General features: G+C 51.5%; 1 protein-coding gene across 1 annotated transcript; it reads left to right on the top strand.

Moving 5' to 3' along the window:
• The first annotated feature begins 1,301 nt into the window (after window positions 1-1,301).
• On the top strand, window positions 1,302-81,080 carry EPHB1 (EPH receptor B1). The gene is made up of 17 exons (XM_077183746.1): window positions 1,302-1,579; window positions 26,796-26,860; window positions 30,244-30,925; window positions 49,777-49,932; window positions 53,595-53,930; window positions 56,186-56,367; window positions 57,995-58,157; window positions 60,672-60,780; window positions 60,986-61,050; window positions 64,815-64,937; window positions 66,023-66,270; window positions 66,598-66,813; window positions 68,908-69,057; window positions 69,578-69,771; window positions 70,237-70,392; window positions 71,002-72,356; window positions 80,748-81,080. Exons 1-16 carry the CDS (start codon window positions 1,522-1,524, stop codon window positions 71,108-71,110), a joined length of 3,012 nt encoding a protein of 1,003 aa, XP_077039861.1. The 5' UTR covers window positions 1,302-1,521; the 3' UTR covers window positions 71,111-72,356; window positions 80,748-81,080.
• Window positions 81,081-121,896: the final 40,816 nt, after the last annotated feature.

Here is a 121,896-nt window from a genome sequence, read left to right as displayed (position 1 = left end):
GATTAACATTTTTTTGCTTTGCACATCATGAATATTCTATACTTGAGCTGTTACTGAGTTGTGCTAGATCAGATAAATAACATGGTGTTGCTTTTATGGCAGACTGGATAAAGATGCAAATAATACTGACATTTACTTCACAGTTTTCTTTCTGTGATCCTCTGAGTGAGTAAACTGGATTGCTGAGATATTCATGGGAAGGAAATGAAGAAGGGTTGTCAAGATGAAAGCAAATTTCCTTAAAACTTAGCCAGAAGCTTCTTGGCAATTTTTTCAGTTATTTGCTCAGCTGAATAGGAGCTGCTTGCAAATATATTTTGCATAACCACAAAAGGAAAACTCTTGCTCCCGTGGCACCTCTGACTGTTTTTTGCACGCTCTTTCCCTGAAAAGCCGACGATTTTCCAGCGTTCGGTGTCTCTGCAGGGCTTCTGGTCCCACCGTGGCGTGCGGCCGTGACCGGAATGAGCCCGCGCTGCTTTCCCTAACCCTGGGTGTGCTGCTTTCCCTAACCCGCGTGTGCTCGGATCCCTGACGAGGCGGGCCAGGCTCAGCGTTGCTGTTGGGTGGGCAGCGGGGGATGCTGAGCTCTTCAAAGCTGACCGGGGCGGTGCGTGAGGTGAGCGGGACCGGGCGAACATCCTCCTGGATGGTTCCTTTTGGAGGCTGCAGGTGTAGATCGCTCGTGGCTGGGTTTGTATGTACAGGGCACGGCCCTGGGCTGGCAGTGACGGGGCTGCGGCTCAGGGGTTGAGCATCCCGGCGTCCCCCGAGCCAGGCCGCTGCTCCCGGGTGCCCATGTGGCCGCGGTGCCCGGAACGATGCCCAGCGAAGGAGGAGCGCGGTGCAGGAGAAGGCAGGAGGCTGAGGGGGACCCGCGTTGTGCCCGACCTCTGCGGCCGCGGTGTCTGAGCCTGAGGGGCCCTGAGGGGAGTGGCCACGCTGGGGGCGGCTGGGGAGCGGCCCTGTCTCTGTGGGGCTGACGGTTCGCTCCAGGTTCCTTTTGGAAATGAGAGAGAGGAGCGGGATTGCTGGGATCCCGCCGGTGGGTCCCCGCTGCTGTCGCCGCTCGTCCCGGCTCCGCGGGGGCCGGGTCCGCCCCGTCGCGGGTCCCGCTGAGGGGAGGCACGGCGTGAGGGGCGTCCATGGCCGCCAGGGGGCGCCGTCCCCCTTCGCACGGGCGCTCGCGGAGGGCGGGGGCGTGGCCGAGGCGGGGAGCGGCGCGGGGATTGGCGGGGCGGTGGCGGGGGCGTGGCCGGGCGGGCGCGGGGATTGGCGGGGCGGCGGCGGGGGCGGGGCCGGGCGGCGGCGGGGGCCGGCGGCGGCGTGGCCGCGCGCGCCACTCGCGGCGGCGATGTGACCCGGGCGGGCGGGCAGCGGCACCGGCACCGCCACCGGCCCGTCCCGTCCGCGGCCCCGGCCCGCCCTGCCCCGGAGCCACCCGGCCCGCGGACGCACCCCCCATGCCCGCTCACGGCCGCCCGCCGGTAGCGGCTGACGCCTGCGGGGCCCGAGGAGGCGATGGCTGCGGATCTGGTGGTGCTGCTCTGCCTGGCCGCCGCCGCGGCCGCCGTGGAAGGTGAGCGGCGACCGGGACTACCGGGAGCGGATGGGATGCTGAGCTGAGGGTCTCTGCGCCGCCCACGGCGTCTGCGGCTGGGGAGCAGGCAGGGAGCGACTCCCCCGCCGTAAGGCACCGGCACCGGGCTGGATCCTGGCCCCGTAGCCCCGGCCTCTTGTGCCAGCCCGGGTTACCCGGCCCGCGGGCGGCACTGGCAGCCCGTGCCCTCGGTAGGGGGGCCAGGGATGGAGGAGGAAACCCGCCCGCATCCGCGTGGGGGGAGCTCCGGCTCGGCTCCGCTTCCCTGCGGAGCCCTACCCGGCGCCGCGGTGGGGTCACCTCAGAGGTCCCTTCTGGTCCCCGGGGCCGCGGTGGGGCCATCTCCGGAGTCCCGTCTGGGTCTCCTCTGGTCCCCGGGGCCGGCTCGGGGGCCGTGGCGGTGCCCGCCTCTGCCCACCCTCCTCCTCGCAGCCCCGGCGGGGGATGGATGCGCCGGGAGCCGTGGGCAGGTGGTCTCCGTTTCTGGGGATGAACTGAGCCGGGGGAGGCTTTGCCCGGCTATGGAGACACGGAGCAGGTGCGTGCTCGTCCTCTCAGCACGATCCTTGCCAGTGCGCTGGGATCTTTTCCCCATCTCCCGCTTGGTCGTGGGATTTGCTGGGCAGCAGGAAGGTGCCTGTAGCCCAGAGCCAGGCTGCGGGCGGTGGGCCTGGTGGGACAGCCAGCCCAGCCCGCCCCAGCCTTGGTGCTGTATCGCTGCTCCGTGCCCGGCACGGCTCTTGAAGTATCGCTTCGATTATTTTTTCTCTTTATTTTTCCGCTGCCACCGTTTTTGCTGGCACAGGAGCAGCTCGTGGCAGGGGCTGCCCAGCGCCGGAGCGGTGGCTGCGGGCAGGGGACGTGGTGCAGCCCCGGGGTTGTGAGCAGCGAGAGGCGAGGTGCGGGAGATGATGCTCAGGATCTCAAACCTGCCGGGGCTGGGCCCTCCTGGGGGGTTTTAATGTGAGTATGGCTGGAAGCTGATGGCAGGAGACTCAGGCTCAGCTCCGGCAGCGAGGAGCTGGTTCAGGAGCTGGAATGCTGCTCCGCTAGGGCTTGGCCGCAGCTCCTCTCCGCTCGCAAGCACGGCTGCCGGATCGCGGCGGGCAGGCCCGCTCGATGCAGCATCCCCTTCCCGCTGGCTTTTGGCTGGCACTCGTGTTTGCCTTTCGTGTTTCTTGGGCTGCCTCATGGCATCTCTGTAGGAATACCTGGCGGTGGGAGTGCTGGTGCCATGCCGGAGCGTGATGCAGCGAGCGCGGTTTGCTCGCCGCACGTGAAGAGGCGAGACCTGTTAGCAGCGCTTCGCTGGCAGCGACAGCGGCTTGAGGCACTGCTGGAATTGCGGCTGCACGGGAGACTTCGGCTCCCTCCTGGTCTGAGGCCACTCCTGGGTGTCACCCAGAGTGTTCCCCAGCTTGCACGGGCTCTCCCCAGCAGCACCGGCAGAGTCAGTGTCCCTGTCGAGGAGCGGTGATATTTCTGCTCTGCTCAGGAAGTTGCTTGGATAGAAAAGTAGTATCCTAGGAGAGATCTCAGATATCAGGGAAAATTTTGGATGGGGAATTTCTGAGGTAGAGCAATCGAATCTGGTTTGGAGTTAAGGTGAGAGTCTAATTGTGTGGTCATATAAAGAAAATGCTCTTTTATGGGGTTTATTTCAATCTCACTGGATCTCTTGATACAGAGGTTGAATTTGCTAGATTGAAACATGGTTTTCTCTAATGGATCTGGAGCATCTCCTAGGACCTGCCCTGCCCTGGGGTCTGGCTTTCCCCCTGGTGCATCGGCGAGGCTGGATTAGCCAGGAGCCCACTCTGACAGCGCAGCAAAGCCACTCTGCCCTGCTCTGCCCTGGGCTGCAGAGGCAGCCGAGCCACGCATGGCTCCCTGCATCCCAAATCAGCCAACGAGACAAAAAGTCTCTTTCCTGTGATGGTGGGGGAGGCGTCTGGGGGTCTGGACCCGGCTGGAGGGGGAGGAGGATGCAGCTGGAGTCAGGGCATGGGCTGCCTCCAAACCACCCTCGTTATTCTCCATAAAACCTTGCTAACTCATTGCCTGTGGCATGCGAACCTGGATGTAATAGAGTCACTCACCTGACTTTTTTTATGGTTCCTTGATTTTTTACTAAATCCTGTGGCTTAGCTGACTCTTTTCTGCTGGACACCTGGATGTTTGTAATAATTTATAAATTTTTTTTTGTGGCTTGCAAAGAGGAAGAAGGATGTGAGAAGATGACAGCACCGAATACTCTGTGTCTCCCACACCCTGCAATCACTCAGGAGCCGCTCGCGTGCTCTCTCTTGTGTTAGCTGAACCAAATATAATCCATTTAGCATACAGAGAGGGTGGTAATGGACTGGCATTACATGTTTTAACTCGGCTTGGAGCTGTTGGTAGGTCAGATGGGGCTGGTGACCATTTCGGTGCAGCTCCTCCACCTACTCTGTTTCACCTGCCTGGCCTGCTCGCCTCTCCAGCATCTCCCTGCCTCGCGCCTGCTCTTTTAAAACCCGGGTTTTTCTCTCTGTGCTTGCAGCATCACGATAAGCAGAGCACAGGAGGGAGGTGAAAAGCTCTGCTTGGGGCTGGTGAATCCGGCTTAGTTTTCTTCCCCTGCCTAAACACACCAGCTTCAGAGCTGCTGCCTGGGAGAGGAGCAGGGATGGGGTTTGGCTGGAGAGCGACGTCCCTGGCTCGTGCTCCGTGCTCCATGCCTGCCCTGCTCTCCTCTCCTCTCCTCCCTGTTGGCTCAGGATGCACACATCTGTTGTAGGCATCCTTTGGGCTTCCTGTGCTTCTGCCAGGCGCCGGAGTGGAGCCTGTGCCGAGCAGGCTGGGAGCTTCCCTGTGCACCCCGTGGGCTCCCACCTCTGCCCAGCTGCTCCACCCTGAGCTGAGCCCTTCTCAAGGAGAAGCCAGAAATAAGTCTTCAGGAGGGAATTTGCAAATGCAAGTGGTAACCTTCATGGGAATTCGCAAGTGCTGCTATTCAGCTGTCCGTTTACTCTTGCTTTCTTTGCTCAAACTAACTGAGGGGAAAAAAGAAGGGTTCTGCCCTAAGGGAGAACAGTTATTCTTGGCATAAGTGAGCCCAGATCTTGTCAGCCTGAAGGGAAGGTGTTTTGTCAAGTCATGGAAAAGGGGCTTGACACTGCAGGTGCTTATGTTGCCTTTTTTTTTTTTTTTTTTTTGACTAATTCCTGGTATCTCTGCTCATGGAGAAGGTGGGGACTGTGTTTTCCTGTTCTTTTGGATATTGGAGTGCTGCATGTTCTCCTGTGTGTTAAGCAGTCCTGACTGCTGTGGCATGAGCTGCCAGAGGGTTTGCTAGGTATCCTCTCACCCATCTTGGGTGCAGCTCCTGTCACAACAGGATGGAATAAAACCCTTCCACTGGCTTTAGAAATCAGAAGAAAATACAGATGTTGGATGATGAAAGAGGCCAAATATGTTTGTCTGGATCTGGATCCCGGCTATGGTGCTGAGTAATAGATGTTTTTAGCAGAGATGGGTTCTGTAAGCTAAAGAAATGCTCAGATTTGATGCAAAGGGGGAAGTGGTACCTTGGGCAGTGGGTAACTCGATGCTAATCTGGTCAGCAAAGTCTCAGAGAACCTAGTCCTGGTGCAGTGGGAGTGCTGTGGGATGAGGCTGATGGAGGTGATGCTCAGAGCAAGGCTGAGGCTCTTGTGGTGTGTGTGTCCTGCACTGGCTGAGTCCAGCCAGCTCCAGGGGGCTTTTTTACCTCTCCCAGCTGGGGGTACCCTGAGCTCAGCACACATGGAAAGGGCTTCCTGCAGGAACCCCAAAACTGTGTGATGCTGCCCAAAGGGCACTGTGGTGCTTTGTTCCCTCTAAACAGACAGCATTGGTGTGAGGAGCCATTGAATGGCACAGCAAGGCTGGGTAAATACTTGGGGTTGTGGGATGGAATGCTTTCCCCAAATATTCCTTAAGATTTGAAAGCACATTTCAATTTGACCTTGTTCTGCTGCAAACAGAACTCTCAAGGGTTGATGCACACAATACCTGGGCAAGGCAAATGTTAAGCTTGGATGTTGGCTGGGTGGCAATTTGGGAAGGAATCTCCTTCTGGAATGGTGGAAGGTTGGAGTGAATGTTGCTTACAGAAGTCCCAGGTCGGTGTGAGAGCAGAAGGGTGTGGAAAAGGATGGAGTGATGGCAGAGTAGTGTCAGGAAAGAGCTGGGACCTTGGGTGGCCCCTGGACCCTGAGCTGGTTATTGCATTGTTCAGCTTTTAGGGGTAGACCCACAGACATTCCAAAAATTAGCAGCTTGAGAGGCTGCCTGGGAGTGTGCAGGGAAGGGAACAGACACACAGCAGGTAGAGGCAGCACAGCCTTTTCCTTAGGGACAATGGGAGCAAACTCTTGCCCAAATCACCTCCATGGCTTTCCAGATAAATGGCAAGTGTGGATGGGCTCCCTCCTTCCCTGTAAGTGTTGCTCACAGCCACAGCTGAGGTTTTGGAGCTCTTTTATTTTGGTCACCATCCATTTTCCCACCAAGTCACATCATGAGAAATAGTGAGAAAAACAGGACACGTGTTTTGTAGGCACGAAAGGATCTGTGCTCTATTTATTTATTTCTCACAACTTTTGAATTATTGAAGTGCATTCAGGGGAGATTAACTTTCCCTGCTCAATATTTATTATTGTTTCATTTCCCTGAAAGTTGGAGCTACAAGGGCTTTGATGAATGGGCTGGAAGGTTCTGTAGTTTCTCTATGGCTAATCTAAATACGTCCGTATCCTTTGCTGAAAAACTAATTTGTAATTTCCTATGGTAATGCTGCTTAGTGAATTATAATGACACACCAGGGCCTGCTTTTCATCCCAGCCCTCTGTCAGGGGAATAACGCTACCACTGGAAAACGGTGTGAAACCTGGAAACTGGCCATTAGTCCCCTAAATTTCTGCTCTAATAACAGGAATGCAGCAAGCCTGTGCACCATCTGCTCTGTTTGCTCACGTCGGGGCTGCAGAGCATCCGCCTGCCCCCAGGTTGGTTCCAGGCACGGGAGGGGTGCCCTGTGCTGATGCCACGAGCCCTGGGTTTGCGGCAGCCACCGGAGCTGGGTGGTGCACGCAATCCCTGCTTCTGGAAACCTCTCCCACCACCCCAATTATAACCAAGTGTTATCAGTCTTTTGAATAATTGAAGAGGCTTTCTGTTGAATATTTAATTACAATAATATTTGGTTAGCAGGGGTTGTTGGGCTCAGTTTGTGCAATTGAGAATTGCTGCAAGAAAGGCTGTTAAAGGAAAATGTTGTTGTCTATGATCATTGATTTATCTTTTTTTTCTTTTTAAGCTAATCAGTTACTTAGTTGAAATTGGTTAATTAGCTCAGCTCCATTAAGATTCTTTGGCATTTAAACTTGATGTTTCTAAATAATTATAGTTTTGCCTGCTAAGCCCACAACCCAGGGTGACCTAATTACTATTAAAGCAAGACGTGCTTTGGTCTGGCTTTAATAAGTTCCTGCTGGGAGCCCCGCAGTGAAAAATCACAGAGGCAACAGTTCAAAGGGGAAGGGGCTTGTGCTGAGCCCTGGACAAGGAAGATGAGTGTCCTTCAGCCTCATGTCTTCCAACTTAAACCAGGGATGCTCTTGGTTTCGGAGGAAGGGAGTCCCAGAGCATCCCATGGTTGACATCTCCATGTTGTGCACGTATGTCACAATGGATGGTCATGGCAAGCAGTTGTTTGGAGGAGGTGAGGGTTAAGATTGGTTTTAGTTAATGAATGAATGTTAATTTGCTTTTTTCCTCTTCTCAGTCATTTCCCTTAATAAGCAGAATGAGTCCTTTCAAGGCCTTTCTGTATGGGGGGAGAAAAAAAATGGTATTAAGTTAATATTGGTGATTTTTAACAGTATTAAGGTTATTTAGGTTATTACTAAGATTTAGTGGAAGTTGTCCCTGCCCATAGCAAGGGGTTGGAACGAGATGATCTTTAAGGTCTCTCCTAGGATTTCGTTTATTTATTTAATTATTTATTTAAAATGTTGAAATATCCAGGCCAAGTAATTAGGCATCAGTAGAGCCTCAGGTATGTGCTCATTAGTTAGTGAAGGAAATGTTTATTATCTGGGGAGGCATCCAGTCAGGGTTACTGGTGGTTGGAGCTGATGAAGCTTTAATTTGTTATTCAATGAGTAAAAGTGGAGGGTGGGAATAGGTAAGGGGTTGTGGAAATCCTCACTTCCAGGCTGTTTCCTGCCATCCTTGATGGGGGTTTCATCACAGCTTCAAAGGATTGTTTTATGATACTCTCTCTTCAAAAGCCCTTCTCTCATCCCACCTGCCTCTCCAATGCACTGGTACCCAGTGTGCCACATCCCAGCAGCAACTGGGAGCCAACCTTGGGATTATTCTAACCCAACCAGCATTTTCCTTGGATTGCTCCAAGCACAGCTGAGTTTTGGTGTCTTTGCCTGACTATATATTATTTTTATGAGAGGATGGGCAGCTTAGCCCACTGGATGCCCCCTGCTCCTGGCTCTACTGTCTCCCAGGAAGCCTCTGAAGTCCTGCAAAGCCCAAGACCTGTTGCACATCCACGTCTTTCCCTCCCTTTCTCCATTTTCTTCCTGTTTGCAGGGCAGAGCAGTATTGTATTTACAATAGGGCAACCCCAACCTCTGGGAAGAAGGATGTGCAGAACTCCATGATATCAGAATCTGGCTAATTAATTACTTTATTATACTATAGCTATTTTACACTGTATTACACTAACAAGAACTATACTAAACTGAAGAAACTCGTGACTGTCTGCTGACCAGACAGTTGACACAGCTTGGACCTGATGGGCTAATTAACATAAACATTGTCCACCAGAATCCAATCAAGCAATCCCTTCAGGTAAATAATCTTCCAATGCATTCCACATGTTCAAGAACACAGGAGCAGCAAATGAGATGAGAATTGTTTTGATCATTCTTTTCTCTGCTTCTCTCTGTTCAGAGGGCATGTGAGTACCACAGAGCAGGGGGACGCCTTTATTTGTGTGTCCTGGGCAAGGCACCTTCAACTCAGGGTGGGGGCTGCTTCTCCTCGAGCCCCAAAACCTGGGTAAACAGGGCTGCAGTGTCTGCTTTGAGCAGCAGGTTGATGCCCCCCTGCTGTAGGTGACCTGGCAGGTGACACCCAAAATGCAGCTGGCTATGATGAACCTGGGGGCACCCAGAGCTGCTGTTGGTCACTTGTCTCCTGCTGCTAAAACCACACCAAGGGTGGAGGGATGGAGCAGGGAAGGGCTGTGTTTGAAGTTTTATGGAGGTTTTTCATTTCTTTTTCAGCAATCAGAGGCCAGGGATGGGCCTTTGATTACTTGAGGCCTCTGCTGGCTTCAGCCACTTCCATAGCTGCGGGGCTGGAGCCGCCTCATTATCATCCTCACTAGGGCCCTGTTGATATGAGGATAATTGCATTTTGCTCAAAAGACATTAAATCACCACGGAACAGGCGGAGGGATGTGAATTACATCTTCCCCGGGAAAACTGGGAACTCAGCAGAAGAGTTAAAAGGGAAACAGTGTCCTCAGGGGGCAGGAGGAGAATGGGGCTAGCTGTAGGGGGCTGCTCTGGGCATTCCCTGCCCTCTGAACGGGGGAAACTGAGAGGGAGACAGCCTGATGTGCTGGAGGCAGTCTGGGGCTGACCTTGGTGTTTCCACCAAAAATCTGTAGCTTCTTATTTCCAAATGCCCAAGGAACAGGATGGGCATGTAGGGAGAGAGCACAAGTGGGATGCTCTTGCAGTGCTCTGTTTGATGCTGGCTTTGCTTTTCATTTGAAACAAATGTGTTTGGAAGTAACTAAATTGTCACAATTGTACTGTCAGAAGTGCTTCTTGTAATGGTTTTGTCTAGTCCAGGACCTTTCCCTCCCATGATGTGCCCATGGAGCTGGAGAGGCTGCTCTGTAGGTGTTTGCCCTCACCACGTGGCCACTTCATCCCTGCTCTTCTGCTGTGATTATTTTTAAAGCAGTTTTTATTAGTCCTGGAAATTATGGGCATGACCTGGCTGCAAGTGAACCTGGAGCACAGAGCTCTTCCCCAGGCTGTGGAGTTTGGCTGAAGCTCTCCAGAAGCTCCACACAAGTGGGTGTATCTCCTGGCCTTTGCTGCCTGTGCTTTGCTTTTTGAGCTGAAATTGCTGGTGGGGGTCTAAGATGTTTGAGCCCATCAGGCTCTCAACAGAGGCACTGGGAAGTCACATACAATGAGGTTATTGTGACCAGAGATGGACTGTAAAGTGGTAATTTCTGGTGTAATGAAATAAAGGAGGATCAGTTCTGTCCTGTGTTTCCTGGGGAGGGGTGTGTAGCTCCTTGAGCCGTGTGCATTGTGCCAGGTAACCTCCCTCTTGCTCAGTCAAGCAGAGAAAGGCAGCAGTTGTGCAGGAGTTAAAGGCATCAATGCCTTTTTCTTTGCAGCCAGCTGAGGTTGAGCCCTCCCGAGCTCTGTCCATGGGCTGGCAGTGCCCCCCTGACCCCTGGGTGCTGCAGCCAGCTTGGTGGAGGGGGGACAGGAGGTGGCTGCTGGCTGATGGGGGCTGTAAGGGCACGAGCTCATTGTGTTCAGTACCCCTCTAAAACTCAGCTTTTATTCTCGTGCCGTGCGTGGGCTATTGCCGCGCTGGCGGCACTGCTGCGTGCCCACGGGAGGGAGGCTGCTCAGAGCCTGCCTCCAGAGCCTGCTCAAAGCCATGGAAAGCTGCTCCTTAACTTCAGTGGCTGTGGCTGAGGCAGGAGAAAAGGGGCTGCTTGGAGAAGGGTGCTCCCTCCAGCCTTGCTTTGTGCGCCAGCGCTGGGCTCTGCTTGCCAGGGCTGAGGAAATCCCTGCTTTTGCACAGTCGGATCCTTAACTTGTGGGAAGATGGTCTGGCTACCTCCCACCAGTGGGAACCACTTGGCAGAATCCCTAAAAACAGTCCAGCTGCCTCCCACCAGTGGGAACCACTCAGCAGCATCCCCAAAAGTGGTCTGCCTGCCTCCTACCAGTGGGATGCACTCACATCATCCCCAGGAGAATCTTTTGTTAATAACTCCCTCCAGCTTCCTGGTGAGGGGGCTTGGGGAGTGATGGGTGGGTGCCCACCTTAGCCTGTGCCCTGATAACTCGTGTGTTTTCCCACTCTGGACCCCTCCTGACTGGTCTGTGTGGTCACTCCCATCTCCTAAGTCACCAGCCCAGTAGATTTTTGGAGGTGGTTTGCAGCAAGGCACGTTTTTATTTTGTTCTTTAAAGCTTTGCAGCATTCGGGGGAAACTGGGATGTTTTTGAACCATTTAAAGTATTCCTAATAGGTTACCTTGAAAGCTTTCTGCAGTCTTGAATGAATCAAAGTGCAAATGTTTATAATGCAACACCCACACAGGCTGGGAGAGGAATTTTATTAAGGCAGGAGAGTCAGAAAACAATAATAATAAAACATGTTTTATGAAGTTGGTGAGAAACTTATAAACTAGGTGGAGTTTTACAGCAGATGAATTTGATACAAGTTGTAAATTTGAATTCCCAGGCTGGTCCTCAGGTCCTGCTCTTTATTACCTGAAATAACATTCTCCACTTTTAATAGCTGGCTGCGGCAGAGCGAGCGCGGTTTTATCTTTCTAAATGATCCACCGTGCGTGTCTTATAATCAAACTTCTGCCCATCCTCAGGGTTCCAGCCCTTTCCTCCAGCAGCCAATTAGCAAATTGCTGCTCTTTGCTTTGCTGTTACAGGGAGACTTTGGGAATCCTTCAATACATCCCTATGTCTGGATTACTGACATTTTTTTTCCAGCAGAAACCACTTTATTTTCTGATAAGAGAATGTTTTGTTAATACATCAGCAAAAAGAGACTGAAATATGCTCTTGATAAATCAGTGTTTTGCAGTATCAACTTGCTGTGTGTCCCTGCTCCTGGCTCTGCTGGGAGGGATGGGGGCATTTTCCAGAGCATTGTTGTGAGGGGACTGATGGCATTATGAGGTGTTAGGTGTCTGTTCCCATTTTTCTTTCCCATTTTGCCCTGAGAATCCCCCTTTTCCCAACAGTTTCCTTGAGGTGCAATGCAGGGACCAGCAAGGTGCCAGGGCATGAGGTGGCTCTGTCCATGTTCCAGGGGTGGCCTCCCAAGGGTGGCTCGTGTTGAGTTCCTGACTCTCCTCAGTTCCATCAGCCCCTCTGTGCCACTTGGCTGTTAGCAGCTGTACTGAGGAAAGGGTATAAAAATGGTTTCTCAGTCCCCTGTCCTGTCTGTGCACACACCAGCAGATTATGCCTCTTGAAAAATAAGTGATTACTGAAGTAAAGCATTCGAGCTAATGGCCAGATTATTCCCTTTAAAATGGGAAAGTAATTAGGGATGTTTTTTAAATAGGCTTCCCACCCTTGGATCTGCTGGGATTAGCTTATGTGGGTGTGTAAATATTTAGTTTCCAAGGACTGTTTTTTTTCCCCTTTCTTTTTTTCTCTCCCTCCCTTTCCTTGAAGTAACAGCGGCGATAAGCAACAGAAATGAGGCAGCAACTGTTCTTGGATGCTTTCCCTAGCATCCAAAATATAATTGGAATTAAAGATGACCCTAAAAAGAAAATAAAATTGAGGTTCTGCTGGTGTGATGCACCAGAGGTTTCCTCTGTGTGTGAGTGGAATTGAAGAGAAGTCATTGGGAGCTGGGATGTTTGGGATGATGGAGAACAAGTCCAACCCCAAGTAAGAGCTGTGGGTAAGCATGGTGGGCCTGATTGGATCTTCTTCCCATGGCTACCTGCTAGCTGGAGGGAATTTTTGAGCTTGTTTCCCTGTGTGGAGGTCTCTCTTTAACATCCAAACAATTTAGACTTTGTGCAAGGCCAAGGCGCTTTGATGTTTGGCTTCAAAACCGCTTCTTGTTTTGAAACTTGTTGCAGTGCTTGCAATGTGTTGGTGAAGCTGGGAAGGCGAGCAAAAAGAAGCTGAAAACAGAAGCAAAATATGCAATTAGATGCAAAAGTGGTTTTAAGTGAGTGATGTCATGGAGTTGCAGATTAAAGGAACAGTTGGAACCAGTCATTCACACAGCTCTCTTCAAGGTCTGCATCCCTGGAGACTCCTGCAGCTCAGGAGCACCTTGCCAAGCCAGAGGAGGCCAGATCTTGCATTCCCCCCATCCATGCAATGGATAAATCCCAAGCCCTAGTGAGCCACCAGAAGAAAACCTGGCTCAGAAGAAAAGCTGCACAGCCCCAAAGTTGGAGCTGTCATTGATATGCCTCATGGCTTTGGTCCCGTCCTGCTGCTGGGAGGTGCTTAGGAGATACTTCTGGGCCATCGTGCTTCAAATCTTCATGCACCTGTCATTTTTCTTTCTGGCAGGGATTATTTATTGCAAGCATTAACCTGGAGCTGCTTTCAGGTGCCTCAGTCATTTTTTAAAGGCTGCATTTGTACTGTTCAGCTTTTTTTGGCAATTTGGGACTTTTTGTTTGCTTGCCTGCCTGCTGGAAAGTCTTCAGAGGTTGTTCAGGAGGCGAGGGGAGCCTGTAGATCCAGATTTTTTTGTTGTTATTATTATTATTATTGTTATTATATATTATTATAATTAAAACATATTTTTAGCAGCTGAAATTCAAACCCGTCTGGGTATTTATACAGCAAGATGTTTTGGATGAGGAATAGGCCAAGAGAGTCACGTGGTTGGGGCCAATGTGAAACAAAAGAATCCATTTATTATCCAGGCAGGAAATTTGTTCCTCGGGATGTTGTAGCTGCAGACATAATGATTTCATTTCCTCTGGTTCGCCCAGATTAATGGCTTGTGCTCTTTGTTTGTGTGCCTGTGTTATTCCTGCAGCCCGGCTTCCCCTCCCGCTCCGTGCCGGCGTGTGCGAACATGTGCGCGAGTGCCCTGGGCGAGCGGGGGGCACGGGGGTCTCCAGCCTGCAGCAGGATGCCTGGGATGGTGGGCTGGGATGCTGGGAGAGCTGAGCAGAGCCCCAGGGACCACCTGGGGAATCCTTCCTGGCAGTGATGGATGACGTGTCTGGGGGTCTTATGCTGCATCTGCGGGGTTTTTCTCCTACTTACGTTTCTGGGGATCTTCTTCTGCATCTGTGGGGTTTTTCTCCTACTTGGATTTCTGGGGATCTTCTCCTGCCATGGTCACCAGAGCAGTGAGAGGTGTTTTCCTGTGAAGGTGTGATGGGATGAGTGAGATGAAGAGTTTTAGACAAGCGCGAATGTTGAACTTGAGGAAGGTGTGAGAGCAGTGTGTCTTCTCCACAGCTGCGCTCCAGGATATTTTAGGTGTTGAGTACTTGGTGGGAAACCCAAACCTTTGCAGCCTCCCAAACATCAGGCTGGGAAACAGCCTCTTTCCCCAGGGAGCTGTGCTGCTGCACAGGGATGCAGGAGTTGACCACATGGCTATGGATGAGCAGCTCCTTCCTGGCTGTGTGAGTTGGCCTTTCATTCCAGGCTGGTCCCAGCCCTCACAGCACCGCTGGCCATCAGGGACTGGTGGTACTTACATTCTGTCCTTGATAAAAACCCAGCAGACCCATCTTTGTGGACACTCCAAGGTTAGCAGCAGCATTAATCAGTCCCTTTCTCTCCTTTTGAGTGTTTGCCTTTCAAAGTGATGTGACAGGCAAATGGTGCCTTTGTGTTGCTGTTGTCTGGTGGGTCCTTGTGGGATTTTGGTGAAGAGTTTTCATTTACTGTGTGCAGCATGACCCAGTCTTCTGTTCTGGATTGATCTGGAGCAACCGCATGGAGTTGGAAGCATCCATTTGTGATGAGGCAGCTCATCACAGATGAGCGTGGTGCTGCCTAGAATCCACCTGGAGAAGAACTGGTGACTGTCTTGCTGCCCCCATGACTGGCAGTTCCTCCTTCCCTTCTTTAGATATTTCTCCTCCAAACTGGGGGAGGAGAGTTTCTTCCACTTCTTTTGGAGGAGGTTTTCTAGCGGGGACATAACTCGCTGAAGGAAGACCCTCTTAGCTATCAATGTGCTTGTGCCACTCCTGCTACCGTCCATATGGGGCCTTGGTGCACTGATCCCATCTTGGACATGTGTTGCTCCTTCTTGCTTTTGCTCTCCTGAGCTTTTGTGCCATGAGAGGTGCGAGCCCACTATTCAAACACTGCAGATGAGGGGAATGGGAAGCTGGTACCCTGTCAAGCCCTGGGTGCTTTCTTCCTACCTGCCTGCCCCCTCCCAAATGGCTCCTGTGTCACCCAGGTGACAGAATTTGCGAGGATGTGACAGCTCTGTTGCGCAGAAGATGATGAACAGTAATGAGACCCTGAGCACAATGTGCACTTAAAGTGATTTATTTCAGCAAGGAAACCACAATCAGGGAGGATGGGTCACCGTCATCAGGAGAAGAGGTGGGTATGGAGATGAGCTTCAGGGGAACTTTATCATCAACCAGCAATGCTTTAAAAATGAGCAGAGCTGGTGTTGCATGAAATGGAGCTGTTCTGGTTGTTCCAGGACCATCCCTCACCTGCAGCAGGTCGCAGGCACCTCCTGGGCTCTGGTCAGTGACTGGGCTGGCTGACTGGGGGACTTGTCCTTGGTTACTTCTTGCAATTGTGCTGAAGTTTTTTGGTGAGGTGTCACCCGTGTGTAGAGTCAGCATTTGGGAAGGAGACTGTCCTGAGGAGGAGGGGGAGAACTAATCCCTGAACCGGCTTTGGCGCGGCTCCCGGCACGCAGATGGCCGTCCTCATGCTGGAGCCTTTTCCCAGCTTGCGCAGGCGCTGGGCTGGAGGCAGGGGTGTGCCAGGCAGGCTGGCTGCCAAGTGGCACCTCCTGCCAGCATCCTCCTCTTCCTCCTCCCCTTCCTCACCCCCAGGGCCTGTGGGAGCTGTGGCTGTGCAGCAGCTCAGCTGGGCACTGCAGCTTGCAGGATAAGCTTGGCCTAAGAATGGTGCTGAGCAAAATCTTGTGATTTAAGCTTGACTTAGAGTAGTGCTTGTGTTTCTTCCCTTCTCACAGAAGAGGCTCCTGGCAGGGAGGGACCCCTGGAGCTGTGTCTGTGCTGGCATGAGCTAGGGGGCAGGCAGCTGTTTGCTCACTGCTTCTTGCACCATTTGGATGATGCCCCATGAACTTACAGCAAAGGGTCCTGAGCCCCTGTTGATGAAGAGCATCTTCCGAGGTGATTACAGTTGCTCATTGTTGTTGGTGAATTTGGGCAAGGATTAACCCAGCCCTACTGGCCAAGGAGCTGGCACCTTGTGTGAATGGGTGTTTGGAAATCTCGGCAAACACTCACCAGACCAGCTGTGTGTGTACGTACCTAAAGGCGGCTCAGACTGTTAGGAAAGCTTTTTGGATAGGTTGCAGGATGGTTACAGATCCTGGCTGCTCCTTGTTTTGTCTAAATCTAAAAGTGGAGAAGAAGAGGGAAAAAAAAAAAAGGCAAAGCTGGGAAAGCCCAGGACAAGTTTCCAGCGCATTTTGAGAATTCCAGGACATTTGTTTGTGGAGCCAGAGCAAAGAACCCAGCAGGATCTGCTGATGGGTGCTCTGCCCTTTCCAATGGACCGGTTGGCTTTGCCACGTCCCTTTTTGTTGGTGGGGGGGATTCAGTGGGTGATGGGCCTCTCCAGCAAGGCATTCTCAGGGCTGCAGGCAGAGCCTTCCCCCATCCCATCCGTGTCCTGACGGAGGCTTCCCTGCGCTGCCGGCAGCCGCGTGCTGCTGTGGTGGCACAGATTTATTGCTCTTTGCCTCGTTTGCACTCGCAGCTGACTCCATATGGTGCAGAAGCCGGAGAGACGACGCTCGGCACGGCCGGCGCCGGGCTGGGGGGCGGCGCTTTTGCAGCTTGCTCCGTTTGAGGTTCAATATTTCCACCTCCTCTCCTTGAGGGCTCTGCTCCCGCAGCTGCGGATCGCTCATCATCCCCAGCGCAGCCGGAGCATGCCAGTGTGATTCCACTCTCGCCCTGCTGCTTTCCCTCTGCTCCCCCTGAGATCCCCTGTGCGTGGGTGGACCAGAAATGCTGTTTTTTAGTTCTTACTAGTGAAATTTTTGGCTAGCCCCCCAGAAGGCTTTAGTATGTGTCAGAAGCTGCATTAAAAAATAGAGGATCAATGTGGCTGCAGCTGGTCTGTGCTGGGGTGAAAGGTGTTGGTGACTGGGGGAGCACCAAGCCCTTGGCTGCACTGGGAACAGTTGTGCCCAGGCTAAGCTTGAGTCCCCTGGCAGTGCTAGCTCTGAGCAGTCTGTCATGTTTGTGGCTCATGCAGAATCCCTGTGACATTTTAAAATAAGATCTAGTAAATAGGAGCTGGATGGTGCCAGGTGCAGCTCTGGGTGCGAGGGCTCTCTGACAGCAGGGCTGGCATTTCACATTTAGGGCTCCATGAGACGCCTGGTTTTGTAGCGAACGTGAAGCTTTTCTGGAGAACGTGGTCCAAGACAGTGACTCATCCTGAATCTCTAAAGATGTGATAAAGGCGTGTAGGGAAACGCAGGATAAATGTTTTGATTTTTAGAGTTTTCCTCACAGGCGGTGCTACCCTGGAGTAAGGCAAAATAAATCCAGCCGGGAAGGAGAGCTGTGGGGAAAGGCAGGGACAGGTCTGGCACAGGAATTCACCAAAGCTCAGTGCACCCACTGTACTCCAGCACTGGGAGTTGGCTTTGGAGTCAAGCACGTGCCCCTGTAAGACATATGTGAGCCTGCTGCTTGGGAGATCCCCTGCAATCCCATGGGTGCTGTGGATCCAGGCATGAAGTCTGTGTATCCTTGTAATTCATCCTAGCACGTGTAATTGCAGATGCTATTGATGTTTATGGCAGCTCTATCTTCTCAGATGACTAATTCTGTATTTAGAGGCTCTCATTTCCAGGGGAATCCCAGCTGATAAGGAACCCACTTCCACAGAGCTCATTAGGCTTCAAATGGCCCTTGTCTGCAAAATCTCACAGGCTGCTTGTATTTATTATTTTTTATCTTTTTTTGGAGTTCCTTGCTTTCTGATAGTGTGATGAAGTTCCCTTTCCCAAGAGGGGAGCTCCTGGCAGAATGTTCTCATCAGTGACCTCGCTTGCTTCCACTGAACCTGGCTGGAGCACACCACATGCACCCCATGTGGGTACTTGGATGTTGACCAAGAAGTGAGCTGTGGAAAAGTTGTGGAAAACAGGAAGTTGTTGGCATTATTACCCAACAATGTTTATATTATTCTCAAGACTCAGTGCTCCCCCAAGATGTATGATGGATTGGGGTTCTGGCTCCTCCTTGTTCTCTCAGCTAGTGAAATGGGTGTCCAAACCAGCTGGTGTCACCCAGAGAGTCCAGTGATGTGAGGCTGCTGTGCCCAGCCTATGCTGGAATCACCTGGCTACATGGACAAGTGACAGAGTGTCCTCAGGCACCTGACCTTCAGCCTTCATCTGCTTTGCCCTGTGCTCCTTAGGGCTGACCTCATGGATACTGAACAGCAGATGAGTGCTCTGCCCAACCCAAGTGATCTTTCCTTCAAACCAGACCTTCACCACCACTTAGCTGGACCTTCTCTGAGGCAGTCTCACAAAGATTTTTGGAGGTTGAGGTTTCTGGGAGAGCCTCTGCCCATCCCTTGTTGGCTGAGTTCCTCTTCCACATCTCGTGGAGGATGAAGTGAGTTACATGCCAAGCCTGACATATGGTGATTTCTGGGGCAGGCTGCGGCGTTCTGAGAGGTTTGCTGGCAGCCCAGCCTCGAGAAAGCAGGGATGGGGATTTAGATGCATAGTGACATTGTTCTGGAAAATGTTCTCCTGAAAGGCAACTGCATCATCTGCCTGCCCTGAATGGGCCCTTGGCATGGCTGGGTCTGTCTTGGGAGGGGGGGTAGGGTGTTCATTAAAGTGCTCTCTCAGCCCTGGTTGCTGCTTGACTTTGAGTTGCCAAACTGTAAATGATGATGTATGGCCAATGACCTGTGCGTATGGTGTGTGTGGATTTTGGGTATCCAGGGCCTGTGTACAATTATAAAAAGTATGATATCAGCAACTGATTCTGTCATGACAGGAGCAAATGAGTTCCTGATAGTTGAAAACTTGTTTCCAAATTTTCTAAAATAGGTTTGCAATTTAGAAAACAAAAGGTATTGAAAGCCCTATCTTTTTTCTCTTATCTTTCCATTTGATTTGGTCCCCTTTGTTTGTTTTTTTCCTGTGATGTGTGCATTTTTTGGTAATTCTCTGTCATTTCCTTCCCTTTCCCTTATCTCTCCCTCTGCAGTTCTCTCTCTCTTCCTCTCTATCCCTCTCCCCCTCTCCCTCCCCTCAGTAATTTATTTGCAGGCGGGTTGTCTCTTTGATTTACTGTCTCTCTCCTCGGTAGGATTATGATAAATGGATTGTATGGCTTCGTCTGAGCTTGTCCAACATCACGTACCCACGCTGGGTCAAGTCTCTTTGGAGCCTGGAAACCGAGGGGAGATGCTGGGGCTGGAGTTGGAGTGAGACTTGTGAACAGGACTTGGTCCATATGGTCCTGACTTTGCATCACCTCCAGAACTTTTTCTGGCTGGGGTTTTGCTTTGGGTTTTTCTCTTGCCGTGCATGCGTATGAACACATGGACGCTTGCAGAAATGGAAGCAGGTATTTGATTGGGTGCTTTCAGGCACATCAACCAGCATATTTCAATTTAGCGTATCCCGATGTGGGGAGCGTTTGCCACTTGCAATTAGAGCATTTCATCCCGCAGCGCAGCAGGCAGCGCTTTATTGATAAAGTTGTTCTGTAGTTGCTGAGCAAACACCCCCAAATCTGAGCTTCATTAAGTTATCGCCTGCCCTGCTGCGATGCATCTTCATTGCTCGCTGAAATCCATGGCATTGACGGGGGATCCCGGAGGAGGCCGGGACTGTGCTGTGCAGCCACAGCTTAATGCAGCCCATCACAAATTGACACAGCACACTCCTTCTCGCCTGATGGATAGAAATTCCTTCCCTTTCCAGCTGGAAGTGACGGGTTTTTTGGCCACCACAGATCTGCTCATGCTGGCAATGGCTGGGATGTCTTTGCAGAGCAGGCTCAGCTGCTCCTCTCTCCTGACAGGTTTGCACAGACCCTTAAAATGCAGGAAGGCAATATTTTGTGTTGACTTGTTGTTGTTTAGCGCATCCTCCCCCTCCGTGGCTGGGTTTGTTACTCGGTGGGTAATCCTTCATAACGAACCCGCGGGAGATTGATGGGGAGAGCTCGTTATGCACTTCCAGAGCCGTTCCACTGTCGCTGTGTAGCAGCAAAATGCACCATTAAAGGCAGAGAGCCCTGGGAATGATGGGACGTAATTAGTTGTTGCTGTAATATTTTTGATTGAAAGCGCAGAGATGCTGGAAGCGGCTTGGGGAAGGCAGCGCTCTCAGGAAGCTGTGAAGAGCAGCAGCTCTTGTTGGAGGGGAGAGGCTGATCCTGCTCGTACCTTTGCTGCCACTCCAGTGCTGTAATTAAACCGTCTGGGAGATGCCACAGCATTCCTGCTGTGCAGGAACTGTGCTGGCTCTGGCACGGCAGCGCTCCCCTCACAGTTCCAAGCAGGAACCAAATGGGGAGTCCCCCAGCAGAAGAGACATTTTGGGTGGGATGTGCCTCCAGCAGCTCACTGCCTAAATCCTTGTGGCTGAGCTGTATGGATTTTGTGTTCCTGCTTTTTCCCAGCTTAGTCTAAATTTCAGGATATATTAAAGACTTGCACAGATAACCCTGGACTTGTGGTTAGAAGTGTGGTCATAGAGAGGAACCTGGAATTACTCAGGCAACTTCTGGTGTGTGCTTGAATGCTTTCAATGAATCATAGAATTCCAGAATGGTTTGGGTTGGAAGGACCTTAAAGCTCCTATTGTTCCAGCCCCTGTCATGGGCAGGGACACCTTCCACTAGACCAGGTTGCTCCAAGCCCCATTCAGCCTGGCCTTGGGCACTTCCAGGGATGGGGCAGCCACAGCTGCTCTGGGCAACTTGTGCCAGGGCCTCACCTCCCTCACAGGGAAGAATTCCTTCCCAACAGCCAACATAAATGTACTCTGTGTCAGTGGCAAGCCATTCCTCATTGTCCTGTAACTCCATGCCCTTTTCCAGTTCCTCTTTGGCTCTCTTGGAGCCCCTTCTATTTACTGAAGCACCAATATATGAGAGCCTTTTCTTCTCCAGGCTGAACAATCCCAATTCTCTCAGCCTTAACTCATAGCAGAGCTGCTCCATCCCTCTAGGTATCTTCTTGGCCTCCTCTGGATTCCCTCCAGCAGCTCCAAATCCTTCCAGAGCTGGACACAGTGCTGCAGGTGAGATCTCACCAGAGTGGAGTGGAGGATAAATTAACCTATGGGAACAGTGAGAATTAAATTCTGATTATTCTGCTGGCATCTGTGGGACTTTGCTTCCAGTGGCATTGAGAGGTGTGATGCACACCACGAGTCTATGGAGTGGTGATGATGATGATGGAAGCCATGGTGCCACCTGCACGTGGACATGGCTTGAAGTCACAGCAGTCCTGGGAAGGCAGAGCTTCTGATACCATAGCAGTTAATGTTATTTAGCACCAGGCTTGAGAATAAAGCGTCTTGGCGCTGTTTCCCTGTCATTCCCTTTCCCTGGTAATGTCACCAAACTTGGACAGAAGCTTCCCAAGCTGTGCGTTCGCCTTCGGCTGATTTTGCTGAAGCTCTCAGAAGGGTAGGAAGAGGTAGGAAGCAAGCTTGGCATTTATGAGCGTGAAATAGAGGGGAAAATATAGTGCTTTCCTTATGGAAAAGAAGTCTTGCTATTGTTCCCCTTCAGAAAACCATGCTGTGGGTGCCCAGGGATGTGCTCTGGGGCTGGATTTTGTGCTGATCCCATTGACACTTACTGAGGCACCTCAGGATGAGTCTCTGAGGATCCCACCTATGGAGCATCCTTTACCCCCCAGACCTGAGCCCTGTGTGCCCTGCTCTCCCATCTCCCCTCCCTCCAAAGGCTCAGCTATCAGCACCCACCTCCCTGCTCCCCACGTATCATGGGGGGCTTATTTCCAGCAGCTGGCATACTTTCCAAATCTCCCTCTCCCCATCTGTTGTTATCAAGCCTCCTCTCTCCTTATTTTGCTTAATTTCTATCTTTTTCCTCTTGGTTGTCTTAGACAAGCCTGTGTCTCTCTACATATGCCCAAGCATTTGCTTTCGAGTGCCTTAGGCTGGTTCCTGCCGTTATCTTCGTGCAGGAGGGAGAGAGCTGCTGTTCCTTGCATCGGGAGAGGGACCCCAGGCAATTATTGAGGAGTGATGCACTTGTAGAAGTGTCTTTGTGGCCTCCCTGAGCAGAAAATTTGTTGTTGTATCTCTTTCTTTCCAGATAACAGCGTCAAAATGCGATCAGGTTGGGTTAGTTCGGGTTGGCCCTCTCCCTTTGTGTGTCTGCCTGCAGCCGGATCCCACCCCCTTCTAGGGAACAGTGACACCTTGTCCTGGCATGATGGGCAAGAACCTGCCCTTGGGAGGTCTGAAGTACAAGTTTTGGGCTGGGAGTTTTGGGAAATAAGTTCTACTTCATTTTGGACAATTCAGAAAGGTTTTTCTGGAAGAGGCTTCAATCCTGCGGGAAGAGTGGTTGGCAAGGCGGCATCAGCTGGTGTGAGATGAAGGCTATTCTCGCCCAAATAACTTATTTTTTCCTTGCTGTTGGAAGGATGCCAGCCCATCCTTCACTCCTCTGAGGCGCAGCTTATCCTGCCGCAGGCATCATCTCTGCCCAGGTTTGCCCGGGAGGGTGTGGGGAGCCTGGGACAGCAGCGAGCCCTGGCTGCCTGGATCACAGAGTGCCATCCCAGATGGATGCGCTGCTCCGTGCAGGGAAGCTGGTGCATTCTAATTGCTGGCATCTTTACTTGTTACGAGTGTAATTGTGAGTAGACGTTTGTTTTTGTATTGATAATTAGGGACTGGAACAGATGGCGAAGGCTTAGTTTAAAGTAATGTGTCCATTAAAGAAAATCTACTGTATACAGCTGAAGATTCTTCACTCCAAGAGAGCTCAGCTCTCTGGTAGCAGAGCTCCTCTCTCCCTAATGAGGGGTTGGGCTGTCACAGCCTGGCCAGCAGAGCCTCTGATCCCAGAGACTTCTCCCAGTGAACTCACTGAGCTCCCTCCTGATGACAGAGCAGCCCCAGGTACCCGCTGTGCCCGTGGGCAGGTGTGGAGGGAGATGCTGGAGGAGCGAGCCTGGGGCAGAGAAGGGGGTGGCAGTGCCTTGGGCACGGAGCTGGCACGGTGGGACTGCTGGATCCAGGTGACAGGGTTCACTCGACCTGGGCAGTGATGCTGTGCTGGATGTCAGAGGTGCAGGGAAAGGCTCTTCCCCTGGGGGTTTAATTAATACCCCGTGCCAATTAACGAGGACTGGTTCTCACGGAAGGGTGAGGCAGGTGGGATGGGAGGTGCAAGGTGTCCATGTGGCTTCTCTACTCATTAGGGCTGCTCAGGCACTGATCTGCACTAATCCCCTCATTAGCAGCGTTCCCTGCCTGTCCTCCTTGCCCAATTCCAAGGGATGGATGGGTGGGGGGTGGATCCTGTGTCCCCCAGCCTGTAGGGATATTTGCAGGTGTGGGTGCTGGGATCTCTCTCTTGTTCCCCATTTTTCTACAAGAATTTGGGATCTGTGAACCCTCTCCTGTTGAAGGAGGGTGCTCAGCAGCCATAGCCCTGAGCAGCCTGGCCATAAGTGCCCCACCAAGGTCAAGTGTCACGTTTTCATTCCAGAAAATGAAGTAAAAGCCAAGGTTTCCTCCAAGAGGAAATAGGAGAGGTCAATAGGAAGTTGCTGAGCCATGTCCTTCTGATGCCAGTGCCTCTGCAGTCACAGGGTTGGGTGAACTCAGCAGGAATTTGAACTCGAGGGGGATTTAATAATCTTATTGTACTTAACAGAAAACTCCTAAATTAACCATTTTTCCAGTTTATGGATCTTCTTGTCTATGACAGTGCCCTTGGGAGATGGGACAGGATCTTTGCAGGAGATGGTCTATGAGGGGGGGGCAGGCTCTCAGCCCTCTTTTTCCTTTGCTTTGCAAATTGCTTTGGAAACATGGAGCCATGGAAGCGCAAATGTTGTTCACAAAAATGGAATCCAGTATGCAGCAAGCCAATAATTATACACTTGAGAGAGACATTGATTATTTATTTCAGAGTTGCCCAAGCCTGGGTGCTTGGTGGTGTTCAAGCACTCCAACTATCAAAGCTTTTTACTATTTATACATTTTAGCAATCAAAAGAATTAGCATTTATTTGCTACAATATTCTCTTATTAATTGATATTCTATCTTCTGTTGGTTAAAGACTATCTTGTTTCTCATGCTAATTAGTCCATATTATCAATCTTTCTCTTCTTTTGGGTCAGTGGTCTGTGAGTCACTGGTCATGACCTGCCCCTGCCAGAATCACTTTTTACCCAGCTGGGGCTGATTTCAGCACAGTTGCTGGGTTGCTTTTATCAGTTTCTTCCTTGTTTTGGGGGTGCTGCCAAACGTCCTTGTGGCCTCTAAGTTCTGCATTCTGTGTGCCCACTCTCAGTGGCACATCACACACATCCTTCCAAGCATTGTCAGCCTTCCCTAGGACCGAGATCACTGAAACATGGAGCCCTAGCCCTTAGCAAGGCAATTCTACCATAAAAAGAATTTATCTTTCCAACACCTGGGCATCACTTAGAGCTTGTGAGCTGCTGTTCCACAGATTAAATCTCTTTTCTTGTTTGTTGATTAGGCTTGAAACTTGCGAAGATCAAACATTAATGAACACCCTTTCTTAAGAAAAATGTCCATATTCCACATTTTGCATCACAAGCTCTGCATCTGTGGTGGAAACTTCTTGAATGTGACCCCCCTGGTCACAGGCCACAGAATCACCCAGAGACTCCAGAAACACCCAAAGTGAAAGCTTCTCTGCGGTTGCTTTCCATTTATTCATTTATTGTTAATTTCTCTATTAACTTAGTTATTTTGAGGTCTTCCTCAGCATTGCTGCTGTGCCTTCCTGCTTTCCTTGCAGAATGTGGAGCCTTTGGGGAGGACCTCAGAAGGAGGAGGGAAGGGGTGAGGCTTTGGGAGGGTGCTGGTGAGTGTCACCTCGGAGCAGGGCCGCTCCTCGCGTGCTGCCGTCCCGCAGGGCGGCTGTGCTTTATCAGAAGCACATTCCTCTGTCAGAGCTGGGGAAGGAAGCTCTGAGTGTGTGGGACAGGAAGGGAGATGATGGAGTGAAAAGCCTTTCTGAGTAAACCTTTGGAAGAAGTGCCCTTCCTGTAATGAGCCTGTCCTTATTTATGACAGAGGGTGGATGAGCCAGCTTGGGTCCCAGCCTGGCCATGGTCCCTGTGTCTCCCTGTTCTGTGCTGCCTCAGTTTCCTCTGTGTGGCACAAGGACACCCTGTTTGCTCTGGGGCAGAACACCAAGTGTTTTAGGGGCTCTCAGATCATCCCTTGCCATGCAGCCCAGTGGCAGGGAGATGTTTGCATGGCCTGTGGCTTCCACCTCCACACCCATTTATGCCTACACATCTTCCTGCTCATTTGAAGGGCTGTTGCAAGGATTAATGGCTGTTTAATTAGGGGCTGGGCTGTTTGGAAGGGAAGGAAGGTGTGGAGGTGGTGGGAAGGTGAAGGGTGATGAGAATAGAAACTTGCTGGAGGTCTGGAGCGCAAGCCCCTGGCCCCATTTTGAAAAGGCATGGAGTGACAGGACAAGGGGGAATGCCTTTCCACTGCCAGAGGGCAGGGTTAGATGGGATGTTGGGAAGAAATCCTTCCCTATGAGGGTGATGAGATCCTGGCACAGCTTCCCAGAGCAGCTGTGGCTGTCCCTGGATCCCTGGAAGTGTCCAAGGCCAGGTTGGACAGGCCTTGGAGTAACCTGGGATAGTGGGTGTCCCTGCCCATGGTAGGGGGTGGACCTGGATAAGCTTTAAGGTTCTTTCCAACCCAAATAATTCCTGGATTCCATAATTCAAGGCTGGAGAGGAATTGCAGCTGGGATACTTCATTTTTAGCTGCCTTCTGCCAAATGGAAAATGACCAAAACTGTGAAGTGACTTGTGACAGTGTGAAGGTCACCACGCTTTTCTCTTTCCCAAATGGAGCAGGAGTGAAACGTGTCCTCTCTGAGGGCACTGTGAGCAGGAGCAGCCTGGCACTGTGCAAAGCAGGGGGGCTGTGGGCTTTGAACACCCCTGGCAGTGCCACTGCAGCATCCTGGGACCTGTTTGGGGTGCAGCAGCTTTGCCAGCTCCCAGCCCCTTTTCACTCCCTGCCTGGGGACTGCCTTGCTCTCCCTGCCCCAGGGCCACGCTCACCCTGGGAGGGGTTTTGGGAGCGTTTATCACCCGTGTCAGGGCGGGGAGTTCCTGGTCACGCTTCTCCAGCCTCGCATCCTGGAGCGGCCGGTGAAGGGAGGGGTTGGAAGATTAATCGGAGCCTTGTTTCCCGCTCGTGATTGCTGCAGCAGCCCTGGAGAGATTAAAAAGCAGCAGCCCGGCGGCAGCACAGATTCCTGGGCTGATTTTTATTTCCTGACCTTTATTTCTCTGGTTGCACCTCTTTTCCTGGCACTGCTGTGAGTACCTGGGACCAGGCAGGAAAGGGGAGGGACTGGGGATGCTCAGCTCTGCCAGTTGCCAGCGGCACATCTCCTCCTGTTTGGTTGGGATGCAGGAATTGAGGCAATTAATCTGCATGTCTGCTTGCTGCAAACAAATAAATAAAACCTGGAGGGTTTTCCCCATCTGTTTCTTTATGGTGTTGCTCTCGCTATTATTCTTGTTGTGTTTTGTTGTTTTGGTTTTTTGTTTTACATCTAAAAGTAGGGAATGATGTGACTCTGTGAACTACAGCACATTTTGGTTTTCAGGGCTTTTTTTGTGTTGGTGATAGTATTTTCCTTTCCTGGGAAGGGAAGGGTCAGATCTGGCAGTGTGAGCTGGGTTCAGGCCAGGACTCCTTGCAAAGAGTTTTGTCCTGCACCGTTTGCCCCAGACCAAAACTGCCTTGAGTCCATTAGGGCACCTGCTGATGATTCCTGAGCTCTCCAAGGGTCAGGTGCATGCTCTGGAAAAGCAACTGAGTGTTTTCCCACATCTCTGTGCTATAAAATAATGGAAAACTTAGGGAATAACTACTTTCCTTTCCTTTTCTTCTGTTTCCTCAGAAACTTTGATGGATACGCGGACGGCAACGGCCGAGCTGGGCTGGACTGCCAACCCACCTTCAGGGGTAAGTTCCACTTGTCCTTATGTGATCTAGAGGGGCTCCATGCTTTTAACCCCACTATTTAGAGGGGTGAAATGCTGGTGGGAAGCCAGAGGAGTCAGTGGGAACAGCAGTGCCCCATAGGGCTGGTGTGGAGTGCCAGTGGCGCGGCTGAGCCAGGCTGAGCATCCTTCCCCGAGCCAGTCCTGGGCCTTGGTGAAGATGGAGCTTGTCTCCATCTCCATGCTTTGTCTTTCCCTTCCTGTCCTCCTTCCTCGTGAAGGGTTCAGCCCCATCACTGCTCTCCATCCCCCTGCTTGTGCCTTCCCTCTCCCTGTGCCAAAAGGCTTATAATTAGGAAACATTAGCAGGCTCCAAACAGCTTTCATACCTGGAACATCATCCATAATTGCACTCGGCAGTGCTCTTCCTTGGCTATTAATGTCACTTTTATGAAGTAATGAGGAACCAAACACCCTGAGGCACTTAAAACATCTTTTTTATATAATACGAGCCTTTGAGGAATGGAAGCATAAAATAACCTGACTCACATTCTCCTGGCAGGAAAAGTGAGAGATGGAGCTGCGGGTGGGAGGGGGTGTGAGCTGATGGATGGGCACCACAGTGGGACAGGCAGGCTGGGAGCAGCAGCAGGGCCCATCCCTGGGGACTCTAGGATGTGGCACCAGAGGGGAGAGGATGCCAGGCTGCATCTTTGATTGGGTGTCACTGGCTTGGCTAAGTCTGCAAAAGAAATTTTGGACACCATCACCAAAGCTGGGCCACACCTGCAGCAGGCATGAAATCCACTCCAGACATGTCAGAGCCCCTTGAATTGGGGTATTTTGCTACTGAATTGCTTTGGAAAAATTCTGGGCCCAGATAAATTACTGGAAAAATGCAGGAGGGGCACGTGCAGGTGATGGAGACAGGATATAAATAGCTGCCTGCAGCTGCTGTCACTGAAAGCCTGTGTGAGGCAGGCAGGGAGCTTGTATTGTAAGGCAGGGTGGTCTCACCCTCTGCAGAGCAGCTCTGTAAAGCCCCTCCCCAGCCCCATCCCTGCATCCCACTGTGTGCATCCCTGCAGCCCCCCAATTCTTGCTCCTCTGAGAGTTCCTGGGAAGGCTTCTGCTTTGCAGGAGTGTGTATTAAATATTCCACAAAGTATGTAAAATGCCAAGTCTTTTATCTAAAATCATAGAATCACAGAATCCTTTAGGTTGGCAAAACCCAGCACTGGGTTAATGGCAAGGCCATTAACCAAGGCCACCACTGCCCCATGTTCCTAAGTGCCACAAGAGCTGTCTGGACAGCTTTTACATCCCTCTAGAAATGGGGACTCCACCACTGCTCTGGGCAGCTGTGACAGAGCTGGACAACCCTTTTCTGGGAAGGAATTTTCCCTAATATCAAATCTAAACCTCCCTGGCACAGCTTGAGGCCATTTCCTCTTGTTCTGTCTTTTGGTCCCCTCCTGTCAGGGAGTTGTGCAGAGCCAGAAGGTCCCCCCCTGAGCCTCCTTTTCTCCAGGCTGAGCCTCCTTTACTCCAGCTCCCTCGGCCACTTCTGGGGCTCCAGACCCTTCCCCAGCCAGGGTAAAAAACTGTGGTGTCCCAGGATGGGCTGTGGCAGGATGTGGGCTCTCCCTCTGCTCTTCCTGATGGACTTGCATTAAATCTTAGTGGAGACAGAGAACAACATTGACTTAATCCCCAGCTCCTTGTGAGTTATTTAGTAGTATCTCATCAAAATTATGCATTTGTTGCTGTTAAAGCATTGGTGGCAGCAGCTGCTGGCACTGTGGGTCCTTCCAGCCACAGGGACCTGCTGCTCCCAGTGCCTGGTACCTGGAGTGGTCACCCCAAAGGGATGCACAAGGCAGTGCCAGGATCTGGCCATGGACTCTACTGAGGTTTTTCCAAGGGCATTTCATGTTATTCCTAAATGCAGGAAACCTTTGTTGGCAGGTTTAGGCTCTGAGTTTTGAGGCTCTGAGGTGTTTGAGGATGAAGAGGAGGATTCCTGCAGTGAAGACAGTGGAGCCATGGGGCTGGTGCTAATGCTGGAGGAGAGCTCGTTGTCTGGCCTTAATTGGAGGCAGGGCTGTAATGCAAAGCCCAGGTGGGAACAGCAGACAATGGCAACCCCCTTGGTTGGGGAGGACTGTACAGCTCCTGCTCTGAAAAGGTGTCTGGTAACGAAGGGGCACTGATTCCCCATGCCTTGTGCACGGGGGAGAGAGGGGGTTTTGCAGTATTTTCCTGGCATGGGATGAGAAGGAAGAACACTGGGCTGGAGAGAGGCTTTATTGCTGATTTGGTAACCATGGATTAACAACAATGCACAACCTTGAGTTCTGATCTTGGCTTAAGTGTAGCAGAGCTGAGTAGGTGGGCCTAGGAGTGAATGTTCTGCAGCACTTGTTGGCAGTATGATGAGGACCCTGCTTTGAAAACAAAACAAAAACCTGTGTTTTGTTACATCAAGGCAGTGCTTCACAGGAGGGAAGCTCGGGGATGAGTTGAGAGATGTGGTTGTTCAATGGAAAAGGGAAGAAGGGAAAAATCTGTGAGGTTTCAGGGTTGGTTGTGGTGCATCAGCTTGTCAGGACTCAGTGTGACAGGGCAGGGTGGCATCACCCGTTGTGCCCTGTGTAAACACAGGCGTGAACGCTGCTGCAGCATTGCTCCTGGAAATTATCCCTGATACTGAGGGAGCTGCTTAAAGATTGCCATATGAATAATGCTGTTATGAGGAGACTGTAAACATGGATTAGTTAAAATGAATGGATTATGAGGTTATAAATCTGTCTGTAGGACTCTAATGCCATCATAGACTGTTCACAGTTTGCCGCTGTCCCTTAATTGAAATTGTAGCCTGGATTATATTAATGCCCTTATATAAATCGAATTGCAAATCTATATTCCCTCTCTCCACAGCAGTAATGTTTTATTTAGTTGGTTTTCTTTGCCGGGGGAAATGATCCCGTTGTGCTGGGAGCTTGGGGTCAGGCTCACTCTCCAGCCCACGTGCTGGCTCGGCCTTTAATGAAGCTGTAGCCTCATGTGCTGCCTTCCCTCCTGCCTCCAGATGCCTGGGCCATCTTTCTTCCCATTTTTACATCCTCTCAGGGCAGATAAGGCAGTTGCCCATGTGGAAAAGACATTTTAACATCAACAGTGTTGATGGAGCAATGGGGAGAGGCATGGAGGGGTAAGAGGGTGGGGATTTCTTCTGGTCCTGGCCTGGTTGGTGCTTCTGCATGTACATCACACTGTGTGCCCATAACCACATTCCTCATCCCCTCTGGAGTTGGGATTGTCCTCCCAGCCCTGCCCTGTGCGAGCAGCCATTGCCGATCCCTCTTCCTCCTTCTCACCACCTCTCCCCGCTCCTCTCTGCAGTGGGAAGAAGTCAGTGGCTACGACGAGAACCTCAACACCATCCGTACGTACCAGGTGTGCAACGTCTTCGAGCCCAACCAGAACAACTGGCTCCTCACCACCTTCATCAACCGGCGCGGGGCTCACCGCATCTACACCGAGATGCGCTTCACTGTGCGCGACTGCAGCAGCCTCCCCAACGTCCCCGGCTCCTGCAAGGAGACCTTCAACCTCTACTACTACGAGACAGACTCTGTCATTGCCACCAAGAAGTCAGCCTTCTGGACAGAGGCACCCTACCTCAAAGTGGACACCATCGCTGCTGACGAGAGCTTCTCCCAGGTGGACTTTGGGGGCCGACTAATGAAGGTGAACACGGAAGTGAGAAGTTTCGGGCCCCTGACCCGCAATGGCTTTTACCTGGCTTTCCAGGACTACGGGGCTTGCATGTCTCTGCTGTCTGTCAGGGTCTTCTTCAAGAAGTGCCCCAGCGTGGTGCAGAACTTCGCCATCTTCCCGGAGACGATGACGGGCGCGGAGAGCACGTCCCTGGTGACGGCGCGCGGCACCTGCATCCCCAACGCCGAGGAGGTGGACGTGCCCATCAAGCTGTACTGCAACGGCGACGGCGAGTGGATGGTGCCCATCGGCCGCTGCACCTGCAAGGCTGGCTACGAGCCCGAGAACAACGTGGCTTGCAAAGGTAAGGTCGGCTTTGGGCAGCAGGCCCTTTGGATTTGTCCCCAAACAAACTGTTTTGTGCAGTAGGCAGTACTTCCCCTGATGTGGTTTTGCTCCAGGGAGCAGGCAGGAATTTGGGAGGAAATTACAGCAGGAATTTGGGAGCAGTGGTCAGCCTGTGGTTGCTCAGTGTGCTCTGGTCAGTGGCAAGACCTGGTGAGCAGTGTGGCGGTGCTGGTGCTGCTGCCACCCTGCTGGAAGTCACCTCTGTGGTATGGTGCCTTCAAAGTGCTGCACTTGTCGGACAGGTTCTGTCATCTGCCCGGTTATCTTCCTGGCAGAGCTGGGCAGCTGCCATCAGGCCTGGCTACCATGGGGGTGCTCTGATTCTCTGTGTTAATTGGAATTGTTTGCTGGTTTTTGGGTTCCCCACCACGTGTGCTGCTGCCTGCTGGAGTGCTGCAGTGTGAGGTTATAAATATGGAAACAGTGCTTGCTGCTTTTCGTCTCCTTTTGCCCTTGTGGTGAATATTTCCCAAATACCATTGGAGTGTTGGGGGTTTTTTTTCTATAGGCTGCTCTTTCCTTCTTCTCTCCCTAATTAAGGTGTTGGTTTTGCATGCTGCTTGGAAGGAGGGAAGAGGAGAGGGCTCTAGAATAGCTTTGAGAAGGTTAACACCATCGTGACAAGGAAGGGTTGGGAAGATGAAGGTTGAAGTGCTTAAGGGCTGGTTTGGCAGGTTGTGATGGGAAGAGGTCCAACTTGGATCTCTTTTGATGCAGGTGGGGGAATGTGTGTGCCACCAGGCTTGGCTGTGATGCTCCTTGGGGAGTCCCTCAAGGTGTTTCTTCTCCACTTGTAACTCTGGATATATGGAAATAGCAAAGCAGGGATTCAGCCTGTGGAGAAGCTTGTTTGATGGTTTGCTCTAAACCTGGGAACTTGTGTAGGTTTTCACCACGCGAAGCCTCATTCCCACCTGGCGAAGGTGGGGGTGGTGACACCTTCCTGTGCCAGGGCTCTGACAACCAGGAAACCCCCAGAATCCTTTCTCAAACAGCATGGCTGGGGGATTCCTGTGAGTTTTGTGGCTGAGCTTTAGGGTGGATTTGTTCCCACCAGGAGATTCCTGTGAGGAGCTGAAGCTCTCAGTCAGAGGGAAGGCTCTCTGCAAACTGAGCGTTTCTGGCGAGACGTTCCTCTGCTATTGAACCAACACACAGAAAGCACACATGGTTGTACGGCAAAATGACATTTCTCATCATGGGAAAACAAATACTAATTTTAGCTAAACACTGGAATTGGGAAGTATGTCACTTTGCCAGAAATGGAGGAAAACAGTGACAATGCAAAATGTGGTTTTTGGTGGTGTTGACCTTTCTGCCAGCTGGAGGAAGGTGGGGTCTTGAGTGCTCCTGGCCCCTGGGAGGACTGTGATGCACCTTCTCAGTGCTTGGGGAGGGGCAGAGGATTGACAACAGCAGGATGAGAAGTGTGGGAGCAAACCTGCTGAGAGTGGGTGTTAGACCCATCTCCATGGCTTTTCTTTATTTCTTTTCCTTGTGCAAACTCCAGCAGGGTTGTGAAGTGCTCATGCCATCAAAGCTCCACCAAGCAGACCCCAGGAAATTGGGGGTTTGTTGGGTTTTCTGTGCCCTGGTGCCTGTCTCCAGCTGTGCTCCCACTCCTCAGCACTGATCCCCAAGGAGAAATTGCTGAGCTCCTGGTGAGCATTCTGCCTTTGCATGGGGAGCGTGCTTTGTATTCAGACTGCTTGAGGGGAAGATTAAGGGATCCGGGCAGCTCCAAGGAGTAGGAATATCCTTTACAGATTGACTGGCAGCATGTAGGATCCTGAAAGGCACCAGAGTACGCTGTGGGTGGAGGGCAAGCAGGTGTTAAATGGCACCAAGCACGTCTGTGATGACAGGAATGTGCTGTTTGATGATTCCATGGGTGCTGGTAAGATGCTGTCTGTGGAGGAGAGCTCCAAGTATTTTCCAGTTCCCATGTCAGGAGGACAGAGAAGAGGCTGGGATTGAATGAGACCTGTGTGTCTGAAAGCCCTGCTCAATGCTGCTGAGGAACCCAAAGCCTATATATCCCTCATCCCCTGGAAGTTCACTAAACCCCCTCCTAAAAGCTTGATCCAGAGTTAACATCTTGAATTTTGGAAAACCAACTGTGTTTGAATAAAAATCTGACCTTGGGTTGGACTCTGGCTCCTTGAGAGTTCATTGGCCATTAAGCTCCTCCTTGGATCCCCATGGGCCTTGGAGCTGGCAAGGGAAGACCTAAGCCCACTGATGCCCTTCATGAAGGTTGGTGGGCAGGAGGTGTTACATGTCGAAGTTTAGAAATAAAAATTCCTTGGTTTTTTGTTTGACTTTGCTTTCTTGGAAGGGGTTGTATTCCTCTGCCTGGTGTGCCTGGCAGGGAAGCTGCCAGGATTGCACCCTGGCTCCTGGGAAGCACATACTCCTGACATCTGCTCCAAGCCTTCATCAGCCTGGCATGAGACACTTAGCAAGCCCGTGGGAATTGTCACCAAGGAAAAAAAAAACAACAAAAAAAGAAAATCCCTCAGTATTTGAAGGCTGAAAAAAATAGGCTTAATTCCTGCGTGGTGGGGAAAAAGATAGGGTTGGATTGTTTAGCTCCCCCAGCTCTGTCTCATCCTCGCTCCCCTGGGAAGGAGGCTGTGCTCATCATGGGGCCATTACACCAGAGCGGGTTTGTGCTGACAATGGAGCTTGGGCCACTCAGGGATTCATTAATCCTGGCTTTTAGTGGCACTTAGGGCTTGGGGGAGGCACAGGCACAACATCATCTTCGTTGGAGGTACTCAGAGCCCTGAGGAGATGATCCTCATGTTTTGGGGTCAGAGGGATGGGGGGCTGCTCCCACCACTGCGCCAGGGTGGGGTGGGAGAGAGGGGAATTCTCTGTGTGGACCAGCCCTGTTGTTTGTTCCCATCCCCGGCTGGTTTGGCACAGACTCCCTGGCACAGCTCTCAGCTGTATGCCAAGACCCAGTGGCCTGCCCAGCCCATCCTGTTGGACACCCTGTGCCCGTGGGGGCGGTGGGTCAGTGTGAGATGCAGGCTCTGCCTGAATCCCAAATGAATAATTCATTTTGTGTGCGGGAGAGCCCACGCTCTCCTCGGGCTGATATTAAATCCATTTGTCTTGCTCTGCCCTGTCCCTCAGCCCTGCTTTATGGCTTCCTTGTGTGGTCAAGGGGCAATGCATCATGGTGCTGGGGACGAGGTGGGAGGGAAGGTGGCAGCAGGGATCACTGGGAGGCGGGGGAAACCTTGGATGAGCAGGCTGGGTGGATTTGGCTTTTTCTCCCCAAGGAAGATTGTTAAACCCTTTCTCTCCTGGTGTTTGAAACCTGATGATGGCAAAGGAGCCCCTCACTAAAATGTTGGCTGTTGTGTCTCTTGGTTTCATCCCTTTTGAGTTGGAGGACTGGGCACTGTTTCTGTCTGCTGGAATCATGCTGGCTTTCTCTCTGACCTTCCCAGTGCTGGGCGCTAACTCGGGTGCACAAAGAAGGAAAAAGCCTGGGACTGACCTGCCTTTGTGCTGAATTTCTATGTTGTATTTATAAACTCAGGAAGAAGGGGTGAGAGAGCAGTCCTGCTGCTTCCCGGCCTTGTCTCACTTTCAGTTTTCCTCTCCTGGCAAATTCCTGTGCTGGCGGGTTCGGGAGCCTCCAATCTGCCGCTGCTGCCTGTCTGCTACAGCAGCTGGAAATCTGACCTGGCAGGGGGGAAAAATCAAAATAAACCCCACAAAACAAGAGCAAAGCTGGGCTGTATTGCCTGCAATGCAAAGGCTGCTCATCAAGCAGCCTTGCTTCCAGGCATCCCTGGCTTTCCACACAGCAGCCTCTCCCCTATCCCATCTCCAGCCAGGTGCCCCATCCTTCCTCACCTGCTGACCGATGTGCTGGGCTCTGCCTAGCCTTTGCCAAAGCTCTGTGTGGGTTTATCCTCATCTCCTTCATCCCTTTGAGTGCTCTGTCTCCTTTCCCTGTTTGTCCTTCCCTTCTGCCTTTTGTGTGGAGGAATGGATCGGGAAAGGAGCAGCGGGAGGGGCAGCTCCGACCTTGAATGTTGAGGAGTGAGCAGCTCCACGCTGGTTCCCCTGTTATCCTCCCCTCCTGCCGAGCAGCCCTGGTGATAATTATTGATTCCCTCTCCTTATCCATCACACAAGATTGGAAACAATGTGATTTATAAAGTGATTTTTAAATAACTGCAAACATTTCGCAATTAGTAGTAGAACAATTTGCTATCGCTTAAAACAAGGGAATTGTCAGATTTTCCCGATGCAATTGTTGTATTGAGAACTGGGAATTTTTGGTGTGCCCTTGCCTGCCTTTTCCCTGCTCCATGGTCCAGCCTGGTGCCCCTGCACCATTTTGGGATGCCCAGGAGACGTTTTCTTTGATGATGAAGGTGATGTTGGTTTTGTCCCATGGGTGAATGGCAGCAAGGGAGGTCATGGGGACACAGGACCCTGCTCCCTGTCCCTTTTGATGTATTTATCCCATCGCAATGTGCTGCAGCTCCATGCCCAGCTGCCTGGATGCACCAGGCATTATCAGGGCTGCAGAAAAGGCTTTTTTTTACTTTTAAGGATGGCTTAATATTTTATTTTTTCTCCAATCTGCTGGTCCGTGCACTTGCCTATGGATGGAAATCATCTGCTTTCCAGCCTCTGTGCTGACCTCTCTCCTTCCCACCACTCCAGCATCTCATTCCAGCTCCTTCCAGGCCTCTAAGTGATCCTTTTTTTGAGGTTTTATCTTCTAAAGCAGGAGGGGGAAAACAAAGAGGTAAAAAGAAAGTGCTTCCCCTGCCCTTCTCTCCTTCCACCTCCCCTTGGATTTGGTTTAGCAGGGCTCAGGATGGGGCCAGCAGCATCCCAGAGTGGGCCAGGTAGAACAAGGGCTGGGGACAAAAAATAAATATTTGGGTTTAAAAACTGTCAGCACTTCCTGAAGCTCTTTACTGGGGACCTGGCTTAGGTCAACCAGTTTGCTCCCAGGCCTTTCCAAACCTGTGGACAAACAGCTGATGCACACTGGGGGCTCTGCCTGGCAGCTGGGTAGGAAGGAGTGATGCTCAGGATGATTTAAGTGTTTTTCCAGGGAAAATGTTGCCCTGAGGGTTGGAATTGGGATTTCAAGCTTTCCTGCTTCCCAACATCCCACGGCTGGGCAATATCAGCACACTGGGGCTGTGGATCTCCTCCTGCCTGTGCACTGCTGTGCCTCTGCTCCCTGGGGCACCTGTGACACACTACCCCACTAACCATCCCAAAAGCTGCTTTTAGAACGGCAGCAAGGATGTCCAGGGGGTGTTTTATTTCAGGCTTAGCTGAGCCACAAACCTCTGACTGCTCAAAATGGGCCTTTTTTTTTTTTTCTTTTTTTTTTTTCTTTTCCCTTTTGTTTTTGATTTTTGGCACAATATCAAGTTTCCTGCCCCTCTCCCATCCTGCATCAGCCCAAGCTGCTCTGCCTGCTCAGGCTGTGCTGGGAAGTGGCAGCTCTGGCAGCTCCTGCCGAAGCCTGCTGGGGGAGGGAGGGAGGGAGGGAGGGATGGATGCTCCCCTTTGTTGGAGGGGCTTTGCCTTTGCCTGGAAGCGATCTCCCGGCTTCCACCACTGGGTGGAACAGGCAGCCCAGTTTTACCACGGCCACACTGAGGAGGAGAAACAGTGGCATCACAAAGAAAAAAAAAAAAAAGAGAGAGAGAAAAAGAAAAAAAAAGTGTGATTTTTTTCCCTAAATTATGCCTTAGTGAAGGCATCCATTAACCTCCGTAATAATTTTGCAAGGAAAATGTCCAGAAAACCTTGTTAACTTTTTTTTCTAATGAGTGTGATGGGTTTTAATGAAACTCTTAATTAGACATTATTAGCCCAAATGTGTCTCTGATGGATTCAGGCCCTTTTCCTTCCCCCAGCACAGGGATGGGCGGGTCCATGAGGCCCGGCTGCTGTTGGGGAGGAGGCTTGGGCACCACTGCCAACACTCCCTGTCCCCAAATCATCCCTGTGATCCAGACCCATCTGAAGGAGAAAAAAGGGAGAAACACAGAAAATACCCCAGGCAAGGTGTGAGTGGGGGCCAAATGAGCATTGCAAGGTTGGGATTCCCAGGGTGGGCTGTTGGAGCAGTAACCTCAGAGGGATTAGGGATTAGCTTTCATGTATGGCTTTGTTTTCTTGCTTATCAATTTTTTTCCTCCTTAAATTGTTCCATGGGGCATTTATGTATTTTTCTTCCCTACCATGAGAACTTCTGAGTGTTAAAAACATTGATTCCAGCCTTAAAACGGGAAGAAAAATCATCCTTTGATTTTCCCACTCACCCAAGGGTCTTTCCTTGTGTCTGCAAATGGAAGCATAAAACTGCTTCCAAACCCTTGTTCTGTTAATGATCCAGTTAGGAAACTTCCTGTAGTAGCTGAAGAGCCTGGGGAAATTAATTTTTTGGGGAATTTTGGGGTGCAGAGCTCCTTGTGTGCGTATTCATGAGCATCCCTGCAGCAGCAGGCTGTGAAACCCACCCATCTTTCCCAGCCTTCTCCACTGAGCCAGCCCAGGAGACCTGGCTCTCACCCTGCTGCCTTTGCTGTCCAGCAGGAGCAGGGATTGTTCTCCTGGACAATGGGAGAGCCGCAAGGAAGCGCCGGATCCGGCCCACGTCCGGCACCCGCATTGTTTCACCCTTGTTTGCAAATAGCCAGCACCTGGCAAACCCAGTGACTCAGCCAGGGACTTTTAAAGCCTTTCTATAACTTTTTCCTTTTTGTTTTTTTTGTTGGGTTGTTGGTTGGTTTTTTTTTTCAGTCACGAGAGAGCTCCTTTGGGAATGGCTCTTCTTGCTGTGGGTTGCTTGCCAAGGGGTGGGGATCTCACCCGTGTTTGGGGCTGTGCTGCACCCTACAGCCCATGGGGCCAGTGTCTCACCCAGCAGGATAACAGTAATAATTTAAAACATAAAAAAAGGAGTTTTTTACCCTGGCTGGGGAAGGGGCCAGAGCACCAGGAGAGGCTGGGGGAGCTGCAGGGGCTCAGCCTGGAGAAAAGGAGGCTCATGGGGAACCTTGTGGCTCTGCACAACTCCTGACAGGAGGGGACAGCTGGGATGTCAGGCTCTGCTCCCAGGGAACAGGGACAGGACAAGGGGAAATGGCCTCAAGAGGTTTAGATTGGGAATTAGGGAAAATTTCTTCACCAAAAGGGCTGCCAACAAGCTGCCCAGGGAAGTGATGGAATAACTATCCCTGCAAGTGTTTGAAAGCTGTGTGGATGTGGCACATGGGGACACGGTTTAGTGGTGGCCTTGGCAGTGCTGGGTTGATGTTTGGAGTCAATGACCTTGGAGGGCTTTTCCAACCTAATGATTCTGTGATTCTAGAATAATAATAATAATAATAATAATAATAATAATAATAATAAAATGGATTTTTCCCCCTCAAGCCATGAGATAACTCATCCCCACTCCTCTGTGCAAAGCATCATTTGGAAGCTGAATTGGGCTGCAGTTGGGTTGCATTTGGGCTTTGTGGGTCCCCTGCAACTCCTGCTTGGGGAAACAGCCCTTCACTGATGATGTTTTAGTGAGTGAGAGGCCCAGAGTGGTGAAAAATCCATGGCCCAGGTGGAAGGAGTTGCCCTGCTTTCCCCTGGCTGTCTAAGGAGGTTGGTGGGGGTTGGATGTGCCAGCTGGGACCCTGCTGAGGAAGGATGGAGCCTGCTAGGATGAGGGAGAAGTAATCAGAGCAGAATGGGAGGTTTTAATTTGCTCCCCCCTCGAGCCCCGCCGCACGCTCGGGTGGTGACAAATGGAGCGGTGCCGTGGTGTCAGCTCTGAGTGTGGTACAAGGGGCCATTTGTCACGCCTGGTGCCTCAGATGGCAGGGGATGTGTGCAGAGGGGAGTGGGGAGATTAAATCACAGCGTGGCTCATGCTCTCAGACAGGCCCTTCTTTGGAGGAGCCATGGGAAAACCCATCCATCTTCAGCCAGAGCAGCACTCACGGCCAAGGAACTGCCCTGCCTTGCTGTGGGAGCATCAAACCAGAGCTGTGGGCACCCCAAATTCAGTTCTGCACCCACCCCAGGGGGAAATTGCTGTTTTCCCACCCTAGGCTCCAGCAGCAGCCCTGAAAATTTCATTAATGGCACAGAGGGAGCTTCATCACTTGGTTTTTGTGTTCAGCCCAGGACTCATCTGCTTGTGTCACATTTATGGTATGAAATGGATTTGAGGCAGGAGAGCTGTGAGCTGGGGTAGGGGCTGGTCACCTTGGTGCTCTCAGTGTGGCTGCATCCTGCCTGGGCATGGCTGGGCTCCCAGCAGCACCACCCCTGTGAGCAGGGACCAATTCCTGGGATAATGCTGTCCTTGTCTTGTCTCATCCCTTCCCTCCCTGGGGCCTCTCTGGGATGATGCTCTGGTAGGGGCTGTAGGGACACAGTTTGTGGTGATTGGGAGTGGGGCTGAGCCTCAATGGGCACAGCTGTGAGCAGCAGGTGAGCAGCACTGACAGCAATGAGCCATGGAGTGCCCAGGGGCACTGACCAACCACCAAAGGGAGCAGAGGGCACACAGGTGCAGTGCATCAACAGGAGGGGATAAAAGGCTGGGCTAAAGAACAAGGAGGGCAGATGCTTGCAGCCTTCTGAGGTGGTGTGGTGTTGCTCTGCTTGGGTTGAAGCCTTCTGCAATGGTATGGTGATATTCTGTGTATGGTGGCCATCTCCTTGCTGTGCTGGGGGAGAGTTGCAGGGCACAGAACTGTGTGCCAAGCTGAAGGTGGAGAGCTCCAGCCTCAGGTCTGGTCTCTGGACTTTGCTGCCTAAAACTTGTCTGTAAAAGCAGGGACATCCTGGAAAATTATATACAGGGGGAACTATGAATTGAATTTCTCTCCTGGGTCTGCAGCCCAGAGAGGAAATTGCCCTTGAGGAGAGACTCGATACTGACTTACGCTTTTATTTTTTATTTTGTACTTTATTATAGTACATATTGCATCCAGGCTCAACACATCTGCCCTGGCCCTGGACATAGCTTTGTAGGGGTTGGTACTCACTGACATTTCTCCTGTCCATAGTGCAGAGGGACTTGGTCACCCTCCTCATGAGCAGGGATTACTTTGATATTTATGGTTTTTGCACTAATACAAAACAGGAATTTGAAATGGTTCTGGGCATGGCAGAAAGGTTCTCTCTGGTCATTCTCTGGCTAAACCCAAATCTCTTGGTTCTGCCATGGACTTCTGTTTCAGCACACCAGGCAAGCGAGGGTGGCAGTGCTGCAGGGGGGTGGCAGGAGAGACCTGGGATTATCACAGATCTCCTGCTTCACACAGGATCTGCTCCTGAGCTCTAAATCGTGTGTTATTATTGAAGACAACTTATTCTTAGAGAGCCCAAGGTGCAAATTATGTTTCACAGCTAAGAAAATCTTCCAGAGCTGCCTATGTACAGTAAATCCCTGCAATCTCAGGTGGCTTTGACTTATGCGTAGCAGATGTTGAAGATGGAGGAGACCACTCCTTTGTGCCTGCTTGTTGCTATCACCAGCATAGACACAGGTGGAAATTTAGGCAAGGAGAAGCTATCTGGGCTCAGAGGTGGGGTCAGTGAGTGTTCTTCCACCCTGAAGCTCTGAACATCTGTCCTGTCCCCAGTGGTGGCACCAAAATGGGCAGTGCCAGAGTGTTCACACTGCTTGCAGGAGGTCCTTTCCTGTCCAGGAGCTCCAGAGCAGGTTGCCTGCCCTCCCCACTGTGGCATAGGGGTGACCCAGTGTGGGAACCATGGAATGGTTTGGCTGGAAGGGCTTTTCAAAGGTGCCACCCTTGTTGGTGCTGTGTGTCCTCTCTCCTCTCTGCAGCTGGGTAGGAGGGCACCTTTCCTCCCAGGAATAGTAATTATGGCTTGCACTGCTATAAATATTCATTGGGAAGCTCTCTTAATTGTTTTTCTAATTAATTCCTTGCGTGGCACTCTTGGGGTGGATGAGGAATGTGCCTGGGTTGGGATGTCCTCCCATGGCAATTCTATTCCTGGATGTAATCCTTGAGCAGTCAGCCAAACCAGAGCCCCCAGGGCTCACCTCCATCAGGATGGCAATGTCCATGTCCTGCTCCATGCTGGGACATGTCCCCAGCTCAGTGTGACCTGAGGCACGATGTCCTGCAGTGCTGTGGCAGGGACACAGGGAAGCTGTGTGTCCTCTGTGTCCCCATGTCCCTGCCTGTTCCAGCAGTGCCAGCCTGGCCCTGTGGCTGAAACTCTCCCCAGCCCCATCCTGGGGTGACTCTTCCTTCACGGTGTCAGCACTAATGAGGAACCACTTCAGGTGTAATTAATGAGCACTTGATGCTCTCTAGATTGAGGGGACACTGCGTGGCATGAGCTGCAGAAGGAGGGAGGTGCTTAATTGGTTTCTGTTAGGGATGGGAGATGTTTGCTTCCCAGCCAGGAGGGGACTGTGCTTTGGGGGGCCCTGTGGCAATGCCACCCCAATTTCCCAGTCAGAAGAGGGGCTGGAATTATGGAGTGACATTGGTAGTTCCCAAAATCCCTAGTTGCAAAGGAAAGCTGCATCTTTTTTCAGGGGGCTTCTAACCACAGCCCCTGCCAGCAGCTCTGGACCTGGGGGAAGAGTTTCTCCTGGAGATGCTCCAGGAATTTCTGTGCCCTTTCGCTTCCCTGTTGATGAGGTGGCTCAATGGCTCATGCAGGCATTGAGGGGTGAACACAATGTCCTGAGTAAGGTGGCACATGGAAGTATTGGCTCTTCCAGTCTCTGTCTGGCAACTCTGGAGTTTCACATTGCTGTGGTTCATGAGGGGAAAAAATATTTCTTCATGGAGCCTGATGCCTGGAGTTGAGCATGGAATATCTCTGGGGGTTGTGATTTTGGGACAGAAGTCCTGGCCTGAATCTCAGTCCCCCATTTTTTTACCCCAAACTCGTTGTGAGGTTCATTGTGGATGACAGATGGTGGTGGGGCACTGGCCTTGGGCACTTCCAGGGATGGAGCAGCCACAGCTTCTCTGGGCACCCTGTGCCAGGGCCTCCCCACCCAAGAATTCCTTCCCAATATCCAGTAACCTTGCCCTCTGTCCATGTGAAGCCCTTCCTCCTTGTCCTGTCACTCCAGGCCCTTGGAGCCCCTTTAGGCACTGGAAGCTCCTGCTTGCAGGAATGGCAGAGGGAAGAGCCTGTGTCAGGCTGCAGCTGCTAAATCTGTTTTTAAAGAAGAATATGAGGAGGTTAAATAGCATCAAATCCTTGATGACAGCTTCATCCCTCTTTCATTTGTTGACTCAGAATAATGAGCTGGGGCAGTGAGGATGGTGAGCTGCCTGTGCCTGGTAGTGCCATGGCCACGTGTCTGCTGCTCGCTCTGCTGTGACCCTCCCTGTGTATGTCTGTGAATTGTCTGGAGTTTGATTAATTTATTCACTTTGATCACTCAGAGTGGCTGGTTTATGGCAAGGAAGTGGAGCTGTGGTCAGGGAGCTGTGGCATGGGACTGGGCAGTGAGCCTGGAGCCAAGTGGAAACTAAAACAGAACAAAACCTGAGTGGGAGAACAGTGATTTGGAAAAGTGGCCATGACAAGTGTTGGGTTTTTTCCCCCTCTGGCTGTTCTGGAGAGTGAAGTGAGTTCCCTGCTCCATGGCAAGCTGGCAGCCCCACGGCACCGTCTGCCCAGGGCGTGCCTGCTCTTCTCTTCCCATCCATCTGGGACAGATTTTCCCTTCAGACCTTCAAAATCCTCCCAGCCGTGAAAAACAGAGAGAGTGGAGCCCAGAGTGGTGATTAAGTGGGTGAGCATGGACCTGTTGGGCTGCTGCAGGCAGTGAGCAGCCAGGCACGTGGGAGCCTGGACCAGCTGCTTCCCTGCTCTGCTCGAGGCTTCAGCTCCTTGTTTAGGGCCATGATGTCACCTAAACAGTTGGTGTTGAAGCTCCTTTGCATCCAGAGACCCCTAATTTTCCCAAGTTTTTCCTCCTTTCTGGAGGAAAACTGCTTCTGGGTGAGCATGGACTGTGTTTTGCTTCCAGCAAAGCACGTGGGGCTTATTCTGGTGAGCATTTCAGTCTGTGGGCACCTTGCTCCATCAATCAGGTATTTGCTCCTCTGGGTTGAGAGGTGGGTTTTTGGGAGAGGTGAACAGGGATGCATCCAGTCCTGTTGCCTCTAATATGCCTTGCACAGCTCCCTCCCCTGCAAGCACCTTTGAAATCCTGCCCCGCTCCAATTCGCTTCTCATCCGTGAGAAGAAAAGCAGAGAAAAAAAAACCCTGAGAAAGGTAAAACCACATTGAATTTTACTTCCCTCCATGAATAAACCATGGCTGGCTGGCTCTGACTTTAATTTACATGCGTCCCAAGGCGGATCTAAGCCTATTCCTCCCGAGGTGGAGGGCTGGTTTAATTAAGCAGCTGCATCATGTGGAGCAGGGAGAGATGGAGCCCGTGCCTGCAGGATGCCAGCCCCGATGCTGGGAAGCTCATGTTTATCTCATGAGTTTATCTCGTGAGTTTCTGCCTAGACAGTGCTGAAAGAAGGGAACACAATAGGGCAGGTGCTGTTTGTGATTCAGATGGCCCCAAGGCAGGAGCATCTCTGGGGGATCCAAAATTTGGTGTGTTCAGCTACAAAATGGTGAAGTTGGCACCAGAATGAGATTTTGGGACAGGGCTCTGCTGGACTGTCCTGTCTGTGGTATTTTCGAGGTCCCCTGTGGCAGGAAGGAAATGATGAATCTGACTCCATGTTCTTAGAAGGCTAATTTATTATTTTATGGTATTATATTATATGACAGAATGCTATACTAAACTATACTAAAGAATAGAGAAAGAATACTCACAGAAGCCTTAACAAGATACCAATGAAAAACCTGTGACTGCTTCCAGAGTCCTGACACAGCTTGGCACTGATTGGTCATTAAGTTAAAACAATTCACATGTTGGATAAACAATGTCCAGACACATTCCAAAGCAGCAAAACACAGGAGAAGCAAATCAGATAAATATTGTTTTCATTTTTCTCTGAGGCTTCTCAGCTTCCCAGGAGAAGAAATCCTGGCAAAGGGATTTTTCAGAAAATATGACAGTGACATCCTGTCCCCATGTGCTGTGGTGTCTGCCGTGGCTTGGGTCCTGTGCTGAGCTCCCTCCTTGGGAGCAGGAGGATACTTCAGGGCTGGAATGCCTGGACTTCCCTGTTCCTCCACCTGGGTTGCACTCTGCTCCCTACACTGAGGCCTGGACGCTGGGATTTGGTGGCTGATGGGGTGTTTAAGGGGCTGAGGCTCTTTTCTTGGCATAGGCAGGACGCAGGTACCCTCCCAGCTCTCCTGGCTAGGCATTGCTCCCAGTATGGAAAGCTCTCAGGATGAATTTGTGGGTGCTTGGTGGTGGGTGGCATGGCAGAGCACCCCTGGCACTGCTGGCTGCCTGCTAGGCTCCCTGTGCCAGGCTGAGATGTTCCTGGAGAAACACTTGGCTTAATAGAAAAGATCATTAAAAAGCAGGGATGGGGGCAAAATCCTCACAAAACAACCTGCCAGCCCCCTCCCCAGCAGAGAGGCAGGAGGGAAGGGATGACAGGAGAGCTCCATGCAGGGATGCAATTAAACCTCTGGCACCAGGGATGTGTGCAGGGAGGATAACGAGGGAGATGAAAGCAGGGTGGGAAAGCAGCACCCTTGTCACCCTTTGAAGGTGGGAGATGACAGCCCCTGCCTGTAGGTGACAACCTGCCCAATTCTGCTGCTTTTCCCCCCAGCCTGCTGCCTGTGTCATCATCATCATATCAAAGCACTGAAGCCCTAATGCCTGTAGTGGGTGGCAGCTCGGGGGGCCTGTGTGTCCCCCCCGGAACACGGTGTCAGCAGTGCCCCTGGCACTGCCCTGGGGGCAAGCAGGAGCCCTGGAAGCTGTGCCAAGTGCCTGCCCCTGCAGGCACAGCATCCTCTCAGTGACACTTTGCTGTAGCACACAATTTCGTGTGGGTGTTTATTTGCCTGGATGGTGTCTCTCAGCTGACAGTGTCTGGGAGGGTGTCCCAGCTGCCACCTCGGCCACTCAGGGTGACAGCAGGATGGCAAGGAGAGCATTTTAAAGCACCCATCTCTGGGGCTAACCAGTTTGAAGGCTAAAAAACTGGGGGTTTTTTCCTTATTTTATTTTTTAATGTATTTAAAGATAGATTCTGTGTCAATGGTGTCTACAAAATGCACAAGGGGTTTCTAGCAAGCATCTCCTCCCTTTTTTGGGGGGGGTTTCATAAAAAAATTATGAGCCTCGTGCACCAGGTGTTGGGTTGAGATGCTAGTATTTTTTCTTAAAGATAAATTATTGTTTGCAGAAAGTGGGGCCTTGAATCTCTTTCTGGCAGGCTGTAAATGCAATGAGCCACAGTTTTTCCTTTTTTCCTGACCTGTTCTGTCCTCAAACCCTGCTGCCCATCTCCCAGGGGTGCTGCTGGTGCTTCCACAGGTCTTTTTGGAGCAAGGCTGGATCATCCAGGCTCTTTAGTGCCTTTGCACCTGACAGTGCTCTCCACACCTCCAGCTTGCTTGAGGGCATCATCTTGTGCAGCATTGCTGCTTCTAACACGGCTTTTCACCACCTGCTGTGCCAGAGTGCCACAGGTCTGCTTAAAGACACTGGGATTGCCCTGGAAAAGCACTGGACCCCAAAGGGAACCGAAAAGAAGTGTGGATTTTGGGATACCTGGAAAATGGGGTTAGCTCTGCCACAGCAGGGACAGAAGGGCATGGGATGGATGAGGCACTGCTGACTTGGTTTGCTGGGTGCTGGTGAGGGTTGGGGCAGGTCAGGGCTCTCTGAATCGCTGCTGAATCTCTAATTCCTTGGAGAAGCTCCTTTTTTAAAATCTGAGAAGGAAAAATGCCACTCTGCCTCCCCTGGGAGCTTTAGAGCAAGTTAATGCAGAGGCAATGTCTCGTTTCTTTCTTCCTTTCTTCTTTTTTTCCCTCTTTTGACTTAAGCTTCCCTGAGAGAGTAATTAAAAAGTGCAAGTTCCAGGTGCTAACTGAGAGGATTTAGTTTGAGAGGGAAACGCTTGGATACCCCCATGCTGGAATATCCCCACACTTGCACCCTTTCCACAGAGGCTGTGATGGTGGCTTGCCTCGGGCAGGAGCAGGGATGGATGAGCCAGAGATCCTGCTTATCTCTGGCTCTTTTTAGGACTCCTGGCACCTAGGATACAATGATGCAAGATACAGGAGAGTGTTGAGCAGTGAAAAGCCCTCAGAGTGCTGCTGTGTGTCATGAGTGCTTCCATAATCCATCCTGCTGCTGGGCACTGCCCAGGCTCCCCAGGGAATGGGCACAGCCCCAAGGCTGCCAGAGCTCCAGGAGCTTTTGGACAATGCTCTCAGGGGTGCACAGGGTGGGATTGTTCTGGTGTTTTTGCAGGGCCAGGAGCTGGATTGATGATCCTTGGGGATCCCTTCCAACTCAGGATATTTGTGGTTCTGTGATTCCATGGTTTTGGCATTCCCAGATTCCCTGGTTTTGTGATTCCATGATTCTCAGATTCTGAGGTTCTATGATTCCCAGATTCTGTTATTCTCAGATTCTGAGGTTCTGTGGTTCCTGGAGCTGCAGAGGGAGGTGGCAGTGGGGACACAGCTTTGTGGTGCCTTCACTGGGTGTTTCCTTGTATGAGAGATGTGGCACATCCCTCTTCTAAGCCTTTGAGGGGGGTAGAGGAGAGGTTCAGCTCTGGCCTGTGGCCATGTCCTTACAATCACCCTTTGGATGTGACAGTGACCTGCAGCTATTTTTCCCCCCAAACTTCCACTGATGACATTTCACTGCAAGAAGCCCGAGTTTCACCAGCCCCTCAAGGATGTTCTCTGCCACCCCCAGACATATCAGCCCTGGAAAAGGAGTCCTGCTGGCAAACTGACACCTGGGATGTGCCCATTCCTGGTGTGCAGGCAGGATGATGGATCCGTGGGCAGCTTTGGGTTGTGGGGGGGTTAAGTGCTGAGCATCCTCCCTGCTGAGCAACACGGAGGAGTTCTGTGCCTCAGCATTTACAAACACACCCCTGGTGCCTAAATGTGAGGAAATGGATAGTTAAGCACATCATTAATCTTATCCAGCCCCCATAATCAACAATCAATTAATTTTCCTCTGGGCTGAAGAGATGCAGGTTGTGCCATAGCCTGGGCACTGGCAGAAAAAGCCTGTTCCCACAGGGAAAGCTGAGGCAGAGCCTCATCCTGCACTTGTGTGACACCCTGTCATGGATGCAGACCTTGCCAGCTCTGGGAAGCTCTTGGAGCAGCCCTTAAATTAGGGCAAATGTTGCACTGGCCATTAGTGGGGTGATTTATTGCTCCCTCCTGGGCTCGAGTGCTCCATCTGAGCCTTGCTCTTGGACTGTAAGTTTGCCATGTGAAGGATTATGGATCCCACCATGGCATTGCAGGGCCCTGGGGGTTGGTGCTGTGTTTTTGGTATGAGGTTCATGGTTCAGCTCCCCCAGAAAGAGAGGACACAGGGGCAGCAGCCAGAGGGGAGTGCTGCACCCACGGCGTATTTGGGAGGGAGGAGAAGGCATCCACCTCCCTGAAACTGTGGGAGGCTTTAGGCAAGCACAGTGTAATTACAGGAGAGAAAAGCTAATTGGTAATAATAGCAATTAAGAGCCACGTGCCTGCAGATTACAGGAATTTGTGGATAAGTGAAGTGATAAGGGAAACCTGTGGACACTGGGGTGCAGGGTGCCATGTTCAGGTGTTTTGACAAAGCATCACTTGGATTAATTGTAATTAAACATTAACAAACCTCTTCAGCCAACCCACCAACATGCCCTCAAGCTTTAAACTGAGCCTTGTTCATAGCACTGCAGTCCTGTCATCATCCTCCTTCCCTCCTCCATCCTCTTCCTTTAAAACTCGGGTGGCTGTTCCCTGGTTCCACTGCCCTCCCCTTCCTGCTCCTCCAGAGAATTTGGCCTGTTTCAGGTGTGTTCTGACACATCCTCCAGCTCCAGAGCCCACAGGTCCCCCTTTGCCTGTCTCATGGATGCTCCCCCTTCCTGTGGGAGCACGAGGCTGCTGGGACATGGTGGGGAAGGAGAGGTGAGGAGCTGGAGATGCCCTCAAAGCTTTGGTGTCCACTTGTGGTTTTGTCTCCTGCTCTGTGTGTCTGTGTAACTCTGTGCCTCCTTGTGCTGTTATGGGAATAGGGCTCTGTGTGTCTATTGGGGAGGGGTCTGCATCCCTCTGCCTTCTGCTGTGGAGCATCCTGAAGGTCCCCTCAGACCCTCTGGACTGCGTGGTGGCCCTGTGTGTCACACTGCCCACTGCACGAGGTGGTGGGTTATGGCCCTGAGTGCTTCCTCAAGATGCCACATGCATGGGGTGGCTGTGGTGGGATGTGGAGGACTCAGCAGTCCTCCTGTGATGGGGAAGAGGAAGGGCAGTGGGAGATGGTGGCTGGCTCCTCTGGAATGTCACATTCCCACCCAGCTGTCAGGGCCACTGGAAAGAGACAGGTCATTGCAGCCAGCTGTGTGCCTCAGGCTGGGGGAAGGAATCTTCTGAATAATAAAATTGTAAAATATTGTTTTGATTTATTCTTTTCTATCATCTGTTAATATCTGGGAAGGCTGTGTGAGCAGGAGGCCTTCATGAGTTTTGAATGACAGGTTAAAGGGCTCCAATAAAGATTAGATGGTCCACTATCTCCCAAGGAAATTGCATCAAAGTGGTTACTCCTGCTTGCTCCTATTAATTTCCTCTTCATGGCTGCTAGGAGATGCCTCATATCCTGATGCAGCAGACAGGGGCTAAGAGGCACTTTCCATTATCTCAATCATCGCCGTGTTTATGAGACACGCGGGGTGTTTCTCTGCAGAGCTGTGCCCTCGGGGATGGCACCACCCTGCTGTGAGGCCAGGAACAGTCTCTCCTGGCTGGATGGAAGTCTGATCCCTTGGGTACATGTGCCAAAATACAGATATTCCCTTCTGCAGCCTTTGGTTGTGTCAGATTTTGTTGGATGTCAGGGATGGATGAGCATCATTCATCAGTGCCCATCGCTGAGGATGGGTGGGGTGGGGCGGAGATGAGGGACCCCATCCCTGTCACTCCATCCTCGCCCTCTCTCCACAGAGCAGCGAGATGGTTGATTAATGAAACCTCCCCTGTGGCTGATTAAACCCTCACTGTAACTGGAACATCTTCTCTGTTATGAATTAGATGCCATTTCCTGCTTGAATGAACTCAGAGGCTGGGAAGCTCCAGCCTCAGGCTGCGAGGGATGAACAGGATGTGGACCCATAACACACTGTCATGGGTGTCACACCGACTTTTTAATTAAATATTTAAATTTTGCATGAAAAAAGAGCTGTGGGTCCTGAGCCAGGCTGTTGGGGGTGGTGGAAAGGGACTGATAGGAGAAGAGGAGCACTGTCCTGCCCCTGCTTCTCCATGTCCCCATGGGTGCTTCTGGGGGCGGGGGTCCCACAGCCCCCTGCCATATCCCTGCCTGGGTACAAGCAGTAGGGAGCAAAGCAGCTATTGCAGCCCCCTTGCTCTGCTTGGCTGAAGATTGGTGCCATGTGGTGCTAGTGGCTTCAGGAATAATCCACAGCCAACATGGAAAATTCTGGCCATCCTCGATTGACGGGTAGGTTCTGCCCCATTTACAAGTGTGAAGCTTTTCTGTGTCTCCTCTCCTTCCTTTCCACCCCATTCCAAGGACAGGACCTGCTTTCCCCTTTGTCCAGGAACAGCTCAGGACCCAGCTGCTGTGCTCTCTCTTGCAGCCTGCCCCGCAGGGACGTTCAAGGCCAGCCAGGGCGCGGGGCTGTGCGTGCCGTGCCCCCCGAACAGCCGCTCCAGCGCCGAGGCCTCGCCGCTCTGCGCCTGCCGCAACGGCTACTACCGGGCAGACTTCGACCCGCCCGCCGCCGCCTGCACCAGTGAGTATGGGCTGGGGCTGGGGGCTCCCCTGTGACAGCCGGAATGAGGCATGTGGGACTCCAGGGCTCTCCAAAATGCAGTTTATTCCATCCAAGAGGTTACAGCAGCCCAGGGTGGTGGGTGACAGAGCTGTGCCCACAGCTGTCAGCTCCAGCTGCAGGCAGGCCTGGAGACCCTTTGGTTTTGGTTACAATGCATTTTGTACTTTTCTTTGCTTAGCATCTTCATAGAGTAGAACCAATCTATACTTTTACTATTATCTATAGCCTATCATAACTACTATAACTACCATATTCATGTTGCTATTCTCCAATCACTAAAAGTTAGTACATTACAGTTTAAGCTAGAAGTTGTTTTTCAGTTTTCTTGCAGTGGAAAATTTTGAGATCTTTTTTCTACCTGCAACTTTGCTGACTTGTTTGCCTGTGCTATCTTTGTGCTTGGTAAAAACATCTTGTTTGAGCTGGGTTTATCCTTTGCTCTAAGTCATATAAAACCCCTTCTAACTAACAGATCCTTTGCCTCCTTGGTTAGCCAGTAAGACTGGCTCAGCAATTCTTTTCTTCTATATCAAAACTTGCTTCCACCTCTATTCCTTCATCAGACTCTACATTTAAAAATCTTTCTGCTAAGCATACATGTCTGTGAGACTTTCTTGTCAAACTTTCATCCTTCCCAACACTCCCCTCCCTCCTGGGGCAGCAGCAGGGATCAAGTCTCAATCCATGCAGAGTTTGTTGTATTTTCTCCCCCCCTGTCCCACTGTGGATGGGAGGAAGAGCGCAGCTGGGTGGGCAAGGTGGAGGGATGGGGTGGCTCCACATCCCGCCTTACTGGCAGGCTCTGGGATTCATACATCAGCCAGGCAGCGGTGGCGATGGCAGGGAGATAGTCCTCAAGATAAATGAGGATTTAAAGTTATCTGCTCTGGCTGTCTTGTTCATAGTCTTGCAGATGGAGTATTTTTTAATAGGGGAAAGGCTGCATTAAGCATTGGTATTCAGCGATGCGTCGCTGCTCGGCTGCCTGCCCGAGCTGCCTGGCACGGCAGCAGTGTCCTCCAGCCTGTCTTTTGGTGGGAAAAGAGCCCAGGAGAGAGGAAAGAGCTGCTGTGCTCTTCAGCCTGCTGGAAACTCAGGCCTCAATCCCCTCCAGATACACTCCAGGCCCTTCAACCAGCCTGTCATGGAGCTTTAGCACACGGATGCTCCAGAACCTCCATACTGGGAAGTGCCCAGAGCACACATCAAGGAAACAGGGAAAGGATTTGTGTGTTTTGCTGGATCACCTGAGCTCTCATACAGGTATTCAGCAGGTTGCACAACTACAGATAATCTACAGATCTTTATTATGCCTCATTACATAACTGATTTATAACAGTGCTGTGCTATAGGAATATAGGAAAAAAGTCTCTTTGCTGATTTTTATTTCTTCTCGTAAGTGCTTGATTTTGTAGTGCTCCAATCTGAGGTGCCATCTGTTCACCCACAAAGTTTCTCTGTGTCAGAGGAGTACATAACATTGTGGAGCTGCTGGCTGTGCCCTGGAATGGAACCCTTCCAAGGGTGATCCCTGCAGTTCCTGGGCCCCTGCAGGGGAGGGAAGGGGCTGCAATTAAAGTGGGAGGAATATGGGGAGGCAGCAGTTTGCTGGGAAGGGGAACAAATACAGGGTTTTTTTCCTTTTTCTTGAAAATATATTAACTGCTTAAGGTGTGGAGGGAGGATTTGGATTAAGGCTGGTGAGACAGGTTGCAGATTTTTGGGGGTAACTCACTCATATTGATCCCGTTGAGCCTCTGTGAGTCCTGCAGTCTTTTCCCTTGGGGAATCAAGGTCCTTCTCTGTGCTCTGTCCCTCCTGTGGCCCCTACAACCCTCCTGTAATGCTCTTTGACATTGGCAGCCTGGCAATACTGTGGTGCCTCAGGTACAGGAAAACCCTTTCCAACAAGGATGCTGGCTGCTCCATGACAGACACTTTTACTCCTAAAGAGGAAAAAGGTTAAAGGGAATGGAATATTATTATCTTGTTTTTAAGGCTGTCATTTCTCTGGGAATTTCAGCAAAATCTTTCATCCGCATTATCCACGGCAGCAGCTTAGAGCAGCTCCCAGAGTGTCTCCATGCAGAATGACCTCTCCATCCCACCAGCCACGTCACCATGGTGCTGATGAATCTGTCCCTGTCCAGCCCATCCCTGGCCACTCAACAGGGCTGATTTATCCTCAGCCCTAACGATGTTCCCTGGCACACACACACACACACACAAGGAGGGCTCCCATGGAATGGGTTTCCCCAAGACAGAGTGTGCTTCTCTCTCTTAACCCTTCCTTGCAGGTCAAGTCCTCCATCATTTTTATTGCTCCCTGTATCATGGCAAAGTCCTTTTTCTTTCTTGGAGGTGCAGCCCCCAGCCCAGCCAGCATCAGGAATTCCTTGCTTCCCTTATTTAATATAACCAAACAGCTGAGTTTCGTGGTTTTGGCTGTGGAGCCATCCTGGCTGACCCCAAATCCTTCCCTGGGTCTGTGCTGTTGTGTGTTTGTACCTCAGTGCTGCTCTCCTGGCTTCCTCCTGAAGGGACTGCAGCCCCAATCCAGCAGCGTTTGCAATTGGAGCTGCATTCAATTCCCATCCTCTGGAGCATTTGCAATGGCTCCTGGCAGCTTTGATCAATGCAATTTTCATCTCTTGTCCAACATGGGAGCTGCTTGCAAACTATGGAGTGGTGCTGGCTTTCCTCCATGCTGGGACATTCCCAGGTTTCCAACTTGAGATATTGAACCCTTAATAACCACTTTCCATTTTTGACTCTCTCTTCTCCTGCTGCTTCTCTGGTTCTCCATGGTGCTGGCTAAGTGATTTTTCTCTTGCTGGGATAATCTGCTCGAGGTGCTTCTCCATGTGAGCACTGCAGTTATCTCAGCATCTCCTGGTGGGATTAAAATGGGTCCAACTTCATGGATGGATCTGTGTGCATTCCTCATGGAGTTTTTTTGGAGGCTTAAGAGGGTTTGTTGCATGGGAGTTTGTTGCCATCATATTTTCTGAAAAATCCCTTTGCCAGGATTTCTTCTCCTGGGAAGCTGAGAAGCCTCAGAGAAAAATGAAAACAATATTTATCTGATTTGCTTCTCCTGTGTTTTGCTGCTTTGGAATGTTTGGACATTGTTTATCATTTAACAGGTGGTTGTTTGATTGGTTTCATGTGAATTGTTTTGACTTATTGACCAATCAGGGTCCAGCTGTGTTGGGGCTCTGGAGAGAGTCACGAGTTTTTCATTAGTATCTTGTTAAGCCTTCTGTGAGTATCCTTTCTCTATTCTTTAGTATAGTTTTAGTATAGCATTCTTTAATATAATATAATATAATATCATAAAATAATAAATTAGCCTTCTAAGAACATGGAGTCAGATTCATCTTTCCTCCCCATGATAGGGGACCCCAAATATACCACAGGAGTTGTCGTCTCCATCTGGGAAACTTGTTTGCAGTACAGGTGGTTGGTGTTGCCAATGTGGGAAGTTGATCCTGAGCTAAGCCAAGCTGTGGACACCAAATCCCTCCTGTGGGAGGAGCAGAGCCCTGGGGTGTCCTTCCCTGTGCTGGAGCCTCCATGGGAGGCCAAGGACCTGTCTCAGTGCCTCTCCTTCCCCACAGGTGTCCCATCCGGCCCCCGCAACGTCATCTCCATCGTCAACGAGACGTCCATCATCCTGGAGTGGCACCCGCCGCGGGAGACGGGCGGCCGGGACGACGTCACCTACAACATCGTGTGCAAGAAGTGCCGCTCGGACCGGCGCGCCTGCTCCCGCTGCGACGACAACGTGGACTTCGTGCCCCGCCAGCTGGGGCTCACCGACACCCGCGTCTTCATCAGCAACCTCTGGGCTCACACCCCCTACACCTTCGAGATCCAGGCTGTCAATGGCGTGTCCAGCAAGAGCCCCTTCCCTCAGCAGCACGTCTCCGTCAACATCACCACCAACCAGGCTGGTGAGTCCCGGTGGTGCCGGGGAGTTTGGCTGTCCTGGTGCTGGCTGCCAGCTCTGTGTCCAAAAGGAAAAGCTCCCAGCATGTGAGGGTCTGTGATGGCTGTGGTGCCCCTGGCCCTGAATGGGGAGAAAGGCCAGGAGAAGAGGGAGGAAGAGGAATGGGGATAGGGAAGGGATGCCTGTGCCCTGGGCAGGGTAGGAGGGTTATCTGATACCTGCTTCTATCCCCCTCTAGATTGCTTGGGGATGAAATGGCATCACTGTTTTTCCAGTTGGGAGAAGGGAGATGGGGTGAATCCAGCCTTGAAACACTGTCTGACTGTGTTACAGCACAGAGGGAGCAGCATCCTGGGGCTGAGTCCAGGCTCTGTCTCCTCTGGCACATCCCTCTCCCATCATTTTCCTCTTGTCTTCTTTTCCAGGCTCCCTTTCCTCTCCCCAGTCAGGCATCAGGAGCTGAATGAGCAGCTCTGGGTCAAACAGGGATGCTGAGGGAGTGGGTGTGCAGATGACAAGGGAGCAACTGGTCCTGGGCTGCTATGAGGATCAGAGGGGATGGAAACCCAAGTGCTCTGGCTTTAAAAAGGGAATGGGAATTCCTGCTTTGTGCCAGGGCAGGCAGCCTTAGCCATCCTGCTCCCTCTGGATAGCACAATGGAGAAACCTGGTGTAAATATTTCAGTGTAAATATTTCAGTGTTAACCAGTGTAAATATTTCAGTCTCCTGGCTCCAGGGAATACAAATCTACACTTGTGCCTGGCTGGCATCGCTGTCTGCTGAACCACGTGCAGCCAAACCTGCCTCTTGTTTCCAGGCTTTTTTTTTTCCTGAGGTGGATTTTGGGGTGTTTCTTAGCTCTTCTCCCATCATGGAGAGCTGGGAACAGCCAGGTCACCCTCATCTGTCTGTCTGTACCCTAGTGGTCCCTGTTTGTCTTGCAAAGGCTGATTGCAAACATGAAAACGCTGGGCTGTGGGGTAACCTGATGGAAATTCACCAGGGATATCCAGGGCATTGGTGCTCTCCCTCTAAAATCTCTGGCTTTGCAGAGGGTTTTTCCAACCATTTCCCCAGCCCCATCCAAACTAATGGGAGTTAATAAAACAGCAGTCAATCTGAGTGGTTAATTTCAGCCCATGAGCAAATTCCTGGAGCAGATGTGGAGAGATTAAAAAAATAATATAGGATTAAGTATTCTGGGTAAACAAAGGCAGTGCTGAACTACCCACATCTTCCACTGGAACCATGAGAAGCTGGGCTCCTGCCACCCCCTGATTCTCTCCATGGCATGATCCCATGCCCCAGGCAGGTTGTGCTGGGTTCAGGTATTCCTTGGATTCACAGAGGGGAAGAATTTTCCCTGCCCAGCACTGTAGGGATGGTGAGGGGGAGGAGGAGGGCAGAGATGGCTGGACTGGGAGCTGACTCTGTGGACAGGACATGCCAGTGCCCCTTTGACTGTGGACAGACTTGGATACTTTTCTTCTGAAAGGATTAAGTGCAGGATTAGGGCTGTACTGGCTGGCTCTGCCCCTTATGAATATAGCTTGGAGGGCACAAAGCATTTGGAAAGGGTCTCCTGACTGGTTTGGTGGCTCAGTGTCTCTAATGGTTGAAGGACAGTGTTGCTGTTTTACTGGGAGAAGCACATTTGGGTGCTGAGGATGAGCATCCCCTGAGAGCCCCTAAGAGCAGCCCCAGCAGCTTCTCTGGAGCCAAAGCTGGGCTGGGGTGTCCCTGCCCTGGTTCCCTGTCACTGTCCTCAGGGTGGGCAGATTTTTGCTCCCACATCCTATTTCTGAGAGTGTGTGGGGTGGCAGCTGTGGCACAGCTCCCTGGCTGCTGAGTGCTGGCTCCCCAGAGAGGCTGTTAGAGCAAAAGATGTCACACAGAGCTGGACCCTGTCACCAAACCTTGGTTTGCCCCACTGGGGAGAGCTTTGCTGTGTCGCTCCCACCATGGGAGACATCCTTGGAGCAAGCAGTCCCACGGAGAAGGAACACCAAGGATTTCCAAGCCCCTAATTAAAAGGAGCAGTTGGTTTAAATAGCAGAATTCCCTCAGTGACTTGCTGCTCTGCTTCCATGTAAAGCTGCTGAGATGCAGTCTTCCCACTGCTAATGAGTGAGCTGGTCCCATGGGGAAGCCAGCCACAGGCATGGGAGATTTGGGATGCCGTGGGGATTTCCCCCCTCTCAAGGCCATTTTCCTACCCCTCTCCGTTAATTTTCCCTCTCTCCCTGCTTCCTTGGCAGCCCCCTCCACCGTGCCCATCATGCACCAGGTGAGTGCCACCATGAGGAGCATCACTCTGTCCTGGCCCCAGCCTGAGCAGCCCAACGGGATCATCCTGGACTACGAGATCCGCTACTACGAGAAGCTGAGCCGCATCTGCACGCCCGACGTGGGCAGCACCGTGGGCTCCAGGCCGGCCCCGGTGAGCCTGGGGGAGCCCTGCTCTGGGGCTGGGCTGGGGCATGGGGGCAGGGGCAGCAGCAATGGGCTCTGAGACAGGCTCTGGACAGGCAGCAGGTTGCCTGAGCTGCCTGCAGAAGGTGGGAGTGAGTTGTGATTGCAGATGCTAAATCACAGAGCAGCTTGAGTTGGAAAGGACCTTAAAGGTCAGCTAGTTCCACCCCCCTGCCATAGGACACCTCTCCCTAGGTTGGGTTGCTCAGAGCCCTGTCCAACCTGAGCCGTTCCTTCCCTGTGGCAGCATTTGTCCAGCACATCAGTGCCTGTGGCCACCTTGGCTCTGGTGTTTGCTAGGATGAGAAGGGACCTGAATGATGGGGATGGCATCAGAAGGAGGGGAGGGGGTTGGAGAGGACCAGGGAAGGTTATAGAGGTTGTCCCTGCCCTGGGTCACTGCCTGCCACCGGTCCTGTCCCTGGCAGCTGTCCTGTCCTGCAGGGGACACGCTTCCAAGCCCTGTGATGAACCGTGCCTGGCCCAAGCTGTTCCAGCTCTCCTGTGTCTCGCCAGCTCTAATGAATTCCTCTAAGTATGAATAATTAGATGATCTCACCAGCAGCCTCTTACCAGCAAAGCACTGGGGAATGTGGTAAAAAATGACATTGGAGACACATGAGGTTTCCAGCAAGGTTTAGGCCAAGGACCTGTGCCAGCAGAGCAGGACTGCAGGGACTGGGATGTCAGCAGAGAGTTGCCCTTGATCCTGCTTGAGCAGGGTCTCGTAGGGCACATTATGGAGTTTAGTGGAATCACAGAATGGTTTGGGTTGGAAGAGACCTTAAAGATCGTTCAGTTCCAGCCCCCGTGCTGTGGGCAGGGACATGAGGTTTCCATAACTGTGGGATGTTTCTGAAATGCACAAGGACGTCAGTCATTTGAAGAGGAGGAATCTGTTGTTCATAAATTATTTTTGCTCTGGATGATCTTATTGTTTCCCTCTGCTATTCCATGCTCCCTGCTCTGGTGGGATCAGGGGGCTGCCTGGGAGGTACATGCTGCAGGGGCCTCCCCAGTTCCTCGTGGGTCCTGTTTCATAAAATTATAGAATGTCCTGGGTTGAAAGGACCTTGAAACTCATCTTGTTCCACCCCCTGACACAGGCAGGGACACCTTCCACTATCCCAGGTTGCTCCAAGCCCCATCCAACCTGGCTTTGGACACTTCCAGGGATCCAGTGGCAGCCACAGCTGCTCTGGGCAGCCTGTGCCAGGGCCTCACTACCCTCACAGGGAGAATCTCTTCTGAATATCCAGCTTAAATGTACTCTCTGTCAGTGGGAAGCCATTCCCCCTTGTCCTGTCACTCCAGATCCCTATAAATAGTCCATCCCTATCCTCCTTGCAGCTCCCTTCAGGTACTGTAAGGCCACAATTAGGTCACCCCAAAGCCTTCTCCAAGGCTGAACAATCCCAATTCTCCCAGCCTTTCCCGTGGGATCCTCTGGGTCAGGGATACTTCTGAAGCAGAACCAGAGCCTCTCCCTTATCCCCCTGCAGCCAAGCCCCATCCCTGCCCTCAGCAGGGACAGCTGGGTTGCCCTCCCGCTGTCCCTGTCCCACTGAGGGTGGCTCTCTCTCGGGTGCCCACAGGACCACAACGAGTACAACTCGTCCATGGCGCGCAGCCAGACGAACACGGCGCGGCTGGAGGGGCTGCGGCCCGGCATGGTCTACGTGGTGCAGGTGCGCGCCCGCACCGTGGCCGGCTACGGCAAGTACAGCGGCAAGATGTGCTTCCAGACCCTCACTGACGGTGAGTGCGGCCGCACCGCGGCGTGGGCTGCTCCAGCCTCGTGCTCTGGTGGGATTCAAGGAGCTTGTGTGCACAAAGCTCTGTCCCAGTGGCATGGAGATGCTCCAGCCTCGTGCTCTGGTGGGATGGAAGGAGCTTCTGTGCACAAAGCTCTGTCCCAGCAATGTGGTGGTGTCTCCATGTGCTCTGGTGGGATTGAAGGAGCTTGTGTGCACAAAGCTCTGTCCCAGCAGCACGGCAGTGTCTCCACATGCTCTGGTGGGACTGAAGGAGCCTGTGTACACAGAGCTCTGTCCCAGCAGCATGGCAGTGTCTCCACGTGCTCTGGTGGGACTGAAGGAGCCTGTGTACACAAAGCTCTGTCCCAGCAGCACGGCAGTGTCTCCATGTGCTCTGGTGGGACTGAAGGAGCCTGTGCACACAAAGCTCTGTCCCAGCAGGCAGCGTGGCAGGAGCTGGGTGATTTATGGCGGTCTCTCGTGAACCGCCAGCGGGAGGAGGGATCCGCTCTCACTCTCCTGGCTCCAGGTTTTCCCCCGCTATTTATTTCTGTCTCTGCTGCCTTGAGCTGTGGGGACAGAAGCCCCTGGCACCAGCTGTGAGTCTGGCACGGTGTGGTGGGGTGGGAGGAGGGTTGTAGACCCTTGGAGGAAGGGTCTGGGATACTTGGAGTCCCTCTGAGCCATCAGGGCAAAGCTGGGGTGGTCAGACCCATCTGAAAGCTGATTTCCCATGCCAAAGGGGTGTGTTGGGCCAGCTCATGACCTTCATGGCTTCTTCTGGCCCCAGCCTTTCCCTGCACCACAAACACTGGCTTCCTTTAGAAACTGCTACTCATGGGAGTGTTTTCCATTAATCCCAGCTTCAGGACTTATCCAGAAGTTGGTGAATGAAGCAGGTCCTGTGTCATGGTTTGGAATGGAAGGAAACTTAGAGAAGTGAAATTAGTGAATTTAGGGAAATTTTAAAATGGGGGAAGTCTTAAATTAGTGAACCAAAACTGCTACATCCTCCTACCCCTGGGGCAGCTGAGAGCCTGTTCCCTGTTGCTGCTGGTGTGGTTCCTTCTCTGCTTAGGTGATATCCATGGCTCCCAGCCTCACTGCCTGTCTTCCTTAAATCTTTTCTTCTTTCCTAAAACGGGTCACCCCAAGCATGCATTCATGTCGAGTGCCAGCTAGGGTGGGAAGAGGAAAACCATGCTGGGTGACCAAAGGGAAGGAAATGGTAATAAACCCCCCTCCAATGCCTCAAATATTCAGGATTAGAGAAGCGAGAAGAAAAATCCTGCCTCAAATAAGCAATTAATTGAAATTTAATAAGAATGGATTGTGTAGCTTATTAAATAATAATTGATTGTTAGATGAGAATTTCTCAGGATTTAAGCAGCATGCAAGAGATAAATCTAGTTGCCAGTAATTAACTGCAGAGTAGAAAGTACAGATAAAAGGGTGCTAAATGCTTTCTTTTGGATGAGTTTTATTTTAACCCTTGCATGTGGCTTGTGGCACAACCTGGTAGACCTTGATGGGGCATTGGAGAGAGGTTTATTTCTGGAATGCTACAGAAGCCCCAGGAATGTGGGATCTGCTGGATACTGCCTGTTGAGAGTACCCACACCAGTGATGAGGCAGGGAAAAATGGGGGAGACACATGGAGGGTGCCTGTAGCTTTTTGGGGGTTCCCCCAGGCATGTCCAGTCCTCCTGGTGCCACCTTGGCTTTCACCCCAGCCTGCTGCTGAAGGATGCAGGGAGTGGCTGAGCAGACAAAGGAGGTTCCAAGGGATGCTTGGTGGGGAAAGGATGCTGTGGGTACCATGGCTTTGCAAATTTTGAGATATTAAAACCTACAAGGAGGCCTGTGGCGAGGGTTCCCAGGTTTTCCTGAGCCTCACTCCCAAAGTTCACCATTGTATGAGCTTTGATATCATTTGTGTGAACTCTCTGATGTCTGATCTGGGTGAAGTCTTGGCACAGCATTCTCTGGCTGGCTTGGTTATTAATGGTGTTCTCCTCCTCTCCTACAACTTGTAGGTATTTTGTGTCTGTGAGACCCCATGTTAGAATTGGTCTAAGTGGCCAACAGGTTTAAATCATAGTCTCAAAAAGGTTTGGGTTGGAAGAGACCCTAAAGCTCATCTTGTTCCAGCCCCCTGCCATGTGCAGAGACACCTTCTGGTAGATCAGGTTGCTACATAAATGAATTTATTGAGGAAAGAGAAATGCCAAAGCCATGGACAAAGCCACCTTTGGGAAACTGGGCCCATGCACATTGGTCTGATGTTATTTCCAGAATCTTCTCTCCTCTGCCTTTAAGGGAAAGGAGTATGAGCCAAGCATACAGCAGTGCAACACAGCACTGGTTCATCCCCCGCCTCAGCTGACCCCCCTGCCTGGATCCCCCTTGGGAGCAGCACCCTTGGGATCAGAGGGGATCCCTTCCCCCTTCCCAAGGGCTGCTCTCACTCCATGAGGTGCCAGGGAGGACTGACCCTGTCCCTCTTCCCTCCCAGATGATTACAAGTCAGAGCTGAGAGAGCAGCTGCCCCTGATCGCGGGCTCTGCAGCAGCTGGGGTGGTCTTCATCGTCTCCCTGGTGGCCATTTCCATCGTCTGCAGCAGGTGGGTCCCTGTGGGATCAGTGTCCCTGGAAGGGGGAGGTGCTAAGGTGCAGATTAGGGGTGGGAGGGGTGGATGGGGGACCCATGTGGCCAGAGGCAGCAGCATGATGCCACTGCTCATGGGGTGCTGGTGGCAGGGCAGTGGTTTGGGCCACCAGCAGCTGCTGCTGCCTGAATCCTGGCTGTTGTCTCCCCTGTTCTCCCAGGAAGCGTGCCTACAGCAAGGAGGCCGTGTACAGTGACAAACTGCAGCACTACAGCACCGGCAGAGGTGAGCAGGGAAAGTGGGAAAAGCAGATGGGAGACGCTCCCAAACCTGCACCTGGCATTGCCCCACTCCTCCCCTTCCAAGGGGACCGTGGGGTGGTGGGAGCCCCATGGCAGATGGACAGGACCCAAGGGTGGGAGTGGAGATGTCCACATGTGTCTGTCAGGGTGTGGGGAGGGTGTGCTGCAGTGGTGCAGTACTGTGGGTGGAAGAGTAGCAGGAGGGATCTGGGGAATGATGATGGATTTGGGGTAGGTCAGGGGACAAGGGATGGGGAGACAGTGCTGTGAAGACTCCCAGAGGAGAAAAGAAGGGTGAAAGGTGGTGTTCAGAGGGAAGGTGAGTCCTTGATCTCCTGCCATGGGCTCTGCCTGGGTCTGGATTGATGCTGAGCTGTTAGAGGGATTCTGGATTTTGGGAGCATGAGGTTGCTGGCATTGCTGCTGTCCTGCCTGTGTGGCTGATGCTTGCTCTCTTCCTTGCTCTGGAAAGGATGTGCAGCCAGTGACTGGGAATGTTTAACTGGCTTTGGGCTGCTGATTCCCTTGGCAAACAATTAGGAGAGCCTGAGCTTTTCCTAGGAGACCTGTGGCTGGTGGAGCTGTGCACCAGAATTAATTCCTGATGTATTTGTGTGTAATGCCTGCTCTGGTGCCCCTCCAGGAGCCAGCACTGCAAATGAAAATAAAGCAGCAGCTTTGGGGGGCAGGATTTTCCTGGTGTGTGCTGGTTCCATCCCCATCCCTGTGGGATGTAAATCCCATTTTTGCTCTCCTAGAGTCGCTTCCCAGGTGCAGTTTGCTTGTGGAAGAACCATCTTGGTCCTGGGTGCCTCCTTGGGGGAAAGAGGTGTGGGATGCAGGGATGGAGGAAGGATGGGTGGGAAGGCAGGGAACAGTATGGGTGAGCAGAGGGGAGGAATGGGGATGGAGCAATTGGCCTGGCTGAGAAGAACAGGAGGGCTGGAGAGAGCTAAAGAGGGAGTGGAGACGAGCAGGAGAGCCCAGCCAAGAGAGCAAAGCACACTGGATCTCTTTAGACCCTCTTGGCATCACACTGATCCCTCCCAACATGGTGGAAGCACTTTGGGGGGCCCTGAACCTCCTGGGAAGCAATAAACTGTTTTCCAAACATCACTGGGTGATGACAGACCTGTGCTTTTCCTCCCTCTTTTCTCCACATTGCTGCACTGTGGGGTGCAGGGCAAGGTTAATTTGATGCCTGATGGATAAACTCACATTAGGCTGCAGACTGACTGGTTTTTCACATTTTCCCCCTGTTTTGAAGCATTCCCTACTACACATGCATCCCTAGCTGGCTCCAAGCACACCAAAATTCAGGATGCTCAACCTAGGTAGGGAAGCAATTGCATCATGTGCCTGTCCTGTGTTTCTAAACCTGGGGGCTGTGATGACTGGTGTCAGAAATCCAGGGTGCCAGCAGTACCCTGTCAAGGTTAGTGAGCCTCTGGGCACTCTGACAGTGCAGAGCAAAACAGGTGGGAAATTTGTGGTGAGCAACTAATGGAGTAATGAGAGCATCCTCTGGAACAAATCACCATGTGTTCAGTGGCACAGCAATTACAGCCTCCCAGCACAGCTCTGCCATCCCTCCTGCAGCCCCCTGGGATCACCTGCTGCTGGCAGAGTGCTCCAAGTGGACTTTGGGGTGAGATGGGGTCTCTCAGGGTGTAATTTTTTGTGGTTTATCTTTTCCATTGCTTCACTGGGAGCTTTGAGATTGGGGGAAAGAGAAAAAAAACACCCTGTTGAAGCACCAGCAGTTCAACAGGAAGGGTTTTTCTCTGTCCCCATGATGTTTATTGCCAAGGAAATGTGATGCCAGAAGGAATTGGCCACTGGAGTCAGGGTCATGGTGCAGAGCACTTCAACTTTTAAAGAGTGATAAAAAATTTGCCCTTGTCTGTGGTAGTGAAAAATGGCCTAATCCAGTTTTCAGGATTCTTGGGATGATTTTAAGAGCACAGAGCTCTTTGCAGGTGGGTTCACAATGGGTGCTTTTGGTGATGTGCTCCAGTACCTGGAATTTCACCCAGCTTTTGCTGGTGTGGGAATGATGAGCTGGGGGCTGATATTGGCAGAGATGAGGAGTGGGTTTAGGTGCCCAATCTCTCATTTTGGATGGGATGAGGATGAGGGGGGAGCTCATCCTGGTGATTACTGAGCCTATGGACACATCAGAAGGTATTTGAAAACCAGCCTGTGTTGACAGGGAAGAGGAAACTTGGGCATTGTTTTCTCCTCTGTTCTTTCAATATTTTGATCAGTGAGCTAGTCTCCGTTACGATCCTGTAAATCCCTTTGTAATCCTGGCTGGAGCATCAGCTGCTCTTGTAAAAGAATTTATGGGGCAGTTAAAGTGTATGAGACAGAGCCATAAAGGGATTTATGAAGTGGGAGATGCACAGATGGCTTCATTGCAGCCTCCCCTGCCTCTGAGGTGCAGAACTTCTGCCCCAAAGGCCCCTCTTGGGGGTGAGGATGCTCCTGCCTGGTCCTTCCTGAGTCCTTGGTGCCCCACAGCTCTCCCCTGGTGGCTGTTTGGCACCAGCAGTGCCCACTGTGAGGCTTTCATGCTTCCTCCTGAATTATTTCACAGCTGGGAGCTGATTTAGATTCCTGGTGCAGAGCTGATGCTGTGGTCCATGCATCCATTTGTATGCCAGCTCTGCAGGGGCTCTGGGAAGCACTGGTGTGATGGGATCATGGCCTTGGAACAGTCCTGAGCAGTGTAACTGAGGGCTGTTTATCCCTATAAGGGTGAAGTACCTTGGGGAAGGGACCGGGCAGTGATGTCCCTCCTGGTCTCATCCAGAGATGACCTTGAGGGGCTGCTATGCCATCTACAGTCCCCTTTTTGGGTGAGAAATGGCACAGGAAGCTGACCTCCCCAGGGGACACCACAGCCCATTGCAGGTCCCTTTTGGGTGGCACCACAACCCAGGTGTGCAGCTGAGCCCTGTGTCCTCACTGTGCCCTTGGCAGCTCCTTAAGCCTCAGCCATCCAAATGTGACATCTGCAAACCCATTTGGGACATCTGGGGACCTGTTTTTGTTTTGTCCCCCTTGGGAAAGGGCAGGAGCCCACTTTGTGCATGTCCCTGCAGCGTGGCCAGGTCCTGTGAACACACATTGCCCGGGCTCAGGACTGCCCGCGTGTCCCGGCGTCCGGCCAAGCTGTATTTCACAGATCCACACCAGTTGTTGGTCATAATTGCTGCACTCTGTCAATTTAGTAGCAGCCACAAAGCCATCAAAGGCCTTTTTGGGTAAATAAATATTTCTTCACTAACACGTGGAGCCTCGTAAAGCCTTCACTGTAAAGCCAGCATGCTGTAGTTCAGGCCTGTAACTGCTCCCATTGCCGTGGAGGAGAAGGAGGAAGGATAATGGGAGAGGAGTGGAGGACAGGGTTGGGTGAATTGGTGGCCTGAAGGGGATGATAAGGGTCTGGGTAGGTGAGTACAGTGATAGTAGCCACTTAGTGGAGAGTGTGAGGACAGAAGGGTCTCCAGTTCTTGGCCATGGTACAACTGCTGTTGGTTTTCCAGGCTGCCCAGAGACCGTGGGGATCCACTCTACCTGGCATTGTTCAGGGTCAGGTTGGATGGGGCTTGGAGCAAAGTGGTTTAGTGGAAGGTGTCCCTGCTGATGAGGGATGGTATGGAATAAACCCAAACAATTCTATTAACTCTGTTTCTATAATTCTCTCCCTTTTGCTGTTGTTCCTGTCTTCCCTGTGACAAGGGTCTCCAGGGATGAAGATCTACATCGACCCCTTCACCTACGAGGACCCCAACGAAGCTGTCCGAGAGTTTGCCAAGGAGATTGATGTGTCCTTTGTGAAGATTGAAGAGGTCATTGGGGCAGGTGGGTCTCTGTGTCCTGCTGTCCATCTTTCCCTGCCCTCTCTGCTGCTCCTGTGTGGCTGTGCTCCACCCACCTGGAGCAACTTTGTGCGAGAGCACATATGGTCCTTCACCTGGAAGGCCCCAGTGAAGCCTTGAAACATCAGGCTTTCCTGGGTTTGTGGTGGGTTAGGGTGGACATGAGGTTGTGTCATGCTTTCAAATTTCCTCTGAGGTGGGAAAGGCTCCAGGAACGTATTCACTGGCTGACCACAGGGCCTCTTGGGATTTTCTATGTGGCTTTTCCATGAGATAACAAGAAAAGCTTGACCTCACTGTAGTCTGTGCCATACTCCCCTGCATATGTATATATACACACACATGCGTATGTGTGTGTGTGATCTGTGCTGTTTTATTGCCATTTTTAAATAACTGTGTCATACTCTTAGAGGAGAAAGTGAGAAGCCAGGGAGGGGAAGCTGTGAGGAAGCAATGAGTCAGTTTGTTTGGGATCAAGTTCAGCAATGTATCACCTGGCCTTTGCTGCTCATCAAGGCAAAATGGCTGCGAACATGGCTTAAATATAATCCCTCCACAGGCAAGTTTTGCTTTAGTGAAGTGAAAGCCCTCCTGCATTCTCTGTATTTTAAATCAGAGAGGAGCAATGTAAACAGCCCAATTATTTCCCACCCCAAGATAAGTGATGTGCAGAAAGGCAGCTGAGATTAACAACACTGACACCGGATATTTGAGGTAGTCCTTAAATGTCGATGCACCTTCCCTGCAAATCCTCCTTGTGGGGGTTTGTACAGGTGGCTGCCTGTGTCGATGTTGGGCTCTGTCACCTTGAAGAAGGTTGAAGACCTAAACATGTCCCTAGTAGTAGATATTGGCCCTTTTAAAGAGGACAGGCAGGCAGATTTGTAGAGGAGAACGTTGTTGAAGTGTGAATTCGCTGCCATTTCTCAGCTGGTCAAAGACTCCTTGCTCTTTGCAATGTTTAGTGTAGAGGAGGAGATGGTAGCTCTGGTGTTGATTGATCAAAGGTTGGACTCAGTGATCTTGGAGGTCATTTCCAACCTACATATTTCCACCTTGTGCTCTCAGGGGAGTTTGGAGAGGTGTACAAAGGGCGCCTGAAGCTGCCAGGCAAGCGGGAGATCTACGTGGCCATCAAGACGCTCAAGGCTGGGTACTCGGAGAAGCAGCGCCGCGATTTCCTGAGCGAGGCCAGCATCATGGGCCAGTTTGACCACCCTAACATCATCCGCCTGGAAGGGGTGGTCACCAAGAGCCGACCAGTCATGATCATAACAGAGTTCATGGAGAACGGCGCCTTGGACTCCTTCCTGCGGGTAATTTAGGCCATAATGGATCTCCCTGGAAGCTGGGAAGTGATGCTGTGATGCCCCACGAGACGGGGCCATGTGGGCTGTGGGATTTGGGAATGAGATGTTCTTGTCCCTTTTGTAAATCCCAGCCTGTTTGCTTAGTTTGAGAGCTGGCTGGAGTGTGCCGTACATGTCCAAAATGTGTCTTTTGGGGTGCTTATCTCTGCTGGAATCAGGCAGGGAGCTGGATCCTCTGGGGAGGTGCAGCATCCTCCTGAGGTCAGGGTGAGTGGCCCTGGTCCCACTGTGGGGTCTCATGCTCAGCCCAGTGCCTGCTCTTTGTGCTTGCAGCAAAACGATGGGCAGTTCACAGTGATCCAGCTGGTGGGAATGCTCAGAGGGATTGCTGCTGGGATGAAGTACCTGGCAGAGATGAATTATGTGCATCGAGATCTGGCTGCCAGGAACATTCTGGTCAACAGCAACCTGGTGTGCAAAGTGTCCGACTTTGGCCTCTCGCGCTACCTGCAGGATGACACGTCTGACCCCACCTACACCAGCTCCCTGGTAGGTGCCTGCTGCAGGATGTTCTCCTCTTCCCTGTGTCCTGCACCTGCTGAACCTGGGAGGAGGGTTCTGGATGTACAGTCTGCCATGGGTGGGAGTACCTCATGAGTGTTCCCACCACAGAGGCTCATGGTCTATCATGGTCTAGAGGTCCTGGCTGTAGTTTCCACAAATTATCCTCTTTTCCCTCCTTTCTCTTCCTCCTTTTTAGAAGTTTTCCACCTCCCTCCTCCCTAAGCACTGTTCTGCCTTCTGCAGCTTATAGATAAGCCTCTTCCCTCTCCTCTGTGGAGGAAAGGTGCACAGAGAAGTCCCTGGAGAGACAGGAAGGGAAAACAGGGAGATCACAACTCCTGGCAGCACAGCGATGGTGTTTTAACACCCCTTCCCCCAGTGCTCCAGGTCTGGTCTGCTTTTTCCTGCTGGAAACTTGTTCCATGCATAAATCAAAGAGCCAAGCCTAACGGGAGCTCTGCCATTCCCCAGACGTCCTTCTCTTCCTTAATTAACTCATTTGTAGGTAACAGGGACTCTCTTCTCCCCCTGCTCCTGGCTACCCCAGGGGACCCCCAGCTCCCCACTGTGGTCATTGTCCTGCTTGTGAGCCCCTGAGGGGTGTTAAGGATGATCAGAGGGGACAGGGATGAGTAGCAGGCTGGCCTCATCTAATGGATTAATAGAAGAGTGTGAGGTGGGTGCCGGCACAAGGCTGCGCCAGCTCCTGCCAAAGCAGTTCCTTGGGCTGCTGAGCTGTGCCCAAGTGCAAGGGCTGGCTCCAGCTGCCAAAATGGGAAAGCCAGGGGCATGCCTTTAAGGCTGACTCAGTGTTTTGGCCCAGTTACAGCCCATCACTGTCCCTGCCCTGCTCAATGGGATGTTCTAGACCTGCCCCACTCCCTTCCCAGACCCTTCCTGCAGGCAGCAGACATTGAGCAGACACCCAGCTTTTATTTTTCTTTCAAAGACCCCAGCAGTAGCTGCTGAGATGAGGCATGAATTAGTCTTTTCCCCACCTTCAGAGATAAAAAGAGATTATCTCATCTGTGTTTTTATTTAATTTGGGCCATAATAGATCTCCCCGGCAGCTGGGAAGTGATGCTGTGCCTGCGATTGCATCACTCTGCCTCCCACAGCAGGCTTTTCGCTCTGGGGAAAAGGCAGGAAAAACAACCTAGCAGTTAATTTCTCCATTTGTAGTTATTCAAATCAAATTTTTTGCCATTCATCCTTCAAGAGCGGCTGACGCGTCCTCGGAAAGGCTGTGGAAAATGATTGTGCTAAGTGATTCACAGTGCAGTCCTGCCCCCAGAAAATTCCCGTGTGTCTGTGGTTTTCCTTATCCCTTGGCTTTTTTTGTGGTTATTTTATGGAGCTTCCCAGGGAGCAATCCCTCTGTGCGTGCTGCTCCTCCTCTCATCCCTGTGCCCTTGGCATGGCCTTTGGCCCTGGGACCTGCCCTGGCTTGGCAGGGGGGCTTGAGATGCTGAGCCTGATTTTGAGCCTTGGGAGAAATGAGGAGCTCTCTGCCAAAGGCATTTTCCTACATGTGCTTTCCATTGGCTTTTAAAGGTGTTTTGCTTTTTGCCTTCCACTCCAAAAGCAGGGCTGGAAGGACCTTCTGGCAGCTGTGGGAGCCTAGGTGAATCTGTAGAGGATGCTTTTAGTTCAGCCTTGTTTCCATTGAGGGCCAAGGGATGGGGATGCCTGTGGCTCCTCACCTGTGACAAGTACTAGCCCAGTCATGCTTAGCTTTGTCACCTGGTGACTCCCTGGGAAGGGACCTGGGGAGAGGCCACTGGTGTGCTGGGTCCTGCAGGGCAGCTGGAGTGGGGTGGTGTCAGTCAGTGGGGTAAATCCTTGGAAAAACCCATTTGTTTTGTTCAGCTAAGCTATTTAGGCAGGTACAAGATACATTCATGAAGTTGTTTTTGGCTCCTGCCTCATCCCATCAGGTGCCACCTGCCCGCTCCTTGGTGGGGTCCTCAGGGATTCATGGTTTGGGATGTGTGTGGGATGGCCCTAACCCTGACTCGTGGGCATCCAGCCTCCTCTGCCTAGGGAGACGTTTCTCAGCTGAAGTTCCTTTTTCTGTAGGGGGGAAAGATCCCTGTCAGGTGGACAGCACCAGAGGCCATCGCCTACCGCAAGTTCACCTCGGCCAGCGACGTCTGGAGCTACGGCATCGTCATGTGGGAGGTGATGTCGTTCGGGGAGAGGCCCTACTGGGACATGTCCAACCAGGATGTAAGCACTGGGGGTCATCCACACTGCTCTGGGGGCCAAGGGGTGCTCATTTCCAAAAGAAATCCCTGCCTGAAGGGCTCTCTGCTCCTTCCTGGAGCCTCAGCAGCACTTGGTTTGGAGATGAAACAGGCTGGTGAGTGAGAGGATGCAAGGAGGGAAATTGGAAAGAAAAGCCAGTGGGCTGGTAATTGGACTTCAGCAAGCTGCAGGGCCTTTGAAAATGTTCAGAGGGTTTACGAGCGGGGAAGGAGCTTTGGAAGTGTGACTGCTGTACTCCGGCAAGATCCGCCGAGATAATGAGTGGCAGCTCTCCGCTGGGAGGAACTGCAGCCGCGGAGCATCAGAGCGGAGATTAACCTCGGAGAGCACTCGGCTCCTCCCGCTGCCTCGGCTGCTGATCAGCCGGGCTGGCCCTCCCTTCCCAGCTGCCTGCAGCCCCTCTGCCTGCATGAGCAGCTCAGGGAGCCCCCCGAGTCCTTCATCCCTTCATCCGCTTTCCCCCTCCCTCATCCATCCTCAGGTCATTAACGCCATCGAGCAGGACTACCGGCTCCCGCCGCCCATGGACTGCCCGGCCGCCCTGCACCAGCTGATGCTGGACTGCTGGCAGAAGGACCGCAACACCCGCCCGCGCTTCACCGAGATCGTCAACACCCTCGACAAAATGATCCGCAACCCGGCAAGCCTCAAAACTGTGGCGACCATCACCGCTGTGTGAGTGCTGGGCGTGGGGATGCTCCCTGCCACCCTCCCACGCCGTGGGGAAAGGCTCCCCGAGCGGCTCGAGAATCCATAAATCCTTAGATGGGGGCGGGGGGGATCTGTCTTCGCTCTGCCTGACATTCAGACAAAGAACATGCGGTTTTCAGCCAAGCAACAGCAATAATTCTTTGCTATTGATTCTTTATGGTCTGTGACCATTTGGGTGTGGTGGCTGCTCTGCCGACGCCTCATCCCTGTGGCTCCCGCAGCTGGAGTGCAATGTGTGAGCTTGCAAAGCGCTGCTTGGCAGTGTTCTCATGGGACAGGCCTTCCTCATGGCCTTCCATGGGTGTGTGCTGGGCATCCCTGTGCCAAGCAGGGATAACTGGGGGTGGGCTGGGGAGTGTGTCCCTGTGCTAGGCAGGGCAGCTCCTTGGTGCCAGCCAGGCTTGTCCCCAGCGGTGTGTCCTGTTTCAGGCCTTCTCAGCCCCTCCTCGACCGCTCCATCCCCGACTTCACTGCCTTTACCTCAGTAGACGACTGGCTGAGCGCTGTGAAGATGAGCCAGTACCGGGACAGCTTCCTGACCGCTGGCTTCACCTCCCTGCAGCTGGTGGCCCAGATGACATCCGAGTGAGTTGGCCATGCCAGGCTGCCTGAAAGTGGGGTGCTGCCCAGCTGGGGAGGTGGGGAGGTCAGTTCAGGTGTGAGCATCCCTTACATTGGTCACCCAGAGTCTGGAGGTGGCCACATTCACTATTTGGGGTCCATGTGTGGATATCTCCCTGCTCTCAGTGATGCTCATGGGGCCATGCTTGGGCTCTGTGGATGTTCCAGCTGAGCTTACCTCCACAGAATTCACAGAATGACTGGGTTGGAAGAGACCTTAAAGATCATTGAGCCCAACCCATGCCCTAACACCTCAACTAAACCATGGCACTGAGTGCCACATCCAGTCTTTTCTTAAACACATCCAGGGATGGTGACTCCACCACCTCCCTGGGCAGACAATTCCAGAACTTCATCAGCCTTTCTGTAAAAAACTTGTTCCTGATATCCAATCTATATTTCCCTTGACGCAGCTTGAGACTGTGTCCTCTGGTTCTCCCTGGTTGAAAGAGACCAACCCACCCTGACTACAACCATCCTTCAGGGAGTTTTAGAGAGTGGATAGGGTCCCTTAGCAACAGCAAACCAGGTTCACCACCCTCAGCTTCCCATTGACTTTCTTCTGTCTTCCAGAGACCTCCTGAGAATAGGGGTGACTTTGGCTGGGCACCAGAAGAAGATCCTGAACAGCGTGCAGTCCATGCGAGTACAGATGAGCCAGTCTCCGACCTCGATGGCATGACGTCCCTTGTCCCATGGGGAGGGGCCGGGGAGGGCAGAGGTGGGAGGGGAGGAACTGACGTGGGGCAGCGCTGCCAGAGGAGCCACTGCTGCCTGGGGACTGCCACTGCAGCCCGAGGATGTTCCTGGGACTCACCTCTGACTGGTGACTTCCGTTCCTCACCAACAGAAGCACACTTACCAATGTCATGGGGGACAGCGTATAAATACGTATAAATATGTACAAATCATATATTTAAAAAGCAAAGCAAAACAAAAAAATCATGAAAAACAATGAAGACAAACCAATGTGCGTTGGGGAAGCAAACCCAAACCCTAGAGACCAGACTTCAATCCCGCCACCAGTGAGCAGTGGTCAAAACTGAGAAGGAGGAAGGGGCTGTTGGGGAAGGGAGAGGCATGAGATGGAGCATCCTGTCCAGAGGAACCACCTTCCTTTTTCTTCTTTTGCCCTTCCTCCCTGCCCCAGCCCTCCTGGTTCACCCTACTCCCCTCTCTGCTCACGGACTGGGTGGAAATGTCCTCAGATGTCTCTGCAGCTCCCTGCCATCCCACCCGGGTGCCGCTCTGGCAACTACCAAAGGACTTCACTGACCACTGCATGGGGGATCCGACTCAATCCAGTTAATGTCTTCATATTGAAGAAGAGATGTACCTTCAATAGAAAACCTTGGGTTTTGGTTTTGTTTTTTTTTCTCTTTTGCTTGCATTTTTTTTGCAAAAAGGAAAAAAAGGATTAAAAAAAAAAAACAAACTCTCCATCCTGGAAAATGGAAAGAGGTGTTCCCGTGTGTGTGTGTGCGCGCTCGTGCGCCTGTGTATGTTGTCAACCTTCCGTGGACTCGCTGCTCGTCCATGACCGAAGACCAGCGCTGACCCTGCAGCCAGCGGCCGGCCGGGCCCTGACCCGGGGGGGGCCAGGGGTTGTACTCACAGCCCCCAGGGGCAGGAGGCAGCCTGGAAGCACCTGGTGATGGAGGAAGCACTCGGCATCCTGCACGTGGGGAGGAGGATGCCAAGGGCCGGCCGGCACGGTGGGGATGGGACCGGGACTGGAGGAGCCACCGCGTGGCTGTGACTGGGTTGGTGGCTGCTGGAGGAGGAGAGATGCTCTGGGAAATGGACTGCTCAGGCCTCCAGGGCCTCGGTGATGTCTGGAAGATGGTTATGGAGGACTTTTTTTCCCCATCTTGTGGACCTAAGGATTTTGATATTGATTTATGGACTTAGGTTTCATGGCTTCAGAGGTAGGTCCGAGTGTCTTGTGTGTCTCTGTCCATCCATCCATCCTGCTCTTTATTTTTCTGCTCTTCTTTATAGCCTCTTCTAGTGGTTGTTTCCCCATATTTAATTTGATCTTTATTATTCTTTTTTTTTGGTTCCTCCATTGGTCTCCTAGGCAAATTGATCCGGTTAAAATTGCCCAACACGTGTTCAGTGTTTACCCAGAATATTGTAAGGCTGGGCCATCTGACTTCCCCTGCGGATCGCGCCAGGAGTTTGTAAAATGAATGAACTCTTAATAAGGCTTTTACTTAGAGGGCTGTGTGCAAGTTGCAATGATCCATCACTGTGCTCTCGCTGGCGCTGTGCCGCATGGTGGCAGAGCAGTGGCACGGGCTGGCTGTGCCCCAGGGGCTGCAGGTCCCAGCTGGGATTTGGTGGTGTGGTGGCTCATATGTACATGGAGATCCTCTGTCCTCCTCACTCACCCTCATCCCTCTCACTCTTCCATCCTCACCATGGCAATACTCCACATCTGCTAGTGCCACGGGGATGTCTTGCATCCATCCATGTCCTGGGGGTGTTCCTGAGCCGCAGGGATGCCCCATGTCCATCTGTGTTATAGGGGCTGCTTTACTTCTCAGCCCATGTCTGTCCTGTGTCCGTCAGTGCTGTGAGGATGGCTCACACCCACCTGGGCTGTGGTTTTTCCCCATGTCTCTCTTTGCCATAGGGCTGCCCATATCCAACTACACCATGGGATTGCTCCATGTCCATCTGCCCCATTGTATTCCCATCTATGCCAGGAGATGCCTCACCAGATTTGCTTGCTGCCTCTGAACACAAGGAGAAAAGCCTGTGCTCTGCTTGCTGCTAGCACCCGTCCACATCTCCTGAGTGGGAACACTGTCCCTCTTGTGTTGGGGCTGTCAGGGTCCTCCGTGGCTGGGTGGACCCCTGTGTATCCCGTGAGGAGCACATGCTCAGTTCATGGTGGTTCATGAGGAACACATTCGTGCTCGTGGTTCATCACCACCAGCAGGTGAAGGACCCTTTGGGGTGCTCTCTACACCTCCAGTTTTTTTCTTCCATTGCCCAAGGCAGGTGACCTGTGCTCTGCTGAAGAACGGGAACTAACAAGATGCAGGAATGAGCTTGTTTCAATTCACTGAACTCCCCCCAGAGAAAGAGGCAGAGAAAAACCCCCCTTGTTTACAACAGCAGGGACTGCTCCTCTTCCTGTCTGATAGGCGATTGCTAATACCTCTCGGGATGCTGGTGGCCCAAATCTGTATTCTGGGATGTTGTCACACGGAACACAACATGCAGATGGAGCGGGCGCCGCGCATGCTAATGCGCCGCCCCGCCACATTGGTATTCGCTGGCACTGAAGGGTCCTTTGTGGGTTTTTTTATGATTTCTCTTTTATTAGAAGGAAGCTAAAGGCATTTAAAGGAACGAGTGACAGCCACACAGGCTAAATATCAATACTGCACCTTTATGGCTCCCCTGCCACTGTTGCCAGCCCTGTGAGCACCTGCGAGGCAGCTGCTGCAGCCTGCTCGGTGCTGTCCCTGCCCCACACACCACAGCAATCCTGGTTTAATGTAAACCCTTTAATGCAGAACCACAGTGTCACAGGGTGAGATGGATCTCTGAGACCGTCGAGTCCAGCCTGTGACTGATACCCACCCACCCTGTCAGCCAGTCCTGAGAACTGAGTGCCAGGTCCACCGTTCCTTCAACACCTCAAAGGATGGGCATTCCACCACCTCCCATTCCAGTGTTTAATCATTCATTCAGTGAAGAAATTCTTCCTGGCGTCCAACGTCCAACTTGAACCTCCCCTGGCACAGCTTGAGGCCATTTGGAGGCCATGTGGTGAATGTGAAAGGGGAATCATTAAGTCCTGCCCATCCTACTCAGCAGATCAAGTACCCCTGAGGGATCAAACAGGCTGTCTGGGTGCTCAGGTGCTATCAGAGATGCCAAGACCATCTTGGTTCAATTTCCCAGGGTGGATGATACTCCTTGGCTCTGGGCCACCAGCAGTGCCCCTGGGCATTGCCAGGGCTGGTGGCCCTTCCATTCTGTTGCCCTTTCCCAGCTGTCCAACATCTGATGTCTCCTAAGCTGTGTCAGAGCAGATGATTCTCATATGCCACTACTCCTAACCAGCTGTCCCCACTCTTGGCCTTCTGCTGGGACCTGTATGTGTCCCCTCCAGGGTCATGCAAGAGCCCAGCAGCAGACTGGTGGTGCTCCAGGCTGAGCAAAGAGTGTGCAGGTGGGCTCAAATAAATCCCTGCAGTGAAGAGCCATCATGGGTCAGGGGAGTTGCTGTCTAGGTGATACTTGAGGGAGGGCCACCACGGGCCACCTGTTCTCTTGCCTTTCAATTAAAGTTGTTTTATCTTAACCAGAAGATTTCATGAAAGGCCATCAGTCTGTTAGTGGAAAACAAAGGGGGAAATCCAAAATAGCTATGTTTGGTTTTTGCTTTTTCTTGAAAAAAAACAGCATAAAAATTTCAGATGATTTCTGACAGACCGTTCTGTTACTTTAGAGGCCTTTCTTTCACATAAAATCAGTTTTCCAAACTGTGAAGCCTTTCTGTCTGGAAGTGACAGTGCTATCCCTGCCTGGCCATGGCAGCAGTGTTGTGTTTGACCTGCTCCTCCTTTTCCTTTGTCAGATGCCAAGGAAGAGGCTCTCACCTTGACTCGGGTGGCACCTCTTTGATGCTGCTCTGTTGCTCCTACTCTGGTGAGAGCCTCTTCCTTGGTCTAAAGATGAGCACTCCAGTTTCACATCTTTTGATTCACACTGGTTGGTGTTGGACTTCCTTTCTTTGATCACAGAGGAGAAGGGATGGCTCAGAAGCTGTTTTCTGCTTGCAGAGTTATGGTTTTAAGGGAAAAAAAAGGAGTTTTGGATCAAAGAGGACCAATTGCATAGGCTTTTTCTCTGGGCTGGGCTCCATCCATCACACAGGGTCCTGATGGGTTCCTGTGCCAGGTGGAAGTGCTGGGAGGGGCCCATTGCTGGTGGAAGTGCTGGGTTGGATCCTGACCCCTGCCACTGCTCCTGGGTGAAGCTCAGTCAGTGCCTTGCTCCTTTGGCTGCATCCCACATGAATACCCATGCATGGATGTGGCTGCGTGCCCGGGTGAGCCCATCTCACCCTCACCCCTGATCCTGGCCTTTCACTTTGTGCTCTGCAGTCATCAGCTCCTTCTCTCCATTTCTATGGCAACTGTAAAAACCTCAACCCTTTTGTGTCTTTTTAGGGGATTTTTTTGTGTGTGTGTGTCTGGGTTGGCTTTGTCCTTTTTGCATGGAGTGTTAAATCAAAAAAGGGACTTTTGGCTACCAAACCCCTGCTTTGAGCTTGGCCCAAGGTCTCCTGTGAGAAGCAGTGGGCAAGGTCCTCCTCACAACTGGACTGGGTGTTGCCAAGTGGCTCCACATTTCCAGCCCTGCTGTTACTTCCCTCATCCCCCAAAAATCCCTATTTGCAATTCAGCTGCATTGTTCTCCCCTGGGGCTTTTCCATGCTTTTTTCCAGCACCCATCCCTGGGTGTGATGGAGGAGCAGCAGGCTTCTCAACGGCAGTAATTAAAAGGAGATGTGGTGCCTCTGCCAGGGAAGGTGAACCCAAGCCCCTCACATCTCTGAGGCTTGAATGTGGAGGAAGAGCGTGTATTAATGGCATAATTATGTGCCTCTTTCCAGATAAAAAAAAGGAATGTATTTTATGCCATTTAATGACCTTCAAATTAACAGTTCTTTGAAAGCACTTATGTATATTTAATTTTAAATATTTCTGCAAGTCAGAGCAGGGTTTGCGATGAAAACAGCAGGCAGCCGGTTTTTAAATAAGAGTGATCTCAAACCATTATTTCTGAGCCTGTCAGCTCTTGGTGCCTCTAATGCTCCTTTGCCAAGGAGAAAACAGGGCCATCCCTCCCCCTTGCCTGAGTCCCATAGGATCTCTTCTGCTTTCTGCTTTTCCAGGTGTTTGATTCAGAGAGAAGGAAGGGCTGGGTTGGGCTTGGGTTACAGAATCTCACCAATAAGTTTGCCTGCATCCCAAGGACATCTCTGTGGGAACATCCCAGTTGGCCCATGGTCTGGGATAAATCGTTGGGCATCACCTAGGAAAGGTTTTTTGCACTGCCATCAGCCCCTGCCATTGTTCTGAGATGAGGACAGACACGTTTCCCTTTGTTAAGGTCTGAATTAAGGCTTTTGCCTCTGATCCATAAAAACTGCCGATATATCTGAGCCACTCTGTGTTCACTTGGAAATCATTACTCTTAAACATTGAATTTGAGTTAAAAAAAAAGGATCAATCAGCTTCTGAGACGAGGAATGGATTTACAGACCCAGAAATGTTCTGTAGCTCCAAGGCCACCTGTCCTCCTTTCCTGCTGGAAAGGGTGGGGCCCAAGGAGTCACATCCAGCTCCAGCACCCATGCAGGTGCTGCTTGTCCCTGCTGCCCCAGTGTCCCCACTGTGTGAGGAACTGCAGGGGGATTTAGTGTTCAGGTTGTTGTCTGCTGTGGTGCCTCTTCTGTGAAGGATCCTGCCAGGGTGGATAGTGATCCAGTACTTGGATCATTCCCAGTGAGTCTCCTCAGAATTTTGGAAGTTCCAGAAACTTCTTGAGTGATGATGGGGGAGAAGCCAGCTCCACGCTGACAGGACTCCTGTGGCAAGTTGTTTCACACCATCAGTGATCTCCTGTTTTATATTTTTCCTATAAAAATATATTGGTGTTGTTGGAGGGGTTCTTTGGGATCATCTTGGATCATCAACCCTCCTGCCATGGGGGAATGGCTCTGCCTCTCCCAGCTGAGCTCAATCTCCTCCAAAGCCTGTCCAGGAGATGTGAGAGCCACTGTTGGGTTGTGCTCTTCCATTTCTGATGTCCTCAGAGTTTGGCTCTGTCTCAGGGGAGATCTGCTGGCTCCGGTCCATCACTGGGCCCTGACGGGCTGTGTTGTCTTCCCAGAATTTGACATGGAAAGGGGAGCTTCTCCAATCAGGAGAGGACCTCCTCTGCTTTGCCTGGCAGGAAGAGATGTGAGGTGGGAGCTGGCAATCAGTGTGATGTCTTGGTTCCTGTCAGAGCAGCAGATTGGTGCTGGGGGGGGAAGTGCACTTGTCTCAGTGACCATGGTGCCTTTCAGCTGTGCCTTTTGGGGTTGTCAGAGCTGCTGGCCTTTGGGTGGCATCCCAGGGCTGTCACTTTTGGCTGGCTGTCCTCCACAGACCAGCACTGTGAGCACCCCTCCAGCCCAGGCACAGCTGCCCCCTTCTCCCTGTCTGTCTCTGAGCATCACTGCTGCTCCTGCTCTCCTTCCTCTGGCCATTGGAATTCAAACAGCCCCAAAGCCCCTGGCTGTCCCACCCTGCTGCATTGCTCTGCTGTAGTGGCTGTTTTGGGGACATCTCTGGGTCCTTGTGGACCCCAGCACGTGGTCAGCTGCATTGCAGGTGACACAGCCATGGAGGGGGTGGCCCCATCAGTGGCAGAGGCAGGATGATGTTGAGGTCTCCTGGCCTGTCTCTGGAGGATTAATGCTGGAGGAGGTTAATCTGAACAAACCAGCCCTGTGAATTTTAAGTGGATTAGCTGAACTCTGCTCCTTCCCAAAGCAGACAGTGCCCTTTTGGGGCGCATGTGGAAGTGGATTAGGCAAAAATCTCCTTAAGGCTGCGTTAATTCTAGATAAGTGTAAGGAGATTAACGCCCATCCACTTAAAAAAATTAATTGGAGTGAACTTTTCTCTGTGTCCCCAAGTAAACAAGACTCAGAGCTTCCCCCATCCAGCAGCTGGGCTGTGCCTTTCCCCTCTCTATCTTCCCATCCCCTCATGTTGTGCAGGAGCTGCCATTGTGGTGGGGGAACCTGCTCCTCCCTGATTATCCTCAGGGGCCTTATTAGGCCATTGAACCCTTGTGTGAAGGTAGGGAGAGAAGACAGGAAAATTATGGTCACCATCAGTGCAATTATCAATGCTCATTAGTGCCAAGCAGGACTGACAGCAGGAGGTGCAGCCCATGGCAAGTGTTGTCTGAGGAGCCAGGTGAGCCTCACATCACATCCTTGTGGGGCTTCCATGGACAGGCAGATGTGGAACGTGCACATATTGCTTGGTTTACTTGTTTTTCCCTACTGTGCTTTGGCTGAACTCTTCAGATTCCACAGCCTAAATGTTTGGGAGACAGCCAGAGACTGCTGTGGTCAGGGACTCAGGCTGGGGTTAGTGCCTGGGTGGCAGTGCCATGTCATGTCCCTGATGGTGCCTGGATGGGGATGGGGCTCTGGGAGGCCCCAGGGAAAAGGGGTGAGATGTGACTCCTTTTGCAGAGGGTCTGGAAATGGACTGGTGCTCAGGGGGGGCTTGCAGGATACAGGGACAGCTTTGGGTCACTCCCAGAGTTGCCTCCATCCTTCCCCATTCCCACCCTTTTCCATGGCATCACACGGGCACAGCAGCTGCATTTGCAGAGCCACCCATCCTTGATTATTTTGGGTATTTGCAATTCTGCCCATTCGCAGGAGTGTGGAAAGGGAGAGGCCCAGGGGGTGACACGGTGCCTGCATCCCAGCCATGCTGCTCGACAGCTCCTTCCCTCTTGGAACGCCTTCTCACCACACAGACGTGGCCTTTTCATTGCTATTTGTGTCACGCCAGCTCTCAGAGGCTGAGATCAAAGCCCTGCCCGCCTCGCAGGGGTTCCCACGCCGGGAGGAGGAGGAGGAGGTGGGATGAAGGATGAGGGGGTGACTCGGTGGCTGCGTACCTGGGGATGAGCTGCGCTGCCCCCAGCGCCCCCCCACCCCAATCCTCCTCCAGCTGTTCATGTCCCTCGGGTCTCTTGAGATCCATCCTTTGGGATCAGCCCAAATCATCCTTGGCTGTCCCTGGATCATTTTTGCCCGACGAAGAGAAGGGCTGCAGCTGCTAGGGAGAGCTGAGCCTGCAGCCACCACCACCCCCGGCAGGGCGCGGGTTCCCCAGGGAAAATAAACCCCAAAGCCTTGGGCAGCTCTGCTCTGCCGGGCGGGTTGGGAAGGAGGGCTGAGAGCCGGGAATGCCGCGGGGGAAGGCGGTGGCGGGGCCGGGAGCAGCGCCCGGGGCCGGAGCCGTGCTCGAGTCCGGCTTTAATGTGGCAGAATCCGGAGCCGATAGAAATCACTGCCACCCCACCGCGACTCGCACCCATCCCCCGGACCCACCCGGCTCAAGCAGCGAGTTCAGCATCCTCACATCAGTCGTGTTTCTGTTACAGCTTTTTTTCCAGGGGTTTTGCTGTTCTGATCCCACTAATGTTAATGAGAGCTGTGAGACCAAACCTCCAAGCACGGCACCAAAAGTGGCCCCCTGCGCCCAAGAAATATCCAGCAATATCTTTTCCCCCAGCTCAAGTTCCCTTTTTAAAAAGATAATCTCAATTTCTCTTCCCTTTTCTCTGCCCCTTTTCCCACAAAACACTACATTACTAAATAAAACTTTCATTACTACCTGGGTTTGCTAAAGAAAAAAATTATTTCCATTCAGGAGAACGATGAATTTTAATAGGAGTGAAATGTCAGGCACAGCTGGGGTGGGTTTCTGAAAGCATTGGTATGTTTGGAGAGGCACAGAGATGCCCAGCAATAATTAGCCAGTGAGCCCCCTTTTTTTGTGACCCAGCAAAGGGACCCAGCAGTCAATTGCTTTGTTATTTAATGTGCTGCCTTTATGTTTCCAAGGTGCAATTGTATATTAAAAGCATCTTTGCCTCTCCAAAGTGGCTAAATAATGGGATTTTGCTGCTGTGTGGAACTTGTTGGTCATAGAGTGTGGGGAAGGTGCTCCTGTGGCTGCTCCTCTGGTTCCCAGACCTTTTGGTTTCCCCCTGGCAGCAGAGAAAATGGGGATTTTTTTTTTTTTTTTTTTTTTTTTTTTTTTTTTTTTTTTGTTACATTGGAAAAAGCAATTTGATGGTGCCTGGTGGTTTGCTCCTGCTTTACACCCGTGGGGGCTCATTTTGCAGTGGGAGGGGGTGGAAAGGCATCTTGGCTGCGGGGGGACACAGATACCCTTCCACCCCCAAAATCACATCCCAGCCTCCGCTCCCTAAAGCAACTCAGCTTCACAAAGAATTCCATCTCTTTTCCCCCTGAAGAGAAATGGAGAGCTTTCAGTGAAATCATCACTTTTCTGACAGCATATTAATTAATCCCTGCTCTTTTTTTTTTTTTTTTTTTTTCTTTTTTTTTTTTTTTTTTTTGAGAGGCTGGATGTGCTGTAAGAAGCCTTTGGGTTTCTCTGGGCGCGGGGAAGGACGCGCGGCTTTCTGAGCTCTGCACCTGCATATTCTCACCGTCTCCTCGTCTTCCTCTTGCCTTGCAGGGCGTCGAGTGCAGCATTGCAGGGGGCAGCAGCGTCGGAGAGGGGGCCCAGGGGCCGCTCCCCAGCCCAGGATGCTCCGGGAGGTCCCGCAGCGCCCCGGTCCCCGTCCCCCCGAGCCGCGGCGTGTCCCGGGCCAGCCCTTCCCTGTCCTGTACATAACCAGTGAGATGTCTGTAAAAGATTTCAACCCTTGGAATTTTTTTTGCTCCCCTCTCCTCCTCCCCTTCTTCCCCAATTTGTTGATTGTGTTGAAATTGTCGGAGTTTGTAACAGTATCTTTCAGAGAATATTGTACTAAAGAGAAAATTGCACTCAATAAAAAGGATGAAATAAGCCTGGTCCCTCGCCTTCCCCTTCCCAGGGGCAGCCTTCCTGCTGCCGGCTTCTCTTCAGCTCGGAGCTGGGGGAGTGTTTGCCATGAATATTCATTTGGGGAGCTGGCAGCGCTCCACCGCTCCTTGACTTTACCTCGAATGTTGATGTCTATCAGATTTGGCTCCCCGGTTTGTAAATGAAGTGACTTTATTCTCGGCGATCCCTATCGGAGCTTGCTCGCAGCAAAAAAGCCGGGAGAAGGAGTTTTCCTGGCGGGGCTGTTTGTGCGGAGCGCCTTTCAAAGCCCTGCTGGGCGATGGCTCAGGGAAGCGGCGCTGGAAGCGCTGCCTGGGATCAAAGTGCCGTCCCTGCTCCTGGCTCTGAGCTTCCCGATCCTGCTGGAGCCTGTCCATGCACCTCGTCCTGAGCCTGCTTTCCTTAAGGATTACTGTAAATGATGGATGGAAAATGGATTCTTCCTCGTGCATTGGCTGCACTTGGGCATTTTATCCTGCTGGGATCAATCATACATCCCATCCAGCTCTGTCACACACACTCTTGGGGTGGTCCTGTGCAGGCTCAGGAGTTGGACTCCATGATCCTTGTGGGTCCCTTCCACTTCAGGATATTCTGATTTTCTGATCCAGGTGATGCTGAGAGCAGCTGGTCCTGCTGGCACTGGGAACATCCTCCAGCCGACAACAGGGGCTGAACCCGGGGCTAAGGGTTTTGTAAATTAAAAATATGCAGCCACCAATGAGTTATTTGGGGTTCAGAAAGGGGAGCTGCTACTGGGAGAGCTCTGGAGGTGGGGTTAGGGGTCCCCAAGGCTGGGGTTTTGGGGTGAGCCGTGGGGAGGGAGGCAAGCAGTGCTTCAGCTGTAGGTGGGGCTGGCAGAACCCTGTATCCTGTGATTGTCCCACCAGTGGAGGTGTTGATATGGGGTGTTCTCCTGGCTCCTGTCAGGACATTTCCAAGTCCTTTCTGCTTCTCCAGGGCCATTAAAGCTGGGATGTCTTTATTACAGGGATTTTTGAGTGATTGAGTTCTGTGTGCTAGTGGGGATTGCTCCAGGTCCCTGTGGGCAGGACTCCACTGCCCCAGACTCACATACCACAGTGAGGTTTGCCTCACACATAACACAGAGATAGATAGTTTTTGGTGTTTTGCATGTTTTTTTGCCAAGCCCATCCCAACAAATGAAAGCAGAGAGTCTCTACCATCTTTGGATATGCAAGATGCAAATAGGCAGCAGCTGATGGAGGGCAGAGTGAAGTTGTTTTTGTCCTTAATTGAGTAGGCACTTGATTTAATGGGCTTCTGGTGTGGTTTAAATGAGTGTTCATGTTTTGTTGATTCCTCTGGGATTTGGGGTGCTGGGAGGATGTATCCTTCACACAGGTCAGTCTGAGATTTTCCCCTTAAGTAACCAATAGACATTTACAGCCAGTGCTTGATGTTCCCCAAGTAGTTTGCCTTGGGAGAGCCTTTTAACAGTGTCTGGGGGAGCCCTCCTGTCAGTGTGGTGGTTAATGGGGCTCTGAAGGACCCTGGGGAGCTGAAAGCCCCTTGGAAGAGCCTGGATATGGCCAGGCAGTCCCTGACAGGCCCTCACTCCCTGATACAGGTTTATGCAGCTGCAGGCTGTGTTGGATTTCCCCCAGGGGATAACCAGTCACCATCTCCGCCTGCGTCCCAGCTGGAGTGAGATGCCATTTATGAGGCCACACAGCCTCCAAAGAAACTTTCCCTGAGCTTTCAATACAGACACAGGCGACTGTCACTGCCAGAACAGAGCCTAACCCTCAGAATGAAAAATCTTTCCTTCATGGCTCTCAGGTTTGAAAAATGGAAGCAGCGTGTTGGCTCCGATTACCCCGCGGCAGCTCCCAGAAATCCCAATGCACCCGGTGCTCCAGCACAGCAGAGTGATGCCAGCCTAACTCCAGCCCTGGTGCTGGAATAAATCCTTATTTACCCCCCTGCAAGGAGAAAACTGAGCCAGGACTGTGCTCAACTCCATGGGGTGCAATGAGGGGCTTCCCTGGGTGCTCTGGTGAGAGAGACTCTTGCTCTTATTCCAGATGCACAGCTCTGGCCCAAGGACAGCCCTTCCCATGGGAAGAGAGTGGCTGGGAATGTACTGGCTGTGCAGAGATGTGGCAGGGAAGGAGGGAGAGGTCAAACACTCATCCTCTGGCCTCTCCCACCTCCCCTCCCTCCCACGCTTGGCAATGAAAGACAAATAAAAGATGAGCCCAAGAGGACCATAGGCTAAATTGTAATTGGAGCAATATGGGCCGATGATAAAGTTCTGTGCCAACCCACATTAACTGGCAGCATCTGCTGGAATTATTGGAGATGCCTCATAGCCTATTAAGAGTGCTGGGATTTTCCTGGAGGACAAGCCAGGGAGCCTCAGCAGTGCTGGAGAGCCGGGAGGGCTCAGATGGAGCCGGTCTGAGGCTGCTGCAGTGTTGAAATCTCCTCCAGGCCTTCTGGAGAGGTTTTAAGGGATGCTCTCCAGCAAGTCACCTCCTGTTGCCAGCCAAGGGGCTCATCCCTGTTTCTGTGGTCACCCCACATACCCCTCCTAAGTGACACCACATCCTGCCTCTGCTCCAGGGTGATGGGGACAGGGCAGGATTTACTCCAGGCAGCTCTTTTAGCTGGATTTCAGGTACTACCCTGATTCAACCTGCACAGCTGCCCCCTTTGCTGACCCAAAGCCACCAGCAGCACCCAGGGAGGAGGTTCTGCCCCTCTGCTCTGCTCAAGTGAGACCCACCTGCAGTGCTGCATCCAGCTCTGGGGCCTGCAGCATAAGAAGGATGTGGAACTGTTGGAATGAGTCCAGAGGAGGCCATGGAGATGCTCCCAGGGGAGCCCCTCTGCTCTGGAGCCAGGCTGGGAGAGCTGGGGGTGTTCACCTGGAGAAGGGAAGGTTTCAGGGACACCTTAGAGGCCCTGCCAGTGCCTAAAGGGGCTCCAGGAGAGCTAGAGAGGGACTGGGGACAAGGGATGGAGGGACAGGACACTAGGAATGGTTTCCTACTGCCAGAGGGCAGGGTTAGATGGGATATGGGGAAGGAATCCTTCCCTGTGAGGGTGGTGAGGCCCTGGCACAGGGTGCCCAGAGCAGCTGTGACTGCTCCATCCCTGGGAGTGTCCAAGGCCAGGTTGGACAGGGCTTGGAGCAGGATAGTGGGAGCTTGGACTGGATGAGCTTCAAGGTCCCTTCCAAACAAAACCATCCTAGGATTCCATGAAGCTCTCAGATACACATTCTCACCCAGCTGGCTGAGCAAATCAAGTTGGAGGATGGAGGACATGTTTCAGCTGCTCCTGTGCTCTGAGCTGGGCTCCTCTGCCCCTGCCCTCAGCAATGGGGAGGATTCAGGATGTTTTCCTGCAGGACCAGCCCCTCAGAAACACCTCTCACACCCACCTGGCCCTGGAGGAGTGGGAATGCTTTGCTGTAAGGTGCCCTGGCATTAACATGGGTTGGAAAATGTCTCTGCTGTCACACCAGCTTTGGGGACTGTCTCTGCTGCTTGTGGACCCAACTGAAGATGCTGCTGCCCCTCTGAAGGAAGATGGGAAGTGAAAATCTCCCCAAAACTCCACAATATCCGGGCTCAAGACCCAGGCAGGCTCAGCAGTCGTGCCCCCCTGCCCCCATCCCCTTGTTCAAGTCTCAGGCAGGGCTGGGAGGTGCATTCCCCACCCCTGCTGAGGGGATGAGTTCCCTGCCTGGCCCTGTGCCACACCCAGAGCTGCTCCCCAGCCCTTCCTGCCCTGGTAGCCTATGCATTATTTACCACCCTCTTCCTGCATGCCAAATTATTCATTTCCCTCGTGGGCCCTTTCCCTGGCTCTCTAATCAGAGTTTCTTAGCTCCTTATAAACACTAATGAATTTATTTCTCCATTCCTTTATGAGGGAGATGGGGTATTTTATCTTCTTTATACACAGTGAACTCAAGTGTGGATTTGGGGGACTTCAAAGCACATTGGCAGCCTGGGAGGCCTGCAGAGCTGGTGTTCCACAGCCAGGGGACCCCTGGGAGGCCTGCAGAGCTGGGTTCCACAGCCAGGGCTGTTTGGCACACAGCAGTGGCCACGGGCATCAGCTGGCTCTGGGTGTCCCAGCATGGAGGGTGGGGGGATGTCCAGCCTGGTGCTGGCCCCATGCTGCTGGTCCCTGCTCAGCCTTCATCCCAGTGGGTCCATCCTCCCAGGGAAGCCACCTTCCCTTCTCTCTTCAGTGTCTGTTTGGTCACTTGGCTCTGAAGGCACTGGGTGGGCCCAAGGCTGTGGGTGGCAGTGGGTGACTCTCCAGGGGACTGTGGTGTGTGTGCTCTGGGAAGGCAACCAGGCCCCAGATTGGGGTCCAGCTGGAGATTGTGCAGGGCTGGTTCCTGACATGGCTCCTGGTTTGATCAGTGAGGCTTACCAGGCAGTGTCTTAAAACAAGAGTAACCAGGGGCAGCACAAAAATCACCTCAGCAGCTTCATCCACCACTGGGGGCTTTCCCCCAGGACAACTCAGGGGATGTTCAGGCTGGATATCAGGGAGAAGGCTCTTCCCCCAGAGGGTGCTGGGCACTGCCCAGGCTCCCCAGGGAATGGGAACAGCCCCAGGGCTGCCAGACCTCCAGGAATATTTGGACAATGCTCTCAGGAACGCGACGGGATTGTTGGGGTGTCTGTGCAGGGCCAGGAGTTGCACTCTGATCCATGTGGGTCCTTTCCAACTCAGCCTATTCCGTGATTCTGTGATTATAAATCAGGGAGAAACGGGTGAATTTTGTGGAGCCTGCTGCCCGCAGTGTGAAGCTCAGGTGTGTCTGTAGCTGTAACAGCATCCCGGGGATTACCTGTGGGCCCACCAGGAGCTGCCCAGGGTGCAGGAGCACCCTGTCCTTGCTGATCCCCTTTCCCATTTGCTGCTGCAGGCATTCCTTGACAAGCTTTGCTCCCCTGCACTTGCACCAGGGACCCCAGGCGTTTCCTTGCTGCTCTCTTGGACCTCTCTGCCCTGCAGAGCTCCTGGGACCTCCGGGCTCCCCATCCTGCCCCCTGCCCACCTTCCCTCGCTCTTCAGGTGGCCTCTCTGTGCTGAGTCAGCAACGTTTTTTCCCTGCTCTGTCCCCGTTTGCTTCCTTTGCGTGTCCCCACAGCCTCTTCCGGACACCTTTCCTTTAGGTTTCATCCCGTGCCGAGCCCGGGTGGCCCTGCCGGGGGCGTGAGGGCAGCTGGAGGAGGTGTCGGGCCTGCTCTGCCCTCAGGGAGGATTGGCAGCCCTGCCCTCAGGGAGGATTGGCAGCTCTGCCCTCAGGGAGGATTGGCTCGGTGACTGCGCGGGGACGTGAGGCACGGCCGGCCGGGATGGGCTGGCAGTGCCGAGCACTGCCCCTCTCATTGAGCTGTGCTAATTACCCCGAGCCTCCATTAATGAGTCTGGCCGGGCTGGGTGTGTGGTGTCACCCCCGGGGTGCCCGGAGGGACCAGTGTTCTCCCCGGACTGTAGGATTCAACGCGACCCCCGTGGCAGGGAGAAATGATGAGGAGGACTCCATTGATACCAGAAGGCTAATTAATTACTTTATTATACTGTATTATTCTATATTATATTACACTACATCTAAACTGAATGTGCACAAGCACCCAGCTCAACTCCACTGCACAGAATCTTGTCAATGTCACCCAACAATCCCGACACACACACACACACTTGGCCCTGACAGGCCAAGGAAACAGAACACCATCACTTTGGGTAAACAATCTCCATATTGCATTCTACTTTGGCACAAACACAGGAGCAGCGAATGAGGTAAGAATTGTTTAGATCATTCTCTTCTCTCCTTCTCTCACTGCTTCTCTCAGGTTCAGAGAATGTGAATCCCACACTGGACCAGTGCCTGGGACTCCTGGCTGCTGGCAGAGGTGGCCAGTGCTCTATCCCCGGGCACAGGGAACCTCCTGAGGAGCAGAAACAGCCATTCCCTGTCCCTGTCAGGAGGATGGACACACCTCTGCTCCTGCAGCCAGGTGTGGGTGCTACCACTGCACACAGGTGCAGCTCCTCTGCAGGAGCACCAAATGCAAGGAGGGAATAAATAGGGTTGGGAGAACTAGGCAAGAGAGTTGGAGAGGGATTTTGGACAAGAGGGAATGGCTGAGGTGAGATTTTGGGAAGAGATTCTTGGCTGTGAGAGTGGGGAGGCCCTGGCACAGGTTGCCCAGAGAAGCTGCTCCATCCCTGATGGTGTTCCAGGTCAGCTTGGAGAGGGCTTGGAGCAGCCTGGGACAGTGGAAGGTGTCCCTGCTCGTGGTGTGGGGTGGCAATGGATAAGCTTTAAGCTCACTTCCAACCTAAGCCATCCTGAAATTCTGATTCTGTGCTGAGCCTTCAGTGTGTCAAACCAATCCAGATGCATTCAGCAGTGTGTGGAGATTTGTCCCTGTGGGTCTCCACAACCTGATGAATGGGAAACCTTGCACTGCTCAGGCCAGGAGCCTGAACATCCTCCCTCCAGCCTCCTGGCTCCCCACAGAACTCAAACAAACATCCTTCTCCTTTCCAGGAGCTGTTCCCTGGGTGAGCTCAGTGCTGGCTCCATGGCAGGGTGTGCACAGCTGTTTGCCAGCAGATCTCCTGGGATGCTTTGCAGCTCCACACTCCTCCCTCTCCCAGCAAGGCTGCCTGTGAGATGCTGCTCCTGTTTGAGCAGATGCTGGCACCGATAGCCCTGACAAGCAGCAATTATTGCACTGACAAAATAAAAGTTTTGAGTTGTTTTGCAAATATTTTTGAAGCCCTGATACAGCAGCAGAAGTAGGCGTAATTACACATAAAAGTGTATCTCCTTTAATTATCTACTCAGGTGAACCATAATTTGAGAGGAAATGCTTTAAATCTGTTCATTTCTAATAATAAAAAATGAAGTGGGAGAGTGTTATTTTAATGTAATTAAGAGCAGACATGGCTGGATGGATGGCTGAGAGAGCAGGATCTGTGCTGTGCTCCGGGGACCTTGGGCTCTGTCCCCTCCCCTGCCACCACACAAGCCCTGTCTCTGTGCTGGACAGTCCATTAACACCAGAGTGGAATTAAGTGTTCACATGTGGTGATAACACTGTTTTGTGTCAATACTGAGTAGTTTTGTCACCAGCCTTCCTGAGCTCAGCTTTGCCAGGCCTTGCCCTGTAAAATCTGGGGCTACTGGGGGGGTACAGCCTGAGACTGATTTGCTCTTGCAAGCCACTCTCCAGCCATGCCAGGAGAACCTCTGGAGGCCAGTGTGGGATAAGAGCTGTCCTGGGGAAGGAAATCATGGTTTGGGCTGGAATGGGCCTCAGAGCTCATCCAGTCCCACCTTCCACTGTCCCAGGGTGCTCCAAGCCCTGTCCAGACAATCTGGGGACCTCCCAGGATTTGGCCACCTCTTGCTGAGGACCCAGCTGCCCACACCAGTGGTGGCACCTCTAGGCTGAGCCCTGCATTAAAACTGATTCCAAGCCTCCAGCTCCTGCCAAGCATTAGCTGTAACTCTGATTTCCCCTCTTCCCTCCCTGAACTGCTGTCAGGAGAGGCACCTTAAAGTAAGTTATTTCCATCCAGTCTGCAGCTTTTCAAGAGAAGACTGAGTGTTGAACTTTATTTCTCTTCTAACAGCTCCTCAGAGCCCCAGATAAGATCAAAGCCTGGCTGCTTTGGGTGTGTGCTCCACACATGTGGCACATCTCCTGTGGATCTGGTGAGAGGGATGGATGATCCATCTGCTGGGGAGGAAAGCTCAGGCACCATGGGATGAGGTGACTTTTCCAGGAGTCTGCAGGCAGCCCATCCCAGGGGTGCTGCAGGTGTTTGTGTGAGGCACACAGCTCCCTGCCTTTGCCTCTCCCAGGGATGTTCCCAGCCAGTGGAGAGGGCAAACCAGGCTGTTTTTCACTGGCTTTCCCGGGAATGCAGAGCCCGCCCCGCCTGCCTGTGCCGCTCCTGTTATCGTGAATGTCAAGCACTTTGCAAACAGAGGCATTAAATGTCAGATCCTGTCCCTTACAAGCCCTGCTTGTAATTTGAATGCTCAGACATGCTCCGTGCTCACCTCAATCCCCTTCCCTTCCCCTGATAAGTGGCATGCCTGGTGCCACTGCCTTGGGAGGTGAGGCCACCAAGCAGTGCTCTTTACACTACTCTGGACCCTCATCCCAACTTCTTCATCCTTAGGATCAGATCTCCATCTAGCCCTCTTTTTGGGAATGGTAATGGGCATTTTGGGGGATTTTGGATCCCGTGACTCTATCTCCCTGTGTGGAACCCTTTAACAGAGCCAATCTTCCCCTGCAGCTGTGCCCAGGTGCTCCTCTCCTCAAAAGCTCCTGGTTCCAGCTGAGGCAGACCTGCTCCAGGGTTTCTCACCTGGATTTGCCATTGCTCTCCTCTTGCACAAGTGAGGTGAGGCATCCTGCATTCCTCTGGTGAAGTTCAACAAGGCCAAGTGCAAGGTCCTGCACCTGGATTGGGGCACTCCCAGGTACAAACACAGGCTGGGTGAGGGACAGGATGGAGAGCAGCCCTGAGGAAAAGGGCTCGGGGCTATTGCTGGACAAGAGGGAAAGGCTTTAAACTGCCAGAGGAAGATTTAGATGGGACATTAGGAAGAAATTCTCACTTGTGAGGGTGGGGAGGCTCTGGCACAGGCTGCCCAGAGAAGATGTGGCTGCCCCATCCCTGGAAGTGTCCAAGGCCAGGCTGGACAGGACTTGCAGCAACCTGGGATAATGGAAGGTGTCCCTGCCCATGGCAGGGAGTGGGACTGGATGAGCTTTAAGGTCCCTTCTGACCCAAACCATTTTGTAATTTCTCACATCTCATGCTGCAAGCTATCTTAAGTCTTCTCTCCCCATTTTTCTGTCACTTCTGTGTATTTGCTGTAATGGTGGGTAGCAGGCTGGCTCAGCAGCACACTGCTGTGCCTCCTTGGGGTGATACCCAGTCTTTCCCCTCCCTACATTACTGCCTTCCCCCTGGTGTGCACCCAGGCACTGAGCTGGTCCCTTTTCCACCTGGGGCAGTGGGAACAGCCACGGTGGCTGCCAGCTCTCAGGCTGTTTGTCCTTGATGAAAAGCTTTCCCCAGGAACAAAGGACGTGCCAGCTCCAAGTCACCAGTAACAGGGAGTGCTCAGCTCTCTTCCCTTTGGAGCCTTGGAGATGGAGTTTCTCATTTGCACTGTGGCATTGACACAGTAAAATAATGCAGAAATTGCACAGAATAAATTAAAGCAAACACTGCATGTGCCACTGCCCAGAAATTTGGGACTTACTGCATGGCTAACAAGGTTCATTTTAATAATTACAAATGAACCTGTGGCCAAGAGAGCCTTCACTGAGCACACCTGGAATGAATGCTGATGCTGCTGCTCCCCGCAGAATGCTGATAATCACATTTGCCAGTGCATTAGAGCTGATTTAGGGGTAAGCAATAGCTTCCATCTGAATTTGTTTTACAACCTATTGACTGTAGCAGGTACCTTTTTTCCCCATTGAAATAATTGTGAATATTTTACCAGGCCTTCACGCTGCATTTGTTCTTGGTGTTTGTTTGTTTGTTTTGTGTTTTGGTGGCTTTAAAAAAAATATAATTATTTATTTATTGTGAATTGACAACAATTGTGTTCACCCTCCATCTAATCCAAGGAGCTCATGGTTGTTTCCTCCCCTCTCCATCCTTTGTTGGAATAATTGTTCTTCCCACAGTGCTACTGCATGGTTTGTAAGCTTATTTCAGGCTCAACTGTGGGGATTAGTGATAACACTGCCTATTGTAGGAAGGTTCATATTATTTAAAATTGGAACTAGAACAAAGGCAATTCAATCCCAGTTCCTTGCTGCCATTTACTGACTGAAACTGCATTTACTGACACTGTCCAAGAAGTACCAGGTAGGAGCTGAGCCTCTGCATGTCTGCAGCTGGGGAAGGGAGGTGAATCTGGCTGGGCAGCCTGAGTTCAGCCCCAGAGCCTGGCCAGGAGCATGGAATGGCTCATCCTTGGGTGCCCCTTCCCTGAGGGTTGGTGTTAGTGCCTCCTTAAGCACTGCCCCTGGCCTGGAGATCTCCAAGTCGCTCCTGCAGCAGGGATGGGATGTGGTGTTGGGGTGGAAATGCTCAGGTTTTAATTTTTTCCCAGTACAACAGAGTCTTGGGGACATTCCTGCAGGTCCACACTGGCAGCAGGGACTGGGGCAGGGGCTGCTCCCAGCTCTGGTGGTCCGGTGGCTTCACACACACAGCACTGGGCTGTGGCTGGGCTTTGGTCAAGTGACAGCAAAGAGCTCGAGCTGGCAGCTCCTTCCCTCTCTGCATGGCCAGCAGTGTGAGACCAGATCTCCAGCAGACAGCCCAGATCATCCCTCCATCCATCCCTCCATCCCTATCTCTGTGTGTATCTGCTGGAAGCCAGGTTTAAGCTGGAATATTGTCTCAGCTGGAGTTTGTGTCCCCACTTTGTTGGTGTCCTTGAGCATCACGCACCTGTTGTGGAGATTCTCCTCGGCTGGTGAGAGCAGAGGAGCTTGTGGCAGGGTGGAGAAAGCTGAGAGTGCAAGGAGGTCCCAGTGCTGGCACCATTGGACTTCTCCCCTGGGATTCTGCAGGCCTCTGCCACTGGCAATTCATGCACTTGGGGATTCCAGGGATGAAGGAAAGGCATTGCTGCTTCTCCTTCCATGGAGCTTTTGCAGCCATTGAGGTTTATTGAGTTGATAGAATATTCTGAGCTGGAAGGGACCCACAGGGATCATCAATGCAGCTCCTGGCCCTGCACAGACACCCCAACAATCCCACCCTGTGCATCCCTGAGAGCATTGTCCAAAAGCTCCTGGAGCTTTGGCAGCCTTGGGGCCATGCCCATTCCCTGGGGAGCCCTGGCAGTGCCCAGCACCCTGTGGAAGAAGAGCCTTTCCCTGATATCCAAGCTAAACCTCCCTCCTCCCCCAGTGATAGGACCCAAGGGAATGGCTGGAGGGATTTACTGTAATATTTTTGTCAGCAACACTGAACTCCCTGCTCAACTCTACCCCATCCCTGACCCCAAACCCCTGCACTGGGTACACCCTGAAGGGAATGCTGACTTTCATTCAGGCTGGGAGTGCTGGGGTGACCTGCCCTGGCCACTCCTTGAGCTTGCCATCCATCCCCCTCCCCTGCTTCCCCGGAGGAGGGGAGCGCGTGGGGTGTGGGAGTGCACGGGGGGCGGTGAGAAACCCCAGACACACAAAAGCTGGAGGAACCACCAGCAGCTGTAACCCTGGCAACTGTGTCTCAGCATTTGAATGTAATTATACCTCGAACGTGATAAACACTCCCAAGGACTCCTTATGTGGAGATCATACTAAACAAGTCTTTGAAATTACCCTCATCAAATATTGATAGAGGGAGAGTTTTAAAAAAAATAAAAAAGGGAAAAGGGAAAGAGAGAGAAAAGGCAAATTCTTGCTCTTGCCCACGGGTTAATGAGGATCTGTTGGTTTATCACCACGGTGCAAACCCCGCCGAGAGCTCCAGAGCACTGCAAAGTTAAAAGTGGGGGCGGGAGGAGAAGAGAAATAAAACCATCAGGTGAGGCAGCTCTATTGATTGGCATTTTGTTTTATGTTTAGCACACAGGAAAGCCATCCCAATAAACACCATTTATCTTGCCCAGCCCTGGCAGACAGGGTTTAATTGCTCAGGAGCAGGAGTGGGCGGTGAAGAAGGGGCGTTTCTGAGGTCCCTCAGCAAGGAGGGTTGTATTGGCCAGCAGAGCACTGAGCATGGGCATCTCCTCCCACCTGCAGGGCTGGAGACAGCAGGCAGAGTGTGTTCCATCAGGAGAGCAGGTGGAAGTCCCAGGTGGTTTCCAGCAGCTGTGGATCAGGTGTGTAGGAACATCCCTGGAAGTGCTGGCCCAGTGTGGGATGCTCCTTGCTGGTGCTCGTGTCCTACCAGCTCTGTCCTTGGAAAAAATCCACCAGGGGCCTTCCCTGGCTCTGGTGCTCTGCAAAGGGAGGGAGCTGGGCTGAAATTGTCCCCTCTCCTCAAGCCAGGTAGGGGCAAGAGATGCACTAAAAAATGGGCATGAGTGGAGCTGGGACGGGGTGCGGTGCTCAGCAGATGCCCTGTGCAATGCTTGGAGGAGGTTTGGTGAGCAGAGCAGCTTCTTGTCTCTTGAGTGATCTCCCAGCAACGTGTGGGGCTGGGGAGAACATGGGTGAAGAAGCACCAGTGCTGCCCAGAGAAAGGGAGCAGCTCAAACTTCTTGGAGCAGAGGCTGTGGAGGTGTGGAGGAGGAGAAATAAACAGCTCTTCATCTGGGCTCTGCAGGCAGTGAATGTCAAGGGGAAGGAAGCTGCAGGAGGCCAATTTTGTGAACTGCTGGTTGTGAGGTACTTGGTAACTTTTTGAGTTAGCTTTTAACAGGGAGAAGAGGCAAACAGGGGGCCCTGGCTGCAGTTTGGTTGTTGTGAGTGTTGGTTGATTCGCCATAACCAAATCTCACCTGGAGTCAGGGAGACTTGGAAGCAAAGGTGTGTTTTTCCCTGTGTGCTGGGGGTGGGGATGGTGGTGGTACTGATGTGCTTTCACCTGACTGAAGGTTTTATCACTTGGGAGAGGTTTGAGGAAGCAAACCTGACCTCCAGAAATAGAGGCAGTTGTTGACATCCCCATGGGGTCCCTGTGGGTACAGTGGCCAGTGCTGTGGCCAGGGGGCGCTGGGACTGCAGCCAGAGGGCAAACAGCATTTTACCAGGAATGAGGGAGGCACGATGGGATCTCCAGCTTGGGGGAGAGGCATACACCCCTGGTGGAAAACCTCCCTTCCCCACCGAGCATCTCTGTTCCTGCCAGACCTGCACCTAAAACAGTCTCAGCACTCTCTGAAAGGACCTGGAAACATCTCCTGAGCAAGAAAACTCCAACTCCCATCTCCAGCCACCCAGATCTGCAAAGTCAGCCTGATGCCAAGAGATGTGCCAGGATAGGGGCCAACCTGTGACTGAGCAGGACTGGCATGTTGTTGAGATCCACCCGATGTCCCCAGCCCTGTGCCAGGGCCAGCTTGCTCCTTGTGCTGGGAACAGTGGGCATGGCTGTGACACATAGACACAGAGCTCTCTCAAGCACTGCCAGCTGTTTTATGGGCTGCTTGGAAACAGTTGGAAAGGCCTGCAATGTCAGTGCTCAGTATTAGTTACTGCTGATGCAGCTGGGAGGGAAATAAGGGGGGACTGCAGCTCTGAAAGATGTTTTGGGCATCTCTGGTCCAACATCAAGGGTGGGATTGTGGAGCACAAGGCAGCTGTGGCTCAGCAGTGGGAAGTAGAAGGTCTGCTGGACTCCTCCATGCTGGGAGATGATTGTGGAGCATGGAGGGAAAGAAGAGCTAGGATTCTAGGTTGTGATCTGAAATGTATTTTACAAATGAGTCAAAGAAAGCTGCACTAACCCCATGGCTGCTCTGCCTCCTGCTGAGCTGCTGGCTGGAGCTGTTTCCCACCCAAGGGCGGATTGGGGTGGATCCTATCCAGTGTGTGCTGGTTAGCTGGAACAGGGAACAGGGGTCTGGACAACATGTTGGATCCGAAGCCTTTGAGGGGGTTTCCAGATGGTCTGCATCCCATGTTTATCAGGCTGAAAATAAAAACTTTAGAAAAATCTCAGTCTTCCTCTCCCACTGAAAATTCCCTGTTCTGGAACCTTTGGAAGGGATGAAGGTGGGTTTGTTCCTGCACAGCCCCCCGGGAGATGCTCCTGCCATCAGCAGAAGGTGCCAAGGGCGGTGCAGATGCTTTGAGGGGGAGCTGCTGTGTGAGGGAGCTGTGAGAGGTGCGATAGGAGGGCAGATGTGGTCACACAACACCCGCGGTGTGTGCAGGGAGGAAATATCAGCTGAGGGCAAAAAAGACGCTCTGACCTTTTGGAAAAGCTGTCTGTGTGAGGTGGCTGGGGTGCAGTGAGCCATTTAACAGAACAGCTGAATCCCTGAAGGCTGAGCCACGCAAGGACTACCCCGGCAGAGGAGCCGCTGCTCCCGAGAAGGCTCCCAGGGCTCATGCTCAGATGGTTCCTTTAAAGGTTAATTCTCACCGGCAGCATCTGGAAGAAAACTGAGTGTACTCAGAGGCAACTCAACCCACTCCAAAGGGTCTTCACGTTTGTGGTTCTTTTTGTCATTGGTTTTTAAATGTTAAAATCTGCTCTTATTCATGTCTCAAGTTAAAAATAGAGAGAAAGCAAACGGAGAGAAAGGCGGCCCTCCCAGCTCGGCTCCCGGTGCAGAGGCACAAAGCCACAGCCGTGCCGGTGCCGGAGCGGCAGCGCGGTGGGCTGCGCTTCCCCCTGCTCCGAGGTGGCAGAATAAAGAGCTCCTGCAGTCACCTTTCTTTCCAAGAGTTGCATTGTTAAACCCTTCCGTGGGGAAATCCAGGCAGTGTAATTGCTCTGGTCTGACTCTGCCCGCTGAGCCGCCTGAATTAAGTGGGTGTTTTGGCATCCCGAGCCGAGCCTTGTGGGAAGTGACCTTCGCCTTCCGCCGCTGCTCCCTGCAACCTGCCGCTAATTAGGATGGAGAGAGCCCTCCTTTGTTTCCAAACAGTGGTTTACCTCTGTCTCGGCGTTCTGCCGGGAGCTGCCCGGTGTGACTCGGTGCATAATGAGCGCGGCGCAGCGCACGGCCGGCTCCGAGCGCGCCTCGCCCGCGCCCAGAGAGCGGCTCCCAGCCCATTCACCGCACAGCCTCTCATTAAACAGCGGCCCAATTAACATCTCAAACGACGCTTTGTGTTAAAAAGAAAAAAAAGAAAAATAACCCCCACCATTTCCATGGCGCCTTTCATCCAGTATTTGCAAACTTGGGAGCGGCATCAATGCCCGCGGTGTCACACGAGGGTCATCGCTGGAGCCTGCGGAGATGTGCCGGGTTTGGAGAGGTGTCAGGGGTCCACACAAAGAATCACAGGGTGGTTTGGGTTGGAAGGACCTGAGAGATGATCCAGTTCCAACCTCCGAGCCGTGGGCAGGGACATCTCCCACTAGGGATGGGCTTTGCCTGCTCTTGGGACAATTCTCGCAGGTCCGTAATGGTCTGAGAACTGCCTCGGCTCCAGGCACTGCTAAAAGGGGAACGAGGAATTTCTACCTTTTGGAAAGACACTTATTTCCAACCTAAAACAAGGACAAAGATGATGAAGTTTACAATGGTAAAACTCAGCAGCTCCCCTGCAGTAGAAACTGTAATATGGGACACTTAGAGGGTTTAAGGGAAATTTACTCAGAAAGAGGATTAGCTAAAATATGTTGAAGTTCTGTGTGAACAGCCCCACTGAAATGTAATCTGGTTTATCGGCATTTGTGTTGGAAATGAGCTTGGTAAACCCAATTAATGTCACTTCAGTTCTGAGTGAGAACAGTCTGCAGGGATTTCCTAACTTTAAAGCAATGTGCTTTAAATTCACACCTTTAACTTTACCCAGTGTTCCCCTTGAGGAGTTTGCCACATCTGCTGACAAGGGAACAAGGAACCAAACAGATTTATGGACGTGTGAAAAACCTCTGCCCACGCTCTAGAAATACTCAGACCCCACTTCTCCTGAGACATCTTGGATCAAGGGGATCCAACCCAAAAACCATTGGCTTGGGTGAGCAGTGGAGATGTGTGTGCAGACAGCTTGGCTCCTGCACACAGGAGGCCACTGATGCTGTCAAAAAGCCATCTTCAAGCAGGGTCTGCTACTGCTGCAGATCCCACAGATCCCGTGGCAGGCTCCTGGCACGAGCAGCTCGCCCTCAGACCCCTGTAGAACCTGCTGGGCTGAGGGAGCTGAGGGCAGAGCAGGGCAGGTGTTGCCCTGGGATTGGCCAGGGGCTGAGACCATCCTTTGGTGGCAGGACTGGACCCCTCTGGGACACTTGTGTGGCAGGAGCAGGAGGAATGTCCCTACACCAGAAGCAATGGGAAGAGCTGGGATGTGCCAAGCAGTGAGCAGGTGCAGAGACAGAGAGATCCACCCTGCAGGGCTTTGGGGTGAAAAATCCACATCAGCTCAGCCTCACAGCATCCTGCCCAGGCTCAGGGATGGGGTCCTGCAGGCCTGCCTGGCTGCTGGGGGGCAGAGCAGCTGCTCTGCATGAAAGAGGATCTGCACAGAACAGGATCCAGATTCCATCTGGCTCTGGCTGGGAGCTGGCTGTGCAGGACCAGACCTCAGCCACCACTTGGGCAGCTCCAGCTGAGTCCCCTCCTGGCTGTTCCAGGTTCCCTCAGTCTCACCAGGGAGTGAGGGCGATGCCTCATCCTCCGAGGGTGCTCTCTGAGAATTACCTGGTGTGAGCTTTCTGGGAATTGCCACCCAGCACGGGAAGTGCTTGGCAGGGCAGGGCTCAGACTGCCCTCCTGCCATGTCCTTCTCTCCTCACCAGCTCCCCCTGTGTCCTCAGTGCTGCTCAGAGATGTCAGAGCTTGGATGGTAGCGCTGAGTTGGCAACTTTTAATATTGCTGAAACATAATCAGCTTTTGCTTCTACAGCAATTAGCATGTTATTACCCATAATGTTTTGCATGGCAATTTTGTTGTAAACATTTGTACTAATTCACCATAACCTAATTATTTTTATGACACATAATTATGAAATATTTTTGGAGGAGGAATGGCTTAATTTTCTATTTATACCATTATTTCCTGGAAGTGTCAGTTATTTTTACATCAGGAAGCAGCGTCTCCCCCCTTCCCCAATTAGCCCTTTCTATTTACTGCCTCAGCTTGCCTGTAGAGGCAGTTGCTGGGACCACATTCTCCTGGAGCTGTGTGATGGATTCTAGGAGAGCCTAATTGAGCTGTAAGTTGTGGGAGCGGGATACGTAAGTGGAGGAAGGTAACAAGTGGTTTTCTTTGCTGCTTGGTGGGTGGATGTGATGATTCTCAGCTGCAGCATCTGCCAGAATGACCCTTCCCAAAGTGTTTAAGGAAAGACTGATGTGAAGGTGAAGCTGTTGTCTTAGGACCATGTTTTTCAGGAATGCCAGCAGAGGCAGGACCTCTTGAGGGAGATGCTCTTGAGTTTCAGAGAACCATGGAATGTCCTGAGCTGGAAGGGACTCACAAGGATCAAAGTCCAACCCCTGGCCCTGCCCAGGACACCAGAACTGAGAGCACTGTCCAAACACTTCTGGAGCTCTGGCAGCCTTGGGGCTGTGCCCATTCCCTTTGGAGCCTGCCCAAACCCTGACCACCCTCTGGGTGAAGAACCTTTCCCTGATATCCAGCCTAACCCTTCCCAGGCACAGGTTTGGACATCAGTAACCTCCTGCTCAGATCTTGGCATCCATGGACCAGAACAACTGAGGTACTCCCCAGCCCACTCTGTCTTCTGCCTGCTGTGATTGTGCCGGTGGGGTAAGCAAGGGCATGGGAGGTACCAGATGTGGTGGGGATGCCTGGAGGGCCAGGAGAAACATCTGGGCTGTGCTTCAGGCTCAAGGGAAATATCCCAGGCCTGAGCTAGAGAGAGAAATGCAACACGAATGTCTGGATGAGCCCAACCTTTAGGGAGTTCTGCAGGACGGTGGGAGAGGGGGAGCTGGATCCCCACAGCCAACATTTAGTGGCAAGAGGCCTTCCTTAATCACATTCACGGAGGCACTGTGTAGAAAATTCTGAATTCAGGCTTCTCCTAACAAGTATGAAACTTGGCAGGCTGAAAGGCTTGTATATCTTGTCTGATCTCCAGTCTGGAGAGGTCTCAAAACGGAGCCATGTGTAGTGCATTGACATCTTAAAAGAATTTCTTAAAAAAAAAAAAAAGGCATTTCTAGATGACTGTATGTCATATAAATGAGATTTATTTCAATGCCTGTCATGATAGTTGAGGCAGTAACAAATCCAGTAATTGCTGGTGCTCTGGCCGTGTATGCTCTGAATGTTTAACTCAGAGATACATTTTTGCAGCAAGTCTCAGGTTATTGAGTCAATCCCTTTCCCATTTTTCCTGTCTCCTGGCTGGTGAAGGTGGGGCTGCACGTTGGGCAGGGGGAGTGTTGCACACAGGCTGCTGTCTCAGAACCTGCCTGTAATTACCTGTTAATTGTGTGTAACTGATGGGGACCGTGGAAATTGGGTTAAGAAAAACTCACTGGCATTTTAAAATCCTTCTCAGTGCTGGGTATTAGTGCACAGTCACACTTCAGGAAAAGCTTCAAGTAATCAGAGGTGTAGAGCTGAAATGATACAGTGGATTTTGGGACTGCAAGACCTGGGAACTAAAGGGGGTGGTTATCTGAGAAATTTTAGCAGCTATGTGAGGAATTTTAGCAGCTCTTTGCCCTCCCTAAGTACCAACAGACTCCCTCAAAAGTGACTTGTCCAACAGCCCTTCTTAAACGAGGTGGCTTTGTTCTTTGGTTATTCACTGCCTGTGAGAAAAGAGAAGGTGACTTGCCAAGTTCTTTCATCTCCAAACCCCAGTGTTATCCTTGATCTTTCCACAGAAGTAATGAACTGAGATAGTGTAAAGACTGTCTCATGAAATGTCTTGAAAATGAAGGGAACTCTGCTCTGGGTTATGATCCTTATTGCCAGATCCTTAGCAGAACTTGAATTTTTTGTGCCCAGCTGTCACTGTGACTTTTTTTTTTTTTTTTCAGGGATTATGCATCAACAGGGTGGTTCTGGGCATCAACAAGGTTATTCTGGGCATCAACAACAGTTAAAAATGTGTCATAACTTGATATGGTGTTTGATGTCTATCAGCCGAACTCCATTAAAGACGCCACCTTTGAGCATCCTGGGCAGGGATTTTGGGGTTGAGTCAAGGATATCTACAAGGTCCCAAGGGACACTGATAATGCAGGGAGGTCACTTTTGTGTGGGATGACATTTTTGCAGGGGACCTGTGAGAGGGGAGCATGACAAATGCAGCTGCAGTGGATGGAAATGGGTAATTGAAATTTTATTTTAATACTATGGGAAATCGTGTCCTGGGTGGGAGCAAGCAGAGGACATTTCTGTATTTTCAAGGTACCTGGTAAAGATCAGACTGATCTAATCTAATGCTGTGGAGGTCAGGAAATTGGAAGTAGGGGCTCATTGCAGTGGAGAAGTTTCCCAGCTCATGACTGGAAATGACACAGTCAAGAGTCTCTGATATACTCCAGGAAATATCTGTTGGGTCATGGCACTGCTTTGTTTTTTTGCAGGAACAGGTGAAATAAAAGCAATAAAAGGAGGCAAAGACAAAGGACACCTCTTCTGTGTCAGGAATCTTATGAGAAATCCATCCCTTATCTCTGCCTGAGGTGTTATGAAGACTGAGTTAAATGTGTGTATGACCACATGAGTCAGATCATATTTGTGAGAGTAGACAGATTGATATCTAATCATAAAAAACACCCCAAAATATTCCACCTGCCTCACTGGAGAGCACGTTCACCTCTGCCTCTGTGACCTGCTAAATATCTGTGAAATTAATCCTTTACTAACATACATTGGTGAGTGCCTTGGCAGGGGTGAGATGGGCAGCCTGCCCCAGGAGATGTTCTGGAAGCATCTGCCTGGGAGTGCTCATCAAAACAGGTTTTAAGATGGCTTTTAGTGGTCATGCAAGTGTCAGAGGGTATGTCCATGGAGCATCCAGTCGTGTCAGCCCAGCAAGTGAGGGAAACCACGTGCAGAGCTGACAGGTACCTGCTCACCCCAAAGCCCAGTCTGTGTGATCTCATAGCAGCCCTGAGCTGCTTTGGTTTTCCCAGGAATGGGATTTGTAGTGCTGGGATCTGGAGGGAGCATTGCAGGAACTGACAGATGGGCTCGGAGAGACACGGGGAGGTGGCTGAGGCCTAAGTGTTCCAAATTTATGGTGGCCATAAAAACCTGTGGAAATGATGGATTCTGCTCATTGCTCACGCACACAGTGACAGGTTTTTGAATAAAGCAGTAACTGATAGCCCCTGGGCTGGGAATTGAATTTCTCCTTCCATGATGTCATCATGATGTCATACTTTATTGCCTGTAACTCTAAACCCCATGGCTGCTGTCAGCATGCTGGGTTCACGTGTGTGACATCACATGGGGTTTCAGCTCTGGGCTCTGATGACGGCGCTCTTCTAACTGTGATTTAAAGAGCTTTCCTGTCCTGATGGAAAAGTTATGGCTTTCCTGGGGCATATCGTGTTCCAGGCCAAATGCTGTCCAGGCTGAGGAGGGAATGTCATTTGGAAAGGTCTTTGGAGGGCAGTGAGTGCAATTCTCAGTGCTGTGTATTCAGAAAAATATGGATTTTGTGGCCTGGAGGACACTGTCACAGTAAGAATGATTGTTTGGGAATGAAAGGGTGACTGGCACATGCAATCCTTGTGTCCTTTGCCTCCTCTCTCCCAAAGGAATATTGAACAGCCTTCCTCTAAGGACAAATAGAAAGGAGAGGAAATATGGACTCATGCATGGCCAGGGTGGTTAATGGATCCTCATGGTCTCCTTCAAACACACCTTGTGCTCAAAAGAGGAATTTGTGAATAACCCTCCCCAGGTGATAAGTGGTGCACCCCTTGGTTCTGATGAGATGCATTTTCCTCCTGTGCCAGGAAAGTCTTGCCTTTTCCAACCCCTGGCTCTGGGACCCAGGGGAAGGTGCTCCCAAGGGCAGGAGGAGCACAAGCAGCAAAGCCAGGCCTGGGTGTTGGCTGCTGGGATTTAGGGAATGGTTCAGGCATGGTTACCATGGTGACACACATGGGTTTTTGGAGGCACACAATTTGTGGTAACTGGGATTGGGACTGAGCCTCATCCCCAATGGGCTACAGCTGTGAGCAGCAGGTGAGCAGCACTGACAGCAATGAGCCATGGAGTGCCCAGGGGCACTGCCCAACCACCAAAGGGAGCAGAGGGCACACAGGTGCAGTGCATCAACAGCAGGGGATAAAAGGCTGGGCTAAAGAACAGGGAGGGCCAATGCTTGCAGCCTTCTGAGATGTTGGGTTGATACTGTGTATGGGCAGATGCCTGAAGCCTTCTGATGAGGTAAGGTGTTACTCTGTACAGGGAAATGCTTAAAGCTTTCTGAAATTGTATGGTAATATACTGTGTATGTGGTCATCTCAATTATGATATGTGCTGTGACAGCTTTTAACCATAGTGGAGGGAGAGGGTGTGGCAGGGAGCTGTAACCCTGTGTTCCCAATGGCTGTGCTTCACAGGAGAGCTCACCAGACCCTGGTGTGGTCTACCCATAGTGGAGAGCACAGAGCATGTGTTTTACCAATATTCCTTCTATGCAATACCTATTTTCTCTCTTTGTTTTGGAGAGGATAGGCTCCTGGAGTAGGTCCTTTGTTTGAGCACACCCTCGTCCCCTCTAGCCCTTTGAATTTGTGTCTGTAACCCCACTGTGCTTGTTGTTTTGTAGTGAAAGGTTTATTTTGGTGCTCCTGTTATGTCCCATCCTCCCTTCAGCCTCCTCCCCAGCTGGCTGAACTGAGCCTGGATTCCCTGGAACAGAAGGGTAGGCACAGGAGCAAAGTCTGTCTTTCTTTTGCAAAGCTTGTGGCAGCAGATTGCAGCGTTTGCTGTTGGTTCATTAATTATGATGGCATTAACTTCCCATGCTAGAAAACACTGGAAACACCAAGGTTGCTGTTTGGATGTTCTAAATAACATGTTGGATAGTTTTGAATTGGTAGAGAGCTCAAAAGCTGCTAGGTTTTCCTGGGAATACCTGGAGCTCCTCTGTGATGGGGCTCAGAGTTACTGGAAGAGCCTGTGCTTAGCTGGCCAACACAACTTGTCCAGTATGCAAATATAAAGAGTCAGTGTGGGATCCATGGTGTGAGGATGACAGATTAAGCTTGGTGTAATTCCTGTTGCCAGCTTATAGGAACAACCCTCCAGGAGTAAAGTGATATTATTGTTGGATTGTGTTGGATATGCTGCCCCAAAACTGCACCAGGAAACCTTAGGAAGATGACATCAAAGATCTCACTGATATTCAGAGTCTCTGGTGAGTGCCAGCTATTGCAGAAGGAGAAAACCAAAGCAAAGACGTAGCAGCAACAGCAGTGATACTGATTCTTGTTTTTTTTTTTAGTATTTTAATTTTTTTTATTAAAAGTGCACCCCTGTGGCGCAGCTGGCTACTTGCTCAGTGCAACAGCACCAGAGAGGAAATTCCTTCCCAGCGCTCACAGGTGATCAACTTACACATTGAAGCATGAAGTTTGATTACCCTTGTAACATTTTATTAGCTTGCATAGCTGCAAATGTTATTAATGCTCATAAAATTATCCAGTCCTTTAAAATGTCTGTTCCACTGGTGTGCGTCTCCATGACTTCCTGGGGTAGTGGATTCCAGGAGTGACTGTGCTGGGTCAAGTCGTATTTTTCTTTTATTTCTCTTCAATCTACAGCCCTTTTGTTTCATCAGGTGCCCCCAGTTTGCTTTTAAATTATGGGGAAGGCTAATGTGAGGTAGCAAACTGGTTTTGATGGCAAACTTGGCTTTTTTATGGACTTCATTTTTTTAGGGTACTGATATTTTCATGTGTACAGTGTTTTAATAAGTAATAGGTTTGTGTATATCTGTAGGTGCATGGATATACCTGGAAGTGTATGCAGCTATTTATGTATAGACACATAAACTTGTGTGTTTGTTATGTCACTTAAACATTTTTTTGGGTGTCAGTGGTTTGCTGCAGGGATCCCACCCCACTCTCTGTGTCTCTGAGGGATGTTCTGGGAGGCAGAGTAACAACAGGGAAGAAAAATGTGGCTCTGAGCTGTGTGTCAGCAGACTTCAGACACAATGGGGCCCATGTTTCCAGACAAGCCTTTTTAGCTAATTAGCTGAGTAAAAAAATCTATTTCTCTTCTTAAATTCCCTGCCATCCATCCACCTAATAGAGTCAAGCAGCTCCATATTGTGGGGGTTATGCAATAAATCATCTATCTCCAGAATTTATCTCATCGCTCCCAGCCTGGGCTCTCCATCTCTCTGTCCACAGGAGCTGCCTGGTTGCCCATTCTGGCTGCTCCCTTCTGGCAGTGACTGCAATGGAAAAGTGCTGGAGTTCTGCTCTGGTTCTGGGTGTCTTTTGCCTGTCCCCCAGCAGCTCAGCCATGGCCATGTCCCTACTTTTCCATGGGTTATCCTACAACAAACTCCCAGACAGCAGAGGCTCCTGTGGCTGTGTGGTCTGGGTGGCCTCTGCCCTGGGCTTTGCAGCCCATGGAGGCTCTGAGCTGCTCTCCAGCATCACCTCTGGAGCCAGGATGGATGAGGGGTGGGACTCTGGGGAAATCAGGAAGAGCTGTCTTGGCTTCAGCATCACAGAGGCAGGAGGATACACCCCCAAATTTTGGTTGTGCGGTCAATTGAGTAGGAACCTCTCCTCTGGAAAGACATCTGAGTCTCGTAGACCCATATGGCAGCAATTTTCACCTCAGGTCTGGATTTGGCCATTGCAACTCCAGCCTGCGGCTGTTGGATTGCAGCGAGCAAGAGCAAAGAGCCACTAGCATTGTTTTGGGTAGCAATGCCTGGACTGGAGTCAAGTTGCTTTTTAACCTTCTTCTTAGCAAACTGAATGGACTGAACTCTTTCAGGTTCTCACCTCAAGGCTGGTTTTTCACACCCAAAATTTATTATTGTAGCTATTGTCTGAACTTGCAGTTTCTGACAATGCTTTTTTTTGGTAGGTGTGAATACAAAAGCTGGACACAATGTTCCTGCCAGCCCCAGCTAGTGATGTGAAACACGATTCCCTTTGTACTCCACTGGGCAGGGGGTGTGGGTGGCTCAGCTTGGTGCTGGAAGCTCGTGTTCAGCCAGGTGTCCACCCTGACCTTCCCTCGCTGAGCCCCCTCACGTCCCACTGGAGTGAGCTGGACTGGCAAGGACACTGCATGTGGGTGGGCTGCCAGGCCCTTAGGGATGACAGACTTTGGGGTGGATGAAGGGTGAGCTGGTCACTGCTTTGCTGGGCTCTGCTTTTGTTTACAAGCTCTTGAGATGTTTGGGGAATGTGGAGTTGGCTCCTCTGGCTGGAGGAGCAGTGCTGCTGCATTTTGTTTCATCTGTTTACAGCCTCGTGTTGTATGAAGTGGTTGAACTCTCATTAGTTTACCAAGAAAACACATTTCCTACAGCCTGGTGACCTGTCCTTGGCTGGAGTTACTGTGCTGTTATCCTTTGCATTTCCTACAGATGCTCTCAGCCATTTTTCAACACATCACTGAAAACCCTTGAATGTGAGCCGAGAGTTGCCATGATCCTTCCCCTGGTTTGTGCATCTTTTTACTGTCTCACTTGTTTTAGTAAGAGAAATTAAATTGTTGAGCAATGATTTCTGAAACTGTTAAAAAACAGAACAAAACCCCAAGAAAATTCTGGAACAGAATGCTTTTGTTGGCGAGAGTGAAGATTTGTAAATATTTATTCTTCATGAGGAAAAAATATCAGGCTGTTGTGATAGAAAATACCCAGGCAATTCAAATTTAAAGTGACAACCCCTATGCAGGAATCGGGGGCCTGCAGAAATGTCAATAGGTCAAGCCCAGTTGTTGTGTTGGCATCAAGCTCCTCCACCATCCAAATCCAGCAGAGTGCTTTCCACCCTGTGTTGTTGTTTTGAAAAGAGTCACAAGTGTGTTTGTATCTCTGTGCCCCTCTCAGAGGATTATCCTGCCAGCACCCAACCTGTGCTGCAGACAGCTGCCAGCCCAAAACCTGCCTTGGGATCATATTTATGCTGGATATTCTGGAAAATTTCTTCACTGAAAGGGTTGTCAGGCATTAGAAAAGGCTGTCCAGGGCAGTGGTGGAATTCCCATTTCTGGAGGGATTTAACAGACACGTGGATGTGGCACTTGGGGACATGGGTCAGTGCTGGCCTTGGCAGTGCTGGGGGAATAGCAGACTCAATGGTCTTAAAGGGCTTTTCCAGCCTAAAGCATCCTATCATTCTGTGCTGTTTGGATTCAAGGAGAAGATCTTGAAAACCTTCTTCTGACAGGAAAACCTCTATAGCAACTGCATTCAGAGTGTTCTGTAAGTAGAGTAAGGCATGGAGGAGGTTGTCCTGGGAAGGACAAAATAAGCATGGATGGGGACATTGGTCATTGGTGGGCCTGGCAGTGTTGTGGTAATGATGATCTTAGAGGGCTTTTCCAGCCTTAATGACTCAGTGATTCTGACTATCTCCTTCTGCTAAGGTGTGATGTGAAGCCCCACACTCAGCTGTGGTCTCCCTCTTGCTCTTGGCTCTGCTTTGCCATGCTTTGAAGCCAGGTGGAAGAGTGATCCCAAAATACCTTCCCTGCATCCTGCCAAGGGTCCAAGACTTTAATGGGTTTTGCTGAATGAGCAGGTGCTCCCTAGACCTCTCTGGTGAAGATGACTGGCATTGAGGGGTAGATTTCCCTGGGGGCTCTGCCTGGACAGACCCCCTGGAAGCAGCATGAGGCTTCCAGAATATGTTGACTGCCTGAAAAGTCTGCTGGGGACTTGGCTTTCCAGGAGATTTGCTTCCTGCAAAGGAAGAAGGCTCCTATTGCATGCTGGAGTTTTGCAAAGCTAGGGCTGTAAGCTGGAAGTTGTGCCCAGGAAGTTTTTTCCAAAGTGAAAGAAATAAATAAATGAAACCGTAGCGAAGAAACTGAAGGCATGACAAGGCCTTTGTTCTGCTTTGTATTCTTGCCTAGGAATGCTCTGCTCAGCTGTGCATTAATCTCTGGTTTACTGTGCAGCCTTGGTGCTCACACACCAAATCCTCAAAGGGGGTGTGTGCACAGGTATTCATGGAGGTCACTGCACCCTGGAGCTGCAGGGCACAAGGCCCTTTTTGTGAGCAATAATTCATGGCTGCTGCGGCGCCTTGATTTCCCTGCCAGAGAGGGATGTGCTGTGCCTGGACAGAGGGAAGGAAAACTGGGAGCTGAACCCAGCAACAGCCTCTGCAACCAGAGCAGCTGGGATGAAACAGCTTCAGCGAGGAGCAGTGACAGCCACGAGGAGCCCAGAGCCTCCTTAACTGTGACCTTGTGATCCTGAGCCAAAGGTTGGGCAGGGGCAGAGCCTTTCAAACATCAGATCCTCTCCAGCAGCTGAGAATTGGGTGTGGGGCTGGTGGAGAGCTCTGCTGCTGCTTTGGGCTGGGGATGTGATGAGCATTAGCAAGCTGCCTTCTTTCCTCTGTGCCTTGCTTCAGAGCTGCAGTGTTTGGCAGGAATTAATGGGTCTGGAAAGGGATGCTGTGGTTGCAGGCTCGGGTCAGGTAGCAGCAGGCCTGGAGGTGACAGGGTGGCTGTGCCAGCTGTTTGACAGTCCTGCCCAACATCCTGCAATTAGAGTTTCACAGAGCACATCCCTGTGCCCTGAGCTGTGATGTTTCCAAATTTCAGGCCCTGCTAATTGGCCCTGTGTGTGTGCTCCATCTCATGGAAATGGACACCTAATGTAGGTGATTAAGCTGGAGTTTCCATGCTGGTGGATATGTGTTCCACCACAGCCACTCCATCTCTGCTGCTCTGGTGTCTTTCCTCATATCCTTGACTTTTGCAGGATTGGGAAGAGCAGGGAATTTTTATCCTCTCCCATGCAGTTAATTAGGAAGCATTCCAGTTTGTGCCGTTTGGTGGGGAGCATATCCAGGCTGTTCAGCAATGCTAGGAGAGAACAGACCCTGCAGGGAAAGCAGGAATTCCTGACACCACTCTCTGATTTGGGATGAGCTCAAATTCACCATACTTTAACCTTTCAGTCTCGACTGCAGGCCCTCCTGTGATCATTGGCACCAGGGAACAGAAAAGAAAGAATCATCTGAGAGTGGTATTGGTCTGTCCTTGGCTGGGCATTGCTGGCTGTGTGTTCCATGAAGGATTCAGAGCAGGATGGAGGATGCTGAGTTCAGGGGGAAACAAATTCCCAAATTCCTCACCAGCTCTGAGTGGTCCCCACACAACAGGGCAGCAGCAGCTCTTGCTGGGAGCTGTGGGGAAACAGATCAGTTGGGTATGGCAGAGAGCAAACCTATCCTTTGGGGTCAGGTGAGCTCTGTGGTGGGACTGGGCTGTACCCTGGAGCTCTGGGAGAAGCTCCCACACTCAGAAGGTGTCCCTGACCTGAGTGTGCTGTGAGGGCAGCAGGTGTAGCACCACACATGGTCCAGTGGTGCTCCTTAGAGAATCACAGAATCCTTTAGGCTGGAAAAGCCCTCTCAGGCCATTGAGTCCAACCATTAACCCAGCACTGCCAAGGCCACCACTGCCCCATGTCCCCAGGTGCCACAGCCATGTGTTTGTGAAATCCCTCCAGGGAGGGGGACTCCCCTGCTGCCTTGGCTGCCAGTGCCAGTGCCTGACCACCCTTTCTGTGAAGAAATTTTCCAGAACTTCCAACCTAAACCTCTGCTAGCACATCTTGAGGCCATTTCCTCTTATCCTATTGGTTGTTATTTGGGAGAAGAGACTAACCCTCAGCTGGCTTTTAGGTGGTTCTGGAGAGCAATTATTCTCTGTTTTCTCACCAGCAGCTGCTGGGGCTTCACAAATGAGAAAGGAAGGTGGTCCCTGCACTTCAGGCTGGGCAGGATAATCTGTTTATGCTTGATTGACACTGGGAAAGCATCACTGAACCCCAGTGGAGGGGTGGCAGCTCATTAGGATTCAGGCTCAGTCGCTCTTCATCCTCTGGAAAATGCAGCACCTGGCAGGATCACTCACCTTGACCCTTGGTGACAGAAAGAGGTGGCCACCAGCTCTTGGTCACCAGTGGGGCATGTCACTGGGAATGACAAACTGGGGGGAAGGAGCACGGGATGGGGAGGGGGGATGGCACAGGGAGAAGAAACATCTGACTTGGCTGAGCTCAGGGAAAGCTGAAAGAGCAGCTGCTGTTGCATGAATAATTACTGTTGTCCATCCTCTTCTGGACAGGCAGACAAGAGACTCCTGCCCACCACAGCAGTGGGGATGTGCTGCCTGGGGGCCAGGAGCAGCCTGCAGGCTGGGCCATTTGGGACACAAATGCCTGGTTGGGACAGAGCAGTGGGTCACCTAGCCCAGGTCCCTGCCTCCAGCAGCAGTAGTGGGTGCTCTGTAAAGAGAACACACAGGAATGGTCTCTCTTAGCATCCATTCCAGTTGTGCCCAGAATCCCCAGTCACTGGAAGGGAGTAGTACAAGGTATCTGTCTTGTCCCTTTAATCTGTTTTTTAATCTTAGTCCATGAATCTGTATAATCCCATTTTGCTGCCTGCTGGCCCTGTGCTTTGATGATGACTTCCCATTCCCCACATCCCAGCTGAGTTTGGTGTTGTGCCATCGCCTCTGTACGAGCGTTCAGGAGCCTCTCTCTCCCACCCTTCCCTGGTAAAGGAGGTTGGGAATGTTGGAAGTGTTGCAGGGTGGTCCTTACCATTTCATTATCACCTGCATCTTTGTGACAGGTCACAAACTTCAGCTTCCTCCAGCTCAAACTGGGATGGCCATAACCTGGCACCTGGAGGGAGCAGCTCAGTGTGGTGCTCTGCCACATCCCTGTCTGTGGGAACATCTCCTCTCTGTCCTGCTCTGTTCCCATCTCTTGGCAAGCTTAGCTGAGGCAAGGGCTGAGCTCCTGGAAATGAGTTTGTTCTTGCTGACATGACTTGTGATCTTTGCTCCTGCCTGAATTAAGGGTGACCCCCTGACTCTGGGTGTCCTGCTCCCACCCAGGACTCAGTAGCTCTTCCAAGCTGGAGCTCCAGGCAGAGGGATGAGAGATGGTGTCTGCTGTTAATCTGTGTTGATAGGTAGGCTCTGAGTGGATCACTCTCCTCTGGGTAGCCACTTCTTCACAGTCATTGACCTTTATTTGGTTTGCCTTATTTACTCAGGTGGTGAATCAGGTCACATTGAAGTGGCTCCTGTTAAACTGAGCAATGGCCACTTAAATCTGGAGTGACCATGTCCACACAGAGGTTAATGCAGTTTAATCCAATTACTTTAAACCTGCCCTTGCTTTTGTGAGGAGGGATTTCCATCAACATCCCTGCTCAGGTCTGTCCCTTGGTGAGGCACAGGAGGAGCAGGCTGCTCCCAGTGGGCAGTGCTTGGAGAGGGGAGCTCAGCCCTGCTGCTCCTCTGTGCTCAGAGCAGGAGTCCTGGTTCTTGGCAGGGTGGATCTCTGTTTGTATGTTGATTTAGAATTCCAGCTGAAGGAAAATGAGTAATGCTTATTGCTGTCCTTAGACTCCCTTTAGTCTCTGTTTTTACAGCTCCTGACATGCACAGGATAGAAGAACAAGGTTCCCAAGAGGAGCAGAGTTAGCTAATGAAGTAAGAAACTTCCTGATCATTGGCAGGTGCTGGAGGGTTGTGCTAACACTGTAACTTCATCAGTGTTGGGCTGAGTAATATGAAATTATCAAAACAGGAATGGCAGAACATGCTCCTCTGGGACCTGGAGATGGTCCAGCTGCAGCAGCTCTGGCCATGACAATTTGGTACAGCTGAAGCAGAGTTTGTCTGGATTGTTCTCTTGCTTGGGATGGCTGGAGCGTCTGTCTAGGGCCACTCCCCTTCTGCATCATCAAGACCTTTGCAATTGCTGGGGAATGTATTAAATACTGGGAAAAAATTAACTCTATCCTAGTGAAAGCAGCCCACCAGGGCTCCTTCTGTGCTTCAGTCCAGAGGATACCCCTCCCTCCCTGCCATCTCCCAGGGCTTTGGATGTCTAAAGACTGCAAAGTGTTTAAACGCTCCAGCACGGCTTGGTGGAGAACTCCTCTCCATGTAGATCCCATGATCTGAGACCCTTCTTAAGCCTGGAGCAAAGGCTCAGTACCAAACTGTGGAACAACCACATGGTCTTGGTCTCTGAATACCCCCTGAATCAAGTAGAATTGCACCCATCATCCTGAAATGGCATCCACCACCCATTCCCACTCCACTTCCCATGCACTGTTCAAACCCCCGTGGCTCCTTTGTAATGCCAGATAGGAGCAGCAATGGATTTGCCATGAGATCCATCAGCCAGGATCAGTTGGATGCACTGGCCTCTGGCAGCAGCTATCCCAGTGCTTAGCATCACTGGCAGGATCTAATATTAATTATTTTGCTGGGTGTGGGGAGGATGAGCTGCCCTGCAGAGCTCAGCCTGGGAGGAGGCATTTACACTCTGATTTCATGGAGCCACAGAATGCCCTGAGCAGGAAGGGACCCACGGGGATCATCCAGTCCAGCTCCTGGCCTTGCCTAGGACACCCCAACAATCCCACCCTGTGCATCCCTGAGAGCATTGTCCAAAAGCTCCTGGAGCTCTGGCAGCCCTGGGGCTGTGCCCATTCCCTGGGGAGCCTGGGCAGTGCCCAGCACCCTCTGGGGGAAGAACCTTTCCCTGATATCCAACCTAAACCCCCCTGGCACAGCTCCAGCCATTCCCTGGGGTCCCGTCCCTGGTCAGCAGAGGGAAGGGAAGCTGCAAGGTTGATGTTGTCCCTTCCATCCAGCTTGGTCACTCTGAGCCAGCCAGGACAGATGCTCTGGTCTGGCCCTGGGGAAGGTTTGGGCTGACAAGAGCTGCTTTGGATGGCTCTGACAACTTTTATCCTTGAAGTTGTTCACTTTGAGTGTCTCCCCTCTGAGGAAAGGTGATTTTAATCCCTGTAGTCTATGAGAGGAAGGGGAGGAAAACTGGAGTTCTTGTGTGGTGGCTGAGATCAGCAGGAAGTCACAGCTATCCCCCAGACCTGTAATACACAAACTTCCCTCAAACTGAGCACTTAATGTGCAAGGAAAGAGGTGACTGATAACAGAGATTACCCTAATGAATAAACAAATGTTTTAAAAGACCCGACTCCTTGTGCAATGCAATGCGTTATTTTTAACTTAGTGGCAATTTGCATGTGAGTCAATTTGCATACATTAAATACATCTCCCCTTCTGCACCGAGCTCCCCCTCCCCTTCAGTACAGCATCTCATTATGGGGCTGCTGGGACTGGAGAGCTGGTGGCTCTGGAGGGGATATTAATTTGCCCAGTGCTTGCTGTGTAGGTTTTTATCACTTGCTGCACATTGGACCTGGTGTCTTTGAAGTCACCAGTGCCTCGGAGGGCCTTCTGCTTGAGGTGGTTGAAATGGAAAAAGAAAGAAAGGGGAGGGGGAACCACCAGGGGAAGAAAGGAGATTGTTCAGCTGGTGCTAACTTGACAGAAAATGAGAAATGCAGAAACCTCTCCCCTCTGCCAGAGAGCTCAGGCGTTGTGAGTGGGAGTTGTTTGGTTTGCTTCTTGTTGGAGGTGAAATTTGCCATTTTCCTGGGAGCCACAGAGAAGGAAGAATGGGCCAGGGAGAGCCCCAGGAGGGAGCCATGGGATGGAAGCACAGATGGTCTCACCAGGTCTGTGTTGTTGTAGCTCTGGGGGAGACATGGAGGCTTGTGTGTGGTAGGACCCCACTGCCATGGCATGTGGAGATCCCCATGGGGCATTGGGAGGTGACAGATCTCTGTCTCCAGGAAAGGTTCAGGCTGGATGTTTGGGAAAAGCTCTTCGCTGAAAGAGCAGCCTGGCACTGGAACAAGGTCCCCAGGGAGGTGGTGGTGCCACCATTTCTGGAAGCATTTGAAAAATGAGATGTGGCACTTTGTGATGTGGCTTAGTGGGCAAAGAGGAATCCATTCAAAAGTTGGACTTGATGGTCTTGTCTTTTCCAACCTGAATGATTCAGTGATTCTGTGCTGTGGGAGCTGCTGCCACCCCATGCCTCAGTTTCCCCATGAAACAGAGGATTAATGATGCCAACTGCTCTTAGAAGACTTCAGGGCACACTCAGAGCATGTGGTGATGGAGAATTGGAGGGGGAACTTTTCTCCATGACCTGGGTGTCTGTTTGAGGGGTGTTGTGATGAAAACATACAGGTGTCATGACATCCCTGTGTCTTTGATAGACAGAGAAGTCCCTTTGCTGCCCTAAGATCAGCTCACAGGATTTTGAAATGCTGCTGATGCAGTGGAAAAAGCTTTTGCTGTTGTACAGCAGAGCCCAGGGGTTTTTTCACAGTTCCAAGTACTGACCAGAAACCCTGGAAATGTTTTGAGGAAGGAATGAAAATGAAAATGTCTTTCAATTAGTTCAGCATTTTTCAGCCAGTTCTGGTTGCAATCAAGAACATTGTACTGAGCTCGAATGTTTCTTTGAAAGAGCCTTAAAAAAATCATCCAGGGAAATGAATAAAGGAAGTGACCCAAATCTAATCTAGACTGATAGGCGGCAGAAGACTTATCTTCAGCAAGTAACAACGTCCCTTCTCTCTTCCCATGTAACAGGAGTCTTAGCCAAAGCTCCTGCAATGTGGCAGTTCAGGAATAAATGTCAGCAGCTCCTCCATGCAAGGAATATTTGGATGTCAGCAGCAAGAGGCAATGTTTCTGATAAACTGATGCAAATGGGATGCTGGGATCAGTGCTGGGGAGCTCTGATCTCATGCAATTTCCATGCTTTGAGGGTACCCATACCCTGCAGAGCAAAGGGTCTTGGGCAGGTAATGGGCAGCCCACCCCATCCTCCTTGGGAAACCCTCCAGGGAATCACTGGTTTTGGTCCACACAAACACCAGCCAAGGGAATGAAGGGCATGGCATGTAGGATTTGTTAATTAGAGAGGGTGGGGAAATCCATATCCTGCTGCAGCAGCCTTTGTGCTGTGTGTGCAGCAAAGGAGAGCTCCTGCCCTTCCAAGTGTGGGGCAGGGGGGTGACAAAGGTGAGTGAAACATCTCACCTTGGGCAGTGAGCATGGCTGGCCAGGAATAAAAAAGACTTGGTGCAGGAGGATCTGTTCTATTCAAGCTGGACACAGTGAGTCCAGTGCAGCTTGTTTCCAGGTCCCTTGGACAAAAGGGAAGTGTCAAACTGAAGGAGAGGTGCCTGTGGAAAGGCTGATCTCTGCCTGGAGCTGTGCAGGGCAGCTGCTCCCCACCTGGGCATGATAGAGAGGGATGGATGCAGGGCTGAAAGGGTGTGGCCAGGGGTGTTCTTTTGGGTGTGTTGTGATGCAGGGCTGGAAGGGTGTGGTCGGGGTGTTCTTTTGGGTGTGTTGTGATGCAGGGCTGGAAGGGTGTAGTCAGGGGTGTTCTTTTGGGTGTGTTGTGATGCAGGGCTGGAAGGGTGTAGTCAGGGGTGTTCTTTTGGGTGTGTTGTGATGCAGGGCTGGAAGGGTGTTTTCAGGGGTGTTCTTTTGGGTGTGTTGTGATGCAGGGCTGGAAGGGTGTGGCCAGGGGTGTTCTTTTGGGTGTGTTGTGATGCAGGGTTCGAAGGGTGTGGTCGGGGTGCTCTTTTGGGTGTGTTGCGATGGACTCTGCCTGCTGGGATGTCTCCACAGACAGAAGCCACCTCCAGCCCTTGGTGAGCAGCCTGGGCTTGTCCCCCTGGGTCAGAACTAGCTCACCCTGCCTTCCTGAGCACTGCTTTGCAGAAGGGACATCACAAACCGTGTCCCCTGGAGGCTGCCCTGCCGTACAGGATGTCATAAGAGCTGCCGAGTGAAGTATCCGGCCCCACTCCCTCCTGGCTGGCCCCGCTGCCGGGATTGTTTCCACGGCAAGAGAACAATACCTCTCCTTCCATCCAAGAAACATTTATTACATGATCCGTTTCAGATGTCTCTTTGGGGAGGAGGGGAAAGCAGAGGAGAAATAGATCTCTTTTTTACGGCAGCACGGCAGGATCCATCCCGTCATGGATTAATTATCCCCGTGCACAGGCGGGCTGGGGGGGTTCAGAGCAAGAGCCAGGGTTGCCTTCCAAGAGGAGCAGACGCGGATATTTCTAGCCTCCTTTCTCACAAACTAAAAGGGGTAATTAATTAATCTGGGAAGCTTTCACGTTCATTATAATTCCCTCCCTCCCCTCGTTTTGTTTCTCCTGATCGACTGTATGAAATGTGGAGAAAGGTAAAGAGTTTAGGGGCCTATTATGCTGCTCCTTCCTGAGCCCCTGTCAATCTCCCTGCTTGCTTTCATACCTCTGCCTTCTTTTCTCTCCCTTTAAAGCCCTCAAAGGTCAGAAACATTTCCTGGTTTTCCTTTGCATGGCCTGAAGGAAATGGTCTGGGCTGGATTATCTGCCTGTATAAACCAGCACTGATGCACAGGCTCTGTCAGCAGAGTATTCCACACTTCTGGAAGCTCCTTCCATCCATCTCATGGGCTAGGGAGGAGAACCATCCCTTGGGCCTGCTCCTCATCATCTGGGGAGGAAGGCAGAGGATTAATGCTGACAATACAAGCACTACCTGGGTAAAGGCAGAGGCTCCGAAGCCCAGGAGGTAAATGCTGTTACGATGCCATTTCCCCATCCTTTCCCGTTTTTTATTTCCACCCAGCCAAGCTGCAACTGGAGCAAGAAGCATAAATTCTGCTGTCCCTGGACTCCATCTGCTCATGGAGCTAAAGAGATATAAAGGATGTAGCCAGAGTGAGCCAGTCCATTATGGAGTGTTCTGGAGAGGCTGAGGCAGAGATGGAGCCAGGGATTAGAGGACATCCAGGAGCAATTGCAGCCCCTTTGAACTAAGCATGACTTCTCCAAGGCACCTAACAAAAACTAACTAACCAGGGATGGAGAATTGGAAAAATCTAATTTCAGGCTGTAGATCCCAATTATTTTAGCTCTGTGAGGCCAGAGATGGGCTGGTGGAAGGCATTTTCACATCTCCCATGAGGTGAGGAGCCCTTAGCTGAAGGTCTGGGTGCTTGGTGGAGGAATGGTTCTGTTCCATGCCTGGCTGACAACCCAGCTTTCTGTAGGAAAACTTTTGGACAGCTCAGCCTAGAGAAACTCTGTGGTTCTTGCAGCAAGGTTGCTGGTGCTTTTTCTCCCTTTGAGGCAAGGAAGGAACATGGATTTGCATCCAAAATTGAGCCCTGGCCATGGAGCTCTGAATGGAAACCCCAAAGCATCACCTCATCTTTCCCCTTACCCGGTGCTTTAAACATTTGACATGAGTGATATGAAGGTTAAAAAAACCAGCACAACCCCAAAAAATGCCCTTCCAGAGGCACCACCTGCTGCCCTTTTTGGTTTTTCTGGGTGCAAAAAGTGTCCCAGTGGTAAGGGAAGGAATTCCTGGTGTCTCTGAAAGCCTGTTTGGTTCTCTTTGTCTGCCTGCCTGGTGTACTCATGTGTCATTTGCTGCTCTTGGCAGTGAGTGGGAGTTTGTGGAATGAGAATATGAAATTCCTCCCTCTTTCACATTGGTACACAGATTAGAAGGATGGGCTGTCCTGGCTGCATCCCTCTGAGTGGCAGAATAAATAATTGGGATATGAAGAGCTGCTGTCCAACTCAATGTTGTGTTCAAAGGCTCCTGGTAGACTGGAGAGCAGGAGAGACTGTTCCAGTAATGGGTTGTCTGTTGTTCCTCTGCCCAAAATCAGGTTTAATGAAGCATTTGTTCTTTTACTGCCCTCTCCTTAACTGGGTTTTTAAAGCTTTTCCTCAGAGCTGGGTGACAAAAGCAAAATTGTGTCCTGATGTGTTTGTTTGAATTCTTAAGTGAATTTGCTTGGGCGATATTCCCAAACTTTCCCTGGTGACTTTCCAAGAACATTCAAGCAATGAGATTTTCACTGGCAGAAAACAAAACAAAAAAAAAAAGCAAATTTCAAAGTCACATTTACAGGTTTTTTTAGCACTATTGGTACCTGCAGTGCTAAAATATCCTGACATGGTCTTAAAACAGATTGGTGAAGATTTTGATGAATAATGAATTGTGATTTCTTTTTATTTGCCTTCTGGTTCTGGTTGAACTCTTCAAGCTCTTGAGTAGTAGTAGCTCTTTGTAGTCATGAGACCTGGAAACTGATTTTCCCTAGGTCTGAAATGATGAGTCTTTATAGCTGAGTTTGCTGAAATGCAGATGTTTGTTCTTCAGCATATCTTCAAGTGTTGGTTCTGGTCCAGTTTGGACCAAAACTGGATGTTATTGTTATTATTTCCCCCCAAATCTTGCTATAAACAGGCAATCCTAGAACTAAACCTTAGCCAAGGTATGATGTTACATCCCTCCAACTCTGTGTAACCTTCATTTCTGTTAACTCGAGCTGTACTTGTACAGGGTTTCCCAGGATCACAGACTCCAATGATTTGGGTGGGAAGGGGCTCAGGAAGTCTTTTGTCCAACATCTTGAACCAGGGTTAGTTTTGGGATCAGAGCAGGGTTTGAAAGCCTCCAAGGATGGAGACTGCACAGGCTCTCTGGGCAATCTTTGCCCCGTTTGCCCACCTGCTGCTATATCCAGTGTTTATATCTGCTTGTTTCTGCTTAGACCTGCTCTTTCCCATCTCCCTCTTGCTGGAAAACCTCTGGCTGCAGCTTCTTGCTAACTGCAGGTAGGAGTTAGACTGTGTAGTGTCCCTAAGCCCAGCTCTCTTGGCCTCCTTTTGGGGCAAAAAATGCCTGGGATGTGCTTTTTCTCTGTATTCCTTACATTGCCATGCTTGTCACAGAGCTCCCCCAGCTCAAAGAAGTCAACCAAGCCGAAATTTCCCAGTTTTCAGCTGGAGATGTGGAGCTGACAGGTGACTGACACCAGTGCAGGGCTGGAACCCGGGAGAACAACCCACAGGGATTTCTGAGAGCTGGATTTGCCAGGCAGCCTTTCCTCTGCTGCTGCAAGTTATTTGATTGTGGGGGGTTTCTGATGAAATGTGTCTGTTTCAATGGGTTATTGCTTCCCAGGAAAAACTCAATTTCATTGGGAGACAACTGACCAGCTCCTTTCCTAATAAGCACCACCAAATCACTTGGTGTTATCAGCAGCAGAATGAGAGCTGGCAAAAAATTTAATTTGAAATGCAGAAATAACTAATATTGGGGGAAAACCTAACTTTTCTGCTCCACTGGGGACTAGTGCAGTGCCAGGGGATTCACTAAACAGCACAGTTCATATTTTAAATATTTACTAAGTGAATGTAGAGGCAATTGTTTGGGAAAGTATTTGTCAAATAAACTCAAACAACAAATGCATTTGAGGAAATTGGATTTGTCCACCTGATATTGCAGGAACAGGAGAAGAGGTTAAATTCATCAGATAAACTGTTCAGCTGAACTGTTTGTTCTCCTCTATCCACCCTCCAATCATTATTTTAGAGAGACTACAACTGTTGTAGGCACTGTGCAGAAAATTTATAGGAAACAGATCTTTGGCTGCTGAGGCTCAGAGCCTCAGTGATGGACGTGGCAGATAGGGGAAGATTTAGCATCCAGCACTCTGGAGAAGGAGGAGAGCCCATCTCTGTGCCCAGAGAGGTAAATTCTCTCCCTGCACACAGATCAGCCACTCACTAGGTTTGTTTTGTCTCATCCAGCTGCAATCTGGGGATGGGAGCTGCTGCTGGGATCATCAACCTTCATCTGTTCCATCCTCAGCCACAAAACTGCAGCTGGGAAGGAAGGTCAGGACTTCTGGGGTGTGAGCACAGGCTGGGAAATGTGGGGCACCAGTAGTTGGTACAAACCCCATCTCCTGGCTCCCTCCCAGCACCTAGAATGAGGAGGGAGTTGCTCCAGGGCCTCCCAGCCATGGTGATTTATGGCTGAGGGGGAAATGGGTTCTGGGCAGGGGCTGCCCATCTCCATCAGTTATATATGGCAAACCCTTGGCCAGGTGCTTAAAGCAGGATGGGGAGATGTGGCTCACTTTATTTTGCAGGCAGGGACTGTAGAAATCAATTTTATAGCTGCCCTGGCTTCTAGGAGTGCTGATCTCAGAGAGCAGGAAGGGGCTCCTCAGGGTTAACTGCTGGGATTTGAGGATGTGAGCAGAGCACAAGGGCTGGACACAGTCCCTGCAGCACTCTGGAGTAGTTGCTGAGGGAAGGAAGAAGGAAAATAAGAAGGAATTTGATTTCCAGGAGAGCAAATTCAGGGAAGTTACTCAAAGATAAATTCAGAAAAGCAAATGGAGCGAGGCTGCTGTTGTCAGAGCCCAGACTAGTTCCCAAATGGCTTGGGAAGCTGAGATCAAGGCAGGAGGTGACTGTAGTTTGGAGATGCAAGATGTAAGGTCAGGAGCCAAATCTCTGAGCTGCAGAAAAATGAAGCTGGTTTTTAGGCTTGAAGAAAGGTGGAGAAGTGATGGCAGTGAGAGAGGAAGGAGCTCAGCTGCAGGGGAGGCAGCACAGTAGGTAGGGCAAGAGAATTGTTCCCTTTGGAGGGGTCTCAACTGAGCTCCCAAGGCCTGCCTGGGTAATCTTTATTCTCTGAGACCTGTATCTCTACAGTGAGGCTAAAATAATGTGGTTTTTCTTTGTTCTTCCTGTGCACACAAAATTTCTCTCTGGGGCTGTCAACTGAGTGTCTTCCAGGCCTGGAAAAATTCATGCTTTTAAAGCCTCTCAGGCTTTCACAGTGGAAATAAACCTGGCATAGAAATATCTGGAGAAAATCCCAAGTGCTAACTGTGGGTTAGAAAGTGCAGGTCTCCCCTCTCTTTTTGTTCCTTGATATTTGGTTTTCACCTGGGTTTAGCTGGATGAACTGGGGTGTGTTCACCTTAGAGGGTGGTGAACACCATGGGATGGACTCCCAGGGACACCAGAGGCTGTCATCTCTGGGTGTTTCTCTCCATGGCCTGTGTGCTGGGTTTGATCTAAAAGTGTCCCACGCTTTTAGCTTGGTTTCCAGACTTGTTGCAGCTTTCCCAAGGTGAATCCAGGTGCTGTTCCAACTCCCAGCTCCTGGTGTATGTGGAGTGCTGAGGGCCAGCTCATCCATCTGCAGGCTCCCCTGGGATACTTCCTCAGACTAAACCTTGCCTGGAATGTCCTGGGTTGTGCCTGGCTGACCCCACTCACTGTTCCTCTTCTGGGTTTGTGCTAAAATCCCTGGCAATGCTCAGTGCCCTGGAGCAGTGGTGGCTGCAGGGGATAGAATATTCCCAGTTGGAAGGGACCTATGATGTTCATCCTGTCCAACCTCCTGCCCACTTCAGGGCTGACCAAAAGTTACAGCCAGGCTGGACAGGCCTTGGAACAACCTGGTCTAGTGGAAGGTGTCCCTGCCCATGGCAGGGAGTGGAACAAGATGACTTTTAAGGTCCCTTCCAACCCAGACCTTCCTGGGATTTTGTCAAGGGCATTGGCCAAATGTCTCTTAAACATTGACAGTCTTGAGAGATTAACTAACCTGTTCCAGGGTTTGAACATGTTTTTGGTCAAAAAATGCTTCCTGATGTCCAGCCTAAACCTTCCCTGGTGCAGCTTTGAACCATTCCCGCTCAATTCCATTGCTGGATACCAAGGAGAAAAGCCTGAGGGAGTAATTGCTTTGTTTGTGGGTGATTTAGTTTAATCCTCTGAGCTCCCTGACCTGTCTTCCTGAGTGCAGAGCAATCTGGCTGTGCCATCATGGAGCTGTCATTGGCATCTCCAGAAAACCACATCTTTTGGAAATCCCTGGGTGGGGGTTTGTGCCAGGGGCTGGTTTGCTTTAGCAGCTGGCAGTGGGATGCACAGAAGGATCCTCTTGGAGTGGGAAGTCCTTGAATGCAGGACTCTGCCTCCTGGCTGCTTGAGCTTGGCCATGACAGAGCATTGGGGTGGTGGTGGGGAAGTTTGGGAATTGTGGGGGAAGTTTGGCTTTGTGTGGGGGTGGGCACACAGGCTCCTGGTCAGTGGTGGGATGTGCTCAGAAGCTCTGTGGGATCAGGATTTGGCTCTGTTAGGAGAGTAGGAAGGATTTGCTTCCCTCACTCTGAAAATTCAGTTTAGTGGGCTTGGCTGCTTTCTCTCTGCATTCAGCTTCAGTGGAGGGATTAAATTTCCAAGGAACTGAACTCTCAGAAGCTGAGCCTTGGATTTGGTTAAAAAAAAATCTTGACTAGAAACCTCAGGCATGAACTTGTTCCCCAAGTTCCCATCGTTATTCCATGAGGGGCACCCCAAGAGGTGCAAGCAGCCCAGCTCTGCGCCCTTGGCTCTGCACAGGGGGCAGGAGGGACTCCCAGAGGGGAAATCCTCCCTGGCAGTGACTGAGATCCAAACCCAGCCCACCTGTCGGGCTGTGTGCTGCAGTGATGCAGAGCAGATGTGTGTTTGGGCAGGTGTGGGGTGGGATGGCTGCCAGCCCTGCTGCACGTGTTCCCAGGATGGAGAGACCCTCCAAAGATAAGTCTGCAGTTCCGATGAGGGGATATTGAGTTTCGTGCTGCAGGGCACGCGCTGTCCGCTTTGCAGCGCAGCTGCTCCTGAAGTCATCTCCTTGTTCCAGGCAGCTCTGCAAAAAGGCAGATCCAGCCTTTTTCTCTCTTTTTTTCTGCCTTACCTGTTTTCCCTCTGGGGCTGGCAGGCTGGATGAGGACCTTTGTCTGGGTGACATGGCAGCTGATGGCAGTATCCTCTGTGCTGGCAAGTTTTCCATTCTCCATTTCTAGATTCAATTTCTCTCTGTCACTGTTGGTGGAGGTGTGCTCCAGGTCTGCAGCAGTCTCTGAGAAGGTTTGGTTGTCCTCCTTGCCCTGTGTGTTTTGCTCCCTCTCCAGGCTTATCTGAAGGGAAAACCCTCAACATGTCTAACTCTGCGCCCAGAGGCCCAGATCTGGTGCTCAGAAAGACACCCTGGTCCCCAGGCAGGCACGTGCAAGGTGTGATTCACCCTAAGCTGTCACTTCCCCTGTGTGGCAGGGCCACCCTCCCCATACAGGGGTGACAGAAGGTCTCACCTGCATGGCCTCGTGGGAGCTGCTCAATTTTTTGGCTGTTTAACTTGCTCTTGTGCAAAATAGTTTTAGCAGGGCTCTGCTGGGCACAGGAGGAGCC

The sequence above is a fragment of the Agelaius phoeniceus genome, chromosome 10, assembly GCF_051311805.1.
Source record: "Agelaius phoeniceus isolate bAgePho1 chromosome 10, bAgePho1.hap1, whole genome shotgun sequence".
NCBI classification, from domain to species: domain Eukaryota; kingdom Metazoa; phylum Chordata; class Aves; order Passeriformes; family Icteridae; genus Agelaius; species Agelaius phoeniceus.
Note: the sequence above shows the minus strand (reverse complement) of the source record. Positions and strands in the feature narration are given on the sequence as shown.

Excerpts from the sequence above, each read along its gene's own strand:
- EPHB1 (XM_077183746.1), top strand. The coding sequence starts at position 1,522 with ATGGCTGCGGATCTGGTGGTGCTGCTCTGCCTGGCCGCCGCCGCGGCC. Across the intron at positions 66,814-68,907 it reads CCACCTACACCAGCTCCCTG|GGGGGAAAGATCCCTGTCAG; the intron begins GTAGGTGCCTGC and ends CTTTTTCTGTAG. Across the intron at positions 69,772-70,236 it reads GTGGCGACCATCACCGCTGT|GCCTTCTCAGCCCCTCCTCG; the intron begins GTGAGTGCTGGG and ends GTCCTGTTTCAG.